The following is a 116,585-nucleotide window of genomic DNA, read 5'->3' on the forward strand; positions in this document are numbered from 1 at the left end:
GTTATCTCAGTTTGCATATAGCGTGTGTTCCATTTCAGTTGATGTCGATAACAAATTTCCAAGACGTTCGTCCGTATAAAATTCCTGTCTGCTTTCAACAAGAAAATTGTGTTTATTTTTGGCAACGCTGCAAAATTTTGCTCATATATGTATATGTACATGGAAACATTATAATAGAAAATGAAACTCATGAAAAAAACCCTCAATCTTTGCACCTTATATATACAATACATAGAAAACAAATGAATTTATGGTATATTTCAAACTTCATCATATTGATAAGATCCATATAAAGATTTGGCAAGACGTTAATTAAGTGTTTGCTGAAAAAAATATATTAGGAAACAAAATCCAAATTATAATATAATTTATTATTGGTACGTTTTGCTAGGCTTTGCTCGGGAGGGTCTAAGTTGATAAAAAAAGGTAACAAATTAAATAGCCAGTATTTTAATCAATTTCGGTAAGTATATAAATCAGTTTTCAATAGGCAGTATTATATGAATAAATGAAAGTATAAATAACATATGGACAGTTTAAAATAAATTGGAAATCTGATGTGCATAAATTCGCCAGAACAAATAGCAATGCCCGTTGGATGGAATTGTCAATCAAGATTGTGCCAAATTTGTGTAAGATACCAATCAAAAAGTAATACTGACCATTAAATACTGGTCAAAATAAAAAAATAAAACTTACCATTTAACATCAATACTGAACATTTATGTTTAAATATTTATTTTATTATTTAAACCGACCACTTGCATACAGAACGATGGATACTGACCGTTTAATATGACTTACCTTTCATATTTAAATACTGACAATAACAAAAGCCTTGTGAAAATACATAGATTAAAATACTTAAAAGTAAAATACAAGCCAAAAAAAAAAATATAGTGGTTCCAGATTGAAAAATATACATTTGCATAATGTTTAAAAAGTCAAAAGTACATATACATACATACATTAGAACGTACAAATTAAACATAATTGGAACTAAAAATTTCAATTGTGTATTATTATTTGGTTATTTCGGTTCAGGCTTCGGCACCCTCTTTTCAAATAAGAAAAGTATTTTATAATGAAATTGAATTTTCGTTATTGTTGATTTTTTTGAATCCCAGAAAGTTTTCAAAAATTCGGCAACTGTGTACATACATACTTGAATAGCTATGTATTTTTTTTTTAATTGGTAAACGTTTATGTTTCTGTCGACAGTTCAATATGAAAATGCAGGTATAAGTTTCGAAGTGCATTGAATATGCAGCTTTCTATGAAAGGATCAACCTTTCACAATACTATAACTATTTATCTCAATACCAGTACCTAGACGAAATGATACTTTCAGGTAAAAAAAAAGTGCAACGTTGCATTTCATCCCGAGCACTTTCTGCAGCGTGGAAGTAAACAACATAAATATTCACATCCATTACCGTGAATCTCACCAGCTTAGACGCGACAGATCTTATTCGATCTTATTGATAATAATATAATGAATATTATTAGAGTGATATTGGAGTGGTTGTGGAGTGGTCACAGCACAGGGTCAAGCTGCAAACCGGTAAGTTAACTGTACTAGTAAGTATACTGACTCGAGTCAGCGACTCTCCTTCTGCAGATCAACCACCACCTGCTACTACTTACTTGTTACCTATCGAAATTGCATACTCTTACTTTTTTATTTTGTAATTTTAATTATAGTACCAGTTTAGGTAATGCCAGATCAAGGTCACTTCTCCGTTACTTCGAGATTGATGATTTTTTGTATCGCAGTTATTGAGATGTTTAGCAGATGCTTGTACTGTAAAACGTACACAAATGAACGCTCGATGATGATCATCAATACGACATTACGGTATCTCGGCTTGATCAAACTTCCGTTGACATGTGGAGGCCTCCAGCTCCAGCTCCAGCACGTGCTCGGTAATTTCGTACGACACTGGTAACAATGCCCAAATTACTCATTGCTTTCTTTGTTTGATTTGTCAATTGTTTCGCTGATGAGATGCGTTCCATTTGACGATACAAACTACACGAGTTCTCCCTGTATTTAAAATTAATTCAGTACATGATAGAGCTTGTTCGTAACAGTTTGAAATATTTTTTAATTCACCTATCGGCTAAATTTAAATTGGTCTTGTTCTGTAAGAATTTGCTGATGTTATTTGATTCGTCATGCGATTTGTTTTTGCAATTGGTTGGATTTGCAAAGGTCGCTCGTAGACTTGTTACGATTATCTTGGTAGTAGGTCTCAAATTTTCATTTATTTTTTATTTTTACATATATACCAGGAAGGCCTTACAGGTAAATCCCAATGCGCCTTCCTGGCCAATTACAAATACAAATACAGCATTTTTATTATAAGTCGTTGAATTGCGAGACACTGAAAACACTCGCAAATTAACGAGACATCTATGAATTGTACATAAATTTTTATTGTACATCAATCAAATTTTTCAAATAGTGGTGACATAGTAGGTAGGAAGGATTTTTAGCCAATTTTTTTTTCCGGGAACCGTTTCAACAATGAAATCAGAGAAAATTGGAAAACTCTGATAGGAAACGATCAACCTGGAGTCACAAATCCAGGTCTGACCAACAGCATACTCTGAAAAATTCATTTTCATTCAGGGATAGAACCCGGCACCTTCTTGACGGTAAGCAGAAGCTTAACGTCCGAGCTATGCTGCTAACTTCATTAAATACATGTTCAAATGCATTATTGTGGTCAAGCCTTTTTGTAAACACATTGATGTTAAACGAACTATATGATTTCAAAATTGTAAAAAAATCCAGCTTAAGTTTATATTAGCCGTAATTATGATCGACACATTGAGATGATTATATCTCAGAAAAATACTAGTCATTAAAAGTAAATGTCACATACTCACATACTATATTCTTTGTCAAATAAATTCAATAGTTTCTGCATTTCCTAAAGTTTTCGTTTGATCTATGTTATCTCGTTATCTGTTTGATCATGAAAGTTACCCCGCATATAAGGCTATTATGTATATTCCAGGTACTAAATTTGAACCAAATTTATCATCTCTTGCTTTTCTACAAAGGTTGGTGACTACCAGATCTAACTGCTCCTCTGTTTAATGATTTAGTGTTGCCATATCATTATTTTTGGTAATGCTTTTCTCTTCTTCCCTGCTCTTTCTCTCGGAAAAGTTGATAATTGTGTATTGTATTACCCACAGTACTACAATTCTACTAATTCTACTTTTACATATTTTTCTATGTGTTGGAAAACTCTTTTTATAATTTGCTCATCCAGGAGACATTTCAATCAAAATTCAAGAGCGGATTAATGTACCCTAACATCTTGGTAAATGAACTGAAGTATGCATTTCCAAATATGTAGTCATTTAGTGATTTTTAGCGACGCATCGTTTATTTTTCGAGTAGGCGATTGGTACCCAAAGGGTTATTGTTGTCGTAACGGTTTTTCTTTCGGCATTTTCCATATTCACCGTTTCGTTTGGTCGCCGTGTCAGCTTCAACACTCCTAGTGTCGATCAGATTACTACTTCCGGTTGAACGTAGAGAGAAGAGGAAAGGAGGAGAACTGGTTCGTGAATAATTTTCAACTCAAATACAATACATGTATAATGCGGTACAAATTGTTCATCGAATCTCGAAGGTTTTCAAGGCGAGCTTTCAAGTGTTGTTTTTTTTCTTCACATTAGGTACCCATTATGAAGATGCTATTCTGTACGGATCTCAAGCAAAAGACAGGATATGGGCGTAGATTATATGAATTCAATACATATTTTGAATCGAAACTCGTTCGTTGGATTGCGCAAAAAATAAAACTTCAATTCAATGTATGAGAAATTTGCTTGCTGTATTATATTATATTATGTATTAGGTAGGAGACTCCCTTCTCTCGTCCACTTTGTATTATAATACATACATGCATATTTGAACTTGTACATGATATTATGTATATTTGAGAATAAATTTGCAGTCCAGTACAGTGATATGGATACATCTATGTATGTGTACGAGAATACGAGAAGAAACAAGAAGGCAAAGAAAGCATGGGCGTCTGAAGCAGAGAAACTAACGGTGGTGAATTATCCGTTATATTCGCAGATTTTGCAATCTGGTCGCTATTCAACCATTCGCAAATCGTTTCGTCAATTATACGTATTTTAGTTTACACTTTAAATTGAATTTGTATACGAAATGCCTCAAACTTGAGAATTGGATTATTGATAGTACCCACCACCACATTGTTATTTCAATTTAAGGACGGAATTGATATTCAAATCCTTCTCCTGTTCTGATGAGATTTGTCGAAAAACTTGTCTTGTGAGGTATCTGTCTTGATATCCCACAAGTCTACTTATGACTAGTAACCATAGATGTAGTTACCATGAGAGTTATATTTCTTGACTCTTTTTCTGAAAGTAGAGTCAAGAAATGGAACTTTACCCCCAGCTCCTCCCCCTTCTCTTCGACCATGATCATTCGTGCTCTTTCAAAATCACTTCTCATATCCAAAGGGTTTAAACCAGTGGCGATTCATCTTATCATTAACATATATACAGCCAGCAGTATAGCTCAGGTTGCGTTTATGTTTAGCACCAAGAGATTGTTGGTTTGGATCCCGGGCTAATATACTGCTGGTTAGACTTGGATGTTTGAGTCCAAGTCGATCGTTTCTTATCAGAGTTTGCCAATTTTATTTGATCATTGTTGAAACGCTTCCCTGAAATTGACAAAAAATCATCCTACCTGCTGTCACAAATCTTCTGTATTCATGTATGTACAATTTGTAAAAAAATATTTACAAGCCTAAAAATCCATAGATGTCTCAATGGATTAATTAATTGTTAATTTCGTGTTCTTCAGCTTCTCGAAATACAATGATTTATGTAATAAAATGCTGCATTGTTTGTAATTAATTGTCAGGAAGGCGCATTGGGGTCTTCTTGTCAAGACTTCCTGGTATATATCTATGTATGTAAAAAATAAATAAAATATGGGGCTGCAGCCTCTCAGTATAGTAAATATGCATGATATTTTTGTATATTACATACTATTTTTTATAAGCCTCTTATCAGTTTGCTTTTGATTTTTTCGTTTGACAATATTTTGTTCGCATTTGGTCATCGGTGTGGTCAAGGAGCTACTACAGTTCGATTCATCTCTGCAGCCCCCCCCTGGGAATTCTCACGAGCCGCCACTGGTTTAAACCATGAGATCCTTCTAATTTCCGGTCTCTGTCTCCTTTTGATTACACGAATGACATCATGCAAGCGATGGAACAAGATTAGTAATTAAGACCATCGAGGTTTTCTGGCACAAAAAGGGCTCATCTTGCAACCGAAATATTTTTATCCGCTATCACCGACGCGATGTTGTGTCGTCAAGTTTCCGGATGCTGCACTCCCAGAGCTGTTCAATTTCCGGGTCAAATGTCGGACTGCCTTTGTCACTGATTTGTACGTGAATGGGAGAAGGTGCGCCGGCCATCAGTGCAGAGCCACTGGACCGGAACAACTCCGCTCAATACGCCTCCAATAGTCCAATGCGGTTCATCGGTTCAATTACCTCACTTTCAATTATCACCGTTTTACATACATACGTATGTATATTGTAATTATTAATTATAATTATCGATGTGCAAAATTTTGGCCCTTTTAGAACGAATCAGTGCTACCGAACCGATGATAGGTGTGCACTCGGAGGGATCTACGTGACGAGCCAGAATGTTAAATTACAGAAAACACAAATATCGGAAGGCAAAGATCGAAAATCGAAAGATCAAAAAAAAAACGGTACATACTCACTTAATTTGCGCGAGCAGGGTACAACAGGAACAAGAGGAACAGGCTTTTCCTGCCGTATTCTGCGCGCGCACATTAATACGGGAGGAAAAGCCTGTTCCTCTTGTTCCTGTTGTATCCTGCTAGCGCAAATTAAGTGAGTATGTACCGTTTACCATGCACCCTTTTTTTTTGATCTTTCGACTTAAGATCTTTCGATTTTCGATCTTTGCCTTCCGATATTTGCGTTTTCTGTAATTTAACATTCTGGCTCGTCACGGAGACCGCATTCGGAGGTATGCTTAAGAATTGTAAATAGGTTTTTGAGCTCTTTTTGTATGCTGTACATTACCATTAGAATAATATAATACTATGATTACTAATAAAATTAAATTAAAACTGTAAAATAGAAAATTATCAGTAGATCAGTATCTATTAAAATATATGTAAGATTTATGTATTGTGAACATAATTTCGTCATAATAAAAAGCATTTAAAAATAAAGAGTCGTTTTATTGAAATTAATAATGGCGGAAAAGGATTCAGATATTAACATTAAAAGGTATGTACAATTTGAAACAACCTTTCTGCCTTCTGATTATTGTTGTTTATTTTGCCAAACGTTGCATGGGATGTCTTCTTATAGCTTTTGGTTATTGTTAATAGGTTTTTGAGCTCTTTTTCCTATTATGCTGTACATTAACATTAGAATAATATAATACTATGATTACTAACCAAATTAAATTAAACGATCAGTAGATCAGTAGCTATTAAAATAGATATAAGATGTATTGTAAACATAATTTCGTAATAATAAAAAGCATTTAAAAATCAAAATACCTTATGGTTTTATGACGTTTTTACAGATACCATTGCAATTTATTTATTTATTTATAAAGGTAAAAACCCATTTAAGTAAATTACATAATAAAAATCATGAAGCTGTAGCCGAGGGGGGGGGGGGGGTGGTGCTATGTAATTTAAAATGTAGCTCATATTTTGAAAAATAAACCCAAAATCAAATTTATATTTTTTTACTTTAACTCAACGTCTTAGGTGAAAGTATTTTAAATAAATAAATACTTAAAATTAATAAATTGAAATATGATTCACAAACTTTTTATATACATAAAATCGTATTAAAGCATTGCAGGTGTAATTTTTTTTCGGAAAAATACCATTAGGGGGGGCGAAAGGACTAATGCACAACTATTTAATACGACGGTCGAGAAGGAAGTAAAGTGGTAGCCACCAACATGGTCGAATTTTTCCCAACTTTTAGGATGGCGATCCAAACTCGACCATGTCGTAGCTTAATTAATTCATTTGATAATTCGGTCCGAAAAAGACGAAAAGTCGTTTATTCTATTCAACTGGGTATTCTAGGCGTATGAATTCACTGAATTAATTTATTCCTATAAATGTACATAGTTTTCCGCAAATTCTAGGAACGAAAAAAAACGCTTGGGGGGAGGTTGCATCTGTGTTTCAGCCCCCCCCCCCTAAAAAATCATGTCATGTTACCATGCTATTGCTTAAGTTTATTATAAACACACGTTTTCACTGTGTCGTTTGTAATTACTAATAAATAATAATTTCAAAGCATTTTCCTATACGAGGTGTATAGTTTATGGTAATGGGTGTCGAAGGGTACATCAGTTTAAAAAGGTTGGCAGCCAATGAAGTGGATGATATACATACATATATATGTATATATATATTGGTATATTAATATTACTACTTTACTAGCCTAATTCTTCGGAAAAGAAAATTACCTTTCGTCTCAATAATAAAGGGACCATTGCTGGAGATATGGCACTGCAGAGATTTATTGCAGTATCTACAATGGACTTAGCTGGAAACGTGAAAACGTCAAACAAGAGGACTTTTTCAAAATACATAACTTTTATGATGTGCTTCCTTTTTAATTTATGGTTGAAGAACGTTTTTATTTAGCCAAGGCTTAGTAAAAGTTGTTTCAAAAGGGGCCGACACAATGGCTCAGAGAGATGAAAAGTCCTCTTCTAAATTTTGAATGAATACCAGCCGACTTCTTGACCAGCAAGCCAGTCAGCTAGGAGACGACAAAAGGCTGCACCCAGGAAGTGACGTCACTACCTTTGTTTTATCTCCACAACACTCATACACAGAACAAACATATCTGCAACCAAACTGTTCGTACATGTTGGCGCACGTCACGCATACTACATATTATTTTGATATCGCAGAATCGTAGACAGTATAATTGGAGGTTTCAAATTGTGTTTCGTGATTTGCATGTTTTTCTCGTTTTATCATCTCGTAATAGATAGAAGGTTCCATATAATTAAATCCGGCGGAAAAAACTGATCTGTTACTTATTATTCGTTTTGAAGGTGTCCCAGTGGCTGGTGTGATGGACGCGAAGCAGGCAAAAGGTCAAACTGTGATTCGGCGAACGAAAACTCGAATGCAATTATCTTGCCGGCGTGAGGCTGCCGGGGAAAGTCGTCTCGCTCGTGTTGTTTCACTCGGTTCATCAGCTGAAGATGCAGCACTCGTTCGTGTGGATGATGGCGATGGCCGCAGTCGTGGTTCTGACAGTCGTGGCGGCCACCGAAGAAGATGTCCTCGACCTGACGGACGCCGACTTCACTTCTGGCGTCACGGAAACCGACACCACGCTAGTCATGTTCTACGCACCTTGGTGTGGACATTGCAAACGTTTGAAACCGGAATATGCTAAAGCGGCAGAACTTCTCAAAGCCAATGACCCACCCATCGCTTTAGCAAAGGTCGATTGTACCGAAGGCGGCAAGGATACCTGCGGAAAGTACTCCGTGTCCGGATATCCGACGCTGAAGATCTTCCGCAACGGTGAAGTCTCTCAAGACTACGGAGGCCCCCGCGAAGCCAGTGGTATTGTGAAGTACATGCGAGCTCAAGTCGGACCCAGTTCAAAGGATTTGAAGTCGCTGAAGGATTTCGAAGACTTCATCGCCAAGGATGAGGTCGCCGTCGTTGGATTCTTCGAAAAGGAGACCGACTTGAAGGGTTCGTTCCTTAAACTGGCCGATAAGCTGCGGGAGAAGGTTCGATTCGCTCACTCTTCGTTGCCTGAAGTGCTCAAAGCCGGCGACCAAACCAATGGAATTGTTTTGTTCCGTCCCAAACTGATGTCGAATAAATTCGAAGACGATAAGGTCGTTTATTCCGGCAGCGATGACTCAATTGATATCAACAAGTTCATCACTCAAAATTTCCACGGATTGGTCGGATATCGCACGCGTGACTCCGCTCCGGACTTCAAAAAGCCTCTCGTCATCGCATTCTACAGTGTTGATTATGTTAAAAACCCCAAAGGCACCAACTATTGGAGAAACAGGATTCTTAAAGTTGCTAAAGAGTATTCCGATGAATTTACATTCGCCATCAGCTCTAAGGATGACTTCACCCACGAACTCAACGAATTCGGATTGGATTATGTCAAGGGTGACAAACCAGTTGTCTGCGCTTACAATGACGTAGATCAAAAGTTCATCATGGAGAAAGAATTCAGCGTCGAAAACTTCCAAGACTTCCTCTCTCAGTTGAAAAACGGAGACCTCGACTCGTACGTCAAATCCGAGCCCATTCCTGAATCCAACGACGCCCCCGTCAAAGTAGCCGTCGGCAAAAACTTCGAAGAAATCGTCACCAAGAACGGCAAAGACACCTTGATTGAATTCTACGCACCGTGGTGCGGACATTGCAAGAAACTCACCCCAATCTACGACGAGCTCGGTGAAAAGATGAAAGATGAAGATATCGCCATTGTGAAAATGGACGCGTCGAGCAATGATGTACCACCACCGTTCAAGGTTCACGGATTCCCCACTATCTACTGGGCGTCCAAGGACGATAAGAAGAATCCCATCACATACGAAGGTGGTCGAGAGGTAGACGACTTTGTCAAGTACATCGCCAAGCAGGCCACAGACGAACTCAAGGGTTACGACAGGAAGGGTAGTCCCAAGAAGACTGAACTGTAAAGTGTGAAGGCAGTGCATTTATTTTGTATCTCCTGGTAACATTTACCAGCTTAAAATACATGTGTGAATAGAATCTGTTTGTACGGTAATTTTAAGGAACACTTTTAGAAATCAAAAAAAAAAATAGTCGTAATTAAGAAGGTTGTCAATTCCATAAATACTGTGTTATTTTGTTACGCGTGTCTCGTAAAGGTGCAACACTTTTCAATTTATTTTTTTTCTTTTGAAATAAATCATTTTTTTACAAAAAAAAAAAAAAAAAAAAAAAAAAAAAAAAAAAAAAATTAAAAAAAAAAAAAAAAAAAAAAAAAAAAAATTGCGTGGTAATACGTCATGCCCGTTGTTGCTGGAACAGTTGGGACTTTATGTCCCTAATAATTATGTGCGTGGTAGACATCATCATTTAATGGTTGTACCTGCTGCTCGCACAGTTCTTTTTCGAATGGCTCCTATTCCAAGAGCTATTCGACTTCTCAATGAAATCGTTGCTGCTGTCCCTGAATGTGATATTTTCCACCTTGGGGAGCGTAGATTGTCGGATATTATCTTAACATATTTATCTGGTAACCTGCGCTCATCATTACTTTCTTAATTTGAATGTGATGAATGAGTGGAATCTTAATCTACTCTCTTCCATTTGGGCCTCGCTGTGATTTTATTTTTTATTCATATTTTGTTTTATTTTATTTTATATTTTCTTTCTCTTTTGTACATTTTTATATACTATTTTAATTTTGATCAGTGTAAACAAAGAATGGGATTTATGGATTTTATTTTTAATTTTTACACTTTTGTTATTTTTTTTTTTCTCTCTGAATGATGTATTATTTTCCTTTTGTTACTTTTTTTGTAATTTTATTTTACCATGTTTTCTGCTTTTGCTTTTTTCCTTTATTTACAGTTTACTTGTTTTTATATCATGTTTTTATATATTTTTCAAATGTAGGCCATTGTGGCGCATTAGGTTCTTCCTGTAATGCCACAATGGTCCAAAACTATTAAATAAATAAATAAATAAATAATACATAATAACCGTTACCTTCCATTGCGAGCTCGTAGTAACTGTCTGCGTCGATATGCTGAATACTAAACAAGAATTCACTTGAAAATATGAAATGATTGCAAAATTCGATCAATATAAAAAGAATCTCACAATTATCGGATCGTTTATGGCATTGCTCAGATTGCATATCGCAAAAGTTTCCAATTCTCAGATCGATCAATTTACATTTGCATTCGAGAACGCCCACATAACAAACGTACGATGTGTAAGTTTATTGATAAAAAAATCGCAGGATTACGCACAAAATCAACGATCAGATCTTGTTCGAGCTCTCCTTCTCTATCCTCCTGGTGAATCAAAACTATTGTGACGTAAAATTACATGTACATACATAGATAGAACTTTTATAGACCACTAGCTGAACTCGGCATGCGTTGCAATGCAAAAGTAACGCATCCAATTCCCGTTCCCGTTCCCGTTTTTGTTCCAGTTTTTACAGAAACCATCTCGGCACACACACAATAACTCATGTACCATCTGTTGTTTCAATAAAAATTATAGCAAATCGGCGGTAGAGTTTCCATTTCCCAAGAAAAATGGTTAACTATTGTCAATTACTATTGTCCTACAAAGCTAGAGAGCAAAAAAAAGGCTGACAACAGAAATTGACAATAGTGAACCCATGTTTTTGTCCAAATAGAAACCGACCGCCTATCCGTAGTCATAACTTATGACTAGTGGCCGGACCCGCAGCGCGTCGTTTATTGTTCAATTGTTGTAAATGCTTTGTTAAAGATTCGCCGAACCTTTTTTTTGTACTCTAGCTTTGTAAATAGAGCCAAACCGCCCCGATTCCTGGAAAAAGCACGGTCTGTATCCGTAGTCTACTTATGACTATAGCCCGGCGCGACCCTGCGCCCCATTGTCGATTTCTATAGTGAACCATCTTTTTTGCTCTCTAACTTTGTAGTTTGCCCTCTTTCCTGGAAAACACCGTCCTGCGCCTATCTCTAATTATGACTATGAATAAGGGACGGCGGCCGGTTTCTATTTGGACAAAAATAGGGTTTACTATTGTCAATTTCTAATGTCAATCTTTTTTTTGCTCTCTAACTTTATACGAAAATAGTAATTGACAATAGTCAACCCTCTTTCCTGGGAAATGGACACGCAACCGCCGAACACTAGTTATGAGTAGACTTCGGCGGATGAGCGTATGAACTATTGTCAATTTCTATTGTCAACCATTTATTTAACTCTCCTGCTTTCTCGGACAATGAAGGTCTATTGTTATTTCATGGCGGCAACTCGACCGCCTATCTCGAGTTTCTGACTCCTGTGAACTTCATAGGAGTTGTATGGGCTAGGTTGGACTTCTGTGAGCTAGCTAGGACTAGAAGATCCACCAGTTTGGCAGATTTGGATTGCTCCAGTTCCAGGAGACGTCGTTCGGCCAGGATGCAAAGACTTGACGACACACGAAACACGACACCATCTTATCGTTTTTGTTCGCTTCTTTCGGCATGCCAACGCCAGTGGAGTTTCGTAATTTGACACTGCACTGCTTATTCAAGCGATTCTAAAATGTTCTTATCTGGACGAAAAAACGGGTAAAAAACAAGCGCAGACTACACTAAAGCAGTTCACCTCTAAAATTTTACATTAAATATTATATGTGTATAGTATTATTATTGGTGAAGAAATATTCATGAGCTGCGCTCCAATTGTAAAATTTAATTATTGAAATTAATTACACAGCATTTCTGCGCATATGTCGCGAAACGTCTCTGTAATTTATGTGCCGAATATTCTAGCCGTACCATTATACATACATATGTATGTATATTTTTTGGCCGTTGTTTCTCACGGTCATTAAAATACCATAAAAATCATTGCGGAATCATTTGAATGCTTGATCTGAATGCTGAGTAGTAATTTTACTCAAATATCTTGGTACCGTGGTATCAAGTAGCATGAAATTAATTAAATGTTTTGTATGACGTTATCTGTTGTAAAAGTAGATTTATTCAATGGTACGAATAAAGTCGGCTCATTTTCAAACGATAATCGATTATAATAAATTCCGAACAAAATGCTCCAGAAGTTTGTGTGCAGAATTTACGAATCGGATTGGAATCTCTTCTAAATGTCAAAATTGCACGAAAAATTCTAAATAAATATACAAACATAACGTTTTCTTTTGTTTATCTAAAATTAATATAATCGAAAAGTTTTATTTTCATTACTAATTCTTCCTTTAGTATAATGTATAGACTTTTGAACGATTTGTCCACCAACAAATCGCTCAACTTTTCGAACTATTTATTGGTTGTAGACCTTTTGTAGCGAAGAACAATTTGTCTACAAACTTTTTAGCAATATTTTGACTTTTGTCCCCAAATAATATATACTGATATTCAAAGACATTTTGGCTTTTTGAGGTCGATCGAAAGTTTTATGTTCAAAGATCGGATACACGTGGGTGCAGTATTCTTAAAATTTCTTAAAAAATCATCAGTGTTCAAAGCAAGAGGGCAAAAAAGCTTGTAAAAATATTTCCTTTCTAAAAAATTTACTAAAAATTGCATTTGAGAAAATTATAGAAATCTTTTATTTGACAAAAGATTCTTGGAATCAATCTTGTCTCTCGATAAATCATTCCTAGGGTCGGTCATAGCGTCGCTTGCTATGAAAAGTTTCATAGCCAGCTATTTATTGGTTATGAATCGCTTTGTGAACATGCCATCCCCCATACATATAACATGTCTTTCCATCTCAACATACATATGTATGTACATACATATATAGTTCATATGTATGTATATAAAAACTTTTGGTGATTTTGTTCAAAACACATTTATGTACTTAATTAATGCTAAATTTACAGTCATCTTTGTTTATAATACATTTTCCGACAACATGAAACCTCTTTCCGTATTATATGAAAAGTAAATACATATGTATATGTACAAACATATGAATCCGTCTTTGCCTAAGTTATGCGACTGCCTAGTTGTTATAGCAAATCTGTGACTTCAACAACTTTTTACTACACGTTTGGGTAACGCCGAGTATGTCTGCTAGTATTTAATAATAAAATACCCATTTGAAAACATTCACAGCGCATTTAGTGAAAACTGGTTTTGCGTTTTTTGACCATTTAAATTAGGCTAAAGCTAAAAATATTCATTCTAGGAATAGATTATATCACTTCTCTTCCAATCTGGAAACAAAAGTTGACCTTCAAGAGTCCAATAATATGTATGTAGATCCGCCAAATATAGGTTACCCGAATAAAAGTCTTAAAAATACCTTCAACCATACAAAGGTGAAGTATTGAACATGGCAATGAGTAATAACTATCGCGACTATATGGGATATTTGATCTTCCTCTAATTTAGATTTTTATTTAATATGTCGTTTTGTCTAAACCCATACCTTGGTAAAAGACCTACGTTTCTCAAAAAGTACCTACAATAACATCAAATTTGAAAACGAGTCCACGATTCGCAATTTAGCTGAATGATTTATCGTGACGATCTGTCGCTGATAGACTTGTAGCGACAAAATATCATCTAATATACAATTTCGAAAGAGACTTTGTATGTAAAGTTTTAGTTCGTAGAATTCGTGACGTTATCGAAAAAATCAAATTTTCTATGACGAACATATGGATATCGATTTTGATTTCGTTTACGATATAGATTCCGATTTCAGTTGAGATTACCGATTCTGATTCCGAATTTATTTTTCAGTTCCGGCTCCGGATTCTCTTTTTCATTTCCGGATCCAGATTCCTGTTTCAGTTCCGGAACCCAATTCCTTTTTCAATTTAGTTTCAGAATGTTTACTTATAGATTAGCCAAGTTTAAGCGGCTTTTATTACAAATACCGAGCGAAGCCGGGTAAAACCACTAGTTCATAATACATAAAAGTAAATAGACGGTCATTTGTAGACTTAAAATGCTATTTATTATTGACTTAAGTCTTTTGTTAAATTTGGGCAAGTTCCTAATTTGTTTTAATATGATCTGGAGTTTGCATGTGATATAAGATCCAGAAACGAATTATTGAGCGATTTATCGGCCTACCAAAATTGTAAATAGCGACTACTACGATCGATAAATCGTATAGCTTATATGTATAGTACATGGCTCTGCCGTCGGGCCTCTCCAATGGTTTAGATTTTGAAGCCAAAATGACTTTAGTAGCAACCATTTTCTTATTCTGTGTACTTAGTTTTCTTGTTAATCGATAACAACATTTGGCAACATTGGCAACTTTTTGACTTTTGAACTGGTCAACTATTTTATTTTATTTTATTAATTGAAAAATCAACAGACAGGATGTACATAGATATGTATAAAAAAAAACAAATAGTAAATAAATAATATATGTAACATCCGAGTCCAATAATAGATTTTTACAAAAATGAAAAAGATAAATATAAGGAAAACAAATTAAAAAGTAAATAATAAAGGCATGACAAAATATGTAGAACATTGCATAATTAAACTATAGTATTAAAATATCTGGAAAAGGTTATAAAATAGAATATAAGAAGAAATTGAAATTTACAAATTACTATTACTACATATTTAAACTATTACTACATATTTATCAGCTAATTGTATTGACTTTATATAATGAATTTACCCCTACTTATTAAGTAAACACACCACCTTGCCAAATAAATTTTGAATCCGATAACGTACAATGCCAGATATATTTATGTATTCAAATGCAGGTTATGAAATCTTTAAATACTGCGTATGTATTTGCATAATTGCGTACCATACACACATTTGAAATATTAAGTTCTTCTCTTCTGGGTTACTAATAATGATTCTTTTATACACCTAATAATACGAAGCATTGACTATTGATGTGCCATAATTTCCTAAGTGTATTATTCGTAGAGGGGGTTCTGTTGAAATTGGATTTTTCATTTTTAGGGAGGGTGAGCCGAACAATCGCCGGTGAGTTACAGCATTGGTTACTGTAGTGAGGTTGACACTTTTATCGACATTTAACAACCGGACTCTCCTTTGTGCAATCAAACCGAAGAAGATCCCCATGACTGGTTCAGGGTTGGCACATCTGAAATCTGGATCCTCTGAAAAGGGGGGGGCTTGATTAGTCCGGTTGTTTTTGCTATCGACCGAGGGGGTTTTGATTGGTGTTTACGAAATTGTTGAAATTAATGTTTGTTGTTTTTTGGTTGTTGTTGTAGGAGTGTCAACCCTGCGAGCAGAAGAGAAGAAAGGGGCAGATGTTTGCTGATGGCAGCTGCTTGTTGGGCGCGCGCTACTACCTATTCAAAAGGTGCGCCTTTGCTCGACACCGACTGTGAATCACACTTCTCCTCTTCCCTTCTTCTCTCCCCGCTCGCTACAGAACCCCTTTCAAGGTTAATTCTAACTAGACTTCCCCATTCTTATTGCTGATTCAAATTGCCATTGACTTGCTGAATCGAGTACACGATTCCATGTCGCTTAATCTAAATAGGGCTATTTTTAGCATTATTGAGTCATATAAATCCACGATTCGTCTAAATCAGCGCTACTCAAACTATGGTCCGCGGCCCAGTACTAGTCCGTGTACTGGCGGTAGCCGGTCCGTGCACAAAGAAGTAAATAAAAAATTAAAACAATAGCTTATTATAAGTTATAAGTTATTAAAAGTTATAATAAGCTATTGTTTCATGATTATTTTTTTTATTTTCATCAATACTTTTCAATTATATTTCATTAAGAGAGCTGTACACCTGAAACCTTAATTTTGTTACCGTTCCTTTCTTCGATATATATATTGAGTGTATGTATATATTGAGTGAATGCGACAATATATATCAATATATATATTGAGTGAATGCGACAGTTGCGCTTCGACCAGATAAAGCGTATTTTAAATTGACAAAATCGAGGTTTCGTATTCTACTATTTTCTCCTCCAAAACTGGGCCAGTTTTTAAAAAAATTTCATCATCGGTATGAGAAAGATACTTTCTGTGCATCTATCGGCGTATTTTTTTTTAAATCGACCGTTAAATAAGCACGCTGGACTCGTTTCGTGGGTGTAAAAAAGAGGCGATTTTATAGATGTTTGGCGGCTCCTAGCTCATATAAAAAATAATTAATCAAAAAAATAAAACGATAGATGCACCCCAATGGTGGATATCCATAGCATATTAAAAAATAATTTCTCTAGTGCCATAATTGAGGAAGGGAGAAGTATAGTACGTTTGTATGGACAAGACGCTGCTGTCCAGCCCTCTTAATACAAGGATTATTTCAGTAACCAATACAATTAAGAATTTCAAGTTTCAGTTCGATAGGGTAAATGGTGTTCAAAAAATCCCCATAATACATTTTTTTCTAGAACATGAAAACGTGATCAGTGATCGATTCTGAGTTCGAATCAGTAAAAATCTCGAGTTCGAATTTTCACTTGATCACAAAACTTCATATATTGTTACTACGTACACAGATAAAGTAAAAATAGCACTCACTAATCGCACACAACAATCAGATTCTTAAAGCTTACTGTGCGAACAATCTCACTATTATACATAATCACCCCACGAATAAAATAGCAAACAACCGGAGAAAACCCACTTAAGACTGACGAATTAATTAATATATATGTACGTTATAATTTGTAACGTATATATTAAATAATTTGGAAGATAAACTAATTGATCTGACTACAAACGAAGAATTAAAACCACAACTTCACTTGCGTCCTTTTAGATCAAATTGAAAGCAGAATTCTTCCCAGACATTTAAGAATATGCACTGAAACTCTTTTTCCTTTACGAGACTGGTTTCTCAACCATTAGTTTAATAAAGACAAAATATCGTAGTAGTGTACATATTCATGATTCATTACGTGTGGAATTAATGTCTTCGATAAAAAACCACGACTGGATAAGTTATCTAATAACAAACAAGCTCATGTCTCATTAGTTTTTTTTTTCATTTTCATTTTTAATCTTTGTCTAAGTATATGTATATATGATATATAGATATTGTACTTCTTTGAATTCAACAAAATAAATTTTACTACTTATATTTTATATTATTTTTATTTGTTATATGAACAAATTTTCACTCATATTCAAATATAACTTTTTATTTAAAAATATGATGCTGGTCCGTGAGAATTACTGAAAAATATATGCTGGTCCGACAACTGAAAAAGTTTGAGTAGCACTGGCTACTAATTAGGAAAAATAATCATTTTAGCCTGCTTTGAACAATTACACTGTTCGACAAATGTCGATTTTTTTTGGTTCAGAGACGAGATATGACTTTTCTTATTGATCTATGCCCAGTAATCATGAATCTGGTAATAAAAAAATGTTGATTGGATCGAGATTCGGAGATATGTGTGTTTTTTAAATCGCGCGATTTTTCTATATCTCGGTGTTGTTCGGTTGATGTCTCTAAATCTGTCGATTTTCTGTTCAAAATGAATATTGGAATCTATAGTCGGGTATTTTATCTTTCATTTATAGTACGTTTCAGCTTTAAAATCTCTCTAAGTATTCGTCCAGTTCAAATCAAAAGTCAAAAGTACGTATTTTCACTTGGGATTTGTTCCCACTGTTAATACTATTTTATATTGAGTTTTTTCTATTGAAACATGTTTATTGGGATAGTGTTCTGGCCACACTATTTTTTGTTTTCGTTTAAAAGGGTTAATTGGATGTGTGCTGAATTTTAAATAAGTAAAATTGCGAGCTAAAAGCTCGTACTAATATTTACTCGTATTAACACGAATCTGGATTGAATTAATAGGGATAATATATTAAATTGTCTTAATATGAGAATTAAATAAAATTCCACTTAGAAAAATCACATTTCGACTATTCTTGTGGATTAATAACAAAACTTCTATTGATAACTGGCTTACCTCGATAAAATAAACGAAGTGTGGAGTCATCATTGCGCTCTAAAGACTCGGCATTCAATTACCCTTTTATAATGATTATTATTTATTTATTTATTTATACAGGTAAAAACCCCATTAAGCAAATTACATAATAAAAACATATAATGAATACTTATAATATAAAATTAACAATAAAAGAAAAAATAAAATCAGAAAAGATAGTAAAAATTAAGGAAACACAATATTCTGAATGAATCCTATGAACCGACCAAAAGTAATATTAAATATTTCAATATCCGTCTGATCAGCTAAATATAGGAGTATTTGCATAAAGTAGTATTTAAAAGAATGTTAGTTTTCGCTATAATTGGCTAAAACAGAACACGTTTGCGAATTCTAAAATAATTTTCTGGTGCATAGAAAGTGAATTCGTTAAGAATTGGTGGATTATAAATATTTCCACGAAGAACAAGGAACATATGTCGTAATAATAAAATACGACGACGAGATTCAAGACTCACTAAGCCCGTCACTACCAAAATAAATTTGCTTGGATATAACCAAGGGTAGTATCCATACATTTTATAATAGAAAAACCGACAGAATTTTAATGTAAGGACCGATTGTTGATAAATTGATATGGTAAGTGGTAAACAAATAGCATTTACCTAATATGGCTTCTGTTAACTCTTGCTGACAATTAAAAAAACTTTGTAAATATGTATTGTCTTTTTGTCGGAGGGAGGGGGTGGGGGTTGCTTCTATAATTGGGTCAAAAATGGATTACAGGATTTGAGACCAAAAATTTAAACCTTTTTGAGACCAAAAATCTTGAATCCAAGTTTGAAAATCCAAAAGCCATTAAAACACAAAACTTCAGTTCATTGAGTAACTCAATATTAGACGCGTTTCAGTGCAATGGTATTAAACTACCTTAATCGCTCGAACCACGTCGGGCTATTTAGTCATGTCGGTTTCATTTCAAACCCCAAATTCCGACGTTATTGACAGGGTTGCCGAGCGTCCAGATTTTGGCGGGAATGTTCTGATTTAGTAACTGTAACACCGCGTCCCGATGTGCAGCCTGTAATTCTTGATTTGTAAAAATAATTTTAACTAAAGAAACATTATTAATATAATTGCTTAGTAAGTAAGAATGGAAGTACATACATACTTATATAATGAGAATTTAAAAATGGTTTACGAAGTTTTGGGAATTCCCAGAATTTATTCGAAGAAATACCAAAATTAATTTATTTATAGACAAGAACGAATTATCGACTAAGGAAGAATCAGTAAAATTTTTAAAATTATTGAAAATTCAACCAATTTTGAATTTATTCCTACATTTTTTCAACACCAGAACGAATTTTTAGTTTTGCCGACGGCTTGACGGAAAAAACGGAATTGTTTGTTGCTGAATAGATTGGAGGCCAAATTAATGGTAAAAGAAAATTTTAACACATATCGATTATGCAGTTCAAGACAACCAAAAGTGCAATTTTGTTGTTTTGAGAAAATCGAGTTTGAGGTTTTGAAGATTTTTTAAAAATCTTATAACTAGAGAATGCAATATTTTTTATTGTTGTAATAGAGAAAATAAAGGTTATTTTTTAATAGAGAAAATAAATGATTTTTGTTAAAAAAAATAAAAAAAAAACACCGTAAAGCCTCATTAAAAACCTCCTCTACGTTTCACTTACGATTACAATTCAGAGGACAATTTACCTCTTATCCGATATTTTTCAAACTTTGCCATATTGCTCATTTTGGTCATCAATATAATTTTAGAAATTGGTTTACAGATGTGTTGATTTTACACAGCAAAGATATGAAATATTTATACGGGTATTCTCAAACCAAAATTGCCATTTTTGTACTTATATTCCTTTTACATTACATGGTCGATATATCATGCAACAAGTTTCGTGAATTTTTAAATACTGAAAATGTACATAAAGATTCATGTGGTATATTTTAAGATTTGTGTTATATTGATTAATATAACACAAATAATAATAAATAAATTTCAATAAGTTAGAAGTTAACATGAACACGATGGTTCGGTGATTACTGGTCACAAATTACTCGTCACAAAGTCACTAAAATCTCTATAACGGAACATCTGGCAGCCGAAAAAGTCTCGTTACTATGATAGTTATCATACTAACGATAACTATCATAGTAACGAGAACTTGAGTGCTAAATATTGTGTATTCGCGATTTTCATGGCAAAAATTGTGTTTGTGACCACCCGAATGTGACGAATAGTCCAATTACCGAACACGATTGAGGGCACAAAATATACTCAGAATATCGCAGAGTGTGCTAAAACGCTGCGTTGACATTTGGTGTATCGTGTGCTGTTTGTCGTCGGGAGATTTCCCGCTAAAAAATGACAGCCGGCAGGTCTTCGCCTATACTAAGACCTAAAAAGAAATTCGTACTAGCGCTCCTACTCGTCTTCGTCCTGATTTTCTTCCTTTACCAAATAATGTTCATGTCACTACTAGACGACTCCCAATCCAAGATCCTCGAAGCGCAACGTCCCAAAGACGACCACACTACCATGGAAGTAGACGTCACCAACGTTTTTGACAAGAGAGGCATGCTCCGAGGAATCCGTCTCTCCGACCTTGCCAGATACAAATCAGACTCGGATGGGATGTTCACCTGCTTCTCGACCTCCACCAAGATCCCCTTCTCTTGGGTCAACGACGATTACTGTGACTGCCCCGAAGACGGGGCCGACGAGCCCGGAACCAACGCTTGTGATAACGGACACTTCTATTGTGCCACTCAGACCAAACACCTCACCGGGAGAGGGACTCCGCACCTCGTACCATCCAGCAGAGTCAACGACGGCATCTGCGACTGTTGCGACGGCACCGACGAGTGGAATACATACAACCAACATCGAACGCATTGTCCTAATGTGTGTATACGTTCATGAGATACTTATGAATCGTCATTCGCGAAGTTTGAAGTTCGGCTGTGATATATTCCATTTAAAACAATTTTAGGATTAATGATTTGATATTATGATAGATGTTTTATTTCACATTCTGTATACTAGCGTTGTTTCGAATACTTTATAACAGTTTGTATATACGGAATGTGGTGGAAACAATATCTTGCAAATTAACACATTCGTATATCAGGCAAATGTGGAGGCTATGCAACATATACGAAACCAGATATGAAATTGCAGTAATTATTTATTTTTAATGTATTTTATTTCCACCCCACTTTGTAGAAATGTTTTGATGTTAATTATTGAAAATAATACCCCAGAAATTATAATCAGTTCAAAATATGAAAGAACGAACTGAGCAATTTTGTACCGTTGGCTCTAAAGGATGGATTAGATTGACAATGTAGCTTTTTTAATCACAATTTCAAACATGTAACCCTATATTTCAATGCATATATCTAAACTTGGGATCATATCATTTCGTATATAGATTTGCTTCCACTCTTTCAGATTGGGTTCATCTAATATGTTCTATGGGTTATGTACCTTATATTTTTATAAAATTCCAAGATGTATAACGTTTCAACAGCAAGAGGTAGGCCCTCGTAAATTAAATATGTACATACGAGGCTGTATGTACATATTTAATTTCGCTTTGTGACTACTCGTTGGGAGGAGGGCCTCATGTTGAGGGCTTTGTGGGTCGAATTTATTGACCTTTAAAGCGGGCTTAATGATATAGACTGTAATAATATGATGATAGTTAATCTATCAAATTAATGCGTTAAAAGTAGTCACTCGATTTACAGCGACCGTTAAAAAATCACATTTTATGCATTCCACATATCTTGAAGTAATATTAGTTTAATCCGAAGAGAGCTGGATATTTTCCATTGTTGTGTGTGTGCAAATGATTCGAAGAATTGTGCCTGTTTACTTGTCTGCGTATAAAATGTACATATGTATATGATATAATACAATAATAAAACGAATAAAAACATTTTTCACGTATTAAAATTTATATTGTGGTTTGTCAGAAAAATATAAAAAAAATAAAAATAAAAAATTGACACATTTACATTGACTTGTATTTGCGTGATTTTACGTTTATAATTATACAGCGTCATGAAAAAATAATAAATAAATACAATTACACTTCATTCGGGATGAAAATTCATCAATATGTATACATATAATATATATATCTAAATATATAATAAATTGTTATTTATTAAAATTCACTTTTCTGGACAACTCTTAATTATATTTTCAGGAGTTTTGAAAACACTTAATATATCAAAATGCATGTGGAGATCTGGACTAGCACCGTCGAAATGCAGAGTGCGATTGACGTGGGCTCCTAACCTTTGCAACAACTCTGTGAATGTCTGTTCCTCGCGACGGATCCAACCCCGGCGATCGTCCTGCACCTGATACGGAGTCACGTGGATCCATATTTTAATACCTGTCGACAATATCCAAAACATCAACACAAATCTAAAACGAATACTATATAATATAACGGCTGATCCAACCATCATGTTAGAAATTTTTCTTGAATTAAACACATTGAAAATTTGACTAACGCTATCTATATAGTCAGCAGCATAGCTCGGACGTTAAGCTTCTGCTTACCGTCAAGAAGGTGCCGGGTTCTATCCCTGAATTAAAATGAATTTTTCAGAGTATGCTGTTGGTCAGACCTGGATTTGTGACTCCAGGTTGATCGTTTCCTATCAGAGTTTGCCAATTTTCTCTGATTTCATTGTTGAAACGGTTCCCGGAAAAAAAAAATTGGCTAAAAATCCTTCCTACCTACTATGTCACCACTATTTGAAAAATTTGATTGATGTACAATAAAAATTTATGTACAATTCATAGATGTCTCGTTAATTTGCGAGTTTTTTCAGTGTCTCGCAATTCAACGACTTTAATAAAAATGCTGTATTTGTATTTGTAATTGGCCAGGAAGGCGCATTGGGATTTACCTGTAAGGCCTTCCTGGTATATATATATAAAAAAAAAAAAAAAAAAAAAAAATATGGAGTATAATATCGACAATCGAATCCTTTTGATCATTTTTATGTCTTAAATGAAATAAAGCAGATACATAGATCGGTTTAGGCCCCAATAAGATAAGATGGTGCCACATTCCGTATGTTACAGCTCAAACATTAAGTCACAAGAAAGGTTATAAAATGTGTTGCATTAAAAAAAAACTTCCAACGTGTGTAATTGTCGGATCATTAGATTAAAAGAGGTGGACAAGGACCTAGTCTAGTTAGCGTTTCTAAGAGACTCCTCGACGTGATCCAAGTGTTCTTCCCTCCAGCGTGTCCGCCGTCTAGCCAGAACATCTCGGTTATCCTCGACACGAACGCCATCATGGTGCTGTCGTCTGGCGTCAGGGTTTTCAAGTAGTGAAACTCGTATATGAGCTGATTAAGTACGACACAGCCTTTGCTGAAACCTATTAATATTAACTTTGCCTTGTCTAACGCTATATTATCGTACCACCATAGCGAGTTGGCGCTTCTCGAGTCTTTGTTGTTTTTCGCAGTGGCGGAGACGTCGACCAGTTTGTCGACGGAAGCTCCGTCTGGACTGCTCGTGCTCGTCAATTGTATAATACTATCTTGTTTGCTCGACTCGTTGTTAATACTCTGCTTGGACGATGTGATGGTGACATGGTGGTCCGGTACAGAATTCTGCTGCGACTTGGAGTAGTGCTCGTTGTGCGCGTTCGACATGGTCACGGTCAGGCTCTTATTTGACTCCAATTCCCGTTGAAGTATACTAGTCGACACATTCTCGGTGGACGACTCTTGTTTTGAATTTGAATTTATCGATTCTATAGAAACCTGTAATTTGAAATTAATAATATAATAATATATATAAAAACGGACGCGATGTATGTATGTGGCGGATGCGTCAACCAGTATGGAAATTTCAAAAAAACAAATTTTAGAAAGCCAGGAGTATATAACCAGCAGAATAGACTAGTGGTTAGCATATAATGCATTAAACAGAGTGGTCACGGGTTCAAATCCAATTGCTTTCTGCTAGCCAGACCTTGGATTTGTGACTACAGGTTGATGTTTCCCATCAGTTGGTCAATTTATCTGATTTTAGTTGAAACGGTTCCAACAAATTGGCAACCTTCCCCATTGTCCCCATCTCGAATTTCGCTGAATTGTATAAAATGCTGCAAATTTACAAATTTGACCATAAATGGATCAACTCTGTGGATATTAATTATGTATTTATGTACTTTGTATAATACTAATAATATTTGTATCAAATGTACAATGTTTCTGTCCAGGAAGGCGCATTGGGGTTACATGTGAAGGTATAAATACACGCGAACGAGGCGCACAACCAATTAGAGTGAAGTGGTCCACGTGGACTAAAACGTTTGGCCAATCAGAGCAACGACGATCCATTCTGACGAATGAGTGTATTTTAAGCATCCACTATAAGGATGTGGCTGTGTCGAGGATGATGCGGGGAAGTGGGGACCCGAGCGTCCGACATGTGCTCCTGATATTGAGCACCTGACTTGGAACGGTGACGTCAGTATCAGATGCGCTACGCGGGAGCGTACACACATACATTCATCATTTCGAAGGGATGAAAGGGTTGGATTAGCGAGCGTGTAATGCACTCACTCAACATTTTATTATTAATACGTGCGCGTACCTATAAATTACCTTACATTCTATTTATAAATAACATATAACTTTATTTTAATTCGTGTATCGATTCCTATCCGAAACCACCTGTTGAAATCTACAGGCACAACACTAGTATTATATTATATTATCATACATACTGAAGATCAACGGGAACAATTACTGTTTGACTGATATTACTCGACACATACATATTTAATTGTTTTAATAAATCAGACCTGCGACAAATCCACATCCATATAATTCTGTTGACTCTCTAACGACGTAGATATCATATTCCTTAGCTCCGCTTTTGATATAGATTTGATTCGATGATTTATGGCTATTAATAATCTGAAATGAGATGGTCAAAATTAATACCGACATCGAACATTTGCTCGATATTCCAAAAAGGTGTGTATGTTAACTTTTCAAGGTGTTGTAGAGCGTGATGTGTCGGAGTATGTTCAGGTACTCCCGCGTTCCCACTCGGTACAAAGTTCTTATAGCAGCTGAACGTCTTGAATTCAATTCTAGAACACAAATTTCAGTGAGGACCCGTTAAACGACTCGAATATGATTAAAATTCAGTGTACAATACCTCGACGGTCGAACGACGACGATGTGAGAGTGCGGAAAACTAAGATTTAACATTGCTGCCATACTTTCTAAATTCCATTTTATATAGTTTTTATTATCGGAATGGAGTTTCATAACCTCTGGAAAATCCTAAAACGTACAATTTTCGTTAGCGAGCGATTCTTTACCTGGACAAAAATGTCTAACGGATTTGAGTGAGTATTTCGCACCTGTACGTCGCCTCCAAAATAAATAACTGTGGAATGTTCATCTGACTGAATGGCGGGTGGACAGAATACGACATCATTTAGACGATCATCATAACCTAAGATGGAACAGAGTCGAATTGGGGGCGTAGGAGACAACATTTGAACAGATCATTAGTTCCGTATCGCCAGGTCTGAAACACAAAGATATAGATAAGTCTCCTAATATACATGTTTGCATATGTATATGAAAGTGTGATAACATACTAGCTACATATAAGTATTATAGGATTTATAAACGTTTCAAATTAACAATTATTATATATATATATATATATATACATTAAACAGTCACTTATATATATACATGTACAATTAAAACTACAACATATCGTATTCGTAATGCAACGATTGCACGGTCAGATGTTTTCCGGATACTTTTTTAGTCCTAAACATCGGGACACTCGGACCCGCATGTCTTCCAAACATTGCCTCATGTCCTCTTTGAGTTCTCGGACTTTGACTGTGACCTCTTCTCGCATCAGATTGTAGCACATGGCGATGAGTCCCATCCCCAAGAGTACGTAGATGAAATTGATGACCAACTTGGTCTGAGAGCCGCTCCTCGAGTCGGATATATTTGCGCCGGGTACGAAATCCCCGATGCCGATCTTGCATAGACTGGTCACGCAGAAGTACGTCGAGTCCAAGTAGTTCCAGTCCTCCCACTCGGCGAACATGACGGTTCCGCACAGGACGTAGAAACTTATGACGTAGAGGCACGCAGTCGTGGGAACGATGATCTTCTTGCGAGGCGACAGAATACTCCCGTTTTGCAGGTCGTAGTCGCCCTCCCTTTCGTGGCTGCATTCGTGGACGAGCGTGTATAGCCATTTGAAGGTCTGCGCCAGAATCTTGCCCATGTTCATGAAGTATAGGATGTATATGGGGATGCCCAGTCCGGCGTAGACGACCGTGACGCCTTTTCCCCAAGCGGTCCTCGGCACCATGTTGCCGTAGCCGATCATCGTGAACACGGACAGACAGTACATGAGAGCGCCGGGGAAGGACCAGACCTCTTCCGTGGTGCGTCCGTCGTATCCTTTAGAGACGATATCGGCCAGACTGTCCTGGAAGTGTTTCAGGATAGTGTTGGCCTTGCGGATCCAGACGGTTTCGTTGAAGACGTTCTCGTTGGCCGTCAGTTGCCAAAGGTCGGTGACGCAGCGGGTGCGCAGTTCGACTACGTGGTCCGCGTGAGGGTCTTTCTCAATGGTTTCTATGGAGATGAAGCCGAAGGCGCCTACGATGGCGTAACAGACGACGAGAGCTCCGACGCCCACTTGGGTGCACATGAACGCCACGAACTTTCTCAGGCAGTCTTTGATCTTCTCGCGAGGATCGCTCTCCGTGGTGGAGGACGAGTCGCGGCTGCGGAGGGAACTCCTCACGGTCGACCGCATCTCGACACCGAGACCGTTTCCACGTCCACGTCCACGTCCACGTCCACTTCCACTGCCACTGCCGCTGCCACCGCCACTGCTTCCACTGCTGGACGACGCCCGCCTAATTATAGAGCTGGAGTCGAGCCAACAGTCTGGCATGTTTGGTGCGTGTGTATACTACAGAGTCGCTCTCGCTCGCACTCTCACTCTCACGCCTCGCCATTCGTCCCTCTCCCTCTATCGCTCGCTCACTCACCTGCAAACGGCTCCGAGCCCGTTCGAGTCACAAACGCGAGAGCCTCAGCCTTCGCAGTCCGCTGACGCTGACGCTGACCGGCTCGTCGAATCGTCGAATCGTCGAATCGTCGAATCGCCGAGACTTCGAGTCGTCGAGCCGCCACCGCCTACCCCTCTACCTCTACCTCTACTTCTACTCGCACGCAACTGTCAAACACTTTTTCCGCCCATACACGCTGCGTCTGCACGACCATGTCCTCTCTCGCTCGATTCCATTCTTTTCATTTTCATTTAAGAAGGAACACCAACGACACCCTCCAGATCCTCCCGACACCCTCTAGGAAGCAGTAGTGCATAATTTTGTTCATACTTATTCAATATCAACGCCTTCTTTACAACCATTTCGACTCGGACAACCGACTAGTCGAGACTATGTAGGAATCTCGTCACCGCAATCGAAACATCTATTGCGACGGAGAATACATTTCTCACGTTCAACCATTGACGTTGTAGGCGGGGTACTGGAGTGTTGACCGTATCCCAGCCTAACGAAACACTGTTGTGCTTGTTTTTATAAAGTTTTATTGTTTGCCTATGGTTGTACAAAGGTATTATATTTGGGCAAAAGTATGTCGTTCAGCGGTCTCTGGATATGGTAGAGTGTCGCTGGCTTGGCATTCAGCTATGTTCAGAAGGTCTCTGGATGTGGCAGTGTGTTGTTGGCTCGTTGTTCGGCTATGTGCAGAAGGTCTCTGGATGCGGCAGTGCGTTGCTGGCTCGTTGTTCGGCTATGTTCAGAAGGTCTCTGGTCTGCTGCTGTGTGTCGACGCTTGCTGCTGTGGGTCGACTGGCGTTGTTTGGGTTGTACCTCCTTTTATAGTGTTTCTGGAATCACCTGACCGATGGTGGTGGTTGTTGATGCGTAAGCGAGGAATTTGCTTTTGTCGAGGGGTAGAATTTTCTGGAACGATTGGCGCCGTTCCGCTCGATGTAGTTTAATGGTGGCGGCGTGTTTCGACCGTTTTGGTTCCGCTCGACTGGTAGGGGCGTTCCGCTTGAGTTTAATATAATGGTCGTCGTCTGTGTGCGTCGTCTGGGTTTCGTTCCGCTCGAGTGTGAGGGGTGGAACATTCTCGAAGGATTTGGCACCGTTCCGCTTGAGTTTAATATAATGGCTGCAGGTGTGCGTCGTCTGGGTTTCGTTCCGCTCGAGTGTGAGGGGTGGAACATTCTCGAAGGAACTGGCGATTGATTCCAAGAAGTGCACGTGTTGTGTGGTGAGTTCTGCGAGGAATGTGGTTTGTTGTTGTGGAATATTCTCGAATGTTTCGATGACGATGACGATGACGAGATTCCTACAACGTCATCTCGAGTCGAGAAACTTCCACCCCAACAAATCAAGCAGAACGACGTGAAGTCGAAGAACACCTGCATCCATTAAAGTGCACAAATAACAACTACATTGTGTGGGAATCTCGTCACCATCATCAAGACATTTACTGCGACGCAGAATACATTCCCAAAACCTTCTAGAAAGCTCCACCCCTACCAGTCGAGCGGAAACAAACCGGTCGAAGCACACCTGCAGCCATTAAACTAAACTCAAGCGGAACGGTGCCAAAATGTTCCAGAAAGCTCCACCCCTACCAGTCGAGCGGAAACAAACCAGTCGAAGCACACCTGCAGCCATTAAACTAAACTCAAGCAGAACGGTGCCAAAATGTTCCAGAAAACTCCACCCCTACCAGTCGAGCGGAAACAAACCGGTCGAAGCACACCGCAGCCATTAAACTACATCGAGCGGAACGGTGCCAATCATTCCAGAAAATTCTACCCCATCGACAAAAACACATTCCTCGCATACGCATCAACAACAGCTGCAACGGGTCACGTGATGCCCAGAAACACTATAAAAGGAGGTCCAACCCAAACAACGCCAGTCGACCCACAGCAGCAAACGTCGACACACAGCAGCAAGAGAGTCGACATCCAGCTCCTGACCTGCCACCACTACACTACGCTGACCATGGAGGATCAACCAGCCGAACGAGCCAGCAACACACTGCCGTATCCCGAGACCTTCCGAACATAGCTGAACGAACGAGCCAGCAACACACTGCCGTATCCAGAGACCTTGCCGAACATAGCCGAACAACGAGCCAGCAACACACTGCCGCATCCAGAGACTTGCTGAACATAGCTGAACACAACGAACGAGCCAGCAACACTGCCGTATCCAGAGACTTGCTGAACATAGCCGAATGCCGAGCCAGCGACACTCTACCACATCCAGAGACCTCTGAACGACATACTTTTGCCAACTATTAATCAATACTCGTGTATACGTTGTTACATCAAAATAAATACCATATCCAACATATAGCTGTATTTAATACCGAACACAGACGAACCTGTCTATAACACATGGCGGACTGGTGGTGAAGAGCACCTTCACAACTAGATCAATCCACATAATTGTACCCCATTGAACAAACATCCAGACTCACTGGAACAAAGGGCGATAAAAACTAAATCGAGTGGAACGACGCCACATATTCGAGAATATTCCACCCTAACAACGAACCACATTCCTCGCATAACTTGCACACGTGTACTTCCAAGAAGCAAACCCAGTAAACACCACCTGCGGTTCTCAGACGTGGACCCCCAAAAACAATATAAAAGGAGATCCAACCCAGACAACTTCAGTCAACACACAGCAGCAGACCATGCTACATTGACAACCAGTCAAGCTCCAACAGCTACCACGAGTGAACAACAACCAGTCAGACTTCAGCAACCACCACGACAGCAGTCGACATCCAGCATCTGACCAGCTACCACTACACTACCCTACAATGGAAGAACGCTTGCAACTCAGCCGGATCTAGAGCAACGACACATTACAGATCCAGCAGCTGCACGACACCAGTCAGCAGCCAATAGCCGCTTCGAGAAACTTCCAAATATTCTAATACACTTGTACAATATTTAGGCAAACAATAAAACAATTTAAAACAAGCACAACAGTGTTTCGTTAGGCTGGGATACGGTTGTAGGAATCTCGTCATCGTCATCGTCATCGAAACATTCGAGAATATTCCGCAACAACAAACTACATCGAGCGGAACGAAACCCAGACGACATACACCTGCAGTCATTATATTAAACTCAGGCGGAACGGCGCCAAATCCAACTCAAGCGGAACGATGCCAAAATCCTTCGAGAATGATCCACCCTTCACACTCGAGCGGAACAAAACCCAGACGACATACACCTGCAGTCATTATATTAAACTCAGGCGGAACGGCGCCAAATCCAACTCAAGCGGAACGATGCCAAAATCCTTCGAGAATGATCCACCCTTCACACTCGAGCGAACGAAACCCAGACGACATACACCTGCAGTCATTATATTAAACTCAAGCGGAACGCCCCTACCAGTCGAGTGGAACCAAAACGGTCGAAACACGCCGCCACCATTAAAATACATCGAGCGGAACGGCGCCAATCGTTCCAGAAAATTCTACGCCTCGACAAAAGCAAATTCCTTTCTTACGCATCAACAAACCACCACCATCGATCAGGTGATTCCAGAAACACTATAAAAGGAGGTACAACCCAAACAACGCCAGTCGACCCACAGCAGCAAGCGTCGACATACAGCTCCTGACCAGCCACCACTACACTACGCGGACTTGGAAGATCAACCAGCCGGACGAGCCAGCAACACACTGCCGTATCCAGAGACCTTCCGAACATAGCCGAACACCGAGCCAGCAACACACTGCCGCATCCAGAGACCTTCTGAACATAGCTGAATGCCGAGCCAGCGACACTCTACCATATCCAGAGACCGCTGAACGACATACTTTTGCCCACAAATACCATACCTTTGTACAACCATAGGCAAACAATAAAACTTTATAAAACTAGCACAACAGTGTTTCGTTAGGCCGGGATACGGTCAACACACATGTACCCCGCCTACACGGTCAACACTTCCTACCCTGCCTACAACTAAAATGTTCATTTTTTTCAAATTTTTAAACTCTGACCGCACTATGCGACAACCGAACGATCCGACACTTCACAACAGTACGCGACCATTGATGTATAATACACATAGATGGGCCCTGACGTGTGATTTTGGTCGGAGATCTTGTCTTCACTAACTGAGGGGTGCGGGGGGTTTAACTAGCGGGGAAGTTGGGAAAAAAAGGTCTTTTTCCCTACGACGCAGCGGTACCTACCTACCTACTAAGATAAACTGTGCATGCGCCATGTATTTTGCATGCGCCAAAAGGGAGACCAGTATAACACGTGAGGGCGGATCTAGTGATACATCAATGTACTCGACCAAATATTGTTTGTATGAAATTGTATGAGACACAATGCATACAATTTCATAGTGTCGTTGAGTGGGGGTTGCCTTGTGACAATAATTCTCCTTCTTCATATCGTGACTTTGAAATAGCATATAGCCATAATCTTTTGGTTTTTCTCGATTGATTCTTCTTCCTCGCATATCAAAGATACTATTGTAGAAATATAGCACGACTTGTGCTATTACGAATCAAACCCTGCGATCTCATACACTTCACACCAATTATCGTTGCTCCTGTACAAACATGCATAACTCAAGGGCAACGTCCCCTTTGACCATTCCAGAAGAAAGAGTTCATCGCTCGATCGTAAAACGAACGAAACCCGACAGTGATGTCATCAGGCAACCGTAACACTTAACTTAACTTGCAACACGTGGCAAGCGTTTACGCGTGGCACACGACCTCATTCTCAAACGAACGACGTATTGGCGCTGACCCCATAGCTATAAACCACACGTGTACCGAAGACACGTGCCTCGAAAACAGGTCAACACGTGTCCTGGAAACGAAGACAAAGCATCTGCACACGGCACGCTTCAAGCCAGAACGTATATAAAACGACGCACCAGCTCCCAACCCCAGAGTTAACCTCTGGAGTTTAACCAGCTCACTTCTCCGAAGCTCAACCTCTTCGTACATACAATAACCATTGTAACAATTGAAAAAAAATAAACGATCCTCTTACAAACACAACTGGTGTTTTCTTAGACTGGAACACGATCAACACATCTGTCCCGCATATTAAATTGGTGACCACCGACTACTAAATTGGTGACCAACGACTACTAAACTATAATAGCGTCCGTTTAATCCATTTTGCTCCAAGGTACCGAACGAATGATTGACATAATTTACTGCAGAGTGTCGCATCGCTGTCGTTCAAGTGCGGTTTACCTAATATTATCGCATACTGTTGTGAAGTGTCGGATCGTTCGGTTGTCGTATAGTGCGGTCAGACCTTTAAACTGCTCAACCCAGAGAAATGTTATAATAATAGAAGCACCTATGGGGGATGAACGAATGAGACGACTGGCATGTTAATGCACGTGTTTTATTTATGACAGCTGAAGGCAGAGTGAGTAGCCGCTCTCCGAACCCAGCCGAGTTGGTCCCCACTCGCAGGAAGGTGACCAAACTCGACCATGTCGTATAGCGAGCCGCCACACACCCTTTCGAATACATTTCTTGTTTCAATAACACGCGTACCGTTTCCATAACTACGCAATATTGTACGCGTATGATTATGCTATTGCCGAATGCTAGCTGTCGCCATGACGCTTTCATGACAACTTTCATATACGATGTTAATTGAATAATATGTTACTTAAATGATCAATTTACTTATGAAAATGTATGCCTTGTTGTTTATTGTGTGTTTTTGAATGCATCGTGAAATTTTTAACGATGCACTTGCCCAGAGAAGTTTTTATCGGACATACGTCGACCACCAAGCATCAAATACAACTGATGCTAAAATTATTTAGGAATGTCTGTGGACAATCGTCACTTGACAACAATATAACGCTTAAAGCCACTTCTATTATTATAAAATTTCTGTGGCTCAACCAAGATGAGAAAAAGCCGCTGTCGTAGTATACTAAGCCCGCTTTAAAGGTCACGGAATTTGACCCTTAAAGCCCTCAACATGAGGCCACCACCCCCCCGACGAATACAGTCCAAGAGACCCTTTCGTCGGAGAACGAGACGGTTGTTCATGAATATCGCACAAGAACAACCGCACATCACTGTTCTAATAAAAAAAAACCACACTGTACATAACCAAGTTCAAAATTAACAACAACGCATGAACACATAAAGCGCGCATGCGGTAGGAAACAAAACCTGAGATGTGCCGTGCGAATGCACGCACACCTCAAGTAAACATACATGTACGCATGATTATGCGTGCATAAGCACGCAAGCACACACACACACACACACACACATACACACACACATATATATACACACACACACACACAAACACACACACACACATATATATACACACACACACAAACACACACACACACATACACACACACATAAACCACAAATACATACACTCACCTAAAAAGCAAACGCACACTCACACACACACACATTCACAGAATATAATATAAAAAAAAAAAAAAAAAAATAAATCAACACATAAATGCTTTTTCAATTAAGTGGAGTAGTAGCATCCAGGGGAACACAGCTTCCCAAAGCATTCCGCGAACTTTTCGAAAGCTCTAAACGATGCTTTACTCATTATTAGATCCCCATGATGTAGGGGGCCAATGAGAGAACCCCTGACGCTGTCCAGCAGAACCCCCCTCTCAGCCTCCATCCCAGGACAGAACCACAGAATATGATCTGCATCCTGCTCCGGAAAAGAACACGGACAAAAGGATTCAGATACCAAGCCCATAGATGCGAGCTTGCCGTTAAAGTGGCCATGACCAGTTAAAAATTGACTGGTCCAAAAACTAGGCGACAGCCAATCACGCTCAAGGCGCGAAGTGACCCTCGGAAAAAACAAATAGGTTTGTCTACCTTTAGAGGAACAATCCCATCTAAGTTGCCAAGCCGAAATAGCACAATTTAAAATAACAGACTTCAAACTTTGCCAGAATCGAGGATCATCGCACTGTGACTGATTAGGAGCACGGAAAAGGACGCCTGAGACGGAAGCATCTAACCCACCACGAAGTTTTTCTCGAGCAGCTCTTATTTGGACGACCAAGTCAAGTGGCAATGTACCCGCAAGAATCTGTAGTGAGTCAGTAGACGCAGTGCGATAAGCCTGGGTAAGAGCGATCAGAGGAAAACGCTGACCACTATTTAATGTACGACGGACCGTCTTTAATTCGACACGATGACCCCAAATGCTAGATGCATACGTCAAAGAGTTCACAAACACAGCATCGTATACCAAGCGTTTTTCATGGAAACCCAAACCCCAAGAGCGACCACAAAGGCGACCACAAAGGCGACCAATACGACCAAAGGAAACCTTAGCTTTATCTAATGCTTTCCCAATATGACCATTGAATGTAAGCCCGACATCGAGAACAACACCTAAATACGTGTACTCGTTGACGAATTTGATCTTACAGTCTCCGAGTTTGATATTAGGGGCTCTAACAAGAGAACCTTTTAATAGTAAGCACTTGGACTTAGAGGGCGAGAAAGAAAGTTTGTTAATTATGGCTTAATCGTCTAGAAGGTGAAGTGCTGCAGTAGCTCTACATTCCATCTCAACACGGGACTTTGCGTGCGTTAACAACACGATGTCATCAGCATACGCAACCAACCTGCAACCCTCCGGCAAATTGATTGTAAAGAGGTCATTGACGAGAATGTTCCAAAGGATAGGTCCCAAAACGGAGCCCTGTGGACATCCAATAGAGAGATCCCTGAAACCAACCTGTCCTCCGAGTTCGAAAACCAATTTCCTATCCGACAAGTAACTCTGCAGTAAGCATAGTAAATTCGGATGCAGTCCCAGCAGACGCAACTTGATCAATAGCATGGGCCACCAGGCATTATCAAACGCTCCAGCAACGTCCAACAAAACAGCAACTACATACTTGGATGGAGAGTCCGAAGATTCCCTCAAGACACAGCGAATTGCATCAACAGTAGACTTTCCCGATCTAAATCCAAATTGACCACCGGATAAAACAGAGTTATCGTCAAGGAAACTATTGAGCCGACTCGAAATTAACCTCTCTAGGACCTTCCCAAGAATAGGCAACAAACTGATAGGGCGATAAGCCTTAGGGTTACTAGCCAGTCTATCAGTATTATGCTTTTTAATGACAAACAATTTTCCAACCTTCCAGCAACTAGGGAAGGTTCCAAATTTAAAACAATTTCTATAAACATTGAGAAGTTCAAAATTACCCACCGACCAAACAACTCTGGCAATATCTCCGCCTATCATATCAACTCCAGGAGCCTTACCCCTAGCCAGGTTATTAAAAATCGCACTAACTTCCTCCGAAGTCGGAAGGTCTTCATAGCAACTAAGTTCAGTAACATAAGAAGCAATATTACGTATAAGAACGTGAGCAGGTAGATCATTGTCAAAACGATCAACAGGGATAAGTGCATTCACAAGGTTATTAACCGCTTCACTACTAGATAAAGCAAGGTGACCATCAAGAGGACTACGAACTCCACACATAATAAAAGCGGGGTCCCTAGTGATGGCCTTATAAGCTGGTCCCCAAGGTCCCGACCCTGCTTGCGAGCTAACAAAATTCTCCCAAGACTTTTTTTTGGACACCAAAATTTGACGCTTAAAAAGTGCAGAAGCTCTTCTAACCTCGATACCAAGGGGCATTAACAAATCTGGACCAACACCACGACGCTTAGCCGAGCGTAATTTACGTATAGCCCTTTTGACTAAGGATTTAAGGGATGCCAGGTAGTCATTCCACCGAGTAGAGCGCCTACCTACAGCACCAACTCTACCAAAGACATCTTGTGCTATATTAATAGTGGCAAGGTTAATTGCAGAAGCACACAAATCGGGAGCACAAAAATCAGGGCAACTGTTTGCAGCAGAATATATGTCAAAGAAATTACAGAGACGAGTTTTGAAATTTATCCAAGATAGATTGGTGCCGTTACGAAAAGGTAAGGGCAAACCAGACACAAAATTAATAGGACTATCAAAGTTTACATCGAAAGTAATTAAGTTATGGTCACTCAGAGTTTCTCCCGAATGAACCCTCCAATCTTTCATATCACCTGCATCTAAACCCAAAGACAAAGTGACATCAATATAAGAAGAGCCAGCAGGACTTTCAAACGTCGGAATATCATCTCTGTTGTTGTGGATATATAGATCGTTTTGACAGATAAAGTCTTCAAGGGCGCTACCCCAAACGCATCTCCTATCATTTGTGGGGCAAGGATCCCAAAGTGGGGAGTAAGAATTAAGATCACCACCAATGATGATCTTTTTAGAAGTAGGCCGCAGATGACACAAAATATTATCTAATGTCTGAATATGGATATCAACAGGGATGGATGGTTGGAAATAAGACGAAATAGAATAAAAAGAAGAACCATTGAGAAACAGCTCTACACAAACACAATGTGATCCAGACAGGTGGTCTAAGGAGAGAACAGAGATATTAGGAGAAAACAAAGCAACAGCTGCCCAAGGGTACTCCGTAGATTTGTGTCCAGTGACAACACGAACGTGTCGCCCCAGACCACGAATATTACCCTCAGTAGAATAAGGCTCCTGGATGAGCAAAATATCAATATGATGATCCAAACACACCTGCGAGATAAGAGCTGTAGCCGCACGAGATCTTCGCAAGTTTATTTGCCCGAAACGAAAATTGTAATTATGCGCCATAGTCAGTACGAGCATTCTCCATATCCATAAAGCGTCGGAACAGAGGACAATCCGATCCACCAGTCCTATGTTTGGATTCACGTTTGAGACGCGTACAAGAGGCACAAGTCGGTTTATCAGCTAGTTTAGGACAATCTTTTCTCTCGTGTCCAGTATTGGCGCAATGAGAACAGGTACAGGTTTTCTCAGTGCATATCGCAGAAAAATGGCCATATGCGTGACACTTGTAGCATCTAAAGTCTCTTATATGGTCCCTAACACGGCAAGAAGACCAACCCAAAAATATGCGTTTGGCGGCGATCAGCAAATATCGCAACGCAGGAACAACTTCCAGTATCGCTCTACCAGTGCCTCTGGTACCAGGCTTTACCCTTCTAACGACTCTGACATCAGAGCCACTGAAGTCAACAGCGTTAACCCTCAACAACTTCGAGACCAAGTCGCCGTCAGACATATCACCTGGAACCTCCAATATCTCGATACGCGGCTTCCTGGCGGAAGGTACCGAGGCCTTTAACCCCAAATTGCTATTTGAGGTGATCGAATATGCCATTTTAGAGGCTTCTAGAGCCGTACGTGGATAAACCGCGATGCCAGCGCTTTTGATCGGACGCACTGACCAAACGCCTATACCCTCATTGGTCAAATTGACCGCAGAGGTTAACAAACTCTTGGTAACTTCGGAACTCGAAAACGAAGTTGTCTCCTTAGGGTATACCAATACAGCAGGTCTAGGTGGTCTCGCAGGCAAACTCCGATCGCTAACGTAGTATATGTTGTTTATCTGGAGCGAGTCGAATCGTCTTTTTCGGTGGTCTGGACGAAGTATTTCAGCTATAGGGCGGGTGATAGGTTTTGACCGTTTCTCGGCCTATAGAAACTCAGTTGTCTTTTGAAGAGGATATTTATTGCTCGATTAATACAGGTGTTGATGCACGTTGGTTTATTATGACGGATGGGGAAAATAGGTAATAATTATCATCGACCCAGTTTCGTAATAGTAAAAATTGAGCTTTATTCTTACAGTAGAATTCAAGTAACATATTTTTCTTTATATGAAAAATTACAATAAAATGAGCTATTTTATTTGTATTGTTGCGTGGATGCAAAGAGGGGTTTCCAGGATCGGAGGGAAAGACGCAGTTAGTGTAGTAGAGGTTCGTTATTGTGAGGAAACCCCGAGGTACTGACCGAAAAACCGTTGGTTGGTCAGTGCTTCGCCGGTTGGCATTCCCTTCTTCTCCGGTTGACAAAATAAACAGTTGTGCATTACCAACGGGTTTGGTGCATCCGCTCTAAAATCGCCAGATAAACGAACGACAGATAAACAGAACGGCAGCTTTAAACGTAATTCTCGTTTTCTCGAATGATAGATTGCACATAAGATAACGAGTAACCTTTCGATGTGCACAGATGCAATTATTAAAATTGAGTTGGATCTTTCTGGCGAGTTTAATAAGGCAAGATTCGGAACTTATCGAATCTTGCCTTATTAAACTCGCCTGAAAGATCCAACTCAATTTTAATAATTACCATTGTAGGAATCTCGTCGTCGTCATCGTCATCGAAACCTTCGAGAATATTCCGCAACAACAAAATACATCGAGCGGAACAGCGCCAAGCATTCCAGAAAATACTACGCCTCGACAAAAGTGCATTCCTTTCGTACGCATCAACAAACTAAATGCTCGTACAACCACTTCCACCAAGCATTCCAGAAAATTCGACGCCTCGACGAAAGCAAATTCCTTTCGTACGCATCAATAACCACTTCCACCAAGCATTCCAGAAACCATATAAAAGGAGGTACAACCCAAACAACCCCAGTCGACCCACAGCAGCAAGCGTCGACACACAGCAGCAGACCAGTCAACATCCAGCTCCTGACCAGCCACCACTTCACTACGCGGACTTGGAAGAACAACCAGCCAGCAACACACTGCCGTATCCAGAGACTTGCCGAACATAGCCGAATGCCGAGCCAGCGACACTCTACCATATCCAGCGACTTGCCGAACATAGCCGAACAACGAGCCAGCAACACACTGCCGTATCCAGAGACTTGCTGAACATAGCCGAATGCCGAGCCAGCGACCCTCTACCACATCTAGAGACCTCTGAACGATATACTTTTACCAACAATTAATCATACTTGTGTATACGTGTTACTATCGAATAAATACCACATTCAACATATAGTTGTATTAATACCGAACACAGACGAACCTGTCTATAATACATGGCGGACTGGTGGTGAAGAAGACCTTCACAACAAGACTAGTTCCCATACCTGGTGACCCCCGACTAAGAGCCACGCAGCCTTCAAAGCAGTCAACAAAGCAGCCCACAGCGCAGTCAACTTCCAACCTCACCATACCTGGTGACCCCCGACTAAGAGCCACGCAGCCTTCAAAGCAGTCAACAAAGCAGCCCACAGCGCAGTCAACTTCCAACCTCACCATAACTGGTGACCCCCGACTAAGAACCACGCAGCCTTCATAGCAGCCCACATCGCAGCCTACATAGCAGCCCACATCGCAGCCTACATAGCAGCCCACATCGCAGCCTACATAGCAGCCCACATCGCAGCCTACATAGCAGCCCACATCGCAGCCTACATAGCAGCCCACAGCGCAGCCTACATAGCAGCCCACATCGCAGCCTACATAGCAGCCCACATCGCAGCCTACATAGCAGCCCACATCGCAGCCTACATAGCAGCCCACATCGCAGCCTACATGCAACCGCAGACTTCACGCAACCGCAGCCTACAACGCAGTCTACAACGCAACCCTCAACGCAGACTTCAAACGCAGTCCGCTACATGTTCCCACAACTAGTGACCATGTCAAACAACTCCGCAGCTTTCGCCACAACAAGACGCAACCCGGAGACAACAACCAAATGGATCCACTACTGTTGATCCGCCAGCACCGCTCATCACACCTTCGATGAGTCATCACCTCGATGAGCCCATGCAGGACGCCGCAGCCTGCACAACAGCACCGTCCAGACCGACACAAACCTTCACTACCATTGTAACGACCGAAACAGTAACATGGTGTGAAAGTACATATGGACCAGCTACCAACACAACCCGCTGTTGAGTCAACCCACTCCAGCACAACCGGCGAAACAAATCGCCACTGAGCCAACTAGCTCCAACACAACACAGCCGCTGTCGAGACAACTAACTCCAGCACAATCAGCACAACGCCTGCACAACAACATCGTCCAGACCACCAACCTTCACTATCAACGTAGCCTAGACAGAATAAGCAACATGGTAGAAAAGAACAACTCGGACTGGTACGCATAACGAGACCCGCTGTCGAGACAACCGACTCCAGCACAACCAACGAAGACCAGCACTCAACGCACTTCGCTAACCAACAGTCTCCACACAAATTCCGCTGTCGAGACAACTAACTCCAGCACAACCAACGAAGACCAGCACTCAACGCACTTCGTCAACCAACGTTCTTCACGCAAGACCCGCTGCCGAGACAACTAACTCCAGCACAACCAACGAAGACCAGCACTCAACGCACTTCGTCAACCAACGTTCTTCACGCAAGATCCGCTGCCGAGACAACTAACTCCAGCACAACCAGCAAAACAGTCACGCGAATGACTCCACGCAGAACACAGCAGCCTGCACAACAGCACCATCCAAGCCATCACAAACCTTCACTACCAACGCAGCTCGCCCAAAATAAGCAACCTGGTAGAGAACAAGACTTGGACCGGCATGCAACACAAGACCCGCTGTTGAGACAACTTTCTCCAGCACAACCGGACGAACAACGACGCCATCGAGTCAATAGACTCCAACACATCAAGATTCCCACAAAATCACACACATCGCTAACACTCACCGGAGAGCCATGTAGGAATCTCGTCGTCGTCATCGTCATCGAAACCTTCGAGAATATTCCGCAACAACAAAATACATCGAGCGGAACAGCGCCAAGCATTCCAGAAAATACTACGCCTCGACAAAAGTGCATTCCTTTCGTACGCATCAACAAACTAAATGCTCGTACAACCACTTCCACCAAGCATTCCAGAAAATTCGACGCCTCGACGAAAGCAAATTCCTTTCGTACGCATCAATAACCACTTCCACCAAGCATTCCAGAAACCATATAAAAGGAGGTACAACCCAAACAACCCCAGTCGACCCACAGCAGCAAGCGTCGACACACAGCAGCAGACCAGTCAACATCCAGCTCCTGACCAGCCACCACTTCACTACGCGGACTTGGAAGAACAACCAGCCAGCAACACACTGCCGTATCCAGAGACTTGCTGAACATAGCCGAATGCCGAGCCAGCGACACTCTACCATATCCAGCGACTTGCCGAACATAGCCGAACAACGAGCCAGCAACACACTGCCGTATCCAGAGACTTGCTGAACATAGCCGAATGCCGAGCCAGCGACCCTCTACCACATCTAGAGACCTCTGAACGATATACTTTTACCAACAATTAATCATACTTGTGTATACGTGTTACTATCGAATAAATACCACATTCAACATATAGTTGTATTAATACCGAACACAGACGAACCTGTCTATAATACATGGCGGACTGGTGGTGAAGAAGACCTTCACAACAAGACTAGTTCCCATACCATTTTAATAATTGCATCTGTGCACATCGAAAGGTTACATGTCATCTGATGTGCAATCTATCATTCGAGAAGACGAGAATTGCATTTAAAGCAGCCGTCCGTTAATCTGTCTGACGATTTTAGAGCGGATGCACCACATCCATTACCAACACAGTCATTTCACTCGCCCTACCCCCATACAATAAACGTGAGGCCACCCCCCCCTCCCCCCAACGAATGCAGTCTAAGAGAACGAGATAACAACCGCACATCACTGCTCTATATAAAAAACTACACTATACATAACCAACTATAAAATAAACAACGCATGAACGCATAGGAATTAATACCTGAAATTTACCGTGCGAATGCAAGTACCCCTCAAGTAAACATAAGTAAAGTAAAAGCTGTATGAATTTTATCTAGTGATGGCCAGATTGGAGATTTTACGGCTCAAGTACTCAGTTGGCTGCACTGCTCTCGTTTGACAGTTCTCGGTTTTTGGTTATAACTACAATTGCCGACTGGTGCAATTCTTTGTCGACCGGTGTGTGCTAGAGCTGGTTATTTCAACGCAAAAAATGTTGCGAATTCCAGCATTGAGATTCGCTCTCACCCAGTGAGCAGACATATACATCACGTTATAAATTGCGTCACCGTATATTTTTATAAATTTGTATTTAATTTGCGTTTTAGAGTAAAACACCTCCAGCCGACATGTCGACTGATCAATGCGAGATTTTCTTCGAAAGCGTCGACCGAGGAAACTAACGATGCTCCTCTGAGTTACCTCAAGAGCCCGGCAGCAACTTACCTGGCTCGTCACAGCCGAACGCATGGAACTGACGACATGTTGTGGTACCAGCCATTTGTCGTGTCGTTCTCTGTCGCCGCCATTCTAATTTATTTTTGTATATTGCGCGAAGAGAGCGACATCGACGAAGACCTGGGTAGGTCTCTGTTCGATAGACTGCCTGGCCTTGAACAGAAACAGCTGGAGTTGGTGCGGGAATTCAATTTGGACAGGGGCTTGGACGTTGATAAGATCGAGGCCAGATTGGATGAACTCGCACAAAAATAGTTTATTTTATATAAGAAATTAATTTATCGAATTGTTACCGATTGTATGCTAGAATTATGTATCGAATAAAATATTAACATGTATATATATTTATGTCTATTTTTTTAATATAAATCCGAATCAAAGTCAGTCAATTCCGAATAAATAATATGACCAGACGTACAGTGATGAGAAACCTTAAATGATTTTTAACAATATTGTCACGAATCTGAAATGAAGATGACGTATGAAAAAAGAATTTCAGCAGTACTGTCCCGAGTTTATGAAATAAGAAAAATTGCACTGCTGAAAAACCAGTTCTTAGATATGCGGAAAGATTCCATGGTAATTAGTTTATGTTGTGAAAAATTTTGTGTATTAAATCATAAATAAGAAGCGTGCTGAATGTTGAGAGTGATATGAAATTGGCTTAAAAAGCCTCGAGTCGCAAATTTTCCACAAGCAAATATAAGTAGCGAGTTATAACTATGTATATAAGTATGTTCTGGAAAATCCGTTTTCTTTATCCTATTAAAAATGCATTTTTATGCAAAAATGACACTTAACAATTATGTATCAGCACGAAGAGAGAAAATGTATGTAAAATAATAAAAAACATTGAATTGTGTTGAATATTAAAAAAATCCATTTAAGTTTAAATTTATTCACATTCAATTATAACATGAAAGTCATTATTTTGAAACTAAACAGTAATAATGACGTTGAATATATAGTTTAAATATCAATCCCACAATTATTGACTTTCAAGAGTGAAAACCAGTCAAACTCTCGGTCTGATTGTAGAATCTAACAGTTTAGACATGAACATCTATTACATTGATTACATTTACGATTCATCTAATTAAAATCGAGTTTACGAGAGAAGCTTACAATTTTACCAGAGAGAGAGAGAGAAATCAAACTTGACTTTTTCAGCTATACACAAATTCAGTAGTCTAAGAAATCGGCAACAAATTATAACAGAGCTGGAGTGCGACTGCGAAATGTGTAAGAGATATGTTAAACATCAATTCAACAACATCAAATTTAAACAATGCACTACTAGTACAGAAAATTAATTACTCTAATTATACATATTAAAAAAAAAATATCAATCACATTGATATTAATCAGTTTATCACAGTAAAAGGAAGAAAACATCAAACTTAGAGAATGCTTAAGTATAATTCTAAAGATACAAAATATATTATACACAAATTTACAAGAAGTCTGCTAATTTGAAATATTCATCCAAATATATAATAGTATATTTTATTTTTATCAATCACAAAAGTGAAACCCTAGATACATATACATAAATATATATATATATATATATATATATATATATATATATATATATATATATATATATATATATATATATATAAAGAGAGAGAGAGAGAGAGATGAATGAAATCGGCAAAAATTGTATTCGATATAGCAAATATCCATTAATATTTAATGCTTACGTTAAGTACCGGTGGGAGATTTAAAACAAATTTAATTCAAAACAGTCTTGTTAAATGTTCAAAGTTCAATTTTTTCCCAAGCTTATTTTATCATATAATTATACATGTAATGAGTGATCAAAAATAAAACATGGAAAAGTCTGTCAATTATATATATATATATAAAACATAAAATGTGATGTGACCTAATTAATATAACCGGCTGTCAATAAATAATATGAAAAAATAGAGCTGACAAAATACATTAATATATGATCAACGTAAATATAATACTGAAATATATATAAAATAGTGAGAATTCAAATTATTACATTATAAAGAATTTAGACGACAGACAAACAAAACGCATACGAATCATTAAATTTTTGTTAATATATTTTTTGTCGGCATTTAATTGTGAAAATATTGATTTGCTTTAAAGCATAATATATGTATGTATGTATACGTGTTTATATAACAGTAACAATAATGTTTTAGAGATCAGCACAATAGTTTGATACATAAATATATTTTAAATAATCTAAATTCCGTCACAGTCATACTCGAGCACAGTCTTGTGATAGAAGAGAAGGTACCTGAAACGTAAACATCAACATTTAATTTCACCATTTTATATTTACATACAATACAATATGATAAGAAGAGATCAACCATTATATATATATAAAAATGTATTTACCCTTCACTATCTAATACTTCTCGGAGAGAAGCGCGCGTTATCATGTGATCATCACATTTGAACCAACAACCCTGCATCTGCCTAACGTAGGCCGTGTAATGTCCGGCGTCCAGAGAGCCCAGATGGTTCACGACGGCGAACAGGGAATATCTGTTGTCGGCGAATATGGCTTCGTCTGATTGCGTGCCCGAAGCTTCCGCATTGTTATTGTTGTGATGTCTGGATCTCGTGTCGGCGTTCTGCTGTCTCTTGTGGCTGGACATGAACGGCGTCATATCGAGCTCGGCGGGGAATGAGATGAATGTGGATATTTTCCTATCGATTTGACTAGAGTGTTCGAACCGCTTCAGGTGAAAACTGGCGACGATGGGGAGCGTCTCGAGCGACAGCTGCTTCGTCGACTCCTGATACGCCCTGCAGTTGGAGCATTTGATCTTAGCGCCCGAGCCGAGGTGTTCCGCTCTGGTGAACCTCTCGAGGCAGCCCTGGAGGGATCCCGGACCCGCCACGTCCAAGGATATGTCCCAAAAGGGGTCGATCGTGGTCGAGACGCCACTGCACGCCTGACAGACCACGTCGCTCTGCAATCCTCCGGTGAATATTTGATCGATGATGCAATCGCAACGAGCGTTGCCTTCCTTTTTCTGAGATGTTTCCTCCATTCCATTCCGGCAATGTCTGAAACGTACACAAAAGCACAGTTCCGATTAACGACGAACTTAAATGCACATCGATGATGCATATATCCCTTTGAGTGCTGACGTCTTTTCTGTTGAAAGCCCACCACGCTGTAAATTTCACCAATATTTTCAACTAGAATTATTAAGAAATCCAATAGAAAGCCGGTATAAAAATTGTAGCCAATTCAAACAAACCCTAGATAACTACAGCCGAGGATTTCGAGTTTTGTAAAGGTGTGTTTAAACTCTCTAATAAATCTTGCAACAATATAAAATGAACAAAATAAGTCTATTAATGAATGTATTCATCCAAAACTAGTTCCATCTTCTTCGTTGCTGTTAAAATGTAACGCTCACAATCTAAAATACTCGGCAGCTAGAAATTTCCATATGGAAATAATGCTATGGTTATAAATTCAGAAATTCCCATGTAAACCTGTCTTTATAAACGTTGACAAATGAATGACACGGATTACACGACCCATATTCAAAGCAGTTTTTTTTAATGCTACCTGGAAAGGCTTAGCGATTAGCATTCTTGTTTACTTTGTACGCCAATTGACGTTTTTCAGGCCCGTGCGTCAGCATTCAAAGGGATATATAAATATACACATTTCATATGACAATGACAATCAGCTGGAGTTTATAAAATTGAATGTTTATACAGGTTAAAATCTACATATCATACATAGTTTCATTTAATTATTTCATAATATTCCATCGCCATTGTGTTGATTTGTGTCATTTTATACGTCCACCAAAAATCGGTAAATGTATACATTAAATGGACGAATAAATCGTGTATACTACATAATATGTATATAGAAAGTACCGATGCAAAACGTCAAGGGTCGCTATGAAGAATTCATGAGCGTCTTGTTGCTCGTATCCCGCCAAATGACGTGCATGTGTCCAGATCAAATGTAATAAGCGGTGAAGAATCAACGGCGTCTTTGAACCCGAGTAAAACTCCTAAAAATATAACACAAATTAAAAACATGCTAAACACTTTTTATTTCATCTATGCAATGGGGATAAATTTTACTTGAAATAATTTGGAAACTTCACAAACTAAACATTTTCCAGGACCACCTGTGGATACTTTACATTTGTGTCTCTCGCCGAGGAAGTAGTCTCTTAACAGTGGAGTGTGAATGAGGGCCTGCGGTTAAAAAAAAATCAAATTAAATCAAACGAATCGGTCAATAGAACGAGTGGTGTCGTCAATGGGTTTCCAAACTGCACACCGTTTTAATACTATCGACGCATTTCGGCAACTCTTTGGAAACCCACCGGATGCCAGCAATGAATAGAACGAAAAAGTAATTACTTGGACTATACAATTCATGAAACAGGTCGATCCTAAGTTTTGCAGTCCCCTGAGACCGATCGTCGTCATCGGACTGACTACCCGGCGCTTCCGGAGGCGTCTAAGAGCGGTCGCGTCTTGTGAGTTTGGCAGCCACGGCATGTACGGAGCACTCATTCCTAAAGATCTGAAAGTCCATAGAGTTAGATGCGTCGCAAAGGGTCATCGTTGTGACCACAAGTGTGTGCGATGACTCACTTAGTTTCCTTTACCCTATTAAGGTTTGCAATTTCAGTCAATTCTCTATCGTAAATGTAGTCTTGGCATTGAGCGCAGTATATGTTTCCATGCGACAAGTCCACGTACAGGAAATGTTTTTTAGACTTTGAATGTTCTTGTATGTGGCCCGCATAGCAACCGAAGAATATGCAATGCAGGCAGGAATGTAGTCTCGGACCGGGCATACTGCATGTGAAGCACAAGCATGATGTAGCCTGAAACATATGTTTTATATTTTATTTTTAAATAAGACTGTGCCGGCATCACTGGTCACTAAGGCCGGATACATAAGTATTTTATACACAGGAAATCATTCGCTGTCATGATTCAATGGCAATGCTCAAATTTTTGATCAAAATGCAAATAAAACAATCAGTTTCATATTTAAATGATGTATTTCCAATATCAAAGCTTTAACTAGTGGGCTTTGGTTCTAAACTAATGCAAAAATGATTGTTGCAACTTCACATGCCAATTGCTTCCACTACCCACTAGTTATTCCATTGTAGTTAGTTTAGAAATGAAGCTTAAATAAATAAAGCTTTAATATTTTAAATAAAAATTAAAAATAAATAGTTTTACTCACCAAAAAAAAAAAATCTCAATGTAATTGGCATTAAACATATGCTAACATATTGACAAGATATTTACCCCATTTTGTTAATTTTGAACTTATAGTTAACTTGTCAGTAGAAAATTTTCATTGGATTCCATTTTTTTTATATACATATATAGACAAGTGAGATTTTATTGATTGGAATATCTTAGCCGAGTAATAGCTATATCGTATGTTTCTTCCTACAGTCAAGTTAAATAAAATGCAGTACAGATAAAGGATGATGAGCCTAAGGTTTAACTACCATAGAATAGGATTTGATCAAAAAAATCTCTACATAGTGTTTCATAAGAGTAATATACCCCCAAAAAGCTGGAGAATTGAACAGGCACTCGGATTAAATACTATCTCTCTTCGCGTACAAGTAACGAAGACATTTTCTTTGAACTTTTTCCAACTTGAGGGAACAATCATTCAGCTGGGATAACAAATGATCGACTCGGTCCAGAGCAGACTGAGCACCAACGTCATAGTTTTCGACGAAGAGATTGCGCAATATGTTAGTGCAAAATTGGTTATACAAACAAGGGTTCATATGAAAATAGTATAGTGGAGTATACACCTTGTAGCTGCGAGCTTCGTAAGAGGTGCAGGCGACGAAAAAGGCGTGTACGATCTTGTAGGGCTCGGTGCCTTTGGCCGCCTTGAAGTTGGTCAAGTGCAGACAGCCGGTATCGTTCATCTTGTCGCCAATTTCAGGTACTGAATTGACAGGCAGTGTTGTGGTAACCGAAAGGTTACCATTACCATTACCATTACCACTGTTCGCCGCTTGCGCTGTCACACCGGCTTCGGCTTGTTTGTGCTGCGGTATTCCGCGCTTCTACGCCATTTTTGATGAAGCGGAGATGGAAATGGGTACTCGCGTTGCATACCGCTACGTTGGTGTCATGGCGATTTTGCGTCTTATAACCCCGCGTTTATAACGCACACCAGCTGGTCGTTTGGCCGTACACGCCATGTACGCCTATCCTTCGATTGGCGCGAATTCAGCTCGGTTTGCACAATTTTGGTTTCATACAGGATCATGAAGTTGTGAATAATCGGGCGACTTTGACTGCTTTTTTGTGGCAAAACTTCTTTATAAATTGTTTTGACGGCGACGTCAACCTCACGAAGCGCTACAATTCTGAAATATTGTACAAAACTAAAGTGGAGTGATGGTGTTATGGCTCAACTTGAAAACTACATATATAAATCACGGATGCTGCGTATGAAAAACGTGGTAATTGGATTATTAGTCACATCACGATCGCCCAAAAGACAATTTTTGCCATGAAAATCTCGAATACAGAATATTTGGCACTCGAGCTCTCGTTAGTATGATAGTCATTGTTAGTATGATGGACTTTTCGGCTGCCATATGTTTCGTTATAGAGATTTTAGTGACTTTTGGGCGAGCGCTTTGTGACTAATAATCACCGAACCGAAAAATGTATTTGTAAGCAATAATATTAGCAACGACAAACGGATTATTTCACACATTGCGATCGCGCACACGACAATCGAAATTTTTGTGATGTGTTCAAGATGGGATACGGACTATTCCGCAAAAAGCGATCTCGCACACGTCACTAAAATCTCGATCATGGCACTCGAGTTCTCGTTAGTACAATATTTCGCGTGGATTGATAGAATTTTTGGTTGCCAGATGTTCCGTGATCGAGATTTTAGTGGCGTGTACGAGATCGCTTTTTGCGGAATAATCACCGAATTGTTCAAAATAGCTTTGTGAGGAATAATCACCGAACCATTAGCAATTCAAATTTGCGATTGATTTTCGCGAAAGTATTTCGCTTCCTGTTAAATTTATTATGGTCTTTTTGAAGATAACTATGATTGTAAGACTAAATTTACCACTTTATTTTAAAGTTTTTGAGCTGCTTTTGTTTCATCTTAAATAAATAAATAAATAAGTGTTTCTGTTGTAGGCGGGGTAGGTAAGTGTTGACCGTATCCCGGCATAACGAAACACTGTTGTGCTAGTTTTATAAAGTTTTATTGTTTGCCTATGGTTGTACAAAGGTATGGTATTTGTGGGCAAAAGTATGTCGTTCAGCGGTCTCTGGATATGGTAGAGTGTCGCTGGCTCGGCATTCAGCTATGTTCAGAAGGTCTCTGGATGCGGCAGTGTGTTGCTGGCTCGTTGTTCGGCTATGTTCGGAAGGTCTCTGGATACGGCAGTGTGTTGCTGGCTCGTCCGGCTGGTTGATCTTCCAAGTCCGCGTAGTGTAGTGGTGGCTGGTCAGGAGCTGTATGTTGACTGGTCTGCTGTTGTGTGTCGACGCTTGCTGCTGTGGGTCGACTGGCGTTGTTTGGGTTGTACCTCCTTTTATAGTGTTTCTGGAATGCTTGGTGGAAGTGGTTATTGATGCGTACGAAAGGAATTTGCTTTCGTCGAGGCGTCGAATTTTCTGGAATGCTTGGTGGAAGTGGTTGTACGAGCATTTAGTTTGTTGATGCGTACGAAAGGAATTTGCTTTCGTCGAGGCGTCGAATTTTCTGGAATGCTTGGTGGAAGTGGTCGTACGAGCATTTAGTTTGTTGATGCGTACGAAAGGAATTTGCTTTCGTCGAGGCGTCGAATTTTCTGGAATGCTTGGTGGAAGTGGTTGTACGAGCATTTAGTTTGTTGATGCGTACGAAAGGAATGCACTTTTGTCGAGGCGTAGTATTTTCTGGAATGCTTGGCGCTGTTCCGCTCGATGTATTTTGTTGTTGCGGAATATTCTCGAAGGTTTCGATGACGATGACGACGACGAGATTCCTACACTGTTTACTACATTAGTTTAATTAATTATTTCAATATAAATATGAAGGTTTTTGGACCGTTTCCCAGCCTATGGAAATTCAGTTGAATTTTGAAGAGGATCTTTATTACTCGATTAATACAGGTGTATTTGTATGTACAGCGAAGTAGGTAAAGGATTCACTGGAACGAGCTAGGTCGAGTTCCTGAAGCTCACTGGCATCTGGGGACGATGCACTGGTTTATAAAGGTGTTGCTTGAGCAACGCGTAGCTGTACTCGTTGCTTGAGCAACGCGTGTACTCGTGATTGCGTATCTGGAGCGAGTCGAATCGCCTTTATGGGTAAGCTGGACAAAGTATTTCGGCCATGGGTAACTTTCGTGTACGAGAAGAGGACACGATGATGTCATTTGTACAGATTAAGTTCGATGAGGGATATAGGTGATATCACAAGTCGTGCTATATCTCTACAAATAAGTAGTAATTATTATATGACTAATTATTGTATTTTGCATATTTATGTAGATGGAACTTAATTTTTTAATAATTAGTAAAAAGTATCTCGAATACACAAAACGATGCTTATTATCAGTAACCACACTTGCACAACTACATACAATCGCTGTCGATAGTAGCGCAGTAGAAAGAAAACATGTTATATAAGATAAACACTCTGTGGAGATGGTCACGAACCTAGATGTTACGGTCTGCTGAAATAAAGTAAAAAATCAGTGTTGTGTCAGATGGTGGTGACGTTTGGCGTTCGCCGCTGCCACGATGGCCGAAGCGAACCTTCAACCCGATTCCACTGAGGTAATTCCCACAATTCCTTTCCGACGCGGACATTTTAACAATTCCAACAGAATAATAGCGAACTCTTTCCACGCAGGAAATACGCCGGCCGCTCGTCGACGTCGAGTTTCAAGTTTCCCAAGTGATCGAAAGACTGGAAGCCGGGGCCGGCGCCGGCGACCGAAACGACCAAATCCACCGGAAGCAGAGCGCGGGCTTCCTCATACCGGAAGAGTCTTCCTTGGACGAGATCATTCAGAGCATAGAGAATTTAATCTGCAAGAGCGATAGCGGGACGATAGAGGATGGTACGTGGCCGCTTCCGCCGCTCAATCGCATCTCGAGGATATCCGTGTTGGCTCACAGCGTGGCGGCCTACGCCGGTAGCCTCGAGCGGACTCAACTCCAAAAGATGAGTGCTCAAATCAACTCCGACACCACTCGATGGCTCAGCCATCTATTCAGGTTGTACCCCACACACTTATCCAACTTATCTTATTAAAACATTGTGCAATATTTAAGTGCGTATTTAAGAATTTGAAATTAAATGAGAGAGTATTTACCTTCCACATAAGTGTCTTATCGATGGGAATTATGAAAAGTGTGACTATATTAGACAGTGGAACAAGTGAGGGCGAAATATCATGAGAGATATGTACTAAGTTAATAAAAGGATACATGATAGGCTTACAAACTATTGAAAATGTGTGAGGTTAAGCGATCGAGTGCTATAATGACGATGGTTATATTTCAGATTCATCGATTGTAACGCTTGCTATCATCACGACCAGCTCGAGGGCCTCGTCAAAGTAACAAGACTGATGTTGCACTATAAATATCCACGTTATTTAGAAGACGGAGGTGTGAATTGCACAAATCCTTTATATATTTATGTATTATTGGTGATTTATTTATTATTATTATTGATTTACAAATGTTTTCAGGTGGAGCTTTAATGAATCAACTGCCATGTATTTATAGTTCTGTTGCAAGTCCTTTAGGTGTTGTCCAACATTTGTGCAGGCAACTCGGACTGCCTTTAGCTTGCATAAGACCTGTTCCAGTCAACACTGTATTCGGTTAGTAAATATTATACATGTATTGCAGAAGTCTCGTGTGAGTTTTGTAATTGATTTCATTGGGTTTTTTCCAGGTTCTAATCAGACTATGGACGTCGCCGCCATACAACGTATGATAGCCGAAGACGTCGCCGCTAATAGGATTCCTCTGATCGTGTTGGCCGATGCCGGCACGACGATAGCCGGTCATTCAGATAATATTTTTAGATTGCACGAGCTGTGTCGTCTTCACGATTGTTGGTTGCACTTACGAGGACACGCTCTCGCAGCTTTAGCCATCACCCATGGAAATTCCACCATTGTCAGTTTAGTTTATGCGATGCAGTTGATTGTAATTGGATTATGAAAATGATTGGTCTCTTTGTTCATTTCAGCCGCCGAGAATTTCTGATTCCATAACGCTTCCTCTCGGTACGTGGTTGGGAATCCCTGGATTGCCGACAGTTGTATCCTTTAATGGCGATCGTCAAATGTGTAGTATGTACGGCGTAATTTCGGATTATTGCTGATTAGCGGTTTTTTTATGGATGTTTGTGAAGTCGAGTGGAATTATGTAGATAACGAAAAATGTGTTTATGTTTTCACAATGAATGTATTACTTTTGATATCTGTATAGATATTGATATACGGCTGTCTGTGAGGTACTTCGAAGCTATAATTTTTAGCTAAATTTATGCTTATGTTATTACTAGGTTGTAATTTGAAGCTTCTAGTAATTAGTTAATTACTTATATATACATATAAATTTGCAACTATCGAAAAAATATCGGTTGTGTCCAGCCTATGACATTGAGGAAAAATAGTATTAAAAACGAAATTCTTTTAATGATATACACATTCATGTCACACATATTTTCTAGAAACCGTTGAAATGTGATCTAGGATGTCGTCATCACAAAACTTAATTGATACTTCGTATATATGTTATAGTCGAAGTGTTTCTCACTTTTTGTCATGTCATTATGAATGTATGTTGGCGAAGAAACAGCAATTCTGAAGATATTGGGATGTTGACTTGTGATTTCCGGAGTTTGATGACTTATTTTTAGGAATATTGTCCTTATGATTTGCGCAGACACTTTATAGACTTTTAGAATCAGGAGCTGGTGCGAGGGGCAGAGAAGGAGCGCTGCCTTTGCTCGCCGGCTTGACTTCGGATCATTCGGCGAGACGTTTGACTTCTCTTCCGCTGTGGGCCACGCTTTGTGCTGCCGGCCGGAATGCAATTCTGGCCCGACTCACGTCTGCCTTCCACAGTTGTGCGCTAGTTTGGGCCGAGGTGGCCAAAATGCCATGCATTAGGATTCTAGTACGACTCCTTTTGAATTGAACTCGTTTTATAATTGAATAGTTTGGAGGTTTTATTGTGTTTTAAACGTCAACAGAGCAAACAACCGGGAGGAGAAGGCGGTGCCTATTCGTTAGCCGATCTCACATCTAAACCGTTGAACATAGCAGTGCGTATAAAATATTTTTATGTGCTATTTACAAATTTATCATCAGATAACGTTACACGCTAAAGATAAGAAAATTAAATAAAATGAATACATACATAAATTATCTATTATTTTCAGCTAATATTTGAAGTGGCGGTATCTTGCGTTGTTTTCCAATTTATACCCCAAGTTTCCAAAGATATGGTGTTGGGAAGGGTGCCGTCTTATTATGACAAGCTCAATTCATGGCTCGGACAAATCTTACAAAGGGATACAGATCAGGTTTATATATTTTTTATATACTGTATAAGTAGTATTGGGTATCAATCATTTTCAACCATCGTATATAGCAAGTTTAATAATTCGTTTTGTGTAATTTATATTTAGATTAATATCGAGATTTGTGAATCGGAAACGTATGGTGTTGTGCTGCGGTATTGTCCGTTGGAAGCGCCCGATGAGAAATGGAAGCCTGATGATGAGGCGGTGCTGACGGAGAAGTTGGAATCATTTTCCTTGTGTTTGGAGCAGCAGCTCGACATACTGATGGCGACTGTCACTCACAAAGAGACGTTTTTGAAGTTGGTCGACCAAAATAATACTTTGCGACTCGTCGAAATGCCCAGCTGGGCGGGTGAGTTTTCGATTCCTCGTCTGCTCGATTTGGGTTGAATGTTGCGTTTAAAATTTTTTGTGTTTCGTCAGGTCTCGGCGGAGTTCGGTATGTGCCGGAAGGTTGGGAAGAACTACTCACAGACCAGGCTAAAGAGGAGTTGAATTCTTTGAATATGTCGCTGGTTGATAGTTTGCGAGCGACCGATGCGGCATTCTCCCTAGGCGAAGGCAGTGACGGTCTCGTTTGTGTCAGGTATAGCTGTTGTTGGATGTCGTTATTTTATTTTATGTTGATCTATGAATTTGTTGATGATTTTCAGCTTTTTATTGAATGTATTTTTTTACTATATGTATATGTACTTGTGAACCTATTTTACTTTATCTATGTACGTAGTAACAATAGATGAAGTTTTGTGATCATGCGAAAATTCGAACTCGAGATTTTGACTGATTCGAACTCAGAATCGATCACTGATCACGTTTTCATGATGTTTGGGGAGTTTTTGATACAATGTAAATTTTTTTCAAATTTTTAGTTGACCGGACATGGTACCTCCCCTTTAAGGTGTCCTCTTTTTTTTTAAGTTTTTGAATTCAATTATCTCCCAAACCGTTAACTAAATCAGACTGAATTTTTTTTAAATTTTAAATTTTATACCGTAATTATTAAATATTTTTACTTGAGAGAAGCGAGGTTTATTATGTTTTTCTCAGAAACCTTTTCATTTATTGTGCTGAAATTTCATATCTATAAGTTTAAGCTTAATACAAAGTTATATATAAAATATGGTGGGCATCCATCAACCTGAAGTGGCAGTTTACTCTTGTTCGATTTTTCTTCCACTACTTTTTTCGACCCTTTTAAACATGTGTGCTCTTCACGAGAAAATTCAAGTATAATCCTTGTATCAATGTGATGAAAATAAAAATAAAAAACACCAAATTTAATAAACCGGAAGTGGGATTTTTTCCTCTTAGAAAAGTCAATGTTGTGACCACCCGATTTTTTCCACACCCCTGATTATATCAAGCTGAAAATTTATCTTTGTATTCTTTATTTACTAACTTAGAGCTGCTAAGGTTTATTTCATTATTTTATTTTGATCTTTTAAATTATTTTTATTTTCTTGATATTTTAATGTGTATATTTTAAGTAATAAAAAAAATTTGAACAAAATCAGACAACCAGAAGCAGAACCTTTGTCTTGTGTTAATTTCCCTACATTTGCGCTCAATTGCTGGTATGTGTGAACGTGTATGTATGTTTAATTATCGAATTTTGGTTTGTAACCTTCTTATATTTCTCAAATACATAGATAAAGTCGTGGGTTGGTCACATCCGAATTTTTTTTTATTAAAGAATACCCCCTAAAAAAGCTTACTACATATAGGCAAAGTTGTATTTTGTGATGGTTTTAACAATCATTGTCAATTATAATCCAGTAAATTCACTTAATATCAAAAAATCTACATTCATAGTTTATTTTACTATTTGAATTATATTTTTATATTTTTATATACCTATAGTTTAATTACAAAACCACAAAAAAAAAAATCAATGAATGTAAAAAAAAATTGATTTAATCCTTAAAATTGATACGTTATCTATTTCATTAAATATGTACGTTTTCTTTTATTAGATTCGGCATGGTTACGGCTGATACTGACGTTGAAGAGTTACTTAATTTGGTGGTGTGCGTAGGAAAAGAGTTTGAAGAGAATTCTAAAGTTTTAGAATCGATGACAGAAATTGTTAAGAAAGGTATAATAAATAAAATCAGTTTTTATTGAATTGTTTATTTACTTTGTATTGATTTTTTTTTTCTTAATTGTAGGCATAGAAGCAGCGACGATCGATTTACAGCGCGAGACTTCCGAGAGACTGTGGCAAGAAGGTTTATTAAGACACGTGCCGGTGGTGGGTCGAGTAGTCGATTGGTGGAGTCCTCCACCGCCGGCCGGAGTACGCGGACGAACTCTCAACCTCCGACAAGGAACCCTCGAATCAACGGAGAATATTTACAAGTATTTTCAATTAGCAATGTCGAATACGAGTTGGATGCATGTTAACTGATTGTTTGGACGCCTCTTTTCAGGTATCATATGCAAATTCCGAGCGGTACTATTCCGCACGGTGTTTCCAAAGCTCCTCCGCCTGCTATGGTCCAAACGCCCGTCGGAGAAGGTGTGAAACTTCCGGAGAGTATGAATTCGTCTCATTCGAGAACGTCGAGTCATAGTTCGACGACTACGGTTCAATCTTCGGGTCAGCCGCCCCAATTATCTCAAGTCGTAATCGAAGACAATAGGCTAGGAAATGCAGATGCCAACAAAACCTAAGTGCAATTTTTACTTCAACTTTTCTTTTTGTTTCGAGAAATTTGTACAAAATTTTAGCTTTTCCGGTATGATTGAAGTATTATAATATGCACCGTGTTTTTTATGGTAAGGAATTGGCTATTATCATTACAATATGTATTAATTGACTATACATACAACTATGCATACAACCTGTATTTTGAATTAAATGGTTAAAGTAAAGTTAGTGAAAAATCAAGACTATAAACGCGAATTTTGATTGTTCATTACTTTAATGTTAATATGTATAGTCAATTGAGTATACATACATTGTGTATAAATAGCCATATCCTTTAATTTATACTGGTTTTTGTATGACTGCATAATTAACATGTCGTTGCTATATGTTAATCAATATGCTACAAAGTATTAGTGAGAAAATACGCACTTCGAATTTTTTTAAAACACTACATGTACGTATCTGATCTCACAATGTCGCATGTGACATTCCAGGCATTTGAATTTTTTATTTATTTGATATAAGATTGTTTTATCTCCTTAGCACGTTGTAAGAACCTGCGATTTGTTTATTATTTATATATATAATAATATGTATTATAATACATAATAGGTACATTGCAAAAAAAGTATACATAGTAAATATTTCTTCTTTATATATTATATATTATAGTTTTCCCCGCACAATATGCTTTCGATATACATTTTTATTCACTATCTGAACTTGTTTCTAATTTTCGACTGAAAGAATTCACAATTAGGGTAAAATGTCATTACAAGTACAATTATTATAGTTTTGTTTTTTTTTAGAGTTGATATTCATACCTACTTACATTATATATTATATGTATCGCAAAAAAAAAGTAAAGTCTGTATTTATTTAGAAATTGTACAATCGAATTGTACGCTTGCATTGTATGCATTTTATTTTTAATATATTCAACAAATTATTATAAATTTATCTGATGAAGATAAATTGATAAAAATAAATAAAGATAATGATTTATAATGACTATTTTATTTTTAATATCAAATATTTTTGTAAAAATTATGTATTTTTAATAGTGTATCATTATCATTACAAGAACAACCTTTGGTGGGTATTTTGGCTCTGTCTAACTTGGTCGTCCTTTAATTTTACATTTACAGTTGAGAACCTTATCTCACTGCACTGGAGTTATGTCTCCAAGATATGAAGATACTGGAGTTATGTCTCCAATATGCACTTATGTCTCCTAGACGTATTTAAGAACAGGTTTCATCGGGATGTAAGAGTAAGCGAGATTCAAACAAACGTTTTAGATCAAAGTAGCACTTGTATACAGTTGTTGTCAGTGCCATTTATCAGTGAAAACTATTAATTGAAGATGCATACTGGTGCATTCCTTGAGATGTTTTAACTCTAGACCATTCCTTAATTGGTTGTTTCTGTCTTAAGCTGCTGGAGGTCCATCTTTCGTTCTCCACCTATTGACTATAACCATAACATTACTGTTGGCTATGATTAAATTGCTCGCTAGATGGTAGGCTAATATTAATATTCACAAGGCTAAACCATCTGCCTACAAGCTCAGATATATCTTTCATAATGGATGAAAGATCCCTGTTTTTGCTTTATTTGTCAAATCAGACAAAGAATTTAATCTAAAATGTAAAACATGAAAGTGGAAGATTTATATAAAATTATAATATTGTTTTGACAAAGTCAAGCATTCCAAATATCTACAAGTTGTTTTTATTTGTCAGTAAATGTGTTTTTTTGTGAAAACTAGAAAAAACCATTAGCCGATTAGGATTATCTATTGTGGTATTGGTATAGGCCGAAGAGTATTTTTACAATAAATCAGTCATCGTCAGGATTCTGTTCAATAGGTAAGGTCCTTTAATTTTGTATCTTACATTTATTGGTTCTGAATTAATTATCATACGTATATTAAATTGTTTTATTTTTAGAAGAAGGCTTTCGTAAAACACTAAGAAGAAACAAGATGATAGAATTGAAAGCTAAACCCGAATTTATGACGAAACGACTTGAATATTTTTATGAATCTATGAAAAACGAAAAACATGTCGATATGCCAATCTCTGTTAATGGCCGGAAGTACTACATACATTTATTCCTTCTCTAAAATTATGTTAATTTAAAATGTCACTTCTAATGATTGTTCTTTGTTATTGCAGCTTCTATTCGCATATGATAGTACTGACGGCGTGCAGTCAATTTTTCGATAGCGACGAAACTTCATTGAATGAAGCTTTGTCTGGTTTCGACTTCCCGGTTATAGAAGCAATGCTAAGCTATTGCTACCTTGGAGAAATACGTAAGTCGCAAAAACAACTCGTTTGATATTTTTATTATATTAATTTAATATTTTAAATGTACTTACAGTCATCGACGACAAGCACTTTGAAAAATTCATGGAGCTGGCCAAAAAACTAAATATGAATAGTATTGACCCTCGACACAAATTTATCGACCACACTAATTGTTTGGAAGTCTTGCGTCTTTCGGATGATCCAATTTCAAGGATGATCCAAGGAAAAGGCGATGCGATTGACTCTCGATAACTTCAAGACTGTAGGTATCGATTATGTAAAATGCATTATTATTCCTGATCTATGCTACATTTTCATTTTTGATTCAGTTACATATAACCCCAAGTTTCTTGAGTCTGCCAGCTACCATTCTGGCCGAGATCCTGGCGTCGGAAGAAATAAATGTGGACTCTGAAGAAGATGACTTCAATTCCCTTAAATTATGGGTGAATTCTGATGAAGTAAATCGTAGAAGTGAATTATTAAATCTGTTGAGTTTGGTGAAGTTTCTGCTGCTTTCGATTCAGGTATTTGAAAATTATTTGATATTGAATAAAATCTAATAATAATTTTCTCGAATAATATGTCATCCTTCCAGTTTCTCGTCATGAAATCTATTGACTTCTGTTCTTTGTATCCAGAGTGCAATGCAATAATTAAACAAGCAATAAAATCAATTTTACCCAATTATCAATGCTTGGAGCAAAATGAAAGTCTTCGTAGCAAAAATGACAAAATAGTCATCATCGGAGCTGAGACTATGTGACAGGTGGGCGTATTGACAAAGATGGAAATTCTAAATCGACTAATGAAGTGCAAGTTTATTCAGTTGAGTGCAATACTTGGTCTTATAATGCTCCAATGATACAGGGAAGAGAAAACCACTCTGTAAATATATATTTATTGATTCATTTATAAATGCATTAATGAGAATCATGAATGTTATAGTATATCTGATTTAACTGCTTTTAGAGCATTACAATTACAGGAAGGCTTTACGTTGCCGGTGGTTATAATGCAGAAACACAATCATTTTTAGATAGCATTGAGTCTTTTGATCCCGATTCTAATTTATGGACAGCTTATTGTAGACTGCCATATCTAGCTTCTGCAATCAGTCTTTGTTTCTATCGAAATAAGTTTATTTGCATGGGTGAGCTTTTATTTGTTCCTAAGTATGATAATGTTCCTGACAATTGGTCAGGGTTTGGTTATTGATTGTTTTAATTTTCAGGTGGACATAATGGAAAGACAAGTTTGAGTAATGTTTGGGAATATAACACCACGAGTAAAACTTGGAAATCTTTAAAAAGTCTCAGCAAAATCAGATATTGTGCAGTTGCTCATGTCATACCATATTATTCCATTGTTTGATCTTAAGTTTAAAATTTGTCAATTTTATAATATTAATTATAATAATAGTAATATTCTTGAAACCAATACATATATTTTATTATAATTTAATTATATTGTATGCAATAATTTAATGTAAAATAAAAAGATTGTTATTTATGTACATACTGGAAGTTTTTTTTTGTTCTATATGTATATGTACATATATGTATGAAAATATACATACATATGTATGTATATGTAAATAAAATTTATGAAGTGTGGGATAAGAAACAAAACTGATAATTTGTATCTATCGCGCACACCTCAGGCTATGCGATAAAAATAGAGAGTGATTTCCATCGTGCGCCACTGCTTTATATATGGATAAAGTAATGACTTCTATACCGAATGTAATAATTGAGATTACACTAGAAATTTCATTAAGTTGATAGTTTGGCTTCACCATTGCAAATTTTAAGTACTACATGTTAAAGATGAAAGTTTCAGTTTAATCCATGACATTAATAACGAGAAAATGCCAATTTTCGTGCGACAGGAGATGCGCGCGCGCGATTTTTGTAGCGGTGGTTATTCTGGTAGCGATTCACATTTGGGATGTAACCTGTGGAAAGAGACGTGGCATAGTATGGGGTTTGCGCATGCGTATGCTCATCGATTCAATCGGCCAACAAAATAATCTTTTTTCAAAAAAAAATTAAATTATTAATTCCGTTGATCCGAATTGCGACATTTTACCGAGTGCATAATAATGTGCACACAGGCCATTAGTATAGTATAGAGAAGTAGGCTGCCTGAACTGACATCTTAGTCTGCTACTCTGCATTATATATGTACTGGTTGAGTGATGTCATCTCGCTTTCGGAAGCTGGAGGTTATCTTTTGTCTGCGGGTGACGAAGTTTTCACGAGCATGAGGTCAGGTCAGTGAACTGGGACATTGTCCTCGAGTAGCGAAAATAATCCCAGGCGAGGCTAGCTCCGCATGTTCGTACAGGAGTGTGACGATGCCATCGGACGACCAGTGGCATGCGGTGGAATTCTCTCTCTTTTTGTCGTACAGCCTTACTTAATGTGCGTGAGCAGGATGCAAGGGGAACAGCCTGCTCCTCTTGTACCCTGCTCGCGCACATTAAAGGCCAGAACGCACTATGCGACGGCAAAGTTGATATAAAAGGCAACTCTGTCGCGTGACGCGTAGTGCGTTCTATTTTATACAATTTCATACAAACAATATTTGGCCGCGCACTTCCGTGTCGCATCGCTTTCGTATAGTGCGGTCTGGCATTAAGTAAGACTGTAAAAAAGAGAGAGAATTTCACCGCATGTTACTGCGTACGACTTGTGTATTATTATGAGAGATGAGTTGAGATCACTGATTTTGATTTGGGTTACTACAAGTTGTGCTGTATTCATATAATAGTATAGTTAATATCAGTGAATTGGAGCGGACTATTTTTGCAACTGCTCCATTCCGGAATCAATATTTTGTTCCATCTCCGCTCCATGCTCCGAGCAAAAAATTTCAATAATAAGAGGCTAGTAAAAATTATGTTTCACGAAAATTCGATTACCTGTCGCACAGGAAAATTGCTCAGAATTGCTGCGATAGGAGACCGAATTTTCGTGCGAGAGACTTTCATAGCGGCGGTTATCCTGGTAGCGATTCACATCTGGGATGTAACCCTATTAAGGTCTGTTCATACCTATCCAGCACGACCCGTATCCTGCAGGTGTCATGCAAGTGCGGATAGTATTCTTTGGTACATTCTATATGGACGCGCATCAATGCATAAATGCGCATGCGCGAATGGAGTATGAATACGTCCATATAATATACCAAAGAATACTATCCGCACTTGCATGACACCTGCAGGATACGGGTTGTGCTGGATAGGTATGAACAGACCTTTACCTGGTTGAAAATAAAAATATATTCGGAGCGTGGAGCACAACAAAACTCCGCTTCACTCCTGCTCGGGGCAAAATCTCATCGCTCCACTGATCCGTGCCCCGTGCTCCTGCTCCGATCCAATATTCTCCGATTCATATTTCTCTCTCGGTGTACGAAAAAAGTTTCAGAGCAATGTGCCACAGTAAAGTATTCGTCGTATCGAAAGTTTCGATATCGGGCGCAACGCGTCGTCGAGTGTTCGGATGAGTGCCCGCCCAAAAGTTCACAAGTCTCTATAGGACGAGTGAAAGGTTTCGACCGTTTCCCGGCCTATGGAAATTCAGTTGAGTTTGAAAGAGGATCGTTTATTTTCGTTCAATTTGGTACAATGGTTATTGTATGTACGAAGAGGTTTCTTCGGAGAAGTGATCTGTATGACCTCCAGAGGCTCACTCTGCCAGTGGAGGTTGCTGCGTTGGTTTATAAACGTTTTGGGTTGGAGTGTGTCGTGTGCATTATCCTCTGTTCTTGGTACTCGCGCTGACCTATTTATTTAGTTTTATGGGCTCATACGTCTGGACGTAGTTCGTGGTGTTTATGGGTTCAGTGTGTTCTTCCTTTGTTTCCAAGACACGTGTATAGAAACACGTGTCGACCTTTTTACGAGGCGAGCGTGTGCCATGCGTTAATGACTTAACGACTGGATATGTGTCGCAGTGACCTGATGAGATCATTTAAGTTGTACTATATGCCTACATCTCTATCGTCGATTGTGTCCCAGTTGTGTCCGGCTGGCATACTCCTGAAAGAGAACCGGAGGGTGAAGTGTGACGAGTGCGTCGGAGAGTTGGCAGCAGTGTGTCGAGTGTCGAGTGGTGAGTGGTGAATTGCGAGAGTCAGTTGGCAGCCCGCAGAGTGCGGGGCGGCTGCGGTTGCAGTGTATCCTGACACTCGACACTCCGCTCCGCTCCACCTCACTCCATTCTCATTCACGTCCTCGGGTCGTCGTCTCGCAGCGCATTCGCGGTAGGGTAGGGTAAGGGCGTGCTGCCGCTGCTGCTGCTGTCGTCGTCGTCGTCGTCGCCAGGATGGTGTTCACCCGCCTTCAGAGCGGTGTTCACGCCGGAGAAGCGTCTCGGCCGCTGGCTTTGGGGCTGAGCTCGGGCTCCGGTTCCGGTTCCGGTTCCACTCTCGCTCTGGTCTCCGTCACGTCTCCGTCTCTGTCCCCGTCTTCGTCTTCGTCTTCGTCTTGTTCCAACAGGGAAGCGCAGACGCAGACGCCGCGCCTCTCGCTGCTCGACCTGCCCCAGGAGGTGCTCCACAACATCTTCTCCCACCTCAAGTTCAAGACGGTGGCTCACATGAGAACGGTAAGCCCCCCTCCCCCTCTGCCCGCTACCCTTCAGCCGCTTGGTCGAAAGTCGGCTCGCAACGGCCATGCTGATTTTTCACGAACGCGGCGCCATTCGAATACAGGGCTGCCACATTTCACTTTTTTTTTCCATTTTCATCATTTTCTTTCAGAGTCTGGCTCGTGTTCGGGATCGTTATTACAACCCGTCCCCTCTCTTCCCACCCGCACCCCTTACGACTTATCTAATTTAATTTTGCATCGTCGGATTTATTATTTTATTGCTATCAAAGAAGCGATTATGCGTTTATATAAAACCAAAACGTTTCTGATTGGCTGTCGTCAAACTCGTTTCTGATTGACTAAGACGTTTGTGATTGGTCGTTTCGTTGAATAATTTTCATTATTTTCGATTCAAATAATCAATTTAATATATAAACAAAAGAGGATTTTTTCAAGAGAAGATTTTAATAAATAAACAAAAGAGGATGTTTTCAAGAAAAGATTTTTTAATAAATAAACAAAAGAAGATTTTTTCGTGGTTTTCATTTATTTTTCAGCGAAGCCAAGTAACACCATTAATGCGTTTATAATAAAAAAAAATACACTAGTCAAATAAACAGTATGACTACACATCAGATAAAAAGAAAATGTAATCGCAATTTATTCAATGCATTTATCAGACTGGGTGCGAATCGGTGTTGCGAAAATGAGGAAAAAATGTAGCTTCATGTAATTAATCAAATGACTGCATATAAATGAATCGCGTAAAAGTTCACTCATCGATTCGTTCGTTTTGTAATTTTTTACTCCAACTTATCGTCAAACGATAGACGCAAAAAAATCGCACGATCTGTTGAAATGTTTCGCTTCGTACAATCAGGACATTCGAGGTTCCACTACATCCACTGGTCGTTACGCGATCTACATATATTTGGGCGTAGTTCATTTTAACAGGATTACCCTATTGGTCTGTTTTTCCATAGATGCAGTTGACAGGGCTTTTCAATGCCATTTATCCAGGGGTTTTCAAGACATATAATATCGCTATTCTGTCTGTCTGATATAACACTCCTCGTACTATAATAGTCGTTTCGATTCGATGTACATATGCGCGTCACACCTAAACCACTGCCAAAACATATATACGAATACACTAACAAAAGAAAAAACTTCTATATGTACTATTTGCTACCAATGCAAATAAACCGAAATAATTTGAAATATTGAAAATTTAATTAATTAATAAATTTTTCTATTGGTGTTTTATATTGTTTGTATAGGTAGTTTGTACCATTTTTTTCATATCAAACAATTAAATATATTTTAAAGGTATTTGAAAAAATTTCATCGCGTGGAAATCGAACCGACATATTCCTTTCAATTTTATTTTATTTTATATGCCAACACCCATGCGATGATATATCATCGGGTACAACACTAGTCAAATATAATATGTATATTTTAATAAAATAAATCAATAATGTAAATATTTTCGTGTTAAAAATTTTAGATGCGTTGTTTCCCTTTTCTCTGTTGGGAAGGTTTATACTTTTGTATTTAGGCTTGCACTTACATTTAAGGATATCGGTCTGTCCATCCGTAATAAACATTATTTCCTTTTTTTTTTACCCATTCGGCTGCTTTGAGAGTATTACTTTAAAATAAAATGGACAACCCTGCTGGCTGGCTTAATAATGTCTTGCTTAGAGAAAAAAGTATCTAGTTAACAGTAATTTCACACAAAAATAATCTCAATGGGCAGAGCAGGGCAAAAACACACTGAGTGGTATGGGACGTCATGTTTCCTTAGCTTCCCTCTCTGCACGTGTAGAATGAATATGTTTGGGAAGTCGCACGTGTATTCATATCCTTATGCAACCGACAAGTTTCTCCTACATTTCACTCACTCCAGGGGCTGATTTTTGAGACTCTGTACCATGAATATGGACTAGGGGTGCTGTGTGTTTGAAAGTATCTAAAAAAAAAACGTGCCACGTCCCACACAGTGTGTTTTCGCCCTAAGTATTCATTGCAGTTATTTCCTTTCAAAACATGCGAGAACAATATCAATTTCTTGACTAGTATTCGTCCTTTATTAGTCGAAAAATAAGGTTCACACCCAAAAACAGCTCATTTGGTGAACACTACACTATTGAGCTAGTAATTCTCGTGCATTTGTCAATTTTATCTTGAAAACGGAATAAAACAGAGAATGATTTGACTAGATTTAGATTTTGGGAAAACTCTTTTAAGGGGTTAAATAATCGGATTGATTTGTTTGAAGTAAAACGTGGCAATTATGTTGTACTACATATATTAGGTTAGGTTAAGTTTGCATTATTTCGATGGAGAAATGCTTTGGACGCATACAATGTCTCGAAAGCGATGGTTGTTAACGAAATATTTGAACCAGAAAAACCAATAATGACTATGATTTTCATTAACCTAACCCGACCTTTCAAAAATCAATTTTTTTATTGCATATTTTCGATCTGTTAAATTTTTAAAAATATATTCATGACGTAATAATTGCACGTGTATCTGGTACGCAATTTAAATATTCACATCTCAACATTCAGTCTGATAATTATCATGTCTTTGTTTTGATAATTGGCTATATTTAGCAAGTGCTGAGGAATACACTTTGTCAGGAATGCTGGTCATGGTTTTCAAAGTTGTGATGACGATGCAATTGACGACTTGCGGTTATTCGTAGATATGTCACTGTATAAGACTGTCACTAGATATGTCTTGAATCGGTTCAATGTGTTGGGGCTTATCCTCTTCCTCGTGTCCCTTTTACACCACCAATCATTACGAGTCTTGAAATTCTCCCTCCCGTTTTCTCGTCACATGTGTGAAGAGCTGAAGAACCTTGCGAATGTACATATAAGATGCACCATTTTTCATTTGACTTTTATATTCAACACAACAGAATTGATTCTATATCAATACAGTTCCTTCTCTATTTTCATTACGAATATATTATATTTGATTTATTATTAGTTATTGAGGAGTTGCAAAAAGTATTTATTAGTTTCCTATAAAAGTTATTTTTTCTTGCTTGCTTAATGCTGAGTGTCGTGGTTATTGGTGTCATCTTGGATACGATTGACGGTTCGCCTCCTCTTCTCCTGGTTCCGTGCCAAGTTAGGAGATGATCCCGCAAGTTCCTTGATTTGGTCAGACCATCTCTTGGGAGACCGTCCTCTCGCTCATCTTCCCTCCAGCGTTCTGGTGACTACCAGCCTCTCCGGAGTCTCCACATTATTCTTGGCCATATGGCCAAAGTGTGAAACAATTATTTTCCTATATAAATATATCATATCGTAATTCAGAATCCTTTTCCGATTCTGATTCGACAAATCTACCATATATTGATGTTAATATAATCTTTATAAGAGCTAAAATTGCACAACAAAAACGACCTTTGTCTTATCAATTGCGTTTTCTCTACGTTGCACAATTTATTGGCAATTGATAATGCCGCCTTAGCGATTGCAGAAAAGCGTATTGTAAATATTGAACGTTTTCATTTCAGGTATGCCGTCCGATGAACAACGTGTGCGGATCGTATTTGAACTCGTCATTTCAACGGCTGGTCGCACAAATGTTGTGCCGATTCCAAGCGATCAAATCGAAGATGCCCCGCAGAGAGTCGGCGCGTCGGAATCATCCGCTGGCGTGCGAGTTCGACGTGATCGAAACAGTCCACATGAGGCTGGCCCTGCTGCAGATGACTTTCGGAAAACACATAGAGAGGAAATATTGCTGTTTCTTCCCTGGAGAGGTATTGAATGATTTCTATGTACATTGTGAATGTATAATGAGGAGTTAATTTTATTATGAATTGTGAATTTTTCTTCTGTCTTAGATATTGGATGAGGTCTATACCATTTTAGAATATTTGAAAGTTACCACAAAATTGGCGCGTCCGTTCAAGCTGACGGATGAGCTTTTCGACCTTAGCACGATGGCTATGGAGTATTTCAAAGAGCACATGGAACCGAACTTGCCGGAGATTACGTATTTTGGAACGGAATTTTTCGATTTGACTGCAACTTTTTCACGTTAGTTATATGCTTTTTAATTTCTTATGGTTCGATTAGATCTACATAGGAATTTGGATTTGCAAACAATTATGTTTTCAGCAGTGTCTTCATAAACATATACAATGTCTGTAGATGTAAATAAATTTTTTGTGCCACATCTCTACTATTGTAAATACATATTTGAATATGGAAAAAATCACAATCGATAGAAAAAACATCCGACTATTGATATCAATACTCACTTTTAGCACAACATTTTCACAGGGCATTTTTTTTAAATGCTTACATCTCATAAGTAGACACTGGATAGACACTGTGCTTTTTCCAGGAATTGGGGTGGTTTAGCTCTATTTACAAAGCTAGAGTCCAAAAAAAAAAACGTTCAGCGAACCTTTAATAATGCAATGAACAATACGCAGCAAATTCTGGGTCCGTTTTTTTTCAAGAAAGCACCTTGATTATCCGGCCTTTACTCATAAGTAACAAAAATCATTGACATTTTCGAATTCAATAGGTCAAATTTAGTAGAGATTGATTAGTCTCCACTCTGTTAACTTTTTGTTGTTGCTCAGTGTAATCGGCACTTACTTTGTGTATTCTGATTGCTTTGGGCTCCATCTTCATTGGACAATGAGCGGTGACTGGGTGTAAAGGATGCAATGCTGATTTATGAACAGAATGTGGCAAATGGTTATGACAACGATGATGGAGTTTGATTTTGCAAACACACTTTTTTACATTTAATAATACATGTATTCTAGTTTTGTTCCCGTCTAACAAAATCTTTTATGTTTTGTGAAAGCAAAGATTATGCTGATTACATAATTGAGCGATATTTTAAATAGCTGGTAAATTGTTCGAATGTCTTTTTGTATAGTCGTGTTTCCTTTTATATCCATGTAAGCTTGTTTTTAATTTTTTAGCCGGGGATACAAATAAAAGCTATCTTTGTTTGGACTCGCCTCCTCAAGCGGGTTCGAGCGGACCTGGAGGAAATTCTGGCGAAGCAGGTAGCTCGTTAATGCTCTCTGAAGAAGAATACTTACCACCTTCTCCTCCACCACCACAAAGTAACATGGTACTAAGAAAAAGAATACACCGCATCAAACAAGGAATGAAGAGGTGATTTAAATCTTAACGCTTATTTTTGAGGGTTTTTTTTAATGTGCTGCTTCAATTCGAGCGTAAACTTTTCAGGTATAACAATCAGCTGTCGGCGCTTCGCAGCGATTTGCGAAGTTGCAAAAGGAAAACTGCATGGCAACAGAAGCAGCTCATGGAGCAGCAGAAGTTGCTAGCGGAACAGCAGAAGCAGACGATGGAGTATGCCAGCCGCTTGGACGAAAACGACAAAAAGAACGAGGAGACTTCAAGAAAGTTTCAGACGTTATTGCAGGAGCTGAACAAATGCCGCACAGAGTTGCAATACTGGCGGTCGAAATCACCCGCTACCACAACTCCAGCCACATGCTCTGGATGCGGTGAACACGTCGTCTCTAATTTAATGCAGCCTTTCACCATGGATCAGGTTTTGCCTTCGTTTCACTTTTGCACTCGTAACCATCCCAAATCGTCACCTTTAATTTTCCTATTGTGTTTTTCAGTACCTGCCTGAGCCTGACGTTCTCGCAGATAATGCGCGGAGGTTGCCGATCGTGTTGGATCCGGTGGGTCCGGCGTCGCCGCAGATCGTCGCGTCCGTGTCGAACAATTTGGATAATCTACCTGTTTTCGATAATCCATTGTCTCCGAAGGCGACTTCTAGTAATAGTAAAACGCCCGGTTCGCCCAAGGCTCGTCGGCCCACTAATAACGGCGACGGCAAGTCTTCGTCGTCCGACGAGGGGCCGTCCAAGCGCAGCGTACCCGATGGAGCGTCTTCTCCCCAGGAGAGCAAAAAGAGACGCATGCAACGGTCCACCAAGCCGCGGAAACCTTGAATTATATCGCTCCATGTGTAATTTGTAACTTGTCAATAGTAATTTTTATTTATGATAAAGCTCCGGTGTACACTTTTTGAAAAGATGATATGATTACAGCCTGCTGTTGTAATGTACATTATGGTAGAATCCGATTCGCTTGATTTTGATCTCCAGAATTACACTTGAACTTGATCAGAAACTTATTTTGTTTTCAAATGTTGACAAAGTATTTTTGTAATGGTTTTCGACGAGAGGATAACGTAAAATTTAATATATCTATTTTTTAATATTAAACGCTTCACATAATACATATAATGAAATTATTGCAATTTCTATTTATATTGTTATTTCAAAATGAATTAAATGTTACTTTTTTTGGGTAATATCAAGGTCGTAGTGATGGCCGATCTTAGAACTGACTCCGAGTCTGACTTGAAATTTGTCTAGAATCGGGCTCAGCTTAGGAAATGGGCAGTCGCTGGTTTATTTAGTTATTACAGAAACAAAGATATATGTATGTGTTTGCGTAAAATTTATGAAACGGAGTCAAAGTTCGAATCTTTTTTAAAAATTAGAATATGCTAGGACTGTGTTTATTTATCACATTTTGCGATGTTAGTTACAGTTGAATCGGCTAAGTTATTTATTGTGATGTCTTATGGACTTTGTGTAATTCTATAGTTGTGTAGTTTGTGTAAAAAAACATAAAACAATTCGATTTTGAGTTTATGTGTCCAAAAGCTATATAAATATAAAGTATAGTTGTAGAAATAGACATCTGTAACCCCCTATATTTGTAAAATTGTAATTTCATATATAAAATATTTTTTTGCACAAACTTCGATACATTTTGAATGTAAACATGATTTATATCCTCGTTTCTATTGTATTATATAATACGTATGTATATGATAATATTTATTTAAAGTGAATTTTATGCATTGTTTGCATGTAAATATATTACATTTGAGTTGGAGATTTAACATGCTAAATTTTTATTATAAATTTGCTTAAAATGATTTATTTTAACGTTTCACTATGATTTTATTTGGTTTAGTTAAAATTTAAAGATGATATATAATATGTCAAATTTTTTGGATAAGGTTTTTTTTAAGGATAAAATTTTATAAAATTCTTTTGCATTAAAAAAAAAATTATAATAGTTAAGTGTATTGTTTGTGAGGATAGTTTAGTTTTTGATGTGGTAATTTAAAAAAATTTCCCCAATTTCATTTTTACTTACGATGATTATTGAGTAGGAGTTCGATATGATTATCATATATATTTATATTATATATGTGAATGTGTTCATTTTTTGGTTGCAAAATTCGGGTGTTGCGCCGTCAACACGCATATGAGTGTCTTGTAAATACATATTAGGGCCTTATATAATTAAAAAAAACCTACATTTGTAAAATACATTATATAAATGTCATACAGATCGAGTGTGGCCACTTTGTGACAATAGAATTTCACTTGCATATTTTAGACTTAAAATTATTAACAAAAAAATTCAGTTTTGAGTGTGGAATACAAAATTTAACTCTGAAAATGAAGAATAATATTTTTGTGTATAAAGTTGAGCTAAATGCCTAAATTATATGGAAATAAATACAAAAAAATAAATGAAATTTTTTATAGTTAAGAGTTGCAATATAATTGTTGGTGATCACGCTTCCGATTGTTTCCAAAAGCATGATGTGTAAACTGTTTGGATGAAGGTGCTGTCTGTGCTAACACTTAAAGTGTGTGGATTTTAACCGAGTACGTCTACAGCAGAGTTTCCCAATTTTTTTTCAATTCACCGTCCCTTTTTCAAGTCTCCGAATTTTAGGACAAGATACTTATTAGAGTTTAGGCAAAAATTCCTATCCTTTTTTTTCTAACTATGTTCCTAAACAGCCACGTTTGGGAAACTCTGGTTTAGAGAATTGCTTTGCAGGAGCGCTTCACATAACATCCCCTCGGACTACTTTTGTATATTTTTGTAAATCGTACTTAAACCTGTCACCAAGAAACAGTATAATCGACGCGTTCGGCTTTAACCACTAAAAATTAAATAAAAAGTGCAGCGTAATGCGATTTTGGTCACACGTGGAGCTATAAGAGTCATCATCGATGTTTAAAATGTCGCATAATTTAAGACGTAGAGTAGGTTTTGACGTTTACGTGCAAATTTTGGGTATTAACTGACATATCGGTCTCGTGTGTGTGTGTGTACTCCGACACTTAGCGTTTTACTTGTAAGGGAAGTTTTTTCGCAAATTACACCGCATGATCCGGCAGCGTCTCCGTCAATTAGGTATCGTAAAAAATTCTCTCGTTCCTCTTTCTAAGCTGAACTTTCTCCGGCCAATGTTGCGATTCGTTTTCACTCTCTGTTCGATAACTGTGATAGTGATTTGCCGTCGCCGATTCACTTAACTGCACTTTCAACAGTCTCCAATGCAATGTTTTATAAGACTGGCACTAAAATATAATCTTTAATATCGAGGGGGAGGGTTCGTTCTTGATATGTGGTCACATAGCAGGGGTCGATACAATTTTTTATATATAAAAAGGAAAAAATGTGGATGAACATTGTGCTTGAGTTCGTAGTATGGTGCAATACTCTGAAAAATGAAAAAAAATCATTCTGAATAGTACAATATGTAGCAATTTTAAGGATTACATTTATGAATTAACACAATGTGTGTGTGTACATATATACGTTTAAATAATGACGGTTATGTTGGAAGTTTTTCTTAAATAAAATATATTTCTTGGGTGAACATCAAAATTTTTTATTGCATCTGAAAGTTTATGTCTGCTCCGTCTTCAATAAGAAGGCTCCACATCCCATACAAGTTGTCAAGCAATTGATGGCTTCACTTCCAGGTCACTTGACCTCTGATATACGGTTTAACTCCTTCAGACTACATTATAATATTAATAATCCACCATCATTACATTTAAAAGACTACTTATTTTGGCCTTGGGTTGGTTGCTTATAAATGAAGCTGTAGTAATCGTACAAATATCACATATAATTATTCACTATTGAAAAGATTTCTGATATTTACTCAAATATGTGTTGTAGTTTAAGAAAAACTTCAAACATAATCATTGCATCACCTTTATATATATATATATATATATATATATATATATATATATATATATATATATATATATATATATATACGCGCATGGACACTTAGGTGTGTATATGTAATAATTTAATCTTATTTTTATATTTTTTTTTAGTCTTTAAATGATAATTAGTCTTTGATCGTTCAGAGACTATAATAGCGCTAATTACTAACGAATTTAATCTCTAATTGAACTTACGTCTGGCTCCCGGCTTGAGCGTCTTCCGGAAACGGATGAGTGAAGAATTACACGCTGCAGGAGTCCTCTTAAGTTTGCGTGAGGCGTTGTATGATTTGACAATTTACAGAAAAAGGAAAAAATATAATGTTTATGCTGAATGTCTATTATTTCATTGTGTACAAAATAATAAATAAAAAAAAAATGTCAATTGTTCGTCGAAGCGCGTGCAATCAATCACGACTTTTTTACATTCACTGCATGTAATGTTTAACCTCGGTGATTCTTATTTGTTTGCAGCAGGTCTGTGTTTATCTTTCATGTTTTTATGGATTGTATTTCACTAAATTTCATTAGTATTTTTATTAGTTAAAGAAATAAATGTGTGATCTTACTGATTCGTTTTAATGCACCTCAATTATCTGAAACCTTTCATGATCACGGATCCCAACCCACATGTAATAAATAAATAATGTAAGAGTAAAAGTTTCACCCCGTGAGAAATATTTTGCCTTTACTGTGTGGGACATTTAAAAATTGCTTCTACTTGGAATTTATGTATTGCATAAAAATTATGATAAATTTTCAAAACAATGAAATTCTTTGTTGTAATACTAAACATTACTCGTTTCAATGTAATGTTGATATTTTCATTTTCATAAAATCAGGTTTGGCACAACTCAGATGAAGATCATCATTAGATCATTTGTTTAAAAAAAAAATGAAATGAAAAATTCACCACTAAAAAGTAACTTGTTTAGGAAAAAGCAGAGGATTTGGTTTGGCCATTGTTTCAATCATCACGTGTCTTCATTGTCTCCTAAAATTGAAATGAATACAAATTGCAAGTTGGATTTATTCAGAATCGGTATTTCGATGTAAAATACAATATTGTAACGTGGAAACATTATTGGGATTATTCACCGCCTAAATTGCATTCGAGGGCTAACAATGGAGACCCACCGAATTGGCCTAACGAGAAGTGGTCGGTAGAATTCCTAGAAGCCTGAGAGCGTGAGACTCACTTAAAACTGTACGTACTAAGAAAATGGAGAAACAAACGGATCGGGGAAGCTGTAGTGATCGACTTGTCTTTTATAAGGAGGTACTTAGCCCATATCAGATCATTCTGGAACGAGCACTGGCTGCGCGTGGACCTCCTGAATTATTCAATAAATGCTGTGAAGCTTTTTCTTGTTGGGATAGATAAACTTACCTGGACCCGTTATCAGCCAGCTTCAATTTATATACATATATTGCCAGTGTACATATGTACATAATCCCAACGTACATGGATTTGTTTCTTATACATTTCTAACTCAATGAAAATACAATTCCTAGTAGGAATTTCCTAAAAATGTAAATTGTGATTATTTTTCAATATGTACTGATCACCATCCTGCGAGTTGGGACCAACTCGACCATGTTGGTTCGTTGCTACTTTACTTCCTTCCCCCTCAGTATAAACATTTTTAATTAAAAATAAAATTAATTATATGATTGTAAGTTTTAGTGGATAGTATTGTAAAAATATCCAGGTGAAATATTACAGTCTAAAGTTGTTAGTGACGTTCAAGTTGAAAAATAAGAACCTTGTGACATTGCTGAACGCCTATTTTATTCTTGATAGTGTTCCTGCTCACTACTTAAGTCTAAAGAATAACTAATTTGAATAACTAGTCTAAAGAATAACTAATTTGGTCAAACTTAAATGAATTTGACAAAAAAAGTCGGTATTGCGCATTAAATATAATTGCAAAACCAAATGTAATATGAATTATCAGTAAGCGATAATGCTCATAATTCGAGGTGTTACGGCCTGCAGTCACATTTGCAAAATAAGATGGGAGAATCGTCTCCAATGGACCCTCGCGGTACTTTTTTTTATCTATATTTTCTTTCGCATTCCGTCTGGTTTTTAAATTCAAAAAACCATTCCGCATCTTTAGAAGTTTGCCAATTTTTATTGGACGCCATTCCATGCGAAAATATGACGTACATGTCAAATGTGGTTGTTGTTATGCGCAACTGTCAAACGATCTGTCAAAATGTTTGACATTTCATACGAAGCGGGTTTTTATTCATTTTTGTTTTGTTTTAAAGTATTCGAATATCGAATTCAAATATTCCTCTTATATGCCATTGTTTATTTCAAAAAATTACTATACGGATTGATAAAATTATGTATTTATATTTATATTTTTTTAATTTATAGAATTGAAATTGGAGCCTTCAAGTCCTACTGAACGTGAACACATATTTTCAAGATGTAGCAGCACAGGATCTTTGCACACGCCTACATCTTCCCCACATCATTCCGGTATGTTTAAAATTTAAACAGGTTTATTCATTAGGTCATTTCACATGAAATGAAACTGAAGCATTACTAGAAATATTCTAAAACATTATCATTTATATTTTATTTAATTGATTTTAAGATGATGAGGACGACAGTGGTGATAACAAATCGACAATCGTTAGTTATAAGGAACGGCGACGAGAAGCTCACACCCAGGTTATATATTAACAAAGACGTTTTTTATAAATGATTAATATTTACATTATATTTTTATTCTTATTTCGAATACACAGGCTGAACAAAAAAGAAGGGACGCTATAAAAAAAGGATACGACCTTCTCCAAGATCTCGTTCCGACGTGTCAACAAACAGACGCTTCTGGATATAAATTGAGTAAAGCAACTGTGAGTGGCTCGAATACATGCAATGTTGTTTTTTGAATACTTTATTAAAGTTTAAACTGTCGTATATTCAGGTTCTTCAGAAGTCGATAGAATACGTTCAGTATTTGAATCAAAATCGACGTAAAGCATGCGCAGAGCGAGCCGATTTAGCCAAGGAGGCTGCGGCTTTGAATATCATGTGCGGTGCTTACACTCAGCTGCTGCAGCAAAGACCGCCGCCGCGAGGACCTGGAGTCGCTCTCTCCGATGCTGATAAGTTTGCAGTAGTTAGTATTACATACATGCATACATATACGTGTGTGTTTGTTTTATTAATTCAGTATAATAGCAAGTTTTCAAAATAAAATCGACAAGCATACAAGATTAGCTTGTAATAATAATATAGGATTTGAATTATTGACTAATTTTATTTGTTGTTTCAGTTTCAAGGTATAATGGAAGGTCTTTTCAAGTCGTTCGAGAGTATACCGATGGGAGATTTTCCCGAGTTGTCGGGAGGTGTGTTCGGTTGGTTGGAAGAGCATTGCAAACCGCAAGCTTTGCAAGACGTTGTTATTTCTGCGTTGAAAAAGCATGACTTTTAAAATGCCATATTTTAATTTTATTCATTTTGCATTCGTCGAGTAATGTAACGGGTGATTGCTTGTGAAATTACATAGATATTTTCATATTTTTCTATATACTGTTGTTATACGTATAAATCAAATCAAAATACATACGTATACATATTTCTACATAGGTATGTATGTCAGATGGATTTATATCGTTTTATATATTATTTTTGCCATTTGTGCCTAGTATGTGTTCAAATCTTTGTAGATAGTAATCGTATGGATGTAAATATATAATATTGTAAAGTACATAAATTATATGAATATGTTGGTGAATTATTTGTGTTTCATCTATGTTTTTTTCCTCGAGACCCCTCATTTTTGCAGTAACCGATGCCTTATGATAATCATTTAACCCAAAATAAAATAAATAAAGTCCTATAAAACAAATAAAACAAGTGATGGTACGGTTTTAAGAATCAAAAAAGACAATGGTATTGCTTTTAGGATACTATACTTATATGTATATATTATTTAATAAGTAAAAAGGATCAAGTATCTTTTAGGTTTATATTTAATCTACATTTTGCTTTTTACAATGCTTAAACATACATACATACATACATACATACAAAACACAAGAAAGAAAACAAAACCAAAATTCTTATTATAAAAATATATCACATAATTAAATCATATTTTAAAAATTGTACTATAAATACATTTATGCATTAATGAATTTGATCTTTGCAACTTTTTTTAACTTTGAATCATATTTAGACGAACCCTGCATATTCCTGTCGACACGAAATAGAATTATATACGTTCTGTTTCAGTGGGTTGACTAGAGCAGTGCGTGATGTCGGCTAAAGCCATACCGTCGCGGGAATCTCTGGCCACTTGAGAGTCCCTGTGTCTCCGCCTCTTGTTCTCTTCCACGGTTTCGCAGCACAATTGGCGAAAAACGCATATGTAGCACAGGAGCAAAGAGGCCATCAGTATCATACCGATGATGACCGTCACTACCAGCAATATACTCAACTCTCCGTCATTGTCATCGTGAAGACTGTTCTTTTTAGACATGTTAACACTTGACAAGTACTATCGGTCACACCTGGAAAACAATCAAAGATTTAATCTTGTATAATTCTATATAAAATACAATATCTGGAAAGCTGAGCTTAGCTCGATGAATATATTTTCAACCTTGACATTCTGTGTCAGATAGTATCAGGCTTCAGGTTTAAAATAATGTACATATTAATGCTTCGTAAATCGTGTTTTTATTGGTAATGTATTATTGGTCACAAAGCGCTCGCCCAAAAATCACTAAAATCTCTATAACGGAACATCTGGCAGCCGAAAAGTCCATCATACTAACGAGAACTCGAGTGCCAAATATTCCGTATTCGCGATTTTCATGGCAAAAATTGTCTTTTGGGCGATCGCAATGTGACTAATAATCCAATTACCGTATTATTGTATGGTAAAAATGTATGAGAAAATCATTTGCAAGTGTTTGTTTATGCTTTTTTAATGCTTATGTGCATACAAGATTTTATATGGTTTAATTTATTTATGCATATAATATCTTCCCAATTAATATTTTCGGAGGAGCTATTTTGAATAATTGTAATAATAAAAAAAAAAGCACTAAAGAGATCTGCTTCTTAGGCAACGGGAGGAAAGGGGTGGTTCATAGGAGGTTGAATTTGGTAATTTAAACCCCTAAATGAGTTATCCAAAAACCAGAACCTATTTCAGTGGTATTTTTTGAAAAGAGTATTCATTGGAAATTCGATCGTTCAGTTTAAAAGATGAATTTGGTAAATATATATGTACAATAATTGCTTGTTTGGAGGATTTTGTTTTGACTTACTTATGATACAAGTTGTTGGTCAGTTTCAGTCGTCTCACCGCAATTGCGTTTTATTTGGGTTGAAAAGGCCATTGTTGACGAGCAATCAAGACACATGCGGATTCCGATCACGTGTCTGAATTTATAAAAAAAATTATATTACATTGCAATTGGAATATTTCATAGTTTATCGTGGAGCGTTTGAGGCTTAACTAATGCAGCCTTAGGCTTATTACATATTTATATTAAGATAACATTGTGGTAGTTTCAAGTGAGCTTTAATAAACGAAATTAAGTCAGTTGGTTAATGCGCTTTGGTGTGCTTAATTAGCGAAATTATTAATTATACAAAACGCACGATTCTAGTTACTTTAATATATCATACATGTGTACGCATATATACATAAATATGTCCGTGCTTTCTATAGACATGTATGTATGTTATATCTGAATAATAAATTAACCGAAAAAAAAGAAAATGGTTACATATTGAATAGGGTTTACCTTTTGAAATGGTCTTATTTAATCGGTCGGAAGAGTCCAGAATCGATAGATACCCGAGGGAAAATGTATAATTGATTGAGTATATGTACATTGTTGAGTAATCATGCTTAAATTTTAAACAGATACGTCTGTCGATTGATAAATGGCAAATTCGACTGATTTCAATGTTTTTACTTGCATATAATTATAATATAGGTACATATAATATTATTGTCGAGAATAAAGAAAAACTTTTATCCGATATGGACGGCCAATTAAAATAATTTTAAATGCATGGAGTTGAATTCATCAGTCATCCGTTCACTTATTTTTTTTATTAATTAGGATTTTCTCTACCAAATAATCGGATACTAGCTCATTTTTCACCTTATCTACCCTAGTATGCAGATGGAACGTTAAGAGAGGGGTACGTGGCGTGTGTGAAGTGTGCAATGCTTACGATGATGCAAAGGAAAAATGGTTCGGTGATCATTGGTCACAAAGCGCTCCCCCAAAAGTCACTAAAATCTCTATAACGGAACATCTATCAAATATTCCGCATTCGCGGTTTTCATAGCAAAAATTGTCTGTAATAATAATCCAATTACCGGAAAAATGGACTCTACGACATGGTTGAGTTTGGGTTGCCATCCTGTGAGTACTATATGTACTATACTGTACTACATGTACTATACTGGGAAGTATGCAGCCCTGCAGCCCATATGGACGGCAAAAATAGCATGCATTTGTACTATACTGGGAGGGCTGTAGCCCCGCAGCCCATATAGACGAGCCGCCACTGGATTACAGTAATAAAAAGGCAATCCTATTCAACAATTTGTTTCGTGGGATAAACGAGTTTAACAAATATCTTTCAAAGCAAGATGTTCAGACTATGTCTGATGATCGGCTTTCGTGGCCTTACGACCCACGATTTGGCAGATATATTTTTGTGCTGGTCACCCTGACACAGACAGTGGCTTCCCCAAACTGACAGTTGTTGCATAACGTTGGCGCGTAAACACTGCGGTGTTTACGGGGCCCTTAGCTCCTCGCCACCGAAATCACCAGCTAGAGGTTGGTGATGGTTGATGATACTTGGATACCAGCTCCAGTATCCGTCCGGTGTGCACCAGAGGAAGCCTGGTCTGTCTTCGTACAGAAGGCAGACAACTGAGCTACGCGTGGCTAACCTCAAAAAGCACGCGTGGTTTCTTTGTTTACTCCCCCCCTTTCCCCCCTGCTTGATCTCTGTATAATTTATATAAAATACAGTCGCAATACATAAACAGATTTACGCCCTGTTTTCATTGGTTTACAATTTCCTCCCTTTTTTCCACATCACGCATCCCACGCACACTACGAAGGAGAAAGGGACAGAGCAGAGCAGCCGACATCAGCAGAGACCAGACCACCGACGACGAAGGAAGGCACCTTGAGGAAACCAGCCCCGCCCACGCTTACCACGAGCTATCTCACAAACCGACTTCAGGTGTCTCTCGAGTTGAGGACCCCTGGCGTCTGTACACAAGACAAACAATAAAACTGTGGCGGCTCGCTTATACGACATGGTCGAGTTTGGTTGCCTTCCTGCGAGTGGGAACCAACTCGGCTGGGTTCGGAGAGCTACTACTCACTCTGTCTTCAGCTGTCATATAATAAACACGTGCATTAACATGCCAGTCGTCTCATCCATTCATCCTCCATACTGGTGACCCCCGACATCGAGCCACGCAGCCTCGATCAATTTCAACATGCCGCTCATCCCTGCCTCGCCGAGCCAGGCGGGAGAAGCTACCCGCCGCGCCCCCATCGCCATCAACACGCGTCGCGGCCCGCGGGTGACAATAAACGAGCAGACACGGCTACCTACCTATCTACCTATCGACTGGAGTCCAGCCACAACGTCGACGAAAGGTGCTTTAAAAAAATGGGGGAGCGAATGAGACGACGATCTTGACAGCTGGATGTGGAGTCATGCGCGATCCACTACACATAGAACGGTCATCCAGCACCACAAGACATACACCACCTCAGCACCATCATCATCATCATCATCAAGGCCCCGTCCGTCCCCACGAGCGTCGTCACGCCGAGACGGGCGGTAGCCCTACAACACCTCCACGAGCCACAACGACTCACAGTCCAGCTCGGAGTATCATCAACCACATCGATGCCCCTGCCGCCCCCGCCGCCCCACCAACCGACATCAGCCTCGGAAGAGCGGCGCCGCCGCAGCATCGCATCGCATCGGCGCGACCATCGGACCACCCACCGTCCTGCTCGCGACGTCACCGCCCTCGAATCTACCGACCATTCAGGGCGGTACACCTATGTACACAGCGGATGACCCACGTCAACAATTTTTTTTCTCCCCACGTAATAATTTTTTCTCTTTGTGTAACAATAATTTTTTTCTTTTGTAAAATTTGTTTCTTTGTAATTTTGGTATCGCTGATGCTGGGGGGGGGGGGAGTGATGTGGCGGCTCGCTTATACGACATGGTCGAGTTTGGTTGCCTTCCTGCGAGTGGGAACCAACTCGGCTGGGTTCGGAGAGCTACTACTCACTCTGTCTTCAGCTGTCATATAATAAACACGTGCATTAACATGCCAGTCGTCTCATCCATTCATCCTCCATAAAACAAAACATATTTAGGAATTAACATTTTTTTCTGGGATAAATCGACGTGTTTATACCTGACAGTGTTTTGAAGAATTTCAATATTTTTGCTGGTTTAGTATTTTAATTTAAATTCACAATAATACATTAATCAACGTGGATAGTCCCGTTCAAATCTAGGGGGGAGGGGCTGCCCACCACAGCCCCCCCCCCCAAATGACGCCCCTGCTCTCATATCATATATTATATTATACATATGTATGTATGCAGTGGTGTCATCCCAATTTTGCAACAACGGGTTTCTGATATATGTATATACACACATACACATCATCATCATCATCATCTACATCCGCTCACCATCGGATGAAGCCGCCTCCAACACGCTTCCATTCGTCTCTATTCTGCGGAACTCTCATCCATCTCACTCCACACATTTTCCTTATTTCGTCTACCCATCTTCCCTGTGGTCTTACTTTTACCTTTTTGCATTCTCTCGGGTACCACTCTAGTACTTATTTTGTCCACCTTTCGTCCGTTCTTGTAGCTACGTGGCTCGCCCATTGCCATTTAAATATCTTCACTATATCCACTACTCTTGTCATACTTCTCACCCACGCATACCGTTTCCAATCTTTCCTCGTTATGCCAAGCATACAGCGTTCCACACTTCTTTTAGTGCTAGTTATAATCAATAAAGTTTATGACTTTATATCCAGTGCTGCTGTGCAGTTCACATTGAATGGCTAAGAGTGGGGCCACACCGTGCGACTTGCGAGCGACTTGGTTGAGGGCGACCAGACCAATGTATTTTATTTTTCAATTAATCATGCACACTCGCCTAACAGATTGCTCCAAAGCGGCGAATGTGCTAAACAGATTAAGAATCGATAAATGATATAATACATACATATATTATTAAATACATAATTAAACATACAAACAAATCGAAATAGTACCTGCCATCTATGTTCAGACATTATAAACATCGTATTGTTTAACAATACGAATAATAACATTATTTATTATGTAACAATACAAAATATTTATATTTCAATAATTATCCATAGAGACATTGTATATGGAGAAAATCTGGCGAAACCTAAGAGATAATAATAACTCAGGGGTTTCGCAATAGAAAATTGGATAACAAAGCCAATTTAACAGGGTTATCCAATTTTACAGGAATCGTTTCAAATCAGAAAACTTGACAAATTCTGATACAAAACGTCCGACCTGGACAAACCAAGGTCTGGCCAGCAACGAGACTCCAGTGGGAAGCGAACTCATGGCCCCTAGCACGAGAGAATACAACACTTACCACTAGACCACGCTGCTGGTCAAGCAGCTGTTTAATGCAGTTAGATGGGGCATGACACCAGTGCCGGTTTTAGGGGGGGCTGGGTCGGGCGGCGCTCGAGGGCGCAACTCCATGCAAAAAGCGCCAAAGACCCTAAAAATTTTTGGATTAGAGTGCCAAAGGCGAAACTTAAATTGATTATTTGTAATTGAAACTTACATATCTCCCTCAACAATGTCACAAAATAATTTGTCACAATTTTCTAGGGGCGCTTAGAAAAAATTACCGGAGGGCTCCATAGAGTGTAAGGCCGGCACTGCATGCCACACCCGTCAACGTTTGTCGCTCACATTTCCATACATTTTTTTGTGTCGGCCTAGGTCCAACAGTTGATTTTGCTTGTGCAAAATGGAAAAGAAGGTCCTTCCTTATACCTGCTATATATTCGACTACGAATAAAACAACATTTTCGTTATTGTCTGAACAATGGGTTTCCGGAAACGAATAGAATGACCACCACTGTAATGTTTGTGTATACAATGTTGAGCTTGACGAACTGGAAGTGTTTTCGATTCGCTGTATTGCACTTAATTGGCGTTTAGTATTATACATAGATGAACGTGGAGAGGATCTGTTGGCGCGAGAACGAGCTTATCTCGTCGCACGTAAATGACGTTAATTGAAACAACATGGCGACAAATGCGGACGTCAGAATTAAATCACCATTACGAATATTCGGTGAAGTGTTGTGCAAATGCGCACGGAATCAATAAAACGGCATATCTGCCCTCGCAAAGACCCGATATCGAAAATATTCGCCACACACGAACTCGGTTACCTACCACCGATTGTAATTTAATATTAATAAAGAGCATCGATTGAGTATTAATGGGTTGCGAGGGGTGTTGAATGGGCCAGTCAATTTCGGTCGGGTTTAAAGGGTTCGGTTTCGTACCTCTACGTACGCACAACATCGCGAATAATGAAAATTAATTAACAGGTCAAAGTCAACAGAGCAAATTTCCTCGTAAACTTACACCTACCCGTGTAGGTATGTCTGCATATATAAATATACCTACGCAGTACGAACCTACTTGCATATGTATGTATGTATTATATTATATCATATGTAAGTAGGGTTGTCAAGTGTCACGGACAAAAAAACAATCATAATTGTGCCGGTTATTATTAAAGTGAAATAAGTCATTTAAGGTACCAAAAATACCATTATTTTACAAGGCAATCGTAAAATTCCACCAGTGCAGGAAAGATTATATCTATAAGGCTAATAATAATAATGTATACATTTTATGTAGTTTCAAAATAATTTTTAAAACAAATTTACGCAAAAGTACATATGTACATATGCAGTAGGAACATGAAAAGTGTGCTTAAAAGTTAATTGTTGAATTTCATCATCTTCATACTCCCTCCCAATTTCATCATCTCTGTTGCTATATTTATCTACACTGCTAATTTGGGGCAAAACTCTCTTATTTCTTTATAAAATTCTAAACATGAAATATTTTTATAATTATACTAGCTGAAATGCGTTGAAATGCCACAATAACGCATGCAATTCCCGTTCCCATTCCTGTTTGTGGGCGATTTTTTTTTACAGAATCCATCGGGGGCATGCACACAATAACTCATGTAAGTTTCATCGCAATCGGTTGAATGGTATAGGAACGCATACGTGACAGACAGACAAACAGACAGACAAATAGACAGACAAACACACAGACAAACAGACAGACAAACAGACAAACAAACAGACAGACAAACACACAAACAAACACACAGACAAACAGACAGACATTGATTTTTATTATAAATATATTATATGTAGATACTACGCTGAAAATACCCCGGACAGTGAAAATTTTCAAAGTATTTCTTTCTTTAGTTCACTTTCAGCTGATCATGGAAAATATTCTTTCTTACATTGGCATTTTGGCCAGGTATTGCAAAAAAAAATGTCAATTTTTTAATACATAATTCCGAATGAAACTCAATAGTATATGTTTTGAAATATTCTATCCATTTGTGACAGGAAATTTTCATTAGCCAGCAGCATAGCTCGGACGTTAAGCTTCTGCTTACCGTCAAGAAGGTGCCAGGTTCAATCCCTGAATGAAAATGAATTTTTCAGAGTATGCTGTTGGTCAGACCTGGATTTGTGACTCCAGGTTGATCGTTTCCTATCAGAGTTTGCCAATTTTCTCTGATTTCATTGTTGAAACGGTTCCCGGAAAAAAAAATTGGCTAAAAATCCTTCCTACCTACTATGTCACCACTATTTGAAATTTGATGGATGTACAATAAAAATTTATGTACAATTCATAGATGTCTCGTTAATTTGCGAGTTTTTTCAGTGTCTCGCAATTCAACGACTTATAATAAAAAATGCTGCATTTGTATTTGTAATTGGCCAAGAAGGCGCATTGGGATTTTCCTGTAAGGCCTTCCTGGTATATATGTAAAATAAAATAAAAATAAAAAAAATAAAAATTATTGAGATTTTTTTTTCTACAAATATGTACATATTTTTAAATTGCCTCTCCACTCACGTCATATCTTATGAGAGAAAATATAGTACTGACTGCGTAAAATTATTCTCAAAATTGAAAAAGAGAATATTATGGATATACCTAATATAAAAAAAGATAGAGAACAAAAGAATTGTGTTAAAAAAAAGAACATGATCTTTTAAAAAGAGACCTGTTGGCAACCCTATATGTATGTATGTATTAAATGTACAAATGTACATATATCAACAAACTGGGCTAAGCCCGTTAAATATTATACCATCCCGTTAATAATTTTATGGAAGATAAATATTTTCAATGCCGTAAATCGAGCTTACAATAATTATTTTATCAACAAAAGTTGTGCGCGCGTGTGTGTGGTTTCAATTAGTCTGCAGATTACCTATGCCAGTTGTGATAATAAATTGTAGCATGAGTATACATACATACAGATTTAGATAAAGGTACGCATGCACCATGCACAAAATGACTGAACTAATGATTAATTATAATCTCTATTATCTTTTTTATCGTCCTGTCGAACTGCAATACGTAGGCGGAAAGAACTTTTTTCCAATTGACATTTTTCAAGGGTAAATTGACGATAAGTTCATACAATTTACAGATGTATGTACATAGGTATGTACGTAAAATGTATGTACGACACTCGACCCGCGTTGGCCAATTACATTTCGTTTCAGTTTCGCATTGCATTATGGTCAAAAAATACGACATTGTTCGTGCGGTCGGTAGAATTTAACGTTTATTTTATTAATTTTATGGTAGAATTTCGAATTAATCGGAAACAAAGACGCAGGCAGTATTGTAAAAGTTGTTTATTGGTCTGCACTCGTCGGTTCTCCAGCTCCGAATGCTCTACAGTTCGAAAGCGCCCAATATTTATACTCATCGGGCGCTCTCCGTACACAGATATTCACGAGATCCTATTGGTCGATGAGTCGCGAGATCCCATTGGCCGTTGTACACGACTTCTCTATCGGTCCACGAGCATCACTCACCTAATCTCTACGTTACAATTTTATTAGTTTATTTATGGAATATGTAATATTTTATATTGATGTAAATTTATATTTTTTAGACGATAAAAGTAATTGTTAACGTGATGTTATGGACAGAAAAATTTACAGTAATATTATTAAATAATTATATTGTAATAATATAAATAATAATAAAGTTAAATAAGAAATAATTAAAAAAATAAAGAAATTATTTTACGTCCTTACAATGTTACAACACATTGCACGAATGCGACAGCATGCTTGGTTCTCGTAAGTCACACACTACATCGGATCGACTATAGTATTATATATAATATTATATTTATTTATACAATTTTATCTACATAGTTAGCTAATATGTTATAGTTGAAGGGTATCTTCCAGTTATGATATATTTTGACTTGGTTGGAATATATTCCATCTAACCTATTAACTACCATTCTAACTATCGTTATACCGTTATAGTTCAAGTGTATTGTCAGTTGTAATATATTTTAACTAGTTATAATGCTGAATACATATGGCGAATTACATTCCAACTGGTCAAAATATATTACAACTGAAAATACAGTTCAACTATATAAGTTGGTAGTTGGTACTTAGGTTAGGTTTTCGTGAAAAAGTCACTCGACTAGTAGACTTGAGTGAAACATTATTGTGTACCCACTCACTCGTCTAATCTTTTGGCTCTTCAGAACTTTCTCGAAATCGTCTATATGTTTCAATTTAATTTTAGACATGTATCCATTTCCACGGTATCAGACCTAATGTAATTTTGTTGTCGACCTTTTTTTTTGACTTCGATAAAACAATTCAATAGACGAACGGGTCCTCTCATCTGCAGTCCTTCCTTATTTCGTTACACGTTTTTTCATCCTGTAATGGTATATGTACACATGTATGTTGTATGCATTAGATAAGTGTAAATATTTCTTTACAATTGCAAAATGTTGTGGATAAGTTTCGTTTTGGTCGTTGGAGAAATACCTAGAGTGTGTTTTAATGTTTCACAATTTCTTGAAGAGAGTTCACGCTAAATTGAACAGCTTTTGTTATTTATTTTATATTATCATATGTATTGACTGTATGAAATTTCAATAGGCGAGTTTCCAGAATAATATTAAAGGTAAAAGATGAACTGCAATAACAATAAGTATTCATTGTAATACACAGCTGTGCCAATGTCGACCAATAAATTCGGTTGCCAAAAAGTATTTTCGTAACATTTACTTAAAACAAAAACATGCACTCAGTCATTATTATAAGAAAAGGTCCATTTCAAGCTCACCGACGATTTTCTGTTTTTTTTTTATGAATCCTTTGTCAATTAATAATGGAATAATATTTTTTGCACGGATGTAAAATTAATTACACGACATATATATACATATATATACGTATATATGTCAGAACGATATTTAATATCAAATTAGCATCTCTAAAATAGCTCGCACGACAGATTCGGCGTCAGTGCGGAAAATCAAACATCAAATAGATTGCCAGTAACAAAAATAAAATTTGACAACTATAATTTTTGACAGTTGGACGATAGCGCGTCGCCCCGCTCCTGTCCATTCCCACTCTCCTTGTGGTCCAAACCAGTGGCGTGCGCTGAAATTCTCTCTCTTTTTACATACCTCCTTTACGTTTCACATGGCTTTCGTGTCAGTGGTAATTTTTATCTCTTATCCGATCGTTTTTGTCGTACAGCCTTACTTAATGTGCACGAACGGGATACAAGAGGAACAGCCTGTTCCTCTTGTATCCTGCTCGTGCACATTAAGTAAGGCTGTACGACAAAAAGAGAGAGAATTTCAGCGCACGCCACTGGTCCAAACATAGTAATATCTATCGAAACACATCGTAATATCTTAGCAGCCAACACTTATTAATTTAAGGGCTAGGTTAGGTTAGGTTAAGTTAGGGTGAGTGTTATTGATTTAAGATTATTGTTGGTGTTATTCCTTTAGCCAGCAGCATAGCTCGGTCGTTAAGCTTTTGCTTAACACCGAGAGGCGCCGGGTTCGATCCCATGACCTTGATTGAAAATAATTTTTCTGAGTATATCTGTAGTGCTGCTGGTCAGATCGTTTCCTATCAGAGTTTTCCAATTTCTCTGATTTCATTGTTGAAACGGTTCCCGATTATAATTGGCAAAAAATCCATCCTACTTACTATGTCAATAAAATGTATGTACAATTCATAGATGTCTCGTTAATTTGCGAGTTTTCAGTAAACGCTGCATTGTTTGTAATTGGCCAGGAAGGCGCATTGGGATTACCTGTAATGCCTTCCTTGTATATGTATATGTATGTATGTAAAAAAAAGATTAGGTTTTTTGTCAAATTTTATTTTGGTACTGGCAACCCATTTGAAATATAATATGATTTGACGGGCGGACACCGAATCTTTTGTGCGAGCTATTTTAGAGAGGGGCACTCTTTTTATTTGCAGGGTGAAATGTTTTATAGATAGATATTAATCACGATATTATTTGTATATAATGTCGTGAAAAATACCTAACTCGTCTGGAAATAGGGCTATTTTGTCGGGCCGATAATAATTTATACCCATTAATAATTTAAATTTTACTTTTCATCCATTTTCATCATTCTAAGCCGACATGCCTAAGTACATGTAAAATAAAAGTATTTTTTTAAAATTTCGGTCTATTTATAATAAAATATAAATAATGAATAGTCAGTATTAAATTAACCTAACCTACGTAATATAATCTAAAAAAGTGTTTATACTGATCAAAAATTATTTTGTTGTGTACTTAACCTTTTGCACTCGATGATTTTTTAGGTGTTAATATCGTGAACTCGAAATGTTTTTCAGTAATTTGGTTTTCAGTAAAGAAAAAATATTTTTAATTTTATTGACGAAAACAGATAAAAATGGTTAAAAGATAAGTTTTTAAATAATTGACGTAGAAAATTTTTCTGAAGAACATCCATAAATGGAAATTTATGTGTCTGCTTGAAATAATGACAATTTTTGCCAGTAGAGCGTTCGAAACACAACTAAAATAACCTAATGCCTGTAACACTGGGTGTATTGATGTCGAATGGCATGGACTCAAATTTCAAATTTTATGACCCGTAAAATATTGCAACATTGCCCTTAATTGACAACACGTTTTATACTTATACGAATTATTAACTTATTATTATGCATTCATGCCAAAATTATCTTTGTTATTAATATATAATGGAAATTCAAAGACTTAGAGTAACTAATAAAAGTATAAATGACACAAATGTAATATGCTCGAACGTAATATGCCGCAGTTGCGGCATTCGAGTAATACGGCAAACTTCTATGTGGGCATTCGAGTGCAAAGAGTTAAATCAAAATCTAATATATAATTTCGAAAGAGGTTTTTTGTATGTAAGTAAATATTGTTGGTTGGAAAATGGTTGAGAACTTTGAAAACAAGTCAAAATTTCCATGACGACATGCGGACGGGGGACGGGGGTCACCGGGTTCTGGTATAATATATAATTTATTTATTTATAATTAGTTTTGGACCATTGTGGAATTACAGGAAGAACCTAATGCGTCACAATGGCCTACATTTGATAAGAAAAACAAAAAATAAAATACATAAAATAAAAAGCAAAAATGCAAAGGCGGAAAAACATGATAAAATGAAAAAAAAAAAAAAAACAGGAAACAAAAGAAAAGTAATACATAAGAAAAATAATAAATAAACGAAGGTGTAAAAATCAAATAAATAAAATCCTCAAATCCTATTATTAGTTTCACAATGAGAAAAAAAAAAAAATACCTAAAATTAATACATCTAATATACATATACATATATAATTTCGAAACAGACTTTTTAAGTTTGTAACTATAGTTGTTTGGAAATCGAAAACAAATCAGTTTCTATGACGATTCGATTGGTTAAATATATTGTAGCGTATGCTAAAAGGAGCCGCCGTTATAATTGGTTTCGAGGATTATCTCCAGGCTTAAGTGCAAGTCTAACAATGAGAGACCCGCGAATGCGGCGGTAACGGCACTCGGTCGCATTCCCGTGGAGTTCTTAGAACGGACAACGCCATAGCGTGGGACTGCACATCCGAGTACGTGACTAAACAATGGGGAAGTAACTGGACGTCGAAGATGCCCTGAGCGACCTGTCCTTTATAAGGAGGTACTTAGACAATAGCAAGAGATTCTTGACGGAGCACTGCCAGTGTGTGTATCTCCTGAATCACCAATAAATGCTGTGAAACGACTTTGGCCTTTTACTTGGATCCTCCACCCACCCCTACGCAACAATATTTTTTTTCGATTCAAATAAATTTAATAAAAAAATAAATGAATATTTACAATTAGATTCGCAATGTTTAACCTGTTTATATTACAAATACTGAGCGAAACCGGGTAAAACAACTAGTATATAATAAATACTGACTATTTCTATAAATTAGTAATGACCATATTGCTAATGAAATATTTGTTTAGAAGTATGTACATTATAATATATGAGTTAAGTGCGGGCGATGATGTATAAGGTCATAATTCAAAGCCACGTATTATTTAATATTACATATTAAATCTTATAACGTAAGTAATATAGCCACACATTGAGAGTCTGTGCAGATTCTATGTTTACTCGTTCGTGTTTATACGCATCAAAGGTTTCACGATGGAGACTCAACGAGTAATCTGATTAAACCATAACGTTGACCATCAATATGAATAATGAATCTCTCGACACAATATAAAGATTCCCACATTAAATAGAAAATTGCGTGTGAAAAAGAAGTGTATGAAAATTCGATGGAAAATTCGCGTTGGAAAAATTTAGGTACTGACGTCACTGGACAAAAGACAGTGTGACGCATTTATGGTTGACGATTACCATATGGAAGATGGGCATTTTTATTGCTATTTTATTACCGCACACAATATACATACATACATATACAATACACAATATACGGTCATATTATTATGGTGATCGGATAAAAGCGCACACTAAAAATATCAACACCAAACAAATTGCACACCGAAAAAAGCAGCATTTTTATATTTTTTTAATAATATTTTTTTTATATGTGCTCCCGAATAAACGTGTGGGTTTCTTCACGTGTGTGATTTTATTTGTATTTCTATGTGCGTATATATTTCGTGGGCGGCTATATCATGTTTTATTGTATTTCAAGAAGATGTCTGTATATGTAGATCACTGACATGGTACAAAAATATTATTATATGTAATAATAATTAGTAATTGAAAGAATTCATAGTACATATGATTAGAGGTAGGACCGGAAGCGGGTTTTTTCCAGGAAACTGGGCGTTTTGGGTCTATTTTACAGGAAACAGAGCAAACTACAAAGTTAGAGTGCAAAAAAAAGGTTCATCATAAAAATGAACAATGAATAATGAACGGTGCAAAGTTGGTCCGCTCTTTACATATGATATCTAATATATGTATGTATATTTATTTATTTTTATTTTTTTATTTTATTTATTTCATACCAGGAAGGCATTACAGGTAAACCCCAATGCGCCTTCCTGGCCAAATTACAAACAATACAGCATTTTTTATTATATAAGTCGCTAAATTACGAGACACTGACTTAAACTCGACAATTAACGAGACATCTATGAATTGTACATACATTTTTATTGTAATATTTACATTAATCATACTCAAATAGTGGTGACATAGTGGGTAGGAAGGATTTTTAGCCAATTTTTAATCGGGAATCGTTTCAACAATGAAATCAGAGAAAATTGACAAACTCTGATAGGAAACGATCAACCAGGAGTCACAAATTCTGGTCTGACCAGCAGCATTACAGATATACTCAGAAAAATTCTTTTCAATCGAGGTCAGCTCAAGGGATCGAACTCGGCGCCTCTCAGTGTAAAGCAGAAGATTAACGACCGAGCCACGCTGCTGGCTATGTGATTATGTATATGATTATGTATATACATAAATAATATATGTAGGTATATAAAAACGGACGCGATGTGTGTATGTATGTGGTAGAGCGTCGACCAGTATGGAGATTTCAAAAAAACAAATTTTAGAATACCAAGAGCATATGTTTTACGTAGAGATAATATTGTGAAATGTATTTCAATTTTGATTTATTTTTCTATTTCAGTTCCGAATTCCTTTTCCAGTTCCGGATCCGGATTCCTTTGTCAATTCCGGATCTCAATTACTTTTTCAGTTCCAATTCTCGATTCCTGTTTCAGTTCCGATTTCCGATTCCTGCTTCAATTCCAATTCCCGATCTCTGTTTCAGTTCCGATTCCAATTAATTATTACTATTCGTATTGTAACTTTATTTTAATTCGTTTTAATTTTTATTTTATTTTATCAACTTGTTTCCGAAACCACCCGTTGAAATTTCAACAGGCACAACACTAGTAATATATGTACATATATATAAACGGACGCGATGGATGTATGTGGCGGACGCGGGGACGAGTATGGAGATATAAAAAAAAAACAAATTTTAGAATACTAGGAGTAGGCGACGACCGATCGTGTCGAAGAGACACGGGGAAGTGGGGATCTGTCTGACATGTGCTCCTGATATTGAGCGCCAAACTTAAAACGAGTGACGTCAGCGTATACACATTAATTCATCAATTCGACGCAGACGAACGGCGCATTAATACGCGCGCGCGCCTATAAATTACCTTACACTATATTTATATATATATAACTCTATTTGAATTCGTGTATTAATTCCTTTCCGAAGCCACCCGTTGAAATCAACGAGCCCATCACTAGTAATATATAATATACGAGACATTTTGGATATGCGAAAACAGACGAAGCTTTTTAATGGCGACAAATTAGCAATAAGCGAGCTCTGCATTGAAGTGACATCAAATTGAAGTTTATTACTTTAGGTCTTTAGCGAAGGAAACTCTCATATGAGAGTAGAAGCTTATTTGATATCCGCAAATAATGACCGACGAATGACATAAAATATATATGCGATCGTCAAACTGCCGTCTTAGAATTTCACCATTTTCGCAAATTGCTTGTTCGTTTAATTAAAAAACGAAATATAGTAAATATCAAGTTTTCAACTTTACTTATTTACTCGTGCATTGAATATGGAAAACTCATTTTATACTTTGATGTAGAAGTTGGAAAGTTAATACGACCCCTACATGTAAAATTAGATATTAGATAATTTACATACACATAATATTATATACTTTCTATGCAGAGGCGGCTCGTGATCGTTTAAACTGGATAGGTTCAAGGGTCAATTTCAACTACGATAAATTTCTGGATTTCTTTCGGGGAAAATCGTACACATTCGACATTTTCTGAAATTGAAATTTTGCATCCATACATGCATTTGTATCTACTTTCGATGACATTTCTATATTCAATATTTCAATACATGATTGAATCAGTATGTAGATGAAAATTCGTATATCTTCCATGCTATATATTATACATAGGCATACAATTCAACGTGTTTAAATATTCTACGATTTCTTTTTAACTAAAATTCTGGTAGAAGGCATTCTTAGTAGGTAGTAAAGATTGTTTCTTGAGAAAATGTGTAAAACAAATCTTTCAGTCGGTGTGTAAATACATTTACATAGCATAAATTTTGAATCGCCATAACTCACTCACAAAGTGCACGCTTTGCCGACTGTTTATCAACATTTCGAATGCAAACAACATCTATTCTCTACCGAAATAAACTTGGGATACCATTGAAAAATAAATATGTACATACATATCTTGCTAAAAACATCAATTGATTGATTTGAGAATTGCGCGGAGTGAATAATTTTGTGTCTAGAAAATTCTTTTGAAGCTTTTTTTTATTTTTTCTTTTTATAATGCATAAGACACTTTCGTTAGAAATTGTCATCATTAAATATTCATCTTATCTACCACATTATTATCCTTTCTCAATTCCCTCATTTAGTTTTCTTCATGAATAATACATATAATAGAAAGGAAAGGAAAGGTTTTCCAAGGATATACAACCAAATGTATGTAGAATTATCTGTATTGTCCCTTAAAAAATGTTTACTTAAATTTTCATAATAAAATTGTCATTGATTAGACTTTCAAAGAATATCCTTTTAATATTTTGGTGATACTTCAGCGAATTAAAACTTTGTTGTTGACATAATTCGGCAAACGTTGCAAGTTCACGAAATTATTTAACAAAGAATAAATTATCAAATTCTCTGTAGTAGCAAAAATTCAGCCGCCTTTTCATATTTCGAATTTGATATATAAAAATTATTAAAGCAACAAAGAAATATTTATTAAGTACTCGTATTTTTTATTTTTAAATAGATTAATAAACCAGGAAGGCTTGACAGGAAGACCCCAATGCGCCTTCCTCGACAATTAATTACAAACAATGCAGCATTTTTATTACACAAATCACTGTATTTCGAAAAGCTGAAGAACATGAAATAACAATTAATTAATGAATTAATTACAGAATTAATCCATTGAGACATCTATGGATTTAGATTTTGTACATAATTTTTACAAATTATACACACAATAATTACAGAAGATTTGTGACAACAGGAAAGATGATATTTTTGCCAATTTTAAGGAACAGTTTCAACAATGATCAGATAAACTTGGGAAACTCTGGTAAGAAACGATTGACTTCGACTCACAAACATCCAAATCTAACCAGCAGTATATTAAATATTAGTCCGGGATCGAACCCAGCAATCTCTAGGTGTTAAACATAAACGCAACCACCGAGCTATACTGCTGGCTATGTCCCACTGACCACCTCTTCTCGTGATCTTTCACTAATTGAATCCTACATTTATTATATATACAAAATATATCGAGTTTTTCAATGCAAAAGATCAAATAAAATACTAAAAGATTTCATGAAATGTTCGCAAAAAATATAATACTTATTTGAATGTTCCATTTGTTTAACATGTAAACATTGAATTCTGACAGGCCGGAAATTATTATTGACTATTGCAATGAGAAATATCTCGAATGGTAACATTTAAGAATTTGAATGAGCTATTTAAATACGTAAATCGACGAATTTGAAATATTTCAATTATATTCTTAATTCTAGATGACTTTCTATATGTAGAAATACGTACATATGTACATATATAATTCTAGACGACTTCTACATAAATGTTATTCCAAATTGTCAATCTTTTACGCATATAAGTTTCAATGCAGACCCAACACAAACTTATAGGGTTTTAAATGCAGGGCTGTGGAATCGGAGTCGTAAAAAGTTAAACGACTCCGACTCCTTTTTATTATTTTCTTTAATTACAGTATGCGTCAACTAGAATCACTCATTTTACTGAAGTTAATCAACTAATTAATTGAAATTTAATAATTTCTTTAAAAAAATAATGAATTGAAATTACATTATAAATAAAATCGTCGATTTGCACATATTTTGATGTGCTCTGGACAAATACCTATATTTCCTCCATCTCATACCGTCTTATTCTCGGTTTTTACTTTATCTATGTACGTCAGCGTTTCCCAACCTTTTTTGACTCGTGTACTACTTGGTAGTACATAACGCTAAATTGTACCATAAATACAGAGAAAAAGTCATGGGTTGGTCATATCTGATTTTTTTAATTAAATTGATTTGTGTAAGAAATTCATACAAGTATACTTAATTTTTATTTATACGTATTTCATTACTAATAATTCACGTGGTAGAGGTGACGAAAATTGGTGACGAAAGGCATCTGGAAAAGCTATATGAGTAGGGTGACCATTTTTCGAAGGACACAAATCGGGACGCTCCGCAAAATATTGCCCCCCCCCCTTTTAAAAAAATGTGTCGCATGTCTAATAATTTTATATTTTTCCTTAAAATAACGAAAAAAATTATAGTTTTTTTTCAGGATGTACAATTGTTGTATACAAAGAAAATAGAAACAAGATTTTTTTTCTTGAAAAGAAGGAATAGTCTTCGGAATAGTCTTCCCAATGATATTGTAATTTCTGACGAACTTAATATTTTTAAGAATTAGCTTGATATATTTCTTAAACTTCTGTAATTTCTTCTTTCCCAATATCTTATTTCTGTTTCTTGCTTACTTTTTTTTTCTCTCTAATTTATTTTTATTTTTATATTTTTACTTTTATTTTTATATTTATTTTAATATTGTCATTTTGAATGTATTTTACTTTTTTCTCATTTAATTTACAAATATGTATAAATCAAACCCCTTGGGCATATCGGCTTTGCCGCCTCTCCCAAGTATGTTAAATAAATAAATAAATAAATATTCTCGGTTTATATTTCTTTTAATTGCGAAAATTATGTGCAACTGAAAATTTCGATTTCTCCAATTTTCGTTTCTTCTTTTGTTAAGGAATGTAATTTTTCCCAGAACGTCCATTCCTTTAAGAGAAGACAATTCAAAAAGATAAACGAAATTTAATATAATAAAATATTTTACAGTTATTTAAAAATAATTATGAATCATTCAACAAAATCTTTAAATGTTACTTTAAAATGAATTTAGGTAGATGTTGTATCAAATGTATATTTATATAATAATATTTGGAAAAATAAGAAATTAAAACCGATATTGTAGGATATGCTAAAAGGAGCCGCCGTGGTTTTAATTGGTTTTCGAAGATTATCTTCAGTCTTAAGTGTAGTCGTCTAGCAATGGAGACCCCCCGAATTGACTTAGTGGTCGGTAACGGCATTCGGTCACCTCCCACTAGAGTTCTCAGAACTGACAGCGCAAAATCGTGGGACTACATGCCGAGACCGTGGGACTGCGTATCTGGTACGTGACCATAACAATAGGTAAACAAACGCGTCGAGGAAGATGCAGTGAGTGACCTGCCCTTTATAAGCAGGTACTTAGGCCAAATGAAGGCATTCTGGACGGAGCATTGGATCACCCAATAAATGCTGTGAAGTGACTTTGGCCTTTTATTTGGATCCTCCATCCACCCCTACGCAACAATATCAATAAAAAAGTATTCTATACGTCAGTCAGGATTTATAATATTTTGAACAAAAATTGAGACCCATTTTAATATGAATTTTCAATAAATGTATGACGAAATACATAATACCTAGTATGAATGTACGTATGTATGTATGTATATTCGTATCGCATTACACCAATTAAGCATTTTTGTTTGGCTTTGGAAATTAAACGGGCCATTGTTATTGCTCGTCTCGAATTCCTTTACAAATATCACTTGAAATACACATACATACATACATATTATTATTATACATTTAATTAATATTCGCGTGTAAATACATGTTTATTGCCTAGCCGGCGTCGAACTCGAAAGTGAGATTAGATTTTGAATGCCAGAAAATTGTTCATCCGAGGGTGTGTAAAAGTGGTTTAATTTTTCAAATAAGTATCAAAAGCTTTTCAAAGAGGGAAATTTCATTACACGGAAGGATAAGTCTAAAACGAAGCTCAATTTCGTCAAAGATTTATTTTACGAGATGTAAAACACAGACACACAGAGAGAGAGAGAGAGTGGCTTAGCCCAAGGTGATTAGAGATTGAATATTTATTGCCTCAAAAGACTTTTGTCTGCATACCTCGGTTAATTTATGCTAATCTACAGCATTTTCATTTTAAATTCATTTAGAAAATGTATTTGCGGTTCCGTTTCAAAGGGGCTGTCGACATTTCATCTCTTTTAAATATATGTATGTATATAATCCAAATCAAAACTTTGAATGCGATATGTATGTATGTACGTCAGTTCAGTTGCGAATTAACTCTTTGATAGCTGACGTCTTTTCTGTTGAAAGCCCACCACGCTGAAAATTTCGCCAACATTTCCATCTAGAATTATTTAGAAATCCAATAGAAAGCAGGTATCAAAATTGTAGCTAATCCTAACAAACCCGAGATAACTACCGCCGAGGATATCGAGTTTTGTAAAGGTGTGTTTAGGCTCTCTAATATATCTCGCAACAATATAAAACAAACAAAATAAGTCTATTAATGAATGTATTTTTCCAAAACTAGTTTTTACATTCGATCAACAACCACAGAGACATATATGGTGAGAAATCTGGCGAAACCTGAGATATAACAATAACTCAAAGTTTGCAACAGAAAATTGGGAAGGAAAAGCCAATTTTACAGGGAGCGTTTCGATGAAAATCAGAAAAATTGACAAATTCTGATGATAAACGATCGACCTCGACAAACCAAGTTCTGGCCAACAACGAGACTCTTAGTGGGAATCGAACTCGTGACCTCAAGCACGAAATAATTCAATATTCACCACGCTACTGGTTAAAAATTATAAACGTTGATAAATGAATGACACGGATTACATGTCCTGGAAAATTCACTTTTGACATTTTGTTCGCTGGGAAACCGTTACAAATAAAAACTAACAAAATAGATAGTAGGTATATTGTATATTTTACCGGCGCCTCTTGACCGTTTTCCTTCTAAAAAGTAATTTACATTCTATTTTCGTTATGAATAGGTATTATTATAGGTAGGTCTATGTATGAGTATGCATATGTTTGTTTGACGCGAATGTATGTAAATACCTTCCTTTATAGTTATGTGTTGTTTTTCCCATTACCGGAAGCAAGCTGTAAACGTACTATGTATAAACATTCGTTTAACATTAACATAACATTAATAGTATTCAGGTTTTTATCATAAATCTAAATATACATACATGTCAGTGGCGTGCGGTGACTTTTCAACCAGAGGATGCTGTCCAAAACACGATCAGTTTTTTTTTTTTTTTAATTTTATTTTATTCTTCCAAACATTGTCATATTTATATTTATTAAAATGTCTTTGATATGTTTTCGTTTTTGAATGAATATTCAATATTGGTGTGGGTTTTGGGCTCCTAACAATAATCTCTTTTTCATTATATGGTAGAGAAGCAAATGTCCTTTTCAGTACATTTTTAATTAAACAATTGCAATTATTAATAACAACAGCGATAAATCCACTTGCATTGTTACTTTGGCTATTTATGTATGTATATTTAGGGCCATAATAAATAATAATTTAGGACGTAATAAATTACAATATAATAATAAAAGCAAATAACTTAGAACGTAACGTATGAAATATCAATCAATATATTATCTATACATAAAAAAACAAATCAAGTCCATACAGACGTAAAAGGAGATTTTGCTTCCAGAGCAAGTGTCGCGCGAGCGAGACGGCTGTAGAGTCATGCGCAAGAGTGACAGCTTACTTGTGCGCATGCGCAAAAGATTTGTAGAGAACTTCAGCATCCAAGGCGATATGAGGTTGGTGTGAAACAAGCATCGATCTACGGCCTTTCAATGGACGGCCAGTCCCGGTTTTAGGGGGGGGGGGGCTAGGTCGGGTGGCGCCCGAGGGCGCCAAATAAATTAGGGCACCGAACGATGCGCCAAAGGCGCATTAAAATTTAAAATTAGAGCGCAAAAAGCCATTCAAAATATTAGATTAGAGCGCCAAAGGCGAAAGTTCTTTCTAAGGGTTAAAATTGCCCGAGAGCGCCATCAGGTGTAAGGCCGGCTTTGTGTCAATTTTGGATCAGACAAAATATCGTATACATCATAATCACGTCATGAAACATAAATGAAAGAGAAATAAAACTAAATCTTTCCCTAAATTTTATTATGCCATAAGTAGATAAAATCCGTTACTCGAAAACAGTTATACCATTTTGCTTAGTGTCCAAAAAACCCTAAGAGTATAAAAGCCAAATAATGTTTTTATACTTTTGCTAAAAATGCACATATTATCTGAGGGAGCCCCCTTCGAAAGCCGGGCCCGGGTTATTTGCATAAAGGCAATATTTTCATTCGATTGAAAGAACTGAGATGGATGTTCATTTCTTTATTATGATTTATGTAATATTTACTTATTTCTTTTTGATTTTCTTTCGCTTCCGCTAGAAACGAGAGCATTTCCATTTTATGTTAATAATTTGACGGGCGTTTCGCATTCCCATGCTAAAAACCCGACACTAGAAAAATATGCATTTGAATAACAGTACTCATTCAATACTCGTTTCTGAAAGGATCGATATCTAAATACTGTAGGTGGATTATTTTTGTAACAAATGCCGGTAATTAGCACTTATTACTATCACGAGAGATTCATGTTTAGGAATTTCTGTTTATTAGTTACGAACAACTTGTCTGCCACAATGTATTACATTAAAAATGGACCGGACATAATAGATTTCTCTGGTTGAGTTTATCATAGCGCTTATCTACGACAAATTTCGTAGCTAAAAACCCTACGACAGACATATGTAAGTATCTGCCGACCGAATTTCTCTGTCAATGAACGGCTTTAAATTACTCGTTTTGGTTTAATAATAAATTTATCCTTTATGGGAACGGCCCACATTTAAATTCTCTGCCAAAATATTTGTATAGGTAAAATATTGGAAAACATTTTACTGTGGGCGTGGGTGTACTTTCTATTACACAAAAAAAAAAATTACATACATATGTACATATATACATACTAGTGTTGTACCCGATGACATATCATCGTAGGGGTGTTGACATATTAAGTTATTAAATAAAAAAAAATAAATGAAATGTGTCGTCGGTCATGAGTTCGATCCACACACGATCGATTTTTTTCAAATATATTTAATTTAAATATTTATATTAAATATATTTGAAATTATTATTATAAATATTTTAATATTATTATTATTAATTTAACATTTATATTTAATTGTTTAATATGAATAAAATATAAAAACCACCTACCTACCTACATGTAAACAATATAAAACACCAATGGAAAAATGAAGTAATTAAATAAATTTTCAATAGATGGCGGTAAATTCTTTACCAAGAGGAAACATTGGTAGCAAATAGTATATATAGAAGTTTTTTCTTTTGTTATTGTATTCGTATATACGTTTTGGCAGAGCTTTAGCTGTGAGGTATATACATACATATGTACATATGTATGTATGTCTCAGTTATCTCAGACAGACAGATACACAGACAGAATAGCGATATTATATATATATATATATATATATATATATATATATATATATATATATATATGATATTACATACCATGTCAATTACAAACAACGCAGCAAGTTGAATTACGAGACATTGAAAAACTCTAAATTAACGGGACATCTATGTATTTTGTACATAAATATTATTACAATACATAAATCATACTCAAACAGTGGTGACATAGAGGGTAGGATGGTTTTTCAGCCAATTTGATGGAGTAACCGTTTCAACAATGAAATCAGAAAAATTGGCCAACTCCGATAGGAAACGACCGACTTATATCCAAGTCTGACCAGCAGCATTATAGATAATATACTCTTTAGAATAAATTATTTTCAATCGAGGTCAACTAACGGGATCGAACCCATTGACCTCTCAGTGCTAGGCAAAATCCCAACCAATCCATTATCTAGTAATAAAATCATTTATAATGAAAAGCCGATAATTTCCAGCAGAACTTGAGTTCATTTTAAGATCAAAAAGCATCGGAAAAACTCGAATTTGATTTGAGCTTAATTAAATTTTTTTCTCATTTTATGTACATAATGTGTAAGTATTAAACTCTTTGCCAAATGTATTAAAAATAATAAATTAAAATAGTGAATATTTCGACAAAATTTAAGCTTAATTTATTCGTAAAAATAAATTCTAGGAATTTTATTTACAAAAGAGCTATCAACAGATTTAATTAAAATTTAATTTAAGCTTACCATTGACGATTTTTTTGGGATATATTGTCACAAAACGATCGTTAAATATTTGAATACATGGTTACTGTCGAACTTTGAAGATGTTTAACGATTTATTATATATCAATGATAAATTGAAAGTGTAGTGAAGTGAGCGGAAATGCGTGTCGCATGCTCGACAGTTTTCCCACAACTGACGATCAATTTTCACGCTCGTCTTTATCTGAAAGGAAAACACATACAATACAGAACATATAGTAGATCCGAACTCTATTTGCTACATTTGCTTCGTATGAACTTTCTCATTGACAACCGATTATTTATCTGACAATACGGTCTTTCTATATATATAAACGAACCGACTAAAAATATTGTCTTCTATATCAATCAGACCCGGAAAATCTTTCAATTTCTGCGGAAAATGTCACTTGTTAATGAAATAACTCGGTTAGTATGAGACGTGGGTTACGTTTTGTGTAAATAAACGTCGAGAATAATCACGTATTACATACATATGTAGGTAAGTTATTCAAATTTGAATTTGTCGTATTGAATTATTATTGTGATTTGTATATAATGGAATCATAAAAAACAAGGAAAACACATCTATATTTATGTACATATTGTATTATATGTATATGTCGAGTGTGTTAGGAATAGCTCGTTGCCAGTCATTTCGGATCATCACATTTCAATTTGGATTGTGGATGCTATTGCGATATTGATAAATCAAAAATTCATTGGTATCGCATTGACATTTTGTTTCCATTTCATTTTATGATGCTAATGCGGATTTCATGTGCGAATTTATTCGCTCGAAGCCTATAATAAAAATATGGCGCTACTGACGCATTTGTGTCCGTAATAAAAATATTAAATACTAATAAAATATGGGAACTAACTATTTGGTGGGCTAAAAATGGTTCCGCGACAAATCACTCACGGACTTTAAACTCAACGGCGTTACGCGCACGAAATTCACCGACAAATCACTCACGCGAAAACTGGCTCATGGCCATTACACTCACAGATAAATCACTCACGGACATTACAATCACAGATAATTAACTCGCGGGAAAAATCACTCATGCGACATTTCGCTCACGGAGTTATTAAAATAGCGTACAAAAACGTTATTTTTTTACACAATAATTATTCCAAAACTCAATTAAACCTATCGTGACTAATTTACACACTATCCTATCACACAGATGAATAAATAAAATATATACAAACTTGTTGTTTATTGTGTGTTTTTGAATGCATCGCGCAATTTTTAACGATGCACTTGCCCATCTTGCAAGTAACATAAAGTTTTAATCGGACATATGAAAAGCACCAAGCGACAAATACGACTGATGCTAAAATTATTTAGAGTTGTCCGTGGACAACCGTCACTTGACAACAATATAACACCTGAAGCCACTTATATTAATATTACATTTCTCTGGGTTTAGGAGCCTATTCGAGACAGACAGACAAACATTGATTTTTATATACATACTAGCTGAACCCGGCATGCGTTTCAATGCCACAATAACGCATGCAATTTCCGTTCCCGTTCCCATTTCCATTCTCGTTCCCGTTCCCGCTCCCAAAAACGCAGACAACGAACGCATTTGAAATTATTCAATTATTTGTTTATTTTACCCTAAAAACATTTGAAATTATTGCGTTGCAATGCCACTCATTCCCGTTTTTCCCGTTTCCGTTCCTGTTTTTGGCCGATTTTTTTCACAGTAAGCTTCCCGGGCATGCATACAATAAATTCTGAAAAGTTCCATAGTACAATAACGCATGCAATTCCCGTTCCCGTTCCCGTTTCTCGATGCGTTTCGATAAGTGAATGTTTCAGTTTCAAATTAATACTTAATAATCAAATTAAATTATAGTAAAGTATAGGAACGCATACGTGACAGACAGACAAATATTGATTTATATACATATGTAGGATTATTATGAATGGTACGTAATGTATTTGTACGTTGGCATGCGTGCGCGCAAGTTGTTACCAACGTAATCATTTCCTAAACTACACACTGGCGCTTCATACTTTCACGTCGATAAAATCGTAATTACGAATATTATTATTAAGAGGTTTTATCCCGTTTTTTTTCACAGTAATCTTCCCGGACATGCATACAACAAATCCTGAAAGTTCCATCGTAATCGTTTCATAGGTTTAGGAGCCTATTCAAGACAGACAGACAAACATTGATTTTTATATATACATATATACTCTTTGTGTAAAAATATAAAATTGTATCCTAGTGCCATGATATATAGGTATATATTTTATTTTATTTTATTTTATTTAAAAAAATCAATACCACAGAGACTTGACAGGTTGCCCCAAAGCGTCAATGTGATTATAATACAAATAATAAAAATCATAAAAATTACAAAAAAAACATCATAAAAAAATAATAAAAATCAAGTAAAAAATATGTACACAAAATAAAAACAAAGAAATAAGATTGAAAAATTTATATCGTGCTATTTAGGATGTGTTCCACCAACTCAACATAACTGGCATCGAATAGGTCCAAGTAATGTGCCAGTAAGTTAAGGAGTCGAACAGCTCTCGAGAGGGGGGAGTTCATGAGCACGTTTGATTTAGCCCTAATTGGCAAAAATATATCATGTTTTCTTAAAACTCTACGATTTTCCGGGGCCCAGAATTTTAGTTTCTCCAGGATAGTGGGATTGTGAATCTCTCCTCTAAGTAATTTTACGAAATGTTTCCCAAGAAATCAATCTCTTCTCTTTGCCAGGGAGTTGAAGCCCAAAGATCCCAAGACAAAGGCACTAGGGAACAGATATGGATAAAATCCAAATGTCTTCAGATATAAAAATATAAGGAATTTCCTTTGGACTCGTTCCAACATTAGAGAGTAACGAAGTTGATAGGGAGATATGTATGCGCCAAATGTGTACAAACGATCAATTTGGATGTCACAAATTTGACCAGCAGCACTACGAAGTGTTTTAAAACAGGGTTTTATGGAATTCGTTAGAAAATTTTTCGCCCTTTTATCAATATTTTTTGTTTTATATTCTTAATATAAAGAGCAATATTTATAAACACATTTAATTCGATTACCTATATATGTATTATTACAGAAGGTAGAATTTTTGAACGAAAGATAAATTATAAATTGAATGTTGAAAATATGGGGAAGGCATTGACCTCTGAATGCTGTATCTTAATATAGATAGACAGCTATATATTATATGTATGTACATATTAGATATAAAGATAGGGAGAGGACACTTCGGTTGCAGGTTAATATAATTTCCAGGGATCCTTTGAGCGTGTGATGTGGCGCGAGTGCCTTCTCCCTTTTCATCATGACTGATTTTCCATATCGACCACTTATATAATGTGTTATTGGTCCCTTTGATCCGCAATCTTTTTTTGGGACATGGGATCCACCTCTCGTGTTCATCAATCAACCAGATTTAATTACATATTAGTTTTATATAATTTCAACACTCGCCCGTAGAGTTTATTTTATCGTGTTTTACCATTGCAATTTATGACGAAGCCACCCGTGAAAAGTGTACCGTTTGGTGCTATAAATCGAAGACACAATATAGAGGTAGAATAATAGAAGAAGGTTGCTCCTCTTCCAGTAACAGATTTTAGGGGGTGTGTAATCAATTGAATCGAGTTTACCTTTTGTAAATAGTCCGATGTCCTGAAAACGTTCCACCATCCTTGGAATATATACATATGTGTTGTGTTGCTACGTTACACAACTGCTAACTAGTTGCAGTGTCGGTCTTCCGTTAATCGGGTTAAATTAATGATAATTTAACCGTTTCAAAAATGTCTGTGTTTTGCAAGATTGTAAATATTAAATAATTATAGTGTGATAAAAAACACCCGCTTGTTTATAATAGTGGTGTTTTAATTTCTTATCTGAAAATTGTGACGAATTTTCAACATGAAGAATTAATAAAATTTTGTCATTTGTTTCGGCGTGTAATAAAAATAATTTGAATTTATATTTTTGTTTAATCATAGTGAAAAAGTGCTTGTGTTGTGTTTTTTGTTTGATTTCAATAATTTCGGTTATCAATAGTTTCACCATGTCTCGTTTTGAGTGCATTTACAGACTGTGTGACTCAATCAAAGACGTTCTATCTGGGGGAAATCTCCTTTCCAATTCCAGGATTTCTGATATATTGGTTGCCACCTCTCAAATTGTCACGGTCGCACGTGAGGAAGAGGAAGCGCATAACTCTCAGCGACTGATTCACCTCAAGCTAGCAATTGATGGTCTGGTGGAGGATTCGCGTGAGTTCAAGATATTCTTCGCAGATTCCTTACGTGCCCTGACTGCTCAAATGGAGGCTGTAAGGATGGTTTCTACTTTGTCTCCGACCCGTGCTCCACCTGCAGCGGCGCGGCCGGCCGATCAGGGCATAAGCAAACGTAAACGCCGTAACAAAGTGTCAAAGAGCGCTTTGTTGTCCCGTCCAGACTTAGCTGCTTCTCTTGCTGCTGCTTCTCCTAAGACTGCTGTTCCTGCCGCTGTTCACAATGGAGCGTCACATTCCAGCTTTCCATTACCTTCTCCATCACCTGCGCCAACTCCTGCACCACGGAAGGCTTCTCTGATAGATGCAGTTTCTAAGTCTCCTATTCAGTCTCAATGGTCTCAGAGACAGTCTTTCATCCGTTGCTCGGCTACTCACAATGAAGCGTCGCATGCCAGCCTTCCAATTCCTTATCCATCACCTGCGCCAACTCCTGCACCACGGAAGGCTTCTCTGATAGATGCAGTTTCTAAGTCTCCAATTCAGTCTCAACGGTCTCAGAGGCAGTCTTTCATCCGTTGCTCGGGTATTGAAGATGAGCATCTAAAAGCTGTCTCCGATAAACGTTTTATTCATTTATTCTATCTGAAACGTGAGTCTACAGAAACTCAAATAAGGGATTATATATGTAGGAAGTTGGGACGAATTGATCAGAACTTCACAGTTCAATCACTATCAGCTAGGGGCAGTTATGCTTCATTCAAAATAGGAGTCTGCACAGCTGACTTTTCTGTGGTGTTTGATCCTGCTTTTTGGCCGCGGGGAGTCGGGTTGCGTCGGTGGCTTTTTCGGAAGACAAAGGCCGCAATTTAATAAGACCCGAATGGAACGGGCGCGCCTTTGTGAGTCCTTAAATGTTTACTACCAAAATGTAAGGGGACTTCATTCAAAGACCGACATTTGTTTATCTGCTGTTCTTGCTCAAGATCATGACTTAATTGCTTTTTCTGAAACTTGGATTTGCGATTCTGTCTTAAATGGCGAACTTTTCGACGACCGCTGTTTAGTTTTTCGGAGGGATCGTTGCAGCAGAGGCGGGGGAGTACTTCTCACTGTACGAGCTGCTAGTTTTCAATCTGTTCGCCTTTTTGATCAGCTCAATACCATCGGTGAACATATTTGGGTTGAACTTCGCTTAAAGAATTTTTCTATTTTAATATGTGTACTGTATTTTCCTCCGAATGAATCTCCTCCGAATTATAAATTCATTTTTTTCAAATTTGCAAAATAATTTTAATGTTTTGGCTGGCAGGAAAGTCATGATCTTGGGTGATTTTAATCCTAGGAGTTTGAATTTTGTTCCTAATGAATTAATTTTTATGTCAGAACTATTTGATATGAGTCAATTGAACTCAATAACTAATTGTAATGATTTATGTGTTTATGTGTATATGCATGTATAATGTTTGTATGTATATGGATGTATGTATTGTATGTGTATGTGTATATATATATATATATATATATATATATATATATATATATATAAATATATATATATATATATATATATATATATATATATATATATATATATATATATATATATATATATATATATATATATATATATATATATATATATATCTAATCTATAATTTGGAAAGAGACTTTGTATGTAAATATCCTTGGTCGTCGTCGTCTTCGTCGTCGTCGTCATCGTCCGTAGATCGGTGACGTCATCGAACACGTGATTCGATTTTTTTTTTTTCGATCCATGGGCGCCGATTTGTTTTTTTCGATTCAATGGATTCACCCCCGCGGGGGCGCAAGGCGAGTAGTTTCATGGGGCCCCGCCAGGGGCGCCACAAGGGGCGCAACCCCGTGGGGCCCCGAAGGGGGCGCAGGGTGGCGCAGTCTCATGGGGCGCAGCCCCATGGTGCCCCGAAGGGGGCGCAGCCTCATGGGGCGTAGCCCCATGGGGCCCCAGCCTCATTGGGCCCCAAAGGGGGCGCAGCCTCATGGGGCACAGCCCCATGGGGCCCCGAAGGGGGCGCAGGGGGTGCAGCCTCATGGGGCGTAGCCTTATGGGGCGTAGCCTTATGGGGCGCAGTCTTATGGGGCGCCGCCTTATGGGGCGCCGCCTTATGGGGCGCCGCCTTATGGGGCGCCGCCTTATGGGGCGCCGCCTTATGGGGCGCCGCCTTATGGAGCTTAGCCGTATGGGGCCCCGAAGGGGGCGCAAGGGGGCGCAAGGGGGCGCAAGGGGGCGCAAGGGGGCGCAAGGGGGCGCAAGGGGGCGCAAGGGGGCGCAAGGGGGCGCAAGGGGGCGCAAGGGGGCGCAAGGGGGCGCAAGGGGGCGCAGCCTCATGGGGCGCAGCCCCATGGGGCTCCGAAGGGGGCGCAGCCTCATGGGGCGAAGCCCCCTTCGGCGAAGCCCTAAACGGCAACTGATCATGGGGGCGAAGCCCTAGATGGCATTTAATCATTGGGGCGAAGCCCTAGACGGCATTTAATCATGGATGCGCGGAGGGGCGAAGCCCTAAAAGGCATTAACTAAGGGGGGCGAAGCCCTAGACGGCAATTTATCATGGGGACGCGGAGGGGCGAAGCCCCAAAAGGCAACTGATCACGGGGGCGAAGCCCTAGACGGCATTCAATCATGGGGGCGTGGAGGGGCGAAGCCCTAAAAGGCATTAACTAAGGGGGGCGAAGCCCTAGACGGCATTTAATCATGGGGGCGCGGAGGGGCGAAGCCCTAAAAGGCAACTGATAATGGGGGCGAAGCCCTAGACGGCATTTAACCATGGGGACGTGGAGGGGCGAAGCCCTTATCGGCAATTGATCATGGGGGCGAAGCCCTAGACGGCAATTAACCATGGGAACGTGGAGGGGCGAAGCCCTAAAAGGCATTAGCTAAGGGGGGCGAAGCCCTAAACGGCAATTAATCTTGGGGGCGCGGGGGGCGAAGCCCTAAAAGGCATTAACTAGGGGGGGCGAAGCCCTAGACGGCATTTAATCATGGGGGTGCGGAGGGGCGAAGCCCTAAAAGGCATTAACTAAGGGGGGCGAAGCCCTAAACGGCAATTAATCTTGGGGGCGCGGGGGGCGAAGCCCTAAAAGGCATTAACTAAGGGGGGCGAAGCCCTAGACGGCTTTGAATCATGGGGGCGCGGAGGGGCGAAGCCCTAAAAGGCAACTGATCATGGGGGCGAAGCCCTAAACGGCAATTGCTCATGGGGCGTGGAGGGGCGAAGCCCTAGAAGGCAAAGGCTCAGGGGGGTGCCGAGGGCGAAGCCCTAGAAGGCAAAAAAAAAAATTTGATTTTTTTTTATTTTTTAAAATTTTTTTTTTTGATTTTTTTTTTGATTTTTTTTTATTTTTTTTTTATTTTTTTTTTAATTTTTTTTTTAAATTTTTTTTTTAAATTTTTAAATTTTTTTTTTTTTTTTAATTAAATTAGCTTAGTCATGTTTAAGCGGTTTATATTATAAACACTGAGCGAAGCCGGGTAATACAGCTAGTATATATATATATATATATATATATATATATATATATATATATATATATATATATATATATATATATATATATATATATATATATATTTTTATTTATTTATTTATATATATTTTAGCTATCAAGCTAATTTAAAAAAAAATACATCTTAATTATTATACTTAACTCTAAAATTTATAATTAACTTATATGTACTGTCCCTCACAGAGGTGTCTCTTCGCACCTCGCAGGAATGCATCCATGTTTTTAGCAGACCTGACGCACTCAGGGAGGGCATTATACATGAGCACACCCCTGTGAAAAACACCCCCAGCCGTCTTATTCTTTCTTACTCTACTTACAACTAGTTTGTCCTTATTTCTAGTATAAAAACTATGTTTATCTCTATTCCTTATTATATAATCATCAAAATACTTAGGTAATAACTTATGATCTAACTTATAAACAAAAGACAATGTACTAATATTTAGACTAATTCTAATACTCATCCATCCTAATTCATCTAACATACTTCCAATACTCTTAAATCTACTCACATTCAAAATAGCTCTCATAGCTTTATTCTGTATTTTTTGCATTTTTTCTAAATCTTGGCCACTAAACAAATTAAGCACAGTGGCACAATAAACCACATGTGGCAAGACAATTGAATTAAACACTAAAATTTTACTTTTTTTACTTAAAATATTTCTTAATCTACATAATACACCAACTTTTCTAGCCATTTTTTTTATTATATAGTCAGCGTGCATTTTAAAATTTAGTCCTGAATCTATGTATACACCTAAGTATTTTATATTTTCAACTTTTTCAATTAACTTATCATCAATTCTAATTTCATTCAATATATTTTTATTTTTACCATTCAACCACATCATTTTTGTTTTATTCACATTCAACTTTAATTTATTTTCACACAACCAGTCATTCACATAATTTAATTCTATATTTAAAATCTCAGACATTACATCAACATTCTTTCCAATTATATATATCAATGTATCATCTGCAAACAAATGTATTTTACACATCTTAATTACCTTAACAATATCGTTTATATATAATATAAATAATAAGGGTCCCAATTTGGACCCTTGCGGCACTCCATGAGGTGTTACAAATTCAGAGGATAACACCTTATCAATTTTTACTCTTTGCCTTCTATTATTTAAGTATGATTGAAGCCACTTTAATACTATACCATTTATTCCTAACTTATATAATTTTTGTAATAAAATATTCCTATCTACTGTCTCGAACGCTCGCTTAAAATCTAGAAAAACTGCTCCAACAACCATGCTAGATTCATCCATCGTCTCCATCCAATCAGAAACCACCAATTGGATAGCAGTTTCTGTTGAATGTTTCACTCTAAATCCAGACTGTTCCACAACCAAACAATCATTTATACTAATGAACTCTTTCAATTGAATCATATATATATATATATATATATATTAATTATATATATATATATATATATATATATATATATATATATATATATATATATATATATATATATATATATATATATATAAATATGTATATGTATGTATATGTGAACAGTGGCGGACTGGCCATACAAGCGAACATGCCCGATGGCATGTGGGCCCCACTATCTGTTAGAAAATATGGGCCCTCAGTAAAATTAAATAACTTTTTAACTATTTATAGGATATTGCAACTTTGGTACCTAAAGTTTGGGTATTTCAACAAAACAAATTTCTTACGATATACACAAACAACTAATACAGGCGGACCTCAACTTTCGCACATTCGACTTTCGCACAATTCGCTATTTCGCACATTTTTAAAAAATCGTTTTTTTTTTTTGGTGATACTACAAAAATGTTTGTTTGCGTGCAATTGTTTCCCTCTCCTCCATTCCCTGTTGCACTATGAAATGCGTATGAACGAGCCCGTACTGTGAAAAGTGTTACATCCTGCACGGCATAATGATGGATGAAATGGAGAAATCTTTGTCTTATTGGATAAGTGACCAAAATCAAAAAACATCCCTCTGAGTACTTCAATAATTCAAGCTAGAGCTCTTAGTTTGCATAAGGATTGGAAGGCTAGACTAAAAGAAGATTCTAACACGGTGTTTCATGCAAGTCACGGCTGGTTTTCAAATTTTAAAACAAGATATTCTTTACACAATATTAAATTCACTGGAGAATCAGCTGATGCGGATGAAGATGCTGCAAAAGACTTTATTTCCTCATTGTCCAAAATTATTGAAGATGGTGAATATTCCTCTAGTCAAATATTCAATGTAGATGAGACTGGTTTATTTTGGAAGAAGATGCCTAATCGTACATTCTTATCAAAGGAAGAATCAGTTGCCCCTGGTCATAAACCTTCTAAAAACCGATTGCTTTTTGGTGGAAATTTAGCTGGTGATTTAAAATTGATGCCAATGTTAATTTATCAAGCAGAAAATCCTAGAGCATTGAAAGGGAAAGATAAAAATTGCTTCCAGTCATTTGGAAATCAAATAAAAAAGCCTGGGTTACTGCTTTAATATTTAAAGATTGGTTCACTTCACATTTCATACCAGCAGTAAACCAATATTGTGAAGTTAATAATTTACCATTTAAAATATTATTAATCTTAGATAATGCTACAGGACTCTCATACAACCCATGGACCAAACAGTGATAGCTACGTTTAAACGATATTATATGAGGTCGATAATGAATCAGGCCATCAAGACAACTGACATGGAAGGTGGGCCCACATTAAAAGATTTCTGGAGGAATTATAACATATGGAACGCAATAAACAATATTGGAGACGCGTGGGCTGAAATAAAAGAGTCAACAATGAAAGGTTCATAGAGAAAACTATGCCCACAAATGATGGGTGATATAAATTTTGATGAAACTCCAGAAACTATCACACTTGAAATAGTTCACTTAATGAACGAACTTAACCTAGATGTTAACATTGAAGATATTAATGAGATGATTGAATCTCATTCTGAACCCATGACCAATGAATTTCTAATGGACCGACAAGAGAACGAGAATGATATACAAATTGAAAGTGAGGAAGAAGAACCAGAAGAAATCATTAATACCTTAACTATAAAAAATATGAACAAAGCTTTTACGCATCTCGAAAATTTTTTGAACATTATGGAAGACTGTGATCCCAATGGAGAACGAATATCTTAAGTACGTAGGGCTATTCATAAGAGTACTGTCTGTTACAGAACACTCTATGAAGAAAAAAAAATTTGTCATATTCAACTAACTCTTGACAAGTTCATTACGAGATTATAATTTGCCGTGTCTGAATGCGATATTTTCCACCTAAGTGAGTGTAGATTATCGGATGTTATTTTAACATATGTATCTGGCAGCCTGCGCTCATCATTATTCTCTTAATTTGAATATGATGTATGTGTGGAATCTTAATCTACTCTCTTCCATTTGGGCCTCGCTGTGATTTTTTTTTTACTATTTTTCTTTTGCAGAATGTAAAACTAAGAATAGGATTTGAGTATTTTATTTACGTGTTATTTTTCTTTTGTTTTTATTTTTTATTTTATCGTGTTTTTCTGCTTTTACTTTTTTGCTTTTTATTTTATGTATTTACTTTACTTTTTAATGTATATAAATAATTTTTATTTAATACATACATTTTTTGCTTTTTTTTTACATCCCTCTACTTTCGAACATTTAACTTTCGCACACATTTTCAGGAACCAATTATGTGCGAAAGTTGAGGTCCGCCTGTACCTGTTTTAACAGCCCAAGGATCGGTTAACTTTTATTATTAGGCTCGAAATGTAAGTTTCAACATTTGCGTGGGCCCTTTTGCCGGGCCCATTTCCAACGTCAATATTATGTATATACCAATACCTATGTAACAACTAACTACTGAAATAAAAATGGGAATCAACAAATTTTCGTGAAAAATATAAACATAATTGCTTAAAACAATTTTGATAGGACGATTCATCATCAACCAGCGATTTAAATTTACTTCATATTTTCAAAATAACATTTGATTATACTTCGATGATATAGTAAAATTTAAATACACAATTTTAAACAGTTTCCGAATATAAAATCTTTTCCTAATTTAGACACATCCATGTAAATAGAAATATAGGATAGGGGCCCCCTCCCCAAAATCCCGATTTTCGATTAACATTAATTGAAAATATTATGCATTTTTTTCAGGGACGTAATTTGGGGGGGCCATAGGGGGGCACTCGCCCCTCTAAACTAAGGAATAGTGTGAATTTAGAAAATATTATGAATTTAATGATTAATGAGATACTACGGATCTATGAATGCTACGTTTATTTCTTATGTATGTTACTTTTGGGTAACTAATAAAATAATCGCTGCTATGTGCTTTGAAGAGAAACAAAACAAAACTTTATCTATTGTTATTACGTACATGTACATAGATAAAGTGAATAGACAGTTGGTAGAAATTAAGTTAATTGATAGTTTCTTGATGACTCAGTTTGATGGTCGATTAATGTTGACCATGTGAAGATTTGTGGAAAAAATTTTTCGCCTGCGGCGCTTTTTTCTCTTTACATAATATTTTTTTATAATTACTTTTTCAAAAATAAGCTTATTTTTTTCATATTTTATAACTCAATAAGGTGTATGCAAAGAATATTATCCATTTTTATTCCGATATAAAAAAGATTTTTTGAAAAAAAATTCAATTTGACCAATCTTTGCCTGCCCCCCCCCAAGAAAAAGCTAAAATGACGTCCCTGACGTGGTGGAAAGAAGAAAATTTTGTTATATGGGGGGGGGGGGGACAAATTTTTTTAACCCTGGGGGGGGGCCCCTTTGACTCCTGGCATGCACTGATTTCAGTCCCAGTCCGCCACTGTATGTGAATATATATATATATATATATGTGTAGGTGTGTATGTATGTATATGTATATATGTGTATTTTTATATTTATGTATGTATGAATGTGTATTTGTGTATACGTGGAAGTATTTGTGTATATATGAATCGTGTACATATATGTTTATATAATTGTCTTTGGCCAGGAAGGCGCATTGGGTTTACCTGTTAGGCCTTCTTGGTGTAAATTAAATAAAAAAATAAAAAATAAAATAAATAAATATACCTACATATGTATATGTATGTATCTACATCAAAATCCAGGAAAATGAAAGACGTGTATTCAGTTTTTATTATTAATTTATTATCATCTAATATTTCAACTAAATTATAAAAATACAAATACATAAAAAACCTAATTACTTTAACCCTTTGGGTGCGCAATTAAATTTCATGAAAAGTCATGCAATGTGTCAATTATCCATTCAAAATTAAAGTTAAAGATTTAATTGCATTTTTTTATATGTTTATAGTCAAAGGGGGAGGGTGGCCTCATGTAGAGGGCTTTATTGATTGACTTCATTGACCCCTAAAATGGGTTTATATACATATATGTTTATAGTTATTCTCTGCTTCTTCTATATTTACTTTCAGAATTCAATAAAATTTAATGAATAATGAAAAAAGGAGGGAGAAAAGAAATAAAATATTGTACTAATTTATATTTAAAATTAATAATAATAAAAAAACATACATTTAAAAAGTAATAATATAATCTAAACGACATTAAATAAAATCTAAAAAAATTTAGAAGGATTATTGATGCATACATGTATTAAAAAATTATGTCATTACTAAATAAAAAAAAAGGATACCAATTATCGGCCCGGGAAAATAGCCATATTTTCAGGCAAATTAGGTATTTACCACGAAATAATATGCAAATGACCATTTCACCCTGCAAATAAAAAGAGTGTCCCTCATAATAATTTAACGTTATCTCGCAAATCGACTCTATACAGTAAAAGCGGAAGTTCCCAGTGTAGGCGAAGGATCGTGGATCAGCTGCATTGATAATATTTTATACCTGAAGGACAGAGTGGTCTGCTCACACCACCGATTCAATAATGTTACTTTTTGGATCAAAAAGGCATGATTTTATTTGTTATGTATATGTATAATATTATGTAGTCCTCCAGGGTGGTTGGTGGCCATTGACGTCATGTAACCATCGTGGGTAAGCCAGTGATCTACATATAACATGTAGGTTATATGTAGATCACTGGCTTAATAACCAAGCCATAAATAACTACAATAATCTCCCCTCTGAATTGCGCTGTATTGCAAACCAAACAGAACGAATAAATAAAATTAAACATTTTTTCAAAAAAACTTACACTATAAAATATATATATTTTAGTGTAATTTTTATACAAAACAAAATATTATAATAGATTTTAATAATTTATAATAGAATCGTAGCTCCTTATCAGGCACAAGAGCTCCTCTTTTCTGATAAGGTATACATGACCAACGATGAAATTAAATATTACAAAAAAAAAAGAACATTAAATATCTTAATATTCGAAAAAATAAATTTCACTCTAAAATTCTTCAATTCATTTTTGAATACAAATTAATGTCTTCATCATCGAATTTATTCATAGTTATTCGTATTTTTATTTTTTTTTATTCATTTTTATACATTAAACTTGGCTATTTTGAAT

The 116,585-nt window shown here is 37.1% G+C and overlaps 11 protein-coding genes and 1 long non-coding RNA gene across 13 annotated transcripts; 7 read left to right on the forward strand and 5 right to left on the reverse strand.

Moving 5' to 3' along the window:
* Positions 1 to 8,250: 8,250 nt before the first annotated feature.
* ERp60 (disulfide-isomerase A3) lies at positions 8,251 to 10,037 on the forward strand. The gene has a single exon (XM_077432193.1). It carries the CDS (start codon positions 8,316 to 8,318, stop codon positions 9,795 to 9,797), a length of 1,482 nt encoding a protein of 493 aa, XP_077288319.1. The 5' UTR covers positions 8,251 to 8,315; the 3' UTR covers positions 9,798 to 10,037.
* Positions 10,038 to 21,021: 10,984 nt separating this feature from the next.
* LOC143913379 (glucosidase 2 subunit beta) lies at positions 21,022 to 22,708 on the forward strand. The gene has a single exon (XM_077433113.1). The coding sequence runs from the start codon at positions 21,091 to 21,093 to the stop codon at positions 21,646 to 21,648; it is 558 nt and encodes a 185-aa protein (XP_077289239.1). The 5' UTR covers positions 21,022 to 21,090; the 3' UTR covers positions 21,649 to 22,708.
* LOC143913378 (mitochondrial protein C2orf69 homolog) lies at positions 22,666 to 28,038 on the reverse strand. The gene is made up of 7 exons (XM_077433111.1): positions 27,827 to 28,038; positions 26,150 to 26,319; positions 25,942 to 26,069; positions 25,769 to 25,873; positions 25,580 to 25,694; positions 23,942 to 24,530; positions 22,666 to 23,134 (listed from the first exon to the last, which is right to left on the reverse strand). The coding sequence occupies exons 2-7, from the start codon at positions 26,285 to 26,287 to the stop codon at positions 22,908 to 22,910; spliced, it is 1,302 nt and encodes a 433-aa protein (XP_077289237.1). The 5' UTR covers positions 26,288 to 26,319; positions 27,827 to 28,038; the 3' UTR covers positions 22,666 to 22,907.
* Positions 26,545 to 27,729, reverse strand: LOC143912690 (TWiK family of potassium channels protein 18). Its single transcript, XM_077431987.1, has one exon. The coding sequence runs from the start codon at positions 27,727 to 27,729 to the stop codon at positions 26,545 to 26,547; it is 1,185 nt and encodes a 394-aa protein (XP_077288113.1).
* A 2,477-nt stretch (positions 28,039 to 30,515) lies between the features above and the next one.
* LOC143912861 (uncharacterized) lies at positions 30,516 to 42,099 on the reverse strand. The gene is made up of 6 exons (XM_077432299.1): positions 41,941 to 42,099; positions 40,899 to 41,848; positions 39,688 to 40,747; positions 31,594 to 31,678; positions 31,462 to 31,541; positions 30,516 to 30,539 (listed from the first exon to the last, which is right to left on the reverse strand). The coding sequence occupies exons 1-2, from the start codon at positions 41,980 to 41,982 to the stop codon at positions 41,582 to 41,584; spliced, it is 309 nt and encodes a 102-aa protein (XP_077288425.1). The 5' UTR covers positions 41,983 to 42,099; the 3' UTR covers positions 30,516 to 30,539; positions 31,462 to 31,541; positions 31,594 to 31,678; positions 39,688 to 40,747; positions 40,899 to 41,581.
* A 513-nt stretch (positions 42,100 to 42,612) lies between these two features.
* On the forward strand, positions 42,613 to 43,347 carry LOC143913302 (uncharacterized). Its single transcript, XM_077433001.1, has 2 exons — positions 42,613 to 42,797; positions 42,875 to 43,347. The coding sequence occupies exons 1-2, from the start codon at positions 42,760 to 42,762 to the stop codon at positions 43,257 to 43,259; spliced, it is 423 nt and encodes a 140-aa protein (XP_077289127.1). The 5' UTR covers positions 42,613 to 42,759; the 3' UTR covers positions 43,260 to 43,347.
* Positions 43,348 to 45,063: 1,716 nt separating this feature from the next.
* Positions 45,064 to 49,069, reverse strand: not (ubiquitin carboxyl-terminal hydrolase nonstop). Its single transcript, XM_077432387.1, has 7 exons — positions 48,836 to 49,069; positions 47,637 to 47,872; positions 47,400 to 47,565; positions 47,115 to 47,231; positions 46,902 to 47,041; positions 45,390 to 46,067; positions 45,064 to 45,285 (listed from the first exon to the last, which is right to left on the reverse strand). The coding sequence occupies exons 1-7, from the start codon at positions 48,953 to 48,955 to the stop codon at positions 45,231 to 45,233; spliced, it is 1,512 nt and encodes a 503-aa protein (XP_077288513.1). The 5' UTR covers positions 48,956 to 49,069; the 3' UTR covers positions 45,064 to 45,230.
* A 2,684-nt stretch (positions 49,070 to 51,753) lies between these two features.
* On the forward strand, positions 51,754 to 58,268 carry LOC143912925 (pyridoxal-dependent decarboxylase domain-containing protein 1). The gene is made up of 14 exons (XM_077432386.1): positions 51,754 to 51,836; positions 51,913 to 52,280; positions 52,570 to 52,676; positions 52,760 to 52,894; positions 52,969 to 53,195; positions 53,269 to 53,340; positions 53,970 to 54,203; positions 54,280 to 54,351; positions 54,469 to 54,612; positions 54,718 to 54,964; positions 55,036 to 55,198; positions 56,586 to 56,707; positions 56,781 to 56,970; positions 57,042 to 58,268. The coding sequence occupies exons 1-14, from the start codon at positions 51,801 to 51,803 to the stop codon at positions 57,283 to 57,285; spliced, it is 2,361 nt and encodes a 786-aa protein (XP_077288512.1). The 5' UTR covers positions 51,754 to 51,800; the 3' UTR covers positions 57,286 to 58,268.
* A 213-nt stretch (positions 58,269 to 58,481) lies between these two features.
* Positions 58,482 to 60,951, forward strand: LOC143912691 (kelch-like protein 25). Its single transcript, XM_077431988.1, has 11 exons — positions 58,482 to 58,608; positions 58,700 to 58,784; positions 59,081 to 59,133; positions 59,215 to 59,362; positions 59,443 to 59,582; positions 59,651 to 59,811; positions 59,907 to 60,104; positions 60,176 to 60,296; positions 60,347 to 60,465; positions 60,550 to 60,730; positions 60,812 to 60,951. The coding sequence occupies exons 1-11, from the start codon at positions 58,482 to 58,484 to the stop codon at positions 60,949 to 60,951; spliced, it is 1,473 nt and encodes a 490-aa protein (XP_077288114.1).
* Positions 60,952 to 63,181: 2,230 nt separating this feature from the next.
* Positions 63,182 to 72,920, forward strand: dmpd (F-box protein dampened). Its single transcript, XM_077432412.1, has 6 exons — positions 63,182 to 64,193; positions 67,719 to 67,967; positions 68,052 to 68,247; positions 69,153 to 69,351; positions 69,427 to 69,757; positions 69,834 to 72,920. Exons 1-6 carry the CDS (start codon positions 63,912 to 63,914, stop codon positions 70,167 to 70,169), a joined length of 1,593 nt encoding a protein of 530 aa, XP_077288538.1. The 5' UTR covers positions 63,182 to 63,911; the 3' UTR covers positions 70,170 to 72,920.
* A 2,304-nt stretch (positions 72,921 to 75,224) lies between these two features.
* Positions 75,225 to 77,457, forward strand: bigmax (helix-loop-helix-leucine zipper transcription factor bigmax). The gene is made up of 6 exons (XM_077432297.1): positions 75,225 to 75,334; positions 75,676 to 75,780; positions 75,899 to 75,975; positions 76,053 to 76,163; positions 76,235 to 76,429; positions 76,586 to 77,457. The coding sequence occupies exons 1-6, from the start codon at positions 75,304 to 75,306 to the stop codon at positions 76,745 to 76,747; spliced, it is 681 nt and encodes a 226-aa protein (XP_077288423.1). The 5' UTR covers positions 75,225 to 75,303; the 3' UTR covers positions 76,748 to 77,457.
* Positions 77,279 to 102,431, reverse strand: LOC143912862 (uncharacterized). 2 transcript variants are annotated; one of them, XR_013260663.1, is made up of 3 exons: positions 102,258 to 102,431; positions 78,594 to 78,708; positions 77,279 to 77,828 (listed from the first exon to the last, which is right to left on the reverse strand). It is a non-coding gene; the product is annotated as an uncharacterized LOC143912862 (long non-coding RNA). The 2 variants fall into 2 exon arrangements; XR_013260664.1 differs by lacking the exon at positions 78,594 to 78,708 and having other exon boundaries at positions 77,500 to 77,828; positions 102,258 to 102,319.
* Positions 102,432 to 116,585: the final 14,154 nt, after the last annotated feature.

This window comes from Arctopsyche grandis, chromosome 6 (genome assembly GCF_051622035.1).
Source record: "Arctopsyche grandis isolate Sample6627 chromosome 6, ASM5162203v2, whole genome shotgun sequence".
NCBI classification, from domain to species: Eukaryota; Metazoa; Arthropoda; class Insecta; order Trichoptera; family Hydropsychidae; genus Arctopsyche; species Arctopsyche grandis.

Excerpts from the sequence above, each read along its gene's own strand:
- ERp60 (XM_077432193.1), top strand. The coding sequence starts at position 8,316 with ATGCAGCACTCGTTCGTGTGGATGATGGCGATGGCCGCAGTCGTGGTT.
- LOC143913379 (XM_077433113.1), top strand. The coding sequence starts at position 21,091 with ATGACAGCCGGCAGGTCTTCGCCTATACTAAGACCTAAAAAGAAATTC.
- LOC143913378 (XM_077433111.1), bottom strand. The coding sequence starts at position 26,287 with ATGTTGTCTCCTACGCCCCCAATTCGACTCTGTTCCATCTTAGGTTAT. Across the intron at positions 25,874-25,941 it reads GTCGTCGTTCGACCGTCGAG|AATTGAATTCAAGACGTTCA; the intron begins GTATTGTACACT and ends TTTGTGTTCTAG. Across the intron at positions 25,695-25,768 it reads GCTCTACAACACCTTGAAAA|ATTATTAATAGCCATAAATC; the intron begins GTTAACATACAC and ends ATCTCATTTCAG.
- LOC143912690 (XM_077431987.1), bottom strand. The coding sequence starts at position 27,729 with ATGCCAGACTGTTGGCTCGACTCCAGCTCTATAATTAGGCGGGCGTCG.
- LOC143912861 (XM_077432299.1), bottom strand. The coding sequence starts at position 41,982 with ATGTTCAGCAAGTCTCTGGATACGGCAGTGTGTTGCTGGCTC. Across the intron at positions 41,849-41,940 it reads CGGCAGTGTGTTGCTGGCTC|TGTGTTGCTGGCTGGTTGTT; the intron begins GTTGTTCGGCTA and ends TGGATACGGCAG.
- LOC143913302 (XM_077433001.1), top strand. The coding sequence starts at position 42,760 with ATGTTGCGAATTCCAGCATTGAGATTCGCTCTCACCCA. Across the intron at positions 42,798-42,874 it reads TTGAGATTCGCTCTCACCCA|AGTAAAACACCTCCAGCCGA; the intron begins GTGAGCAGACAT and ends TTTGCGTTTTAG.
- not (XM_077432387.1), bottom strand. The coding sequence starts at position 48,955 with ATGAACGATACCGGCTGTCTGCACTTGACCAACTTCAAGGCGGCCAAA. Across the intron at positions 47,873-48,835 it reads ACGAAGCTCGCAGCTACAAG|GCTACATCATGCTTGTGCTT; the intron begins GTGTATACTCCA and ends CATATGTTTCAG. Across the intron at positions 47,566-47,636 it reads AATAGGGTAAAGGAAACTAA|ATCTTTAGGAATGAGTGCTC; the intron begins GTGAGTCATCGC and ends ATGGACTTTCAG.
- LOC143912925 (XM_077432386.1), top strand. The coding sequence starts at position 51,801 with ATGGCCGAAGCGAACCTTCAACCCGATTCCACTGAG. Across the intron at positions 54,965-55,035 it reads CGAAATGCCCAGCTGGGCGG|GTCTCGGCGGAGTTCGGTAT; the intron begins GTGAGTTTTCGA and ends GTGTTTCGTCAG. Across the intron at positions 56,971-57,041 it reads TCAACGGAGAATATTTACAA|GTATCATATGCAAATTCCGA; the intron begins GTATTTTCAATT and ends GCCTCTTTTCAG.
- LOC143912691 (XM_077431988.1), top strand. The coding sequence starts at position 58,482 with ATGCACTTATGTCTCCTAGACGTATTTAAGAACAGGTTTCATCGGGAT. Across the intron at positions 59,363-59,442 it reads ATCTCTGTTAATGGCCGGAA|CTTCTATTCGCATATGATAG; the intron begins GTACTACATACA and ends TTGTTATTGCAG. Across the intron at positions 60,731-60,811 it reads AAATAAGTTTATTTGCATGG|GTGGACATAATGGAAAGACA; the intron begins GTGAGCTTTTAT and ends TTTAATTTTCAG.
- dmpd (XM_077432412.1), top strand. The coding sequence starts at position 63,912 with ATGGTGTTCACCCGCCTTCAGAGCGGTGTTCACGCCGGAGAAGCGTCT. Across the intron at positions 64,194-67,718 it reads CGGTGGCTCACATGAGAACG|GTATGCCGTCCGATGAACAA; the intron begins GTAAGCCCCCCT and ends TTTTCATTTCAG. Across the intron at positions 68,248-69,152 it reads TTTGACTGCAACTTTTTCAC|CCGGGGATACAAATAAAAGC; the intron begins GTTAGTTATATG and ends TTAATTTTTTAG.
- bigmax (XM_077432297.1), top strand. The coding sequence starts at position 75,304 with ATGGGAGAATCGTCTCCAATGGACCCTCGCG. Across the intron at positions 75,781-75,898 it reads ATCTTCCCCACATCATTCCG|ATGATGAGGACGACAGTGGT; the intron begins GTATGTTTAAAA and ends ATTGATTTTAAG. Across the intron at positions 76,430-76,585 it reads ATGCTGATAAGTTTGCAGTA|TTTCAAGGTATAATGGAAGG; the intron begins GTTAGTATTACA and ends TTGTTGTTTCAG.